The sequence below is a fragment of the Stegostoma tigrinum genome, chromosome 1, assembly GCF_030684315.1.
Source record: "Stegostoma tigrinum isolate sSteTig4 chromosome 1, sSteTig4.hap1, whole genome shotgun sequence".
Classification (NCBI taxonomy): Eukaryota; Metazoa; Chordata; class Chondrichthyes; order Orectolobiformes; family Stegostomatidae; genus Stegostoma; species Stegostoma tigrinum.
This window is the reverse complement of record NC_081354.1, coordinates 15685401-15829579: the sequence shown is the minus strand read 5'-3', so window position 1 is coordinate 15829579 and position 144179 is coordinate 15685401. Positions and strand designations below refer to the sequence as shown.

At 42.1% G+C, this 144179-nt stretch overlaps 3 protein-coding genes across 7 annotated transcripts in view; 2 read left to right on the top strand and 1 right to left on the bottom strand.

Annotated features, from left to right (window-relative positions):
- Nucleotides 1–26368, top strand: part of hopx (HOP homeobox) — a 35469-nt gene extending 9101 nt beyond the window's left edge. The window contains exons 1-3 of one of the 5 annotated variants that reach the window (XM_048540952.2): nucleotides 9684–9887; nucleotides 17696–17877; nucleotides 25899–26368. In XM_048540952.2, the coding sequence (XP_048396909.1) occupies nucleotides 9854–9887; nucleotides 17696–17877; nucleotides 25899–25976 (294 nt within the window). In that variant the 5' untranslated portion in view covers nucleotides 9684–9853 and the 3' untranslated portion in view covers nucleotides 25977–26368. Of the gene's footprint in view, nucleotides 1–9683; nucleotides 9888–17268; nucleotides 17466–17692; nucleotides 17878–25898 lie in introns of those variants that run through there. The other 4 variants (XM_048540941.2, XM_048540977.2, XM_048540971.2 and 1 more) reach the window with 4 other exon arrangements.
- Nucleotides 26369–33412: 7044 nt separating this feature from the next.
- Nucleotides 33413–120198, top strand: LOC125458365 (rod cGMP-specific 3',5'-cyclic phosphodiesterase subunit beta-like). The gene is made up of 22 exons (XM_048543607.2): nucleotides 33413–34109; nucleotides 50589–50741; nucleotides 50836–50925; nucleotides 58592–58732; nucleotides 65021–65095; nucleotides 66499–66563; nucleotides 66658–66724; nucleotides 68145–68192; nucleotides 73669–73818; nucleotides 73929–74072; nucleotides 80953–81018; nucleotides 82033–82179; nucleotides 84240–84347; nucleotides 85731–85840; nucleotides 89184–89271; nucleotides 91697–91797; nucleotides 102089–102196; nucleotides 105875–105938; nucleotides 108523–108597; nucleotides 109949–110032; nucleotides 112975–113131; nucleotides 115365–120198. The coding sequence occupies exons 1-22, from the start codon at nucleotides 33645–33647 to the stop codon at nucleotides 115427–115429; spliced, it is 2571 nt and encodes an 856-aa protein (XP_048399564.1). The 5' UTR covers nucleotides 33413–33644; the 3' UTR covers nucleotides 115430–120198.
- Nucleotides 120199–125512: 5314 nt separating this feature from the next.
- On the bottom strand, nucleotides 125513–133350 carry LOC125457100 (ATP synthase subunit e, mitochondrial). The gene is made up of 4 exons (XM_048540830.2): nucleotides 133215–133350; nucleotides 127727–127781; nucleotides 127318–127416; nucleotides 125513–125681 (listed from the first exon to the last, which is right to left on the bottom strand). Exons 1-4 carry the CDS (start codon nucleotides 133248–133250, stop codon nucleotides 125656–125658), a joined length of 216 nt encoding a protein of 71 aa, XP_048396787.1. The 5' UTR covers nucleotides 133251–133350; the 3' UTR covers nucleotides 125513–125655.
- Between the last annotated feature and the right edge of the window lie 10829 nt (nucleotides 133351–144179).

Here is a 144179-nt window from a genome sequence, read left to right as displayed (position 1 = left end):
ATGTTGTTGGAAGTGTAGGATGAGCAATCTGTTGTTAGATGTGATCCTGTAATTGGGCAACACCAGCTGAACAAGACTGAGTGTTCACATAACTAATATGGCTCATTTGCAATTGTTTGAGGTGACATATATTCATTTTTGAGGTCCCATTCTTGGAAAATAAAAGGAATATGTTCACACTTTGTATTTTTTAAAAAATTATCTATGAGTTTGGGAAGCCTATAGTTAACAACAGTTTCTCCATAGCAATGCTACAGCTAATTGAGTTAACCTGCCAACCAATCAGCACGCTTTTCTTCGGTACTATAATCTGCCAAAACCATTGAAAATTTGGCATTCTGGCAATTGTCTCAATGTGTGCAAGGTTAAAAGTTTCAGTAACTTTTGTTTCTTTTCAGCAACATTCAAAATCAAAGGAGATATTGGTCTTGAACACTTCATAGAATAAAGATAAGATGCAATCAAAATTAAGTCCTTTCTTTCTATTGTTATAATCACTCGTATTAGAGATGAAATTGCTGTGATTTTTACTGTGACATCTCAATATATCATGCAGAACCATATCTACCTCATCATGTGGTACCAGTCAAAACATCGAGGTGTGGAGTTTTCATTGGGCTGCAACGTGTGCAGTGGACACTGCACAAGACAAGGCATAAACCTGGATGTCGGATTTCTCATGATTCAAGCAACTGATGCTGGATCAGAGCCAATGGGGCCTCACATGCTGAGTTGGATTGTACTTAAGGCAAGGGAAAAGAATATTTCCTTCAGAGTGCAGCTGAGGATTACAAAATAAGACACTAAACAATCGACTGCGAGTTGCCGCTGCCTTCAATTAGCTAATTACTCCAGCAGGGTGGACTCACTAGTGTGGCTGCAAGACGCTGGTGAACATAAGGTTGTGAGGTACTGAGGGAAGATTAATTTACCAAACTTAAACTAAACAAAAGGAAGTTAAAGTAATTTGAATACATTGCTGCAGCAATGGGAGAACAGTCCTACCACAGAACAGCACAAGAGGCTGAATAACCTACTTCTATGTTCCCAGGCTGAACTGACTGCTTGTCACTGCAGCTCAGGTGTTCAGTCTGATCACTGGGACCCTTGTTCATCCAAGGATCTGGGTACAATGTGCAGAAAACCCTCCAAAATCAGCAAAAACTTGTCATTCTGATCTGAAGAGATGGGACAGTTTTGGGCATGAAGACTACTTCTGATGAACGGAATTTTACGAGTTAATGGAAAAGATCATGGAGATTCCATTATGAGGTGGAATGGTGATACCCCTCTTGCATGTAGAAGCATAAAATCGTTAGTGTTATTTATTTTGATTACACCCAAATTGAGCAGACAGCCTGAAGGGAATCACATGGCAACTTCAGGTCCAGCTGTGACAACAAATTGCGAGTCTGAAAGCCACTTCCTCCTGCATTGAATAAATTTAAGTTGCTCCAATTGTCTAATCAGCGCATGTTTATTATTTGTTCCAATGTATACCTGTACTTTACAGTGTTGCGAATATATGGTTCCATACATGCTGCTCATGAAAAAATCGCAGCTAGATATGGAAAAGCAATGGTGGAAAAGGGTCTGAGCCTTTCAGCGTTAACCATTAGGTTCATAAATGGAGGAAGAAAATGATGGGTGAGCAAACTTCCGGCAAATACACTTTCCTGTCAGCAGCCCCATTGTACCTGTAATTAATGAATCTTTTTGTGAATCAGTATTGTGCTGAGTCTGTACAGGCTACAGCTCCACCCAAGTCTGCATCTCATCCAATTCATCATACATCTTGATTTTTCAATTAGCACATCCTAACTATCCACCCTTGGTGTTTCACAACGTCAAGAGGTACATCTGCTCCTTGTTAAAGTGTTAACCTTAATTATAACTTCCTTCTATGAGGTCTGCAGCTGTGATCCCACGAGCCCAGTACTTGAAGATAATTATAGGCACATTCTTGGCTAAGAAGCTTTAATGATCAGCCAGTCAAAAATTAAACCCTCAATATTAATTATTCTGTAGAACTTGATAGGCACCAATTCATATACACAAAAAACAACTCCATGGCAGAGAGACGTTGTAAGTTTGATGAGGAACCACTGAAAAATGGAAGAATTTGCATTTTTGTAGCATTTGTCATGACCTCAGAATGTCTCAAGTGCTTCACAGCCTTTGAAGTGTAGTTTCACTTGTAACAAAAGGAAACACGTCAGCCAGCTTATAGACCACAAGACCCCACCTGCAATGAGATACATGATCACATCATCTATTTTTCTGAGTGTGGGATAATCGAAATGTATTAACCAAATAGACTGCTTCCTTTTCCTTCTTTGAAAAGAGCTATGGGATATTTTACATCTGACTAAAATAGGGCCTCAGCGACATTTAGCGGGCAAAGTAACACTCCGTCAATGTTGAAGTGTTAACTTAGGTTATGAGTCAATTCTCTGGAGTACAGTTTGAATCCATGACCTTCGGGCTCAGAAACAAGAGGCTGCCCATGCTGCATCAAAGCTGGGTCCTTATAAACTACGTGCTTATGAAAAGATGAGAAACGTGCTGGAGAAAGGAGACTCACTCGGGTTGTTGAGAGAAACAACAAACAAATATAAAGATATTAAACCCAAAAGCTGCAAAGACAAAGATCAAGATCGATAAAAATATAAGTTTAATAAATAATGCACAATAGAGACAAGAAGTCATGGAAACAAAGGACGAAAGCAAGCAGTGTCTGTGAATGTAGACGAGCTAATTGAACCAGGCATTTTCATCAATGTGTGGAGCAACATTAGTTTGTGTGAAGATTCACTGCATCAGTTCAAAAAGGAGTTGGATAACTTGTTGTTGTGACTTAATAGAACTGTCCGTAAAAGCTCAGTGCGAAGTTGGTTACTTACCTTCTGCTCGCTACAATCTCTAGAGCTTGTTCTGTTACTCTTAAAGAGGTGCAAAGTATTACCAAGACATTTTCTTCTCTCAAATTGCTCGAGGCTAGGATGTTTCTCATCTGTCTTTCTTTTGCCTCTCCCTGGAGATTACATGACCACAGATGGAATGAAACTGGAGGGTGTTGTTACACGTAGTTATGTTGTGACAGTTTGGGATAAGTCCAATGCAATGCCTAGTCTCATCCTGTCCATCTCTTTGGTGTGTTTAATTCGTCATTTCAACAAAATGTAAATATTTGCCTAAAGCTATATTATTCATAAGAGTTCTGTGCAATCAAGGCTTGTAATACATTATGATTATTTGGAAACTGAAATGTGAAAGTAGAAGAAAAACGGCCTTTACTTTTCAGTTCTGTGAAAGAAACATTTTTTCAAGAAACGATCAGAAAGTAATTTGGAACAGTGAACCAAAAACACAATTTCCGAGAAAGCATTATGAATTCAGCTAAATGGCTCGTGAGCTACCTGTGGAGTTAATTCATTAAGTGTTATAAAACTTGTGAACTATCAAGCCAGATTTCACATAGGGATATGGCTTGTCCAATATTATCATCAGCTGTGACCATACACCTTATTAATATTAATCCCTCAATCAACATTGTTGAAACAGGATACTTGGTTTGTGGAAGTTTATTGTGTATAAACTGGCTGCAATTACAAATGATACAATTAAAAAGAAAGAACTTGCATTTATATAGCATCTTTCATAGCCTCAGGATACCTCAAAGGCTACTTTTCAACTGCTTTAACTGGTTGTAACATGCTTCATAATTTCATGAAATCAGAGAGGCAAAAGTTAAATGCCAGCTCTATTATTTATTGCAAGCTAAATTCTGTAAGAGTCAAAGTTAATATTTTCCCCTTTGTTTCATTTTGCTTCCTATCTCAACTCTCCATCAGAACATCAGCAGAGTCACTGGACTCAAAATGTTAATTCTGCCTTCTTTCCACAGATGCTGCAAAACCTGCTGAGTTTCTCAGCAATTTCTGCTTTTGTTTGAGAATATTGAGAGGTTTGGAGTTGCTAACCTAAGAAGATATTCCGGAGCAGTACCAAGGGATTGCTAAAGTGGTACATTTTGTCCTTCAAAGAGACAATCATTGATGTTCCATTTGCTTATTCAGGTTAGGATTGCCAGCTCTCCCAGAAGTCCTGCTGTTCCTGAGAATTAAAGATTAATTTCCCATCTTTTGCTGTGAGCAAAACTAGAAATAATCAGGGCATTGAAAAACGTCTGTCCTTTGCAATTTTCTGTCAATGCTTGCATACAGAAATAGTGCAGAAGGAGGAAAAGGCTGCTTTACTGCTTCAGGTAATTGACAGAGAGGTAAAATCGTTAAGGTATACATGTAACCTAAGTTGGCAACCCTGATTCAGGTAAACCAAAATGGCATGGGGAAATCATTCAATGCTCTGGCCCCTGTTGTCTCAGCAATTTCCTGCTGAAAATTACCTGGTAAAGCTGGAAGAATCCAAAGGGAAGCACTGCCCCTACTCTTCCAATGTAAAGTAACCCCATGGAACAACAAATGTTAACATTTTGCACTTTTTTCCTGAGGGTTTGCAAGTAGTGGATGAATACACACCTCAGCAAAAGAATGTAGAAAATGACTGCTTAGCCAATGCAGCTAGGGAATATTATGGATGCAAACATTTTTTCTTGCTATTAATGAGCATAAACAAAGCAGAAATAGGTTTTCACTATCTCTATTAGCAAAGGATTCTTTCGGAGATAAGAAATTCAGAGCAGATTCTGGTAGAATCATGAGTATCAAGACATCTCTGAAATTCATCTCGCTTTTGCACAATCTGGAACAGCAAATTGATATATTTATAGACTGATCAAATGGTATTCCAACTGAGAACTGTCACCACAAATTCCTGGTAGTAATAATGGCTTATCTACTACATAAATAGAAGGCAAAATGAGGGGGGAAGACCACCTGCTTCTCACAGAAGAATGTTATTTGCAGCTTGATTTTAGCATTATCTGAATAATTTAGTCTTGCTGTTTAGGCCACCAAGATTCCTAGAATTTCACTCTATAAAATGTCCTACCATCAATAGCCAAATGTTTCTTGCTGTTTTCACCACACATTCAGCTAAACTGCATATTTTGACATGGAAATTGGAGCACAAGCCATTGTTGTTGGTTTTCTGCCATATATGTGACGCAGCAGGATCTGCAATCATGGATTACTTCACTCTGTGATCCCCACCCATCAAATAAACCCCAGTGTTCATTAAAATAAATTAGATGAGTGCCAAGACACATGCTATGCTCTGAAAACAGAATCGCTGCCTCAGGTTTCTATGATTTGGGTGGATCAGGGATTGGAATGAGCAGGCAAGTTGTTTAATGATTGCTTATCATAATTTCTTTAAAAGATCAGCAGAACTGGTCATAAGGCTAGGAAAGAGCATTTGGTAACTCAAATCTGGGCAGACAAGTCAGGACTCAGTTTGTTATTGACTTTGCAAGGTGAAATGTGCAGCAACACAGTGATTATATATCACTGCAGTGGGATGTAATTGAACCTAGGGTCAATAGTGTTGCGTAAGCTACCCATCTAAAGGAAGCTGACAGCTCCAGGTGTTTTCACTCCCACCTATAAGGTTTGAGGTATGGAGGTTCCAGTCAACTTTCACAATAATGGAGAAGAAGCAAGAGGGGATGATGGAGAGACGTTTAAGGTAGCATTTGAGGAGGACTATCCCTTCAAGCTACTCCTCCCCTCTCCTTAGAAACTCCACCCCCCCCCCAACAAAATATTCAGCTGGATGGATTCTCTGATGTTATCAAATCCTGAATGCCTTGAAAGTGAATCTGGACATATCAACACCTAGAAGCTTTCAAATTTTTCCTTTATTTTGTTCGTTTGTTGAAATTGGGCATTGCTGGCCAGGACAGCATTTATTACCCATTTCCAAATTCCCTTGAGAAGGTGATGGTAAGTTACCTTCTTGAACTACCATGTGGCGTGGCTACCCTTGCAATGCCATTAAGAAGGGAGTTCCAGGATTTTGTCCCAGTAACAGTGAGGGAACAACGATATCATTCTGATTCAAGATAGTGTGTGGCTCAGAGGAGACTTTGCATCTGGTTGTTGTGATGGCGCTCCCATGTATCTGCTGCCCTTGACCTTCTGGGTGAGAAGAGGTCATGGGTTTGTAAGGTGTAGTTGAAGGAGCCCTGATGAGCGACAGCATTGTGTCTTGCAGATGGTAATAAATGCTGTCATTGTGCATCAATGTTGAAGAAAGGGAATGTTAGTGGATGAACTGCCAATCAAGTGGGTTGCTTTGTCATGGATTGCCACTAGAGTTGGAATCTATACTTCCAAGGAGTAGAAAGCACTGGCTGGCCTTTGGCACCTTCTTACACATCAGCTGATGGAGATACCAGCAATCCAGTAAGCATCAGTCTTGGCTCATTGAGAGCACGCTCACCTTCAAGTGAGAAGATTGTGGGCTCAGGCTACTCTGCAATCTTTTCTGAATTCAGTGCATTAAAGTTAGAGGTGTTGCATTTCTAGTGAAATCAAGATACTATCTGTACTTGCAAATGAAGATAAAAGATCTATGACACAATTTGTTTTTAAAAAAGCAGGTAAATTACCCATATTTGTGCTCTGAATCGCTCTGACACTGCAGGAGGCCAAGGATGGACATGTTAGAGGGGGGTTGGGGTGAGGGTGAGGAGTTGAAAATGGGAGTGACTGGGAGGTTGGGCTGGCCATTACGGGCCAGGCAGAGATGCACGGCAAACGGTCATCCAGTCTACATTTGGTCTCACTGACTCTTTTAGATGAGCAGAGAGATCTCGGTGTCCATGTACACAGATCCTTGAAAGTTGACACCCAGGTTGACAGGGCTGTTAAGAAGGCATACAGTGTTTTAGCTTTTATTAATAGAGGGATTGAGTTCCGGAACCAAGAGGTTATGCTTCAGCAGTAAAAAACTCTGGTGCGGCCGCACTTGGAGTATTGCGTACAGTTCTGGTCACCGCATTATAAGAAGGATGTGGAAGCTTTGGAAAGGGTGCAGAGGAGATTTACTAGGATGTTGCCTGGTATGGAGGGAAGGTCTTACGAGGAAAGGCTGAGGGACTTGAGGCTGTTTTCATTAGAGAGAAGAAGGTTCAGAGGTGACTTAATTGAGACATATAAAATAATCAGAGGGTTAGATAGGGTGGATAGGGAGAACCTTTTTCCTAGGACGGTGACGGTGAGCACGAGGGGGCATAGCTTTAAATTGAGGGGTGAAAGATATAGGACAGATGTCAGAGGTAGTTTCTTTACTCAGAGAGCAGGAAGGGAATGGAACACTTTGCCTGCAACGGAAGTAGATTCGCCAACTTTAAGTACATTTAAATCATCATTGGACAAGCATATGGATATACATGGAATAGTGTAGGTTAGATGGGATTCAGATCAGTATGACAGGTCGGCACAACATCGAGGGCCGAAGGGCCTGTAGTGTGCTGTTTTGTTCTATATTTTATGTTCTGACGTAGAGAAGACCACATCAGGAGCAGCTTTGCTACCTAGACTACACCTCCTGCCACTGTTTCCTGCAAAAGCTCTATCCAGTTTTCCCAATTCCTCCGTCTCCATTGCATCTAGTCTGACGAGGAGATGTTTTCCTCCCTAGCGTCCTGGGTGTCCACCTTTTTCAAACACCCCTCTCTGTCAGCCAGACAGCCCTCCACCACACCTCCTCCATTCCCTGCTCCACAGCTCTAAACCACCCCCACAAAAGATAATAAAAATAGGATGCCCCTTGTCCTGACTTTTTATCCCACCAGGCTCCAAATCCAAAGTATAACCCTGAAACAATTCCATCAACCCCAACTAGACCCCACCATCCAGAACATGTTCCACTCCCTACCTCTCTCAGCCTTCCGCAAGGACCATTCCCTTCGCCACTCCTTAGTTCACCCCATGCTCCACACCAACCACTCCAACCCGACTGGTACCTTCCTCTGTAACTGGAAAAGATGCAACACCTACCCACACACCACCTTGCTCACCTCCATCAAGGGCCTTCCTAAACAGCCCATCTAGGTGAGACAGAGCTTTACCTGCATCGCCTCCAACCTGGTCTACTGCAGCCGGTGCTCCCTGGTCTTCTCTACAGTGGTGAGACCAAATGTAGACGAGGTAACCATTTCACCGAATATCTTCACCTGACAGCCAACCTAACCTCCCAGCCAATGCCCATTTCAACTACCCGCACTGCCTCCCCACCTCCCCCTCTAAAATATCCGTCCTTGGCTTCCTCCACTGTCACAACTATTCACAACATAGATTTGCGGGCCAACACCTTATCTTCCACCTGGGCACCGTACAACCCGGAGGACTCAACATTGAGTTCTCAAATTTCTCACCCATTCCCTTGCTCCATTTGCAGCCCCACCTCCTCCCTTTCATTCCACCTACTGACCTTCCCTTCCAACTACCAACTGGATTCATCCTTCCCATTGACCAATCAGGTCATACCTGCCACCAGTGCCCACCTATCACCACCAATTCCACTACCCCCCCCCCTCCATGCCCTTTTATCTGCAGCTCTCCCTACCCCAAAATCCAGTCCTGAAGAAGGGTAATACCTGAAATGTTGACTTCTTCGTTCCTTCGGATGCTGCCTGGCTTGCTGTGATTTTCCAGCTTCCTGTTTGTCTATACTTGGATTCCAGCATCTGCACCTTTTTTTTGTCTCTAACCAGAATTATCCAATATCCTGGTAAATATTTATTCTTCAACTCACATCACTTTCTGCTATTAGGTGGCTTGCTCTGCTACGAATGGTAGAAATTACAGAGACTATACTCCAAAGTGCTTTACTACCTTGAAGATGTCTCGCAATTGCGCGAAGTATTTATTTAACTACAAGGTTGGTTTTCATTCCAATGCAATGTCCCATTGGTTCCAAATCTATGTCAAAGCTCTCTGGTGTTTCCACCATGCTGGATATGAATGCCACAGTCACAGCTGTCAGTTCTCTGGGACATCTTAGTATGGAGCTGAAGCAACACAGCAGGCCAGGGAGCATCAGAGGGGCAGGAAAGTTGATGTTTCGGGTCAGGACCAGCTCCATACTGTGTTGTCTATGACTCCAGCATCTACAGTTCTTGCTATCTCTGTGTCAGTTCTCTGGTGTGTTCTTCAATTTATGCTATCACTTTTAAAATGTTCACCGCTTCGACTATAGAGCAACTTCAAAACATTGGATTGTTAACACACCCCTACTATTGAAATGGAGCCTCTGAGCCTCCCTGAAGTGATTACATTTCTGGATATTTTCTATTTGTGACAAGGTCCACACTCACCTTGTACTGCAGGTTTTTCTACATTGCAACTTATTTAAACTTTCAGAATTTGCATTTTGCTGCTGTCACAGCTTTTATACTCTGAAGCAAGAGAACCAGACTAACTGGGTTGCATTTCGAAATCTGCAGACTTCTGAAACATTTCCCATTTGTGATAAGTACAAAAGGTTTGATTTTCTTGTAAACATTCATTGACAGTATGTCTTGGGAAAACTGAATGATCTAATGGCTGGTCATTCATTGGAACCCAGAAGCTTTATGTAAAAACTAAACAATTACAACATCATTGGCAACAAATTAGTTCAACTGAAAGGGAAACACAATCTTTCAAAGAATGAGAAAGTTGAAGAAAATCTTGAGATACAAGTCGATGTGTGCGGGTCCTGTTTCATATGCTATAGATTCAATCAGCTGTGTGACGTTCTCTCTCTCCAGTCCTCCTGAAATGCTTTTAGACTGCAGGCAAACAGCCAACTACATGAGGTATCTCTCAGTCATAGTTTATACTGGAAAAAATAATCCCATGTCTCAGGAACAGAAGGCATCGTAGACCTGTGGTGATGTGGGATGATGGTTCTGCCACCGAAGGCAACTTCTTTATGTAAGTATGGAGACATAGCCTGTAAACATTCATTCTTTGAGGTTTCCATAGCAACTGTAGAATCTGCTGGGCCTTTACAGAATAAATCCTGGGCATAAAGTCACAGAATGATCCAGAATAAAAAGTGTTTATTTAATCAACCAAACAATTCAGGGAAGGAAATTGGTCTACGTTCCCGAAACCCATGCTTGAGCTGGATATTCACATCCTATGAAATTCTTTATAAAGTGATTTTCTAATTCCCCTTAAAAAGATTATACAGAATGTGTTTTAACATGCTTGCATGACAAAGAATACCACAATCTAACCTTCCTTTGTAAAAGCAAATGGTAAAAAAATGTGAAAATGATGCATCGAGGTTGGGTTTCCAAAGGGAGGGTCTGACAAGTTTGTATTTAAATCCAAACGATAATCCTTAGAGATCTAACACCTCTGGTTTCATTCATCTTTGTAAGAAATAATTGGGCAATAGAGAATGCCAATGAAATGCTTTTTGGTGCTTTTCAACGTTCCTTCACCTCTAAAAGGAAGCCAAAGAAAGACAATAGAAGTTTAGTTAACGGGCTAATTATTGTTGCTTCAGCCCATGCTAAGAACAACTGATGTTTTTATTTATGTAGCACTCATAACATCATAAACGTTCCGGGGGGCTTTTCAGGAGCATTATGAAACAGATTATACTGTCTAGTCTTCAGGGGAGATCTTGGATCAGAGACCACAGGCTTGGCCACAGGGGTACGGTTTAAGGAGTGCTTTAAAATGATGAAAGAGAGTTATAGAGACGATGTGTAGAAGGTAATCCCAGCTCTAAGGTCACTAAAAGCAAACTATACAAGCTTTCTTTGCTGGAGAGGTTAGGAGGATCAGTCAGTGAACTCAATGATGGAAGATAACAAAGTGTGGAGCTGGATGAACACAGCACGCCCAGCAGCATCTCAGGAGCACAAAAGCTGACGTTTCGGGCCTAGACCCTTCATCAGAGAGGATATTCACATCCTATGAGCTCTCTGATGAAGGGTCTAAGGCCGAAACGTCAGCTTTTGTGCTCCTGAGATGCTGCTTGGCCTGCTGTGTTCATCCAGCTCCACACTTTGTTATCTTGGATTCTCCAGCATCTGCAGTTCCCATTATCACGAACTCAATGATAGGATGGATTTCAGAGTGGTGAATGAGACAAAACAGATGTAGACGCAGAAGAACAGCAGCTATGGGAAGTTGCATTTTGTCAACTGATGAACCAATGAAGAGAGAAAATGTGAGGAATGTGACTTCCAGACCAGTGTTAGGTCCTGTACTGGGATTCAGAAGAGTTATACTGGACTTGAAAAGTTAAGTCTGTTCCTCTCCCTACAAATGCTATCAGACCTACTGAGTTTCTCCAGAATTCAGTGTTTGTTTCAGATTTCCAGCACAGTTTTTGAAGAGGTCACCAAGGAGATAGACGAAGGCAGAGCAGTAGACATTGTCTACACAGACTTTAGTAAGGCCTTCAACAAGATTCTGCACAATAGACTGGTTCGTAAAGTTAGATCACATGGGATCCAGGGAGAACTGACCACCTGGACACAAAATTGGCTTGAAAGTAGGAGACAGAGGGTGATGGTTGAATATTGTTGTTTAGACTGGAGGCCTGTCACCAGTGTTGTTCTGCAGGGACTGGTGCTGAATCCACTGTTGTTTGTCATTTATATAAATGATTTGGATGAGAATATAGGAGGCATGGTTAGTAATGTGCAGCTGACACCAAAATTAGTGGCATAGGGGACAGTGAAGAAGGTTGTCTAAATGAATGACGATTTATTGTCACACTTATGCAGGGAGATACAGTGAAAAGTGTTCTGTCACCATAACCTGGCACCATTTTGAGGTAGAAAAGAATAAAAAGAACACTAATGAGTTCATCTTCATAAGCCAGGATCCCAAACCAGCTTCAGGATTAATGTAAGGTCTCGGCAAGGTCCCTGCTCCAGGCCTACCAGAGCCAGGAGTCCCTGCTCCGCCTATCTAAGAGTACAATGAGATCTTGATCTGCTGGGCCAAGGGGCTGAGGAATGGTTGATGGAGTTTAAATTAGATAAATGTAAGGTGTTGCATTTTGGTAAGACAAACCAGGGCAGGACTTACACACTTAATGGTGGGGCCCTGGGTAGTGTTGTTGAACAGAGAGTCCTACGGATTCAGGGACATGGTTCCTTGAAAGCGGCATCACAAGTAGACAGGGTGTTGAAGAAGTCATGTGGCACACTTGTCTTCGTTGGTCAAAGCACTGCGTATAGAAATTGAAATGTTGCGGCTGTACAAGAAATTGGTGAGGCCAACTTTTGAGTACTGCATTCAATTCTGGTTGACCTGCTGCAGGAAGGATGTTATTAAACTGGAGAGGACATAGAATGGGTTTACAATGATGTTGCTGGAAGGGTTGAGGCTGGATAGGCTGGGACATTTTTTCCTTGGAGCATGGGAGACTGAAGGGTGGTCTTATAGAGGTTTATAAAATCATGACAGGAATAGATAAGGTAACATTAACCAAGGTGTTTTTCCAAGTCTAGGGGAATCCAAAAGTGGATGGCATAGGTTTGAGGTAAGATTGGAAAGATTTAAAAGGGACCCGAGGGGCAACTTTTTCCACACATAGGGTAGTACGTGTATGGAATGAACTGCCAGAGGAAGTGGTAGAGGCTGGTACAATTACAACATTTAAAAGGTATTTGGACAGGTACATGGATAGGAAGGGTTTATAGAGATAAGGGCCAAATGCAGGAAAATGGGACTATTCACTTTGGGAAAGGTGGTTGGCATGGATGAGTTGGACTGAAAGATCTGTTTCTGTACTGTATAATTCTTTGACTCCAAACCATTAGCCTGCACTTACTAGTCAAGTGATACTATCACGACACCATCAACTCCCCTTTCTCCATATTGATTGTACTCCAAAGGTTAAGGGATTAAAGCTGGAGAATAGCCATCCAAACATGATACTTCTAGGAACATGCACATTTCTACTCTTTTAAATGAGCATTAACCAGGTTAGACAGCCTTGGAGGTGCACCAAACCAAGAATAAAATCAAAGATTAGTGGAAACTTATCCAAACTAAGTCAAAATGTCATTACCAGGTGTGACCACACAGTGCTCACTGTTTTCTAAAGGGCTGGACTGCACCAATGAGCTCAGCATGCTCCCTGTGCACACTCCTTCCACATGGACATGTGCATTTAGACCTTACCATGGGGGTGCCACAAACCCCTTTGGAGCCCAAAGCCAAGACCTGAAAATTGCCACCTCGACCATATTCAGGAGCAGGCCCACAAGGAGGAAATCTTCTGACCTGGCACAGTACCCACCCATAGAACACAGATCAGGATCACCTGGACCATCTCCAACACGTCCCTCACCTTCCGGGACCTTTCTGTCTCCATCTCAGGCAGCCACCTACAAACCGATGTCCACTTCAAGTCCACCGACTCCCACAGATACCTGGAATACACCCCCTCCCACCCACCTTCCTGCAAAAATTCCATCCCCTATTCCCAATTCCTTCGCCTCCGCCGCATCTGCTCCCGCACATCCCAGATGTCCTCGTTCTTCAAGGACCACAATATCCCCCCCCGCAGTGGTAGAAAATGCCCTCGACCGTGGTCTCCTGCATTTCCTGAACCTCATCCCTCACACTCTGCCCCCGCAATAACCGCCAATAGGGAATCCCCCTAGTGCTCACATACCATCCTGCCAACCTCCACATACAACGCATCATCCTCCGACACTTCCACCATCTCCAATCCAACCCCGCCACTAAAGACAGTTTTCCAACCCCAACCTTCTCTGCCTTCCAGAGAGACCACTCTCCGCGACTCCTTTGTCCGCTCCACACTCCCCTCCAACCCCACCACATCCGGCACTTTCCCCTGCAACTGCAGGAAGTGCTAAACTTGGCCCCACACCTCCTCCCTCACCCCCATCCCAGGCCCCAAGATGACTTTCCACATCAAGCAGATGTTCACCCGCACATCCGCCAATGTGGTATACTGCATCCGCTGTACCCGCTATGGCTACCTCTACATTGGGGAAACCAAGCAGAGGCTTGGGGACCGCTTTGCAGAACACCTGCGCTCGGTTCACAGTAAACAACTGCACCTCCCCGTCGCGAACCATTTCAACTCCCCCTCCTATTCCTTAGACGACATGTCCATCCTGGGCCTCCTGCAGTGCCATAATGATGCCACCTGAAGGTTGCAGGAACAGCAACTCATATTTCACATGGGAACCCTGCACCAGCTTCAAAATCTCCCCTCCCCCCACTGCATCCCAAAACCAGTCCAGCTCGTCCCCGCCTGCCTAACCTGTACTTCCTCTCACCTATCCCCTCCTCCCACTTCAAGCCGCACCTCCATTTCCTACCTACTAACCTCATCCCGCCTCCTTGACCTGTCGCTCCTCCCCGGACTGACCTATCCTCTCCCTACCTCCCCACCCATACTCTTCTCTCCACCTATCTTCTCCTCTGTCCATCTTCAGTCCGCCTTCCCCTCTCTCCCATTTATTTCAGAATCCTCTCCCCATCCCCCTTTTCTGATGAAGGGTCCTGGCCTGAAACATCAGCTTTTGTGCTCCTAAAATGCTGCTTGGCCTGCTGTGTTCATCCAGCCCCACACTTTGTTATCAGGATCATGGGACTGAGTTGCAACCTAAAATTTGAAAGCAACCTTTTAAAAACTTCAGTAGGGTTTCAAACACAAGCCTTTGAAATTACCATGAGAAACCATTTCCTCTAGGCCACAAATAAAGCACATGTGGTCCTGCACCCAGCCACTGTTCTCTCCTTAGCCTTTTCTTCCTTATAAGAACAGAAGGGATAGGAGCAAGAGTCGGCCATCTGACCCCTCTAGTCTGCTCTGCCATTCAATGAGATTATGGCTGGACTCAGCTCCACTTCCCTGCCCACTCATCATAGCCCTTAATTCCTTTGTTGGTCAAAAGGTTATCTATCTTTGTCTTAAAAACAACTGCTTCATCGGGCAGGGACAGATTCCCAATGCTTTGGGTGAAGAAGTTTGTCTTCAACTCAGTCCTAAGTCTGCTCCCCTTTATTTTGAGGCTATCTTCCCTAGTTCTAGTTTCAGCTGCCAGTGGAAGCAACATCCCTGCTTCTGTCTTAAGTATTTCCTTCATAATTTTATATGTTTCTATAAGATCCCCCCCACCCCACCATTCTTCTAAATTCCAATGAGTACAGTCCCAATCTACTCAATCTCTCCTCATAAGCCAACCCTCTCCATTCCGGAATCAACCTAGTGAACCTCCTCTGCACCCTCTCCAGTGCCAGTATATCTTCTCTCAAGTAAGGAAACCAAAACTGTGCACAGTACTCCAGGTGTAGCCTCACCGGCACCTTATACAGTTGCAGCATGACCTTCCTATCTGCATTCTGCTCCCATGTGCCAATGCCTATAATCACATGTCATCCTTAACATTTAACTTCTTCAATAATCTCTCTCTCTCTCTCTAAATATCTCCATATCGTCAGCAGTTCTCATAACATTGCAATTCCCTCTGTACATCAGGGTTTGATATGTCACAACTCAATATCATGAAGGGCAGTCTTGAGCCTTCATTTTCTTGCCACGACTGGCGCTTTACAATCTTCTCAGGCTTACCTAGCTGAATCTCTTGAGGAAGCCACTCAATAGATTGGTGAACAAAAGACTATTAACAATAATGAGAGCTCATGCAGTTTGATGTAACCTTGTGTCTTGGTTTGGTAGATAGTTATCAGAGACAGGGAGTGGAAGTAAGGAGTTCATTATCTAATTGGCAGGTATGAAGTGATATTCCTAGTAAATAGAGTAGTGGACTCAGGAATTCATCATATCAACTACTGGCTTGGAAGAAGCAATAGTAAATTGGATATTGAAGTTTACAATGACACTAAATTAGATAGCCCTCTTAAGTTGTGTGGGGCAGGAACTGATAGAGCCAAAAGCAAAACTGTAGTGATCGGAGTGCAATGTGTGGAAGCGGGAAGTTGTCCAGCTTGATTCAGAGAATGACAACTGGAACATTTTTTCATGATTGAAATCTGGGAAGTAAGCAGGAGCAAAAGGATTTTGTATTTGTGTGAAAATCAGTGCATCATTAAAGATGCATGTATGAAAGGGTGGGGGTGAATGGATCTATTTTCAGTCCATGGATGTAATAGATGCAAAGTAATAGATCCAATTATTTGTCCATGAACATCATTTTTCTTGAGAAGTTCTCAGAAAGCTTTTCTTTCCAAAATAATTCTCAGGATGTGGGCACACTTGCTGAAACTGGATGGCTCCCCATACCAGACCTGATCACATTGTTCGTGGTCTGGGGCCACCCATAAATCAGACAAGGCAAGGTTGACAGATTTCACCCCAAGGGCTCCTAGGCAAATGAGATGGATTTTTATAAGCCCATACAAGAATCTGTTTCACTAATGTGTTTTCAGGAAGGAAACTGCCATCCTTACCTGGTGTGGTGTACATGTGACTCCAGGCCCACTGCAATGTGGTTAGGGCTCAATGGTTAGCACTGCTGCCTCACAGCACTAGGGACCCAAGTTTGATTCCACCCTTAGGTGTCTGTGTGGGTTTCCTCTAGTTTCTTCTCATAGTTCAAAGATGTGCAGGTTAGATAAATTGACCATGGTAAATTGCCCCAGAGATATGCAGGCAAGGTAGTTTAGCTGTGGGAAATGAAGGATTTCAGGAATAGGGTAGAGGGGTTGGTCTGGGTGGGATACTCTTTGGAGGGTTGGGGTGGGCTCAGTGGGCCGGATGGTCTGCTTCCATACACTCGGGATTCCATGACTTTTAACTGCCTTCTTGGCAATTAGGGATGAGCAATAAATGCTGGCCTGCCCAGCAACAGTCATCCTGTAAATGAATAATAAAAAAAATCACGATCTTCAGTATAGGAGCAAAAGTTTCATTCCAGGTCTATGAGGTTTTGCCTTGTTGTCGAGTGGGACTAGAATACCTTGTCTTCAGTGTATTTGCCCAGATCTCAGTTGGGTTATTATTCCAGCCTACTTTCCTTTCAGGAACTCAAAATGAAATATCACTGGTATCTGGCCACTAGAACATTCTGTAGTTGTAGAAGGTGCTACATAAATGCAAGTCTGTCCTCACCACCAGATCACTCATTGTTTAGGCACTCGGAAAGAACTGTATAATTTCCAATAGACAAGGTCTAATCTTTGATAAAGCTGCCTTCGCTCTCAAATTTATTACCTGTGGTGTCGGTTGTACTCAGCTGGCTTTTCTTTTATGCAATAGTGTATTGAAACTTTGCAACGAACAAATAGTGTGTCTGGTAACCAGAACGGTCTGGGAATAGCTGAAGAAATTAGTGTGGCCCCCTAGTTCTGTCACACTGCTTGTATCCTGCCCTAGCAACATTAAGTGAAAGCAGTCGGTTTCTCATTTGGATGCAAACGTTGAACCAATTAACTCGTTCTATGTCGGGTCACTAGGCAATGTAGATTCCCACCTCTCCTCGTTTTTTTGTGGGGGGGGGGGGTGTTGTTAATTGCAGAATTAAGCGGCGGAGCCAGGTAGCTGTAATTTAATATATTAACGATTGACCGTGAAATTCCTTCGGCAGTTTCTGGGTGGGATTCAGGATAGCTCCTGTGTCTCTCGACATGCAGTATTTCGCCAGGCTGTGATAATTGTTAGTTTGGGGACTTTTTCTTCCCGGCAGTCGGTGTTTTGTTTATAGGGCGGTGGCATCTGCTTATTGAAACACTTATCATAGAGTGCCTTCCCCTCTTGCTCACAGCAGCCGCCCCAATGGAACAGCGCGCTGCGAGCAATGCATCTGGATCCGGCTCCTTGGGAACTATGGACCTGAAAGACGATCAGATTCAGCTGTTGGAAGAGAACTTCGCTCGGACGAAGCAGCCGGACGCCTCCACTCTAATGCTAGTTGCGGCGGAGTGTGGTCTATCCGAGGCTGATACAGCGGTAGGTGGAACACTCACTTTTATTGCCCGGAAACAGACACCTGAAAATCCCATGGGGCTAGAAAACTGGAACCTCTCAATGAATCCAGGTCGAATATATAGCTGGCTTTCTGTCAACTAGTTTTTCGAGTAAACTTGCAGACTTTTTATGTTCAGTATTGAGTTGGTTAGATTAACATTATTGGCTGACCAATCTTAATTGTTGATTCTCAGGAAGGACCCAAAATGCTAACTTTTTTTTTTCAATTCTTCACAGGCTGCCAGACCTGCTGAGCTTTTCCAGCTACTTCTGTTTCCTTTAATTATTGGCTTTTAGAATCGACATGTATTTTTAATCAACAATTTCCTTTCCCCAGTGAGAGAGCCTGAGTCCTGCTGTTGGCCTGGGGTCTCTCATATTAAAGAATATTATTGAACCAGGTTGGGAGGGGGGCGTGGGTTTAAAATGATCGGTAGTGATCACATGGCTTCCCTCAGGGCACCTTTTTTATCTCGGGTTTTTATATCATCTGCCACAGTATCACCTCCCATCATTGGAACAAGTCTAATGTTGAGAAAGATCCCACTTCTGAAGGTGACTATAGGTACCTGCATGGGGCCCAAGCTATGCCTGCCTCTCTTTAGGTAACGTGGAACAATCCCTCTTCTGAAGCTACACTGGTTCTATCCCCCACCTCTTCCTCTGTTACATCGAGGACTGTATTGGAGCTGCCTCGTGCTCCCACAAGGAGCTCGAACAGTTCATCCACTTCACTAATATCTTCTACCACAACCTTAAGTTTGCCTGGACCACCTCCAATACCTCACTCTCCTTCTTGGACACCTGTTTTCATCTCTAGCAACTGCCTGGAAACCAATATCCATTTCAAGCCCGCTGACTCCCACAGCTACCAAGAATACACCACCTTCCTGTAAAGAGACCATACCCTATTCCTGATTTCCTTTGCCTATGCTGCATCTGCTCCTGAAATGAGGCATTCCACTCCTGGACATCCCAGATATCTTTTTTTTTCCCCCCCCAAGGACTACAACATTCCCCACCCAGTGGTTGAAAATGCCCTTGACTGTGTCTCCCGCATTTCCCACAACTCATCCCTCACACTCCCTCCCCACAATAACAACCAAAACAGAATCCCCCTCATCCTCCTGTATCATCCCACCAACCTCTGGATCCAATGCATCATCCTCTGCCAACTGCAATCTGACCCCACTACCAAGGACGTGTTTCCCTCCCTGACCTTATGTGCCTTCCAGAGGGACCACACTCTCTGTGACTCCCTTGTCTGCTCCATGCTCCACGTTCTCCTCCAGGCCCACCACACCTGGCACTTTTCCCTGTAACCGCAGGAAGTGCTACACCTTCTTCCCCCTTCCCAGGCCCCCAGAAAACCGTCCACGTTAGCAGATAATAAAGTGTGAAGCTGGATGAATACAGCAGGCCAAGCAGCATCTCAGGAGCACAAAAGCTGACGTTTCGGGCCTAGACCCTTCATCAGAGAGGGGGATGGGGAGAGGGAACTGGAATAAATAGGGAGAGAGGGGGAGGCGGACCAAAGATGGAGAGTAAAGAAGATAGGTGGAGAGAGTGTAGGTAGGGAGGGGATAGGCCAGTCCAGGGAAGACGGACAGGTCAAGGAGGTGGGATGGGGTTAGTAGGTAGCTGGGGGTGCGGCTTGGGGTGGAAGGAAGGGATGGGTGAGAGGAAGAACCAGTTAGGGAGGCAGAGACAGGTTGGACTGGTTGTGTGGTGCAGTGGGGGGAGGGGACGAACTGGGCTGGTTTAGGGATGCAGTAGGGGAAGGGGAGATTTTGAAACTGGTGAAGTCCACATTGATACCATATGGCTGCAGGGTTCCCAGGCGGAATATGAGTTGCTGTTCCTGCAACCTTCGGGTGGCATCATTGTGGCACTGCAGGAGGCCCATGATGGACATGTCATCTAGAGAATGGGAGGGGGAGTGGAAATGGCTTGCGACTGGGAGGTGCAGTTGTTTGTTGCGAACTGAGCGGAGGTGTTCTGCAAAGCGGTCTCCAAGCCTCCGCTTGGTTTCCCCAATGTAGAGGAAGCCGCACCGGGTACAGTGGATGCAGTATACCACATTGGCAGATGTGCAGGTGAGCCTCTGCTTAATGTGGTATACTGCATCCACTACCCGGTGCGGCTTCCTCTACATTGGGGAAACCAAGCGGAGGCTTGGGGACCGCTTTGCAGAACACCTCCGCTCAGTTCGCAACAAACAACTGCACCTCCCAGTCGCAAGCCATTTCCACTCCCCCTCCCGTTCTCTAGATGACATGTCCATCATGGGCCTCCTGCAGTGCCACAATGATGCCACCCGAAGGTTGCAGGAACAGCAACTCATATTCCGCCTGGGAACCCTGCAGCCATATGGTATCAATGTGGACTTCACCAGTTTCAAAATCTCCCCTTCCCCTACTGCATCCCTAAACCAGCCCAGTTCGTCCCCTCCCCCCACTGCACCACACAACCAGTCCAACCTGTCTCTGCCTCCCTAACCGGTTCTTCCTCTCACCCATCCCTTCCTCCCACCCCAAGCCGCACCCCCAGCTACCTACTAACCCCATCCCACCTCCTTGACCTGTCAGTCTTCTCTGGACTGACCTATCCCCTCCCTACCTCCCCACCTACACTCTCTCCACCTATCTTCTTTACTCTCCATCTTCGGTCCGCCTCCCCCTCTCTCTCCCCATCCCCCTCTCTGATGAAGGGTCTAGGCTCGAAACGTCAGCTTTTGTGCTCCTGAGATGCTGCTTGGCCTGCTGTGTTCATCCAGCCTCTCATTTTATTATCTTGGAATTCTCCAGCATCTGCAGTTCCCATTATCTCTGATACCACGTTAGCAGATGTTCACTTGCACATGCTCATGTAGTAAATTGTATTCGCTGTTCCTGGTGTGGTCCCAACTACATTGGGGAAACCAAGCAAAGGCTTGGAAACATCTTTGTGGAACACCTACGCTTGGTTCACACTAAACAACTGCACCTCCTAGTCGTGAACCACTTTAACTCCCCCTCCCTCAGATGACATGTCCATCTTGGGCTGCCTCCAGTGCCACCTGAAGGTTGCAGGAACAGTCCCTCATATTTTGCTTGGGAACCCTGCAGCCCAATGGTCTCGATGTGGACTTCAAAATCCCCCCGCCCGCCCCTGGGTGCATCCCAAAACCAGCCCAGCTAGTCTCCACCACCCTGATCTGCCCGTCCTTTCTCCCACTTATCCACTTCTCCCACCTCAACACCCACCCCCACCTCCTACCTACCAGCCTCATTCCTGCCTCCTTAACCTGTCTGTCTTCCCTCGGCTGACCTACCCCCTTCCTAACTCCTCACCTTTACTGGCTTCATGTTTATCTCCTCTCCACCTTATCTGCTCCTTTATCCATCTTCTACCTGCCTCCCCCACTGTCCCTTATTTCAGAACCCCCTTCCCCTCCCCTCCCCTCCCCCATTTCTGAAGAAGGGTCCAGACCCAAAACATCGACTTTCCTGCACCTCTGGTGCTTGGCCTGCTGTGTTCATCCAGCTCTACACCTTGTTATCTTAAATCAGGACATTAGCCTGGCCTCCTGGACAGCTAGTCTGGTGACTTTATCCAGTACACCACAACCTCCCCACACTCTCTTGGATTGTCAGATTTTTTTTTAAACTAAAGTCTACAGGAAGTGAAGCTTCAGCAGAGTTGATTAAATACCAGGAACAACAAATATGTTAATTTTTTTAGAAACTTTTGTTCTTGCTAATATTAGTTAGAAGAATATTGGCAGCATGGGAGGACTGACCTGGTCAGGGGTGGATAGCCTTGTAATGAAATCTCAAAGACTCCATCTGCAGTTTTTGCTGTTCATAATTTGTCTAAGCAAGCTTAGCACCCCTTGTCTGGTTCAGTGGAGAAATCCCATTCTGCAAGACTCCATGCAAAGAGAAGATTGAAAAGGCTGACTTTTGTTTTCTTTTGTGGGCATCTCTGGCAAGTACAGCACTTGTTGCCCATTTGGCTTTTTTTTTTGCAAAAAAACATTTTCCTCAGAATAAAATGTTTCTATACATTGTATGGAAATGCTTCAGTAGCTATCTTCGCACATGAATAATCTGCAAACAAGGCACTTCTCATTTCTAATTACCCTTGAACAGAGGGACTCACTAAGACTTCAGAAGGCAGTTAAGAATCAAATCATATTGATGTGGCTTTGGAGTCACTTGTAGATCAGATCAGGTAAGGATGGCAGATTTGCTTCCTTAGGGTATGTTAGAAAATCAGATGCATTTTAAAAAATTCAATTAAGTGTCATTGCTGAGGCAAACTTTTTAAATTCCAGGATTATATTTCCATTGCTATGGTGGGATTTGAACCCATGTTCTCTGAGTAGGCCCTGCCTATCAGATTTCTAATTCAATAACATTGTTCAATGCCACCCGCTTCTTTGTTTTACAAGTTGGTATTCTTCAAACCATTGTTTACTAAATGGTAAAACTATTGTGCAAAGTCTGAAGGCTGCATTTAGTGTTTTATGGCACCAAAGGAGCCCATTTGACCACTCAGTTCTCCATAGAACAATCCAGTCAGTCCCATTCCCTCTAACGCTGAGGCTTTTTGACACAATTGATCATCTCTGCTTCCACAAATGGCATCTGGTTCTATCGTTTGCTAAATTTAACAAAAAATACTTCCTTGTATACCCCTGCAACTTAAATCTGTGACTTAGTCCTTGAACCAAATGAATGAACCGAAAAAAGCTGTAATTATCCATCACTGAATTGTAATACACTCCTTTTTTTTAAATGGACAGAAAACCATAGATTGCAGACTTGATATTTCCCTCGGTAGGTGTTGCAGGTAACTGAATCACCCAATGGGTGCCAACAGGGGCTGTATTATGCATAAACTTATAAGGATAGAAGTGTTTGTGCATATCCATGAGAATAAATGTGGGAACAAAGTACTGCAGTTGCTGGAATTGATGCTGAAAACAACATATGCTGGATATCACAGCAGGTCAGACAACATCCATGAAGAGATCAAGCTACTGTTTCTAGTCTAGATGCATCTTTGTCCTTACAAAGTCATTGACTCTCATAGCTATCTTCACTATAGCTTGTCTCACCCAAGTCTGCAAGGACTCCACCCCATTCTCCCAGTTCTTTTGTTTCCATTGTATCTGTTTGGATGATGCCACCTTCCCAAACAATGCTGTTGACATGGCTTGCTTCTTCCATGATTGGTTTCCCACCCACCGTGGTTGATAGGGCCCTCAACTGCATCTGCCCTTGTCCCTTCCCATCACTCACCACAGCATGATCAGGTTCTCCTTGTCCTCACTCTTCATCCCACTGACATCCACATTCAAAGGACCATTCTCCACAATTTGAATAACTCCAGCAGAACAGTGCCATCAAACACATCTTGCCCTCACTCCCTCTATCTGCAATTGGCAAGGATCCTTTCCTCAAGGACACCCTAGTGTATTTCATAACCACCACCAACACCTCCGCGCTCTCTATGACACCTCCCCAGGCAACTGCAGAAGGTGCAACACCTGCCTGTTCACCACCTCCCTGCTCACCGTTGAAGGACCTAAATCTTTCCAGGTGAAGGAGCATTTCACCTGCACCATCTCCAACCTTGTGAATTGCATTTGTTGCACCTAACATGGCCGACTCTACATTGGAGAAATCAAATGCAGACTGGGTGACTGCATTTTAGAACACTTCTGGTCTGTTCGCAACTATGGCCCCGACCTTCCTGTAGGTAGTCACTTTAACAGTGTCCTGCTCGTGTGCCCACTTGTCTGTTCTTGGCATGCTGCAGTGCTCTAGTGAACCACAGCAAAATGGAGGAACCATGTCCCTTCTTCAGACTTTTAACAGCTTTCTGGACTTAATATTGAGTTAAACACCCTTTTTTTTTTTTTTAAAAAATTGTGAACTATTTCTTCCTTTTTAGCTTGTTATCATGTCCTTATCCCCTCGCCCTATCCCAGTCACTGTCAGTCATGCAGCACAGAAACAGACTCTTTGGTCCAACCGGTCCATGCCTGCATCCACCATTTCGTTGAAGTTTATTTCATACGCGAACCACCTTGTTTTTTTTCTCTTCAAAAAAATTTGCCACTTGTGTCTGTTTTAAATCTGTCTCCTCAAACCTTTTAATGTGTCTGCATGTCTTGATCTCCCATCCTGGCAAATGACAACTACCACGGACTCTACCTATATTCTCTACCTACTTTCATCACTTTTTTTTTATATAAACCTCCCTCCAATCGGGTTGCGTACCACCACCTTTCTTCTTGTGTGACCACCCCCCCCCCCCGCCCCCCACCACCCAAAACCCCCAGCTCCAGTGAAAAATCTCCAAGTCTGGCAGGAGACACATTGTTCCGCCATTCTCTCGTTTTGATCACTTAATCTGAACTAGCAACATCTTTTCTCCACCAGCACATAATGCCCATCACCCCCAGCTTTAGTATAAATGCTGCCCCTCCACACTTCACTTCAGCTATGAAGAGTTATCGAGACTCGGCGCTCTTGTGCGCGTGCGCTCTCGCTGGATGCTGTCTGGCCTGATGTGGTTTTTAGGAACGTCGTTGAAAGAATCAATTTGTTCAGAGAATTTTAATTATGGCAGTATTAAATGCTCAGAACAGACAACGAAACTCATTTATCTTTGATTATAAATAAGAATTTGCAGTGTCTTGGGCTGTTAAACGGTCATCAAATGTGATACAGGAACTGGCTTAGCAAAAGTGTCTGTGGCTTACTATTGCAGCCAAACTACCATAGTGTATTTTTAATACTGCGTTATATTGAATGTCCATTCATTGATCCCTATTTAACCCAATCAATGCCTCATTCAACCATTTTTAAAACTAGTAAATACCAGAATATGTAAGTCTACATGGGACTACTAAACCGTCTTCACAAGGAGTTATTTGGACCAGATTACAATATATTGTTCCATATAAAACTGTGTGACATGCAAAGAAATGGTAAGTAGATGGGTGTTGATTGCAGTAATGGTTTTTAAATGTTCGAGATTTCATGATATCAGATTGTAATACCTGTTGATGATGGGTTCTGACAATATGCATGGTTGAATCCAAAGTGTGAGCTAACTGATGATTTTTCAAACTGTTAACCCTGAATAACAATAACACAAGCTGTCAAGTGATCACAAATTATTAATCCTCCTCCCATAAGACTTCTCCAGTGTTATCTAACTCAATGGATTGCACTCATCTGGTCCCTTTTTTTCCACAAACTAAATATTGACAAGGCTGAAGCCTTGCTTTTTAATGATTGTTCCAAAACTTAATGTCATATTTGAACTGTATGAGCTTTTGATTGTCTCCCTGTACCTTAACAACAAGCCTGCCTACTTCTATCTTTGCCATTGCTCAATTCTGTTCTGGCATAGATTGTCTCATGCTGAAACCCTGATTCATATGCTTTTTTTTTGTTGTTACTTCTGGACATGTCTCTTTGCTATGTTCCTGTCTAACTTCCTCCCTACCCTCTTTAAATGAGGACATCTAAGACATTGCTGCTCATATTCTAACTCTCACCAGTCCCATTCATTCATTGAATCTCCTGCTGATCTGACTATATAACGCTTTAGTTCTTGTAATTTCTGCCTTGTTTTCAAATCTCTCTTTGAAACTTGAGCTACTCTGAAGTCTTTCTTTAATCTCCTACAGACCTCCAGATTTACTTTCCTCTAATTCTTGGCAGTTGAGCATTTTTCAACTTTTAAATGCTCCACAGTTGACAGTTGTGCTGTCAGCTACAACACAGCCTCTCCTAAACTGTTTTGCCTCATACTGTTCTGTTTTTTTAGGTTACACCTTAAAATCCACCTCCAATTGAACCTTCAGTCATCTGCCCGAAGAGCACTTTCAATGGTTCAGTGTTAAATATTGTTTGCTAATACACTTTTTTTTTGTTTTGCTATGTTAATGGTGTTTATGTTGGTATTTGATGGCAATAATCTGTCGTTTGTCTCTTCAGCAATGGTTTAAGCAGCGCTATGCAAAATGGAGACAAGCAGAAGGATTACCTCCAGAGTGTGGATCTGTCAAAGACTAAAGACTGGTAAACACTGCTGTTGCCATCACCATGGAGTCAATTCCATTACGCTGCAGGCTACTTTCATTTCGCTGGCTATATCCAGCAGGAATGCCTCCTTGTTTAGGATCAGAGCTTAATACCTCCTCTCAGTGACTTTGGTTTACTTCTGTGAATTCAAAGTATGTTTGATTTAATATTTTTGCATAGCTTGAATCTTGTTTGTTGTGGGGTACTCATTTACACTAATTATATGCTAATTTCAATTTAATGTGATTGTTAGATAAGTAAAATTCTTTTGGGTTTAAGTGCAATTAAATCATGTATCTGTGTGATATTAAATAATATATAATTTGAAACTGAAGACAAGAATGCACTCCTTTCATGCCCTTTAAATAAAAAGCTTAACTTTTCATTTGCCAAGTCTCTATTTTGTTCGGAGATGAAGGCTATTTGTCTCCAAAGACCTACTTCCAGAGGAGTGGTAGAATTGGTAAGGAATGGATCTGAGGTTTACTATTTTTACAGTTTTAAATGAATGATTTTGTGTTAAGGCTTGTGTGAAGTGAGTGTTTCATGTATATACTTGTGATTGGAAAGGCAGGGGCTACATGCTCTTTTGTTGACCGTTGACAGTTGTTAACTTATGCATCTCCATTACCTTTCCTCAACAATCTATAATTTGTTAGACTGCTTCTCTGTGACACCTGGTTCTACAGAAGGAGAAAGTGGCAGAATGAAGTTTTCCTTTTTAATGATTAGTTGAAAAACTTCTAAAGCATATCTTGCAGGCTGTGAAGTGTTAGGAGGACAGTAGGACTAGGCAGTGGGTTTCTTCTGTCTGAGTTAATTCAGTAGTAAGACAAGGAAGTTTGGGAGCTTGTCACATCTTTGCTAGCATTCAGTAAACCTGATCTAACCCTGTAGAACATATAGTACACCTATCTTTGTGAGCTTGACTTCTATTGTGAAAGTTTGAAGCATTCTCATCTCTCCTCCTCAAATGAGTCCCATTGCACTCTTCAAGGAAGAGCAAGAGTTTGAGTCCTGATCCCTTCCTGCCATCTGATGTCTGTAGGATGCTGTTGCATTAATTGACTGCTATGCTGTAATGAGGTTGTGCTAAGTAAATTCCTACAAAAAAGTGTGAATTAAAATCAAGGTGCACTATTTAACTCCCAGTAGTTGCCATTAGGGTAGGTCTGATGGCATGGAATTATACCCAAAATAGGGTAATGGGAGTTACTGGAAATCTGATGTTTCAATAATGTCTTGTGAAATACTCAGCTATCTCGTGCTGTGAACTCTCAAAATCCCTTATAGTCATATGTCTATCCTAACACCTGACAATGGTAAGTGCAGACAAACTGTTTCTCTTCTATAGCCTCTCCAGATTTAAGAGTATTTATGAAATGAGAGAATGAGGGAGCGATTAGAACAGTACTCTCATATGCACTTGCTTGTTATACAGTCATTTGAATGGCCCTGGTCTGCACTGTAGCAATTTGGCCCATCAAGTGAGTGCTGATCCTTTGAAGAGCATCCCACTCAGATCTACCCATCCCAGCATTAATCATAACTAATGCACCTAGCCTGAAAATCCCTGACATTGTGGCAATTTTAGCATGGTCAATCCACTTAGCCTGCACATCTTTGGACTGTGGGAGGAAACCACAGCACCCAGGGGAAACCCATGCAAATGCAGGGGGAATGGGTGACTCTGTGTGGAGTTTGCACAAAGTTCAAATTGATCCTGGGCCCTTGGTGCTGTGAGGCAGCAATGCTAGCCACTGACCCACCATGCCACTTATTAACCATGAGACCTTGCTGAAAGTCAGCAGAATAGATAGTTTTCTTACATGGAGGCTCTGAATGAAATGTAAACCTTCAGAAAAGAGTTAACTGGCGCCCACTTACACCTAATGCTGCATCTTCCTGAGAGTTTCAGCTGAAGACAAAGGAGCAGATGTCTGAGGGAAAAGTTGTCTATCCTCAAGATGCTTACTGGTCTCTTTATTGCAGACGATTTAGAGATTCCATGCTTTTTCAATGCCTGTGCTGTGCCTGTTGGTTAATAGGTGGAGGAGAGAATTATGGTGCTATTCCACTCCTGCACATCCCAGATGTCCAAGTCCTTCAAGGACCGCAACTTCCCCCCCCCCCCCCCCCCCCCCCCCCCCACAGTGGTCGAGAACGCCCTTGACCACGTCTCCCGCATTTCCCGCAACACATCCCTCACACCCCGTCCCCGCAATAACCGCCCAAAGAGGATCCCCCTCGTTCTCTCACACCACCCCACCAACCTCCCAGATACAACGCATCATCCTCTGACACTTCCGCCATCTACAATCCGACCCCACCACCCAAGACAATTTTCCATCCCCACCCCTGTCTGCTTTCCGGAGAGACCACTCTCTCCATGACTCCCTTATTCGCTCCACACTGCCCTCCAACCCCACCACACCTGGCACCTTCCCCTGCAACAGCAGGAAATGCTACACTTGCCCCCACACCACCTCCCTCACCCCATCCCAGGCCCCAAGATGACTTTCCACATTAAGCAGAGGTTCACGTGCACATCTGCCAATGTGGTATACGGTATCCATTGTACCTGGTGTGGCTTCCTCTACATTGGGGAAACCAAGCGGAGGCTTGGGGACTGCTTTGCAGAACACCTCTGCTCGGTTAGCAATAAACAACTGCACCTCCCAGTCGCAAACCATTTCCACTCCCCCTCCCATTCTTTAGATGACATGTCCATCATGGGCTTCCTGCAGTGCCACAATGATGCCACCCGAAGGTTGCAGGAACAGCGACTCATATTCCGCTTGGGAACCCTGCAACCCAATGGTATCAATGTGGACTTCACCAGCTTCAAAATCTCCCTTCCCCCCCCACCCCCCCCCCCCCACTGCATCCCAAAACCAGTCCAACCTGTCTCTGCCTCCCTAACCTGTTTTTCCTCTCACCCATCCCTTCCTCCCACCCCAAGCCGCACCTCCATCTCCTACCTACTAACCTCATCCCACCTCCTTGACCTGTCCGTCTTCCCTGGTCTGACCTATCCCCTCCCCACTTATACTCTCCTCTCCACCTATCTTCTTTTCTCTCCATCTTTGGTCCACCTCCCCCATCACTCCCTATTTATTCCAGAACCCTCACCCCATCCCCATCTCTGATGAAGGGTCTAGGCCCGAAACGTCAGCTTTTGTGCTCCTGAGATGCTGCTGGGCCTGCTGTGTTCATCCAGCCTCACATTTCTTTATCTCTTTCTTTCTTGCTTGCTTTCATCCAATTCAAACTCCCACTGGTAAATAAGCATAAATGTCAGGATTTTGTCTTAATGTGATGGGACATAAGTGAGATTCAGAACTCTAAGCAGGAAAAACCTCTGCTATGCAGCTTGTAAAATCTGCTTTTATGGCTAGTGGCTGAGGCACAGAATTCTTCAGTCGTTGGATATGACTACTTCCATTTAAGGCTAGTTAGCCCACTTAACAACCCAGAAGTTGACCGCTTTGCTGGGAGCCTAGAGTCATTACTTAGGCCAAGACCAGAATGACACTGTTTTTTTTTCCCCCAAAAGAAGAATGAGTAAGCCACGTATCATTTTAACCAGAAATAAGAGAAATCACCAGAGAAACGCGGCAGATCTTACAGAGAAAAGAGAGCCGGTGAAACTTCAGAAGTTATTTATTTGCCAACGTTAGGGTAGACATGTGGCGCACACACTCCAACAGTGCTGCACCAAGCATAATTAAATCTTAGCTTATAAGTTGATGTGATCTGTACTGTTGTGAAGCTAATTGCTGGGAGTTAAATAGTTCTGAAGAAGGGTCACTGGACTTAATGGTAATTGTTTTTTCTCAACAGATGTTGTCAGACCTGCTGAGGATTTCCAGCATCTGCAGTTCTTTGCTATCTTTCTTTTTACCAGAATCTATTAGTTTTTTTGTATTCAAGATTGATTTTAGTTCATTATATCTAAGTTCCTTGGCTCCCATAGTGGGGTTTGAACTCATTTCCAGGTCATCACTCCAGTTACTAACTCAGTAGCATAACAATAATGTGGTTGTCCCCTAGCTGTTAACGTTGAATATTATGTTGGATAGGGGCTGAAAGATGTGGTGATGAATGGATATGCAATTCAGGTAAGTAAATATATTAATGACTATATAAGAGGAGATTATAACGACTTGCTTGCATAGAGTTTCTTTTTTGCTTATAAGTTACAAACCATCTTGAGTGAATTGTATCAATGGGGACTGAGCATAACAAGATGCTTTCAAACACGTATGGATGTTTATTCCAGGTAATTGAATATCTTGTTAGTGCACTCTGTTCATAGTGAAGGTGGAATCAACGGTCACTTGCTGTCTGGCTCCACTGGTCTGTCACCTTTTGCTTGAGAAGGCTTCTGAGACCCCACTGTTTAAGTTTTTAAGGTGTCATTTCATTCTTTCACCATCAAACATCACTGTGGAGTGCAAAAACCTATTCTAAAATTTACTTTGACTTTGAGAGAAAGGAATTGAAAATGGGCCAGGATTTGAGAAATGCCAAAAATCAACACTGGGAAATCTCAAGGCAACATCAGAGCTGAAGAATTTCAAAAGTGGTATCACCTGTGATGCAGAAGAATGAATGGCAGAGCCTAAAGAATGAAAATTGTGTTCAATTACTCATTTAATATTTTACATTTTCTCCTTTTAAATCAACTTCTTAACTGAAAGAACAAACCTTGAGCTTTAAATAGACAATAAGATTAATTCTTTTTGCTCATGGGTGGTATTTTTATGTAGGTCAAATTCAATCCAATCAATAACTATAACACTTCAAGTCAGCATAAATGCTTAGTGATAATTTGTAAAATATCACAATCATACAGGAGTAACATGGATGATGTTAAGTTAGCTGGCCAGCATGTGAATCAAAATGACAGTGTAAGTTTGATTCCTGGTCTGTCTGAGGTAGACCTCAGATCCTGACCACTCACTATGCCCTGAGCATGGAAGGCAACAGCAAAGTGCCACTGACAAAAATGAAGAAAAGTAACAATAAAAATTGTACAAACTCTGGTAATAAAATACATTTTGCTATTTCCTCTATAGATCTAATGTTTTTTCATTTTGATGCAAGTCCTGACTCCAGTTCATTTAGAAGGGAAAGATTTGTGTTTTGAAAGATTTTAAAATATGTATTGTAAAAGACATAAATGCAGTCGCATTGATCAACCTAAATTTAGCTTACAAAGTTTGTGTTTAACTTTTATTACCGATTAATATGTAAATATATCAACCTTCCTTTAAATACCCTTGTTTGAGGCACAGGAAGCCATCGCTCCAAATCTGTGGGCGTAGTTTGTGCTGATGCTCCTGCTCTAGGTGTTCCTTCCTGCCATGACCTTTTTTCCTTTTTAAGATACGTCTTAACACTTTCATGAGTGAGCACCTTCTTGAACTCTTACTTCAGGAGCTTCACCCCTTCCACGATATGTCTCCATTTCTCAGATTCTACCGCTTGCATTCCAACAAGTGGCCCACTACCTAAACTGAAACTGGCAATATAAGGTGCAGTCGCTGATATTTTCTAACCAACCTCTTCAGAAATACTATTGGACACTTCTAGAGTATGTGGGAGTTGAATCTGGGCCTCCTGTCTCAGAGTTGGAGACACTACCACCATGCCACAAGCACACTGGCAATAGTTTAATTTGTATTACTTTTAAGACTTATAATAGTCAATTTAATGCCTGCTCAGTGTAGTCTGAGGGAAATGTGGAGGAACATAATTGCTAAAGAATTACAGACTCCTTTATAAGGGATGGGGGAAACTTTTAACCAGTTATAGACTGGGACAGTAGTGGAAAGGGCAGAGAGGGGCAAGAATTCCTAGGATGTTAATTTTTCCAGCCTAATGAGAACAGATGTGTTGATGGAATTAGTCCTTGGGAACATGTTAGGCAGTGGTTATGTAGCAAATGATTTAGCTTGGCTTCAAAAAAAAACAGAAATCCAAGGTCAGAATAACTAGCTTGGAGAATGCCAGATCCACACTCCTTTCCCTCTTCACAACCCCCCCCCCCCCCCCCCCCCCCCGAAATTGGCACTGATTTAAATTGGAAAGAGCAAACCTGTAAGTGAATGGTGTGTTGACTTTAAAGGAGCAGTTTCAAGTACAGTCAGGATACCTTATTGGAAAGGGGAAGGCAAACAATTCCAGAACTCCCTGCATTGTGAAAGTTTTTTTTTTGAAAAAAAAAATCAAGATGAGGCAGGGTGGCTTGCTGCTGCCTGACCGTCCAGGAACCTGGGTTCAATTCCACAAGCAACTCTGGAGCTTGCACGTCCTTCCTATATCTATGTGGGTTTCCTCCTACAGTCCAAAGATGTGCAACTTAGGTGAATTGGCAAGGCCAATTTGTCCATGGTGTGGAGGCTAGAGGAGTTAGCCATTGGGGGAAATATAGGGTAGGGCCTGGGTGGGATGCCCTTCAGATGGACTTGAGGGGCTGAACGGCCTGCTTCCACACTGCAGGGATTCTGATTCTAAGTGTGTTCAGGTTGGATGTAAGTAGATGACACAGCTGACAGCCAGGCTAATTATAGATGGTTTAGAGGGGAATTGAGGAAAGCAAGTAAGAGACTAACAGCTAAACTAGAACGAGGGAATCCAAAGTCTTCTCTAGCCATCTAAACAGTATAGGGTAATGAGTGGGCTAATTTGAAGGAGGTGGTGTAGCTGAGGTGTTAAATGAATACTTTTCATCTTTTTAGTAAGGAAGAAGATGCTGCCTAAGTCATAGTAAAAGAGGAGTTAATTCAGACACTTGAAGGGATTAAAATTGTTAGGTTATAACCTATGTTTGAGGCCACCTGTCTATTATACACCTCTGGCACAGGTGGGGCTTGAACCCAGGCCTCCTGGCTTAAAAGTAGGACTACTACCAGTACACCATGAGAGCCCTATTAGGAGGTTATGGTAAATAGCCTGTCAATACTTTGGGGGGAGATTCTCAGCTGAGGCACATGCTGCTCTCAGTGAGTTAACAGGACAATGTGTATTAAATTTGACAATACCTAAGTATTAGCTTTGCAATCTGTTAGTTAGAACTAAATGTAAATTTTTTTTGTGCTTTTTTTAAACAATAGAAAAAGGTTTCTCTGCAAATGGAAAACACCATCGCACACTTGACCATAAATGTTTTATCTGTACTATGATTTGAAACACCAGTACCCAAAATAACAGGAATGTGGAGATAGTTTAATAGCTAAGATTTACCTCCACTGTCACAGTATAAATGCTGCTCTGAATTAGTTATCTTGAAAAGGATCTTCTCTACATACAAATCTGGTAAGAGACAGTAACACAGGAATGGGACTGGCTGTTACTGTGTCACATGAGACTTGATCAGGTTTCTCTAGTACAATCTCCACGCATCAGCGGTTCACCTTCAACAGTATTAGGAAAATACTTTGCTGACTGTAGAACAGGAGCGAAGCAGTCTCAACAGTTGCAGATGCCCTACAATGAGCTGGCTTCAGTGCAGATATAGCAAACCTGGTATGTAACATTTACAACACTCTGGAGCTGGAGGAACGCAGCATCAGAGGAGCAGGAAAGTTGACTGTTCTTCAGTCAATTGAATTCATCAGAATTAGTGCTACGCTCTTTTGAACAGTCATCAACATGAATAGAGAAATCGCAGAAAAATTTCTGGACTCCAATCCGGAGTTTGCCAAGCAATACTTTGAGAAGGAGCTTCGGCCAGAAACTGTGGCTCAAGTGATGTCAAGGACTGACATCGGTGCTGATATCTCAACGTTCAGGGAGATGGGTCAGGTCGAGGAGAGTGAAATTCTCTTTGAGCTTATCCGAGATATGCAGGAGAGCATAAACATGGAAAAGGTGGTGTTTAAAACTTTACGGAGGCTTAGTTTCCTGATCCACGCCGACCGAATGAGTCTGTTTATGTACCGGCAAAGAAATGGTACAGGAGAGTTAGCCACCAGACTGTTCAATATTCACAAGGATGCTGTCATGGAAGATTGCCTTGTTCATCCAGACCACGAGATAGTTTTCCCATTGGATATGGGGATCGTAGGAAGTGTTGCACAGAGCAAGAAAACTATAAATGTCCAGAATGTCACTGAGGTAAGTTTATGAACATGTTCACAAGGTAAATATTAGAACCATCTTCAATTCTGTAAAAGATTATTCAAAAGGTTACTTGCTTTTGAAGACTTCATTTTATACGTGGCAAGATTTTTGCCTGCCAGAGCCAGTTGATTCAATAGGATTATCCTGTTCAATGTGACAGGTGGAATTAAGATTTAACTTCACTAATTGTATATTTAAATTGTGGATTCTGTTTGAAGGGAATGAAATATCAATGGCTTCATATGTTTAGAGTTAGAATGGTGTGTGTGTGTGTGTGTGTGTGATTGTAAGAGCACTGAAGACTGGGAAAGTCTTTTGAAGAATATTTGTTTTAACCATTTGCAGGACGTGAAGGTCACTAATAAGGCTAGCATTTATTACCCATCCTTAACTGCTGTTGAAGACAGTGATGTGCCACTTTACTGAACATGACCAAAATAGCTTGCTATGTAATTTCAGAGACCAGTTGAGAGCCATGTGGGTCAGAAGTCACATATAAACCAGACTGAGTTAGAACAGCTGATTTCATCTCCTAAAGGACACTCATGAACTAGATGAATTAACAACACTGTGGTACTTCCTTGGGCATTCACAATAATACTGTCTTTAAATTCTATATTTCATTTAACACATTGAAACACATTTGGGGTAGCTCAGTGGTTAACACTGCTGCCTCACAGTACCAGGGACCCGGGTTTGATTCCACCCTCGGGCAACTGTCTGTGTGGAGTTTGCACATAGTCCCTGTGTCTGTGTGGGTTTCCTTCAGGTGCTCCAGTTTCCTCCCACTGTCCAAAGATGTGTAGGTTAGGTGGATTGGCCATGCTAAACTGCCCACAGTGTTCAGGGATGTGTACATTAGGTGGGTTGTAGGGGGATGGGTCTGGGTGGGATGCTCTGAGATTCGGTGTGGGCTTATTGGGCTGAAGGCCCTGTTTCCACACTGTAGGGATTCTATGAAATGGGAGGCCGTTGTTTTGTGGTGATTGCTTTTGTCACCCGTGTCAGTTTGAGAGTCTCTCCGCAGATGTTAGCCAGACCTGCTGAGTTTTGGCAACATTCTGTTTGTTGCTGACACAACCTAACTTTCCAAGAGTGTAGGATGTAGACTACTGAAGGGCCACCTTCAATAGTGAGAGAAGAAGTTAGAAGTCGATTTACAAGAAGCTGTGGTTGGAGGAACATAGAATTCTTGTAGTTTGCAAATTGGAGGAGGTTGAAGAGGTAGGTGGATTTTGAATGAGGATGTGATAATGATCCAATAGGAGCGAAGGCAGGTCAGCAGACAAAGGAATAATGGATGAATGAGACTTGGTGTGCTGGATGAGTTGGTGCCACCTAAATGTTAAAGAAGAACTCTAGCACATCATTCACAATGGCCTGCAGTTGCTCCAGATATATCTACATTTTGGTTTAGCCATGACCTGACAACTAATTTTAATTCACTTTAACTTGTCACTTGCCTCCTCACAGCCAAACTGTGCCATTTTTCACATATCTGACAACTAAACTGATAGTAGCATGTGCATTTCGAGATGATATTCCAACTGTTGTTTTCAAATATGTGCTTGAAGATGATTTAAATCCTCTTGATGTAATCCTGTGACCTGGTTATCATATCTGAGATTACCTTTTCAGGTTAAATCTTATTAATTCCATTCAACTTGAATATCTAAGCTCAACTCCTCCGAAGCAGAAGGCTTACGAATTCACATAAAGGTATACTGTGTGAATAACAGGAATTTATTTGCATTTATTTGACTTTTCACAACCACAAACTGTATCAAAGCACTTTTACAGCTGATTAAGTAATTTTTGAAGGACCACCTCCTTTGTAACGCAGGAAACATGGCAGCCAGTGTGTGCAGAGCAAGCACCCAAAAAACAGGAAGGTGATGTGATGTTAATTGAGGGATAAAGATTGAATTGGCTTATCATGCTCCTATTCCTCTTCAACGTAGTGCTGTGGGACATTTCTACATCCACCCAAACTGCCAAATTAACAACTCCTCTGAAAAACAGCATGTTGATTAATACACCACACCCCCAGCAGTGCACTTGAATTTAAGTGCTCAAATTGTGAAGCAGAACATAAATCACTAAGATTATGATTCAGAGACAAGAATTATGCTACGTAGACAAGCTTACAGCTGTCTTTCATCTTTATCAGCTTAGATCTATTTTATGCTTTTTTTATGTTTCAGCGTACTTGCAAAGCCTTGGCTCCCAGTATAACAAGACAACAAGCAGGGAACTCCTATTCAAATTATCTCGGGTATTGCTTCTATCACTACGTCTATCCTCTGTCAGAAGGTGGTAGAATCATGTTACATCAGACTGTGATTGAGGCTTTGACGTTTGGAATTCCTGTAGGATCTCCATTGGTTCCCTGAAAACTCCATTTTGAGTATCTTTCTGTACTGCCTTTCACATTGGGGTACACTGGAGAAATTCCTGCATATATGCTAACCGTATTCATAAATTAAATCAGAATAAACAACTAGGAACAGAAACTTAAACATTTGATAATAATTGCATGTATTTAACAGTAATTGAATAAAATTATTTTCTTCTTAAGACTGATTGCAATGTCCAAACAAGCCTGTGATTTAATTTTTGACCTAGTAAACAACATGTTTCTTCTTAACTAAATTTATTTGCCATTTGGAGGTCCATGTAAACTCGAGCATCTTCAACGCATCCTTGAACTCATTGATATAAAAGCAGATGAGAAGATGAAAATCAAAAATGTTTGTAACAGGTATCAAGGTCAACAAGATTTAAATACTTGCCTCTTGAGTTCAAAACACGACCAATCAACCAAATTATAGAAAAAGAATCACATACCGTGTTTGTATTGGAATTGAATGATCTATCCACACCTGTAACCTATACCTTTTGTCACTGACAAATGATTGCAATAAGGAAAACTGAACCATTCTTCTGTAACCAAATTATTCTCAATGCTGCTGCAGCATGACAATATATGAAACAAAATCTGAAAAATTGCTTGGGGCATATGCAATTATTTTCAGATTTAGACAAAGTAGACAATAAAAGCTGTTCCCTTTGCTGATGGTATGACTACCAGGGGAACCCAACTTAACAGCTTTGGAGAGGAGAAATGATGTGAGGAAGAACTTTTGTAGATGCTCAGTTGAAATAACCTGGAACTTGCCTATGAGGATGTGCAAGTTGAGTTAATTGATGATTTCAAAAGAAGGTTGGATAGACACTTGAAGGAAATTAATTTTCAGATCTTTGGAAATGGGGATGTCTGGATTGTCCTACAGAAATCTGACATGCAGTTGATGGGCTGAATAGCCTCCTGTGTTTTTTTTCATAGAATCCCTACAGTATGGAAACAGGCTCTTTGGCCTAACAAGTCCACGCCGCCCCTTGGAGCATTTCACCAAGACCCATCCTTGTAATCCACATCATCTACACATCCCTGAACACTATGGGCAATTTAGGATAGTCAATCCACCGAGCCTGCACATCTTTGGACTGGTGGGAGGAAACCAACGCAGAATGTGCAAACTTCACACAGACAGTCACCTGAGGGCAGAATTGAATCCAGGTCCCTAGTGCTGTGAGGCAGCAGTGCTAATCACTGAGCCACCTTGCCACCTAAAGAAGCAATCAGGGCTAGTCTGCGATTTGAACCGGTTACCTCTTGCATCTCCACAGTCCACAATCTCCAAAGTGAGAATCGGACCCCTAGACCGACAATTGTAATGACTATGACAACATTGCCTTTGTTTGTTACAGTCATCATTTAACCATCTATATTTAATTACAATACATAATGCAGTGTCAATAAAATAAGGATCGTGTTCCTTAATGATGTGCTGCAAAGTAGAAAAGGCCTAGGATAATAAACTGATAAGTTGACATGTCTCAGTTAATGTTAGATAAGTGAGGGTAATTTACATTTCTAGTAGGGACACAAAACTAGCAGTAACAGGTCATAGATTCACAGGATATTATCATGCAAAAATGACTGTTTAGCTTATTGTGCCTGCACCAGATCTTTGAGAGTGATAGATGGTAGTGAAAACAGAAAACAAGCAGCAATGTGTAATAGATGGCAGTGAATCTACTATTGCTTTGGTTAGCTGAAAATGAAAGTTACCATCTGGTAACAATCCAATACAAATTTGTTCTGTATCGTCTAATTGCCCTGTTAAAGCAAATGATTTGGAGAGCTGCTTCATGCTCCTACAAGTGAGTACATTTTGAAGCTATTGTGAAGTTAGTGTGATTTTCTGTCCAGGTGTTAAGTTGAAAAACTTACCAGAGGCAGTGAAAATACCAGTTTCTAAATGAGTGAATAATTTCTGAGTATTGTCAGTAAGATCCTTTGTTACAATGACATTGGAATACAACACAGCCAATGTACAGTTTCAAAGAATTTTCAAAACACTATTAACTGTCTGCAACTTGATGAGTATTTTTGCATCAAACAAACTTTTGTATATTTTTCAGTCAAGCCCTATCCATGCAACCATGATATAAATACACCTAATTATCAATGCCTTTAATCTATGTTAAAATCTTTTCAGAACCTAATATAGTTCATTCCCTGTCACCAAGAGTTTCATCTGGAGGGATGAATGTTCGATTAATTTAGGATTTAACTTCCAAAAACCGAAGGCCCAAACTTTGTATCTATACATGAAAAATTGAAATCAGAATGGCAAATAGGAAAGTGGCATATTCTGAGATACAAGCTTACCTAGTATTAGCTGCCTACACAAAAGTACAATAAAATGCTTGGACACTCAGCACAAGTTTCCATTATTCCTGTTAGATCATAGCACTTAGGTCATAATTATCTTCGTTGCCCTTCTCTAGCTGTCTTCTGAACAGTCCGAAGCATCCTCTTTGGGGTCAAAGGGTAAACACTTTCAGACAAGGTCTTATAACCCAATTGCTACCTTTACAATAAACAGACCCACCCATGTGACTCAGGAGCAAGTTCACTTTGACATAGCTCTCTATTACTTCACTTAGAGCTTTCAGAAGTGGACGATACTGTATCCCAAGACTCCCTTCCTGTCATATTAACTTAAGTCCATCAATATGATAGCATGTCCCTATATGGCTGTGTGATAGCATAGATTCAATTTCCGCATTGGCTGAGGCTACCATGAAGGTCCCACCTTCTCAACCTTACCCCTCACCTGAGGCATAGAGGCCCTCAGGTTAACCACTACCAGTTGGCTGTCAATAAGAAAAGAGCAGCCCTATAGTCTGGTAGAACAATGACAACATTACCTTTATGTCCCTGAATGCTGCACAACTGTGTCTGTGACTACAACTGGAATGTGAAGGAATGCAAAAAGAGAAGCAACATAAATTACCATGTTTGTCTCTAAACAAGGCCATGATACTTCACACAGATCCTTTAATGCTTCTTAAATTGTATTAAACTGAAACCTGCTACTTGATTAGCTTTGGCCTGCAGAATCCTAATGACCTAATCTACATCATGTGCTACCCTGCTCCTCACACAATGCATTTGTAATGTGCAGATATTAGCACTGACCTCTAGCATTTCCAAAATTTTCCTCTGAATAACAATCTATGTACACACATCCTCCTTCAGCTCTCGATACAAACTGCTTGACTAATTCTTCTGCCATGCTTTGTCTTCATCTACGTTTCTGATCAAATCACCATACGAGGCCCTTTTGTTTTTTGTGGCCACGAACACATTCCCAGTATTCCAACTGTGCTCAGTTATTGTCAATAGTTGTGAAGCTGGAAAAGCAAAACAGGCTGACAGCATCCAAGGAGCAGAAAAGCCAACGTTTTAGACTGAGACCTGTTCTCAGGACTGATGGCCCAAAATGTTGACTTTCATGCTCCTCAGAAGGTGTCTGACCTGCTGTACTTTTCCAGCTTCATATCTCTTGACTCGGTGTTCACATATTATTCTTTTCAAATTCAATTCAGGTTGTCTAATATTTAGTTTTAATTAGTGTAGCTGCTTTCTTTTCCCACATTTCCCTGCTGAACCTTTAACCTATGCTACTTAAATAAAGCTTTAGTAGCATTTTAAAGAAACAAGTAAACAACATCAGCATCCCTTGTGGAACTTCAGTACGCAAATAACATCATCTCTGTTCTCTCACAAGAGCACCTTCAAACCTCACTTCACACTTTTGCAGAAGCGTACCAAAGAATTGGTATCAGCCTCAACTACATGCAGAATCAAATCCTTTACCAGCCTATCCTGGGTCAAATCCCGGTCCATCCCTCTCTTAAAATCAAAGGAGAAATCCTTTGCCTTTGCCTGCCTGGTAAGCTACCTCTCATCTAAAGCTGACATTGATGCGGAAATTCGACATTGCGTCCAATCTGTGACCACCACCTGAGGAGACCTAAATCTTCAATGGTTGTGACATTTGGGCTGATACTAAGATCCTTGTGTATAAGTCTGTAGATGTTAGGATGGAAAAACACAACAGGTCAGACAGCATCAGAGGAGCAGGAAAGTCAACATTTTGGGCTGAAGAGGGGTTTCAGCCAGAAACATTGACTTTCCTGCTTCTCTGATGCTCTCTGATCTGCTGTGCATTTCCAGCCTCACACCTACAGACTCTGACTTCCAGCATCTGCAGTCCTTATTGTCTCCTTGTGTATATAGAACATAGAACATAGAACATTACAGCACAGTACAGGCCCTTCGGCCCTTGATGTTGTGCCGACTTGTCATACCGAGCTCAAGCCCATCTAACCTACACTATTCCATGTACGTCCATATGCTTATCCAATGACGACTTAAATGTACCTAAAGTTGGCGAATCTACTACCATTACAGGCAAAGCATTCCATTCCCTTACTACTCTCTGAGTAAAGAAACTACCTCTGACATCTGTCCTATATCTTTCACCCCTCAATTTAAAGCTATGCCCCCTCGTGCTCGCCGTCACCATCCTAGGAGAAAGGCTCTCCCTATCCACCCTATCTAACCCTCTGATTATTTTATGTGTTTCAATTAAGTCACCTCTCAACCTTCTTCTCTCTAATGAAAACAGCCTCAAGTCCCTCAGCCTTTCCTCGTAAGACCTTCCCTCCATACCAGGCAACATCCTAGTAAATCTCCTCTGCACCCTTTCCAAAGCTTCCACATCCTTCTTATAATGCGGTGACCAGAACTGTACACAATACTCCAAGTGCGGCCGCACCACAGTTTTGTACAGCTTCACCATAACAGCTTGGTTCCGGAACTCAATCCCTCTATTAATAAAAGCTAAAACACTGTACGCCTTCTTAACAGCCCTGTCAACCTGGGTGGCAACTTTCAAGGATCTGTGTACATGGACACCGAGATCTCTCTGCTCATCTACACTACTAAGAATCTTACCATTAGCCCAGTACTTTGCCTTCCGGTTACTCCGAACAAAGTGCATCACCTCATACTTGTCTGCATTAAACTCCATTTGCCACCTCTCAGCCCAGCTCTGCAGCTTATCTATGTCTCTCTGCAACCTACAGCATCCTTTGTCACTATCCACAACTCCACCGACCTTAGTGTTGTCTGCAAATTTACTAACCCATGCTTCTGCGCCCTCATCCTGGTCATTTATAAAAATGACAAACAGCAGTGGACCCAACACCGACCCTTGCGGTACACCACTAGTAAATGGTCTCCAGGATGAACATTTCCCATCAACTACCACCCTCTGTCTTCTTTCAGCAAGCCAATTTCCGATCCAAACTGCTATATCTCCCACAATTCCATTCCTCCGCATTTTGTGCAATAGCCTATTGTGGGGAACCTTATCGAACGCCCACATCAACCGGTTTACTCTCATCTACCTGTTTGGTCACCTTCTCAAATCTTTTATTTTGAATGGTTACTGTCAACTGGGAATAGGTGCACACACACACAGTGCTATAAGGAAGGGAGTCCCAGGATGTTAATGCAGTGACAGTAGAGGAATGGCAATAGAGTTTCAGTTGAAGATGACGTGTTACTTGGAGGGCACTTACAGGTAGAGATACCGCTGGGGCTTCAACTATCCTTGACAATCTAGATGGTAGATGTTGATGATTGGCTGATGCTATTGAAGAAGCCTTGGTGAGTTGCTGTGGTACATCTTGTAAGTGGTACAAACTGTTGTTATAGTGCTCTGGTGGTGGAGGGAGTCGGTGTTGGTGGATAGGATGACGGTCGAGTGGGCTGCCCTGACTTAGGTGGTGTTAAACTTCTTGAGTGTTGTTGAAGCTATACTCACCTAGATATAGAGAGTATTCCATCACCCTTCTGATTTATACCTTATAGGTGGTGGACTTTGGGGAGCCAGGAAGTGAATTAGTTGCTTACGAATTTTAGCCTCTGACTTGCTTTCATGGTAGTAGTATTTCTTTAAGTCTGCCCTGGTTCATTTTCTCATCAATGTTAACCCCCAGAATGTTGATAGTCATGGTAATGCCATTTAATTATTTGTTTTTTGAGATGGGGGGTGACTCTGATGAGGTTGTCTTTCTTGGTCAACCTAGGTGTCTGTTACTAAAGCCTTCTGCTTGTCATTCGCTTTTGATTTAGCTCGAAAATATCATGAGTTCCAGTGTGCTGGTTGAGTGATGATATATGACCTGAGGGTGATGATATTCTCATTACATAACTGCCTTATTCTACTTATTGGTGGCGATCATAGAGCAGAGAGGTACCCTCAAAGTGAATTTCTTCAGTAGATCCTATACACTGCACATACTTTACTACAGTACAGTCCATCAGTAATTCAGTTCCAAGGTTCGGGCATTAACTAAGTTAATTTTAAGTTCTTTGTGGTTCAGTGTTCCACAAGCATTGCTGTGGCTGTTACTCCTAAAACTGAGTGGTGAGTATTCCAACAAGAACTCCGAAGTGAACCTTCCAGATAGTGAGGAGGGTTTAAGGGTTTAGGATGTGAACCACTGACCATACATTAGCTTTTGCGCAGATCCTGTGGGCATCGCATTGTTACAATTGGCCAGTTAACCCAATGTCAATACTCAGGATGCTGACAATGAGACACTTGCTGACTGTTGAAGATCAGTGGGAAATAGAAGGCTTTATTCTTGATTGAACTGATTGATACCTAGCTCGGAAATGCCAGAAATTCCACCTGACACATGTCAGGAGAAATGGCACAATGGGTTGTTGTTTACAGAGGAGCCCATTCCTGTGGAAAAGTGCCAGTAAATGTGTAATTATCAATGTACAAAAGAGATTAAGTTAATTTCTGTTTTTGGATTTTAAGAAAGAGATCAATAAGGGCTGCTTCATTATTGGAATTTCTTATTTCCATAAATTCATTTTTCCCATGTGAATGTCACTAGAAGATCCCTTAGATAATCTTTTAAACTATCCCATCTTCTGATTTTTTGTATCTGTACTAAAATGGCTTCCCATTTCAGTCTTTCATTTTGATGAGCAGCAATAACCTCTAATTTTTGTGTTCTCAGTGCAGAAGTATTAAGGGTTCTAAGGCGTGGTGTATTATGTTTGATCATGGTGGCATCAGTCTACCAGTTAGGAGATTTTGGGCAGCATGGTAGCTCAGTGGTTAGCACTGCTGTCTCGCCACATAAGGGACCCAGGTTTGATTCCAACTTTGGGTGGCTGTCTGTATTTGCACATTCTTCCTGTGTCTTCATGGATTTCCTTCAGGTGCTCCGATTTCCTCTCACAGTTCAAAGTTGTGCAGGTTAGTTGGGTTGGCCATGCTGGATTCGCCTGTAGTACCCAGGCACGTGCAGGCTAGGTGGATTAGCCATGGCAAATGCAGGGTTACAAGGATAGTGTAAGGGGGTAGGTCTGGGTGGGCGCCCCTCAGAGGGCTAGTCTGGACTCAATGGGCCAAATGGCCTGCATCACTGTAGGGATTCTACATTTTACGATGTGCTGTATTGTGTTTGTTGGTGTGACCTGAGCATGGGAACAACAACAGCAAATCCATCCCTGTTGACCCTGCAAAGCCCTTCTTACCAGCATTCTAGGACAAGTGTTAAAATAGCAAGATCTGCCTCCCAACAGTGGCCTGACATTTATACTTGTAGAGTTGTTCCTCAAATACAATATCCCAGAAAACATTTCTGTCCCACTGGCAGAACCGGCGCAGCAGAGGTGGCAGCAGAGTGCTATACCCTTAGACGGGAGTTGCCCTTAACATTAACTCTGGAAGTCATGAAGACACATTGCATCAGATAAAATATGGGCAAGGGAATCTCCTGCTGAATACTACATACCAGCAATGCCCTCAGCTAATGAATCACTATTCCCCCATGTTGAACACCACTTGGAAGAAGCACTGAAGGTGGCAAGCAGTGAGTCTGGGTCTGTGCCAGGTGGTGAAGGAATTGACATGAGGGAAAAACATAGTTGACCTCGACATCACCAACCTGCCTGCCTGCAGATGCATGGTTCTAGTACTGTATCAGATGCAGTGACCCACCACAGAATCATTGTGAAGGTGAAGTCCCCCACTTCTTATTAATAATGTTGTTTGCCAATATCAATGTGCTAAATCGGACAGACCTCAAGAAAATCCAAGCAACTCAAGCCTGGGTATCTGCAAGATACTGCGGGCCATCAGCAGCAGCAACACAATCTGTAACCTCATGGTCCGGCATATTCCCCAACTCTACGATTACCATCAAACTCAGGGATCAACCTTGGCCAATGGAGAGTGCAGGAGGGCATGTCAAGAGCAGCATTGAGCATATTTATTAATGAGGTATCAAACTGGTTAAGCTTCAAACAGGTGAAACTTGCATGCCAAATGCAGTAAGCAGCGAGTGATAGACAGTGCTAATGTGATTCCACAGCCAATGGCTCAGATCTAAGCTTTGCAAGCCTGCCGCATCCAATCATGAATGGTGCGGACAATTAAACAACTCACTGGAGGAAGAGGCTCCACAAATATGCCAGTCAGTCTACTCTCAATTATCAGTGAACAGATGGTTGGTGTCATCAACACTGCCATCAAACAGCACTTGCTTGGCATTAACCTGCTCAGTGATGCTCAGTTTGGAACACTCAGCTTCTGACCTCAGTACAGTGTTGCTCCAAGTATGGACATGAGTCAAACTCCAGAGGTGAGGTCTGAATAACTGCCTTTGACACCAAGGCTGCATTTGACCAACTGTGGTGTTGAGAAACCACTGGAGTCGATGGGAATCATGAGAAAGCTCTCTAGAGATTTGAATAAATACCGATAACAAAAGAAAATATTTGCGGTTGTTAGGGGTCAGTCATCTCATTTCCAGTAGATCATGGCAAGCAGTCCTTAGGCAGAGCCATCTTCAGGTGTTTCATTAATAACCTTCCCTCTATTCGTAAACTCAGAAGTGTGAATGTTCAGGGATGATTGCACAGTGTTCAGCATCATTCATGGTTCCTCAGATACTGAAGTAGTCCATGTCCAAATGCAGCAAGACCAACTATGTTTTGGGCTGACAAGTGGCAAGTGCCTTACAAGTGCCAGACAATGACCATCTCCAACAAGAGGCAGTTTAACCTTCACCTTTTGACATTCAATGGCATTACAATTGTTGAATCATCCACTATCAATATCTTGACCAGATACAGAACTGGCTTAGTCCTATAAATGCCATGGTTGCAAGAGCAGACTTGGGGTTAGAAAACTTACAATGAGTAACACCCCTTCTAAATCCCCAAAGCCTGTACACCATCTACAAGGTACAAGTCAGGCGTGTGATGGAATACTCCCACTTGCCTGATGAGTGCAGTTCCAACAATTTTCAAGAAGCTTGGCACCATCCAGTGCAAATTATCCAATCAATTGGCACCAGATAAACAAATATTCAGTTGCTACACTGCGAATGCATAACAGCAGAGTGTATTATATACAAGATGTATTGCAGAAATTCACCCATTCACCATGGACAGCACCTTCCAAACCTATAAATACTTGCAAACCTATAAATACTTCCATCTAGAAGGACAAGGACAGCAGATACATGGGAACACCATTGCCTGCAAAGTTCCCCTCCAAGCATCTCACCATCCTGACTTGGAAATACATCACCATCCCCTGTCACTGAGTCAAAATCTTGGAACTCTTTCTCGAAAATCATTGTGGGATACCTAAAACTCACCACCTTCTTCTCAAGGGTAAATAGGGCTGGAAATTAAGCACTGATCTCGTCAGTGATGCTACAGCCCCGAAATCAATAGAAGTAATGTGGTGTGTTGCTATATGTATTGTGGTGGTACAGTATAATCTGTTTTGTAGTTTGGCATGGTGTAATGAGTTTGGTATTGTGAATTATGTTTCTGATTTGGCGAATTATGTTTGATAGTCTGATATGTGCATTCTGTTTGGTAATGTGATAATATAAAGCATTCTGGTTTTCTGCTAGCGACAAACCTCTTATTTACTGGCCACTATGGGACCAGGAATAGTTGATCAAATATTTCAGTTGATCATGAGCTACAAATTATCAATGTGAAAACATTGAGTAATAGAAACATAATACAAGGGGTATATACATAACTGCTTTGCAGCATAAATCACTTAATGCAACTTTGCCTTAAATAAAACTTACTGGCAGAGTGTCTTCTCACCAGCACCCTCAACTGACTACTCGAACATTGTAGAGATTGTGATAATGCAGTAAACTTCCAGTCTTTTACATATATAGTTTTTGACAGTTTATCAAGAGTACCTGTTCATTTAAGGAGCCAGACTTTGTAGGTTACGTGGAACAATCCCTCTTCCGTACCTACACTGGCTCTATCCCCCACCTCTTCCTCCGTTACATTGATGACAGTATTGGCACCACGAGGAGTTCGAACAGTTCATCCACTTCACCGACACCTTCCACCCCAACCTTAAGTTCACCTGGACCATCTCTGATACCTCTCTCTCCTTCCTGGACGTCTCTGTCTCCATTTCAGGCAACCACCGAGAAACTGATGTCCATTTCAAGCCTACTGACTCCCACAGCTACCTAGAATACACCTTCTCTCACCCACCCTCCTGCAAAAATGCCATCCCCTATTCCCAATTCCATCACCTCCACAGCATCTGCTCTCAGGATGAGGCATTCCATTCCTGTACATTTCAGATGTCCTCATTTTTCAAGGATTGTAACTCCATGCCCCCCACCGCCTCACTGGTCAGGAATGCCCTTGACCTTGTCTCCCGCATTTCCCGCAACTCATTCCTCATACCTCCTCCCTGCAATAACAACCAGAACAGAAACCCCCTCGTCCTCACATACCACCCCACCAACATCCAGATCCAACGCAACATCCTCCAACACTTCTGCCATCTGCAATCCAACCCCACCGCCAAAGACAATTTTCCCTCCCCACCCATATCTGCTTTCCAGATGAACCACTCTCTCCCTGACTCCCTTGTCGGCTCCACACTCCCCTCCAGCCTCACCACACCCAGCACTTTTCCCTGCAACTGCAGGAAGTGCTACACCTGCCCCTCACACCTCCTCCCTCACCCCCATCCCAGGCCCCAAGAGGACGTTCACCTGCCCATCTGCTAATGTGGTATACTGCATCCCGCTGTTCCCATTGTGGCCTCCTCTACATCGGGGAAACCAAGTGAAGGCTTAGAGGCTGCATTACAGAACACCTATGCTCAGTTCACAGTAAACAACTGCACCTCCCAGTCGCGAACCATTTTAAATCCCCCTCCCATTCCTCAGATGACCTGTTCATCTTGGGCCTCCTGCAGTCCCACAATGACGCCACCCGAAGGTTGCAGGAACAGCAACTCATATTCTGCTTGGGAACCCTGCAGGCCAATGATATCAATGTGGACTTCACAAGCTTCAAAATCTCCCCTCCCTCTACCACATCCCAAAGCCAGCCCAGCTCATTTGCCCCCCCAACCTGTCCTTCCTCCCACCCCTCCCCTCCTCCCACCTCAAGCCCAACCGTCATCTCCTACCTACTAACTTCATCCCACCCCCTTGACCTGTCTGACCTCCCTGGACTGACCTACCTCCTCCCTACCTCCCCACCTACACTCACCTTTACTGACTCCATTCCCGCCTCTGTGACCTGTCTGTCTCCTCTCCACCTATCTTCTCCTCCATCCATCTTCCATCCGCCTCCCCCTCTCTCCCTATTTATTTCAGAACCCTTTACCCCTCCCCCATTTCTGAAAAAGGGTCTAGGTCTGACACGTCAGCCTTCCTGCTCCTCTGATGCTGCTTGGTCTGCTGTGTTCATCCAGCTCTACACCTTTCTATGTCTTGCAAAGAATATATTTTGGCATGCAGAACAATGCTTGATTGTGGAAGAATATGGTGTACTGTGTTTGATGATTGATGATGTATGTATTACATTTAGTTGTGTGATTGTGTAGTGTATTAGAATCCAAATTGAATGTACAATAAACTAGTGTTCTCCTACATTGAGGAAGTTAATATAGTCTAGTTAATAGAGTTTATATTGACTGTTCTGTACCTTGCACTACACGTGTTGAAAACCATTCGCTGGCCTCATTCTACTACACAAGGTCTTTTTATTAAAATATGTTTGCATGCTTCCATCAGCATCTCGAGCAATAAGAGAATCATGAGGCTCTGTGCCCAGACATTCAGGCTATTGTAGGATGGCTGGCTGCCCTTAAAGCTTGTTATGGAAAAGAATAAATATTTTGTAGCAGAAATAGAATGTATGGCACAAGAAGCCCACTATTCAGTCCCATTAAACCAAGTTCATGCTTATGCTCCCATGAGCTTTCTCCCACTTGTCTTCACCTCACTTCAACTCAATCATTTCATTCCTTTCTCCCTTATATCTGTATCTATCTTCCTGTTAAATATATTGATACTCTTTGTCTCAAATATTAGTGGTAGTGAGATCTGTATTCTAACCATGCTACGGGAAAAGAATTTCTCCTGAATTCCCATTGGATTTATTGGTAACTTTGGCTTTGCAATCTTGGTATCTGTATTTCCTCTGCACTGCAATTGGGCAAACATTACACCAAATCAAAAACCATTCTGTAAAACCTTTGATTAGGTCTTCCATCAGCCTTCTCATTCCTGAAGAAAAACCCTAGCCTTTCATGAGAGCTTGTCTTTCATGAGAACTTGCTCAGTTCTGATTTCACTCTTGTCAATATTTTTCCCCTTCTTCACAGCGTCTATATTCCCTTCATAATACAAAGTCCAGAATTGGTACGGTACATCAAATGATTTTTTTTTGGAAGAAGAGCAATTATGGTGTTTTTCAAAATTTAAGCGACTGGATTACTTTCTTCGATGTTTTAGCTGTATTCTGGAGTTTCAGACTAAGTAAAATAAGTGTGTTGGCTCAGTAGTAATCACTGCTGCCTCACAGTGCCAGGGACCCGGGTTCAATTCCACCCTCAGGTGACTGTCTGTGTAGAGTTTGCACATTCTCCCCGTGTCTGCATGGGTTTCCTCTGGGTGCACTAGTTTCCTCATACAGTCCAAAGATGTGCTGATTAGGTGGATTGGCCATGCTAAGTTGTCCACAGTGTTCAGGGATGTATAGATTAGGTGGGTTATGGGGGATGATTCTGGGTGTGATGCTCTGAGGGGTGGTGTAAACTTGTTGGGCCGAAGGGCCTGTTTCCACACTGTAAGGATTCTATGATAAATGTCTTTGTGGGAAATTTGTTCATTCAATGTGTGGATGTAAAATCAATAGATGAGGTTTGCAGTATTCCTCATGGTGATTAATGCTCATGGATAAGTCTTTAGTCTCAATGCCAATTTAGTGCTGAAGTTTATGTTTGGTCTGTTGATCAGATCAGATCAGATTTTATTTATTATCATGTGTATCTGAGCACAAGAGTACAGAAGCACAGTGAAACATGTGCAGAGTTGGTCAATGCACATCTGATTGCAATATTGCCAACACCTTTTCTCACCCAGTCTATGTGGCGGGTTATTGATTAAAGACCAGGCTTTAGTCATAAGGATAGGGGACCAAATACTTTGAGAGGACTGCTCTTTTGCACTCGCTGTTCAATACTTTCAGAGACACTGGAAGAAACTGCGTAGGATTGTGCACCATGTTAAGATTTAAGATTGTGCAAAAATACCTTACCAGTGAGGAATTATTATTAACAACGTTAATGCATCAAATATGCTATTCTACATGACTGGATTTTTAAAACTGTATGATCAGTTTTATGATGTAGAGTTGCTGCCAAAATGAGAGCCTTCTTGCCCTTCTTTAGTAAATTTTTCTTGTAGTGCATTGATAGGGTCCCTACCTCAGAACCAGAAGGTCTAGGTTCAAATCCCATCTGCCCAGAAGTGCATCCTAACAGGTTGATTTTAAAAAATAACATAAGCTGTCATCAAGTCCAAACATGAGGTTGAAAAATTTAGCTTGCTTCATTTAAAAAAAAGCAAATCCATTTTCTCGTACCATTTTACTGTCTATCTTCTCACTTTCACTTTCTTCCAAAAATGTTGACATATATTTGTTTTCTTCTTGGGAATTAGTCCAATATTTATAGCTCGTTTGTGGATGAACTGACTGAATACCAAACAAAGAGTGTTCTCGCTACCCCCATAATGAATGGTAAAGAGGTGGTCGCTGTCATCATGGCAACTAACAAAACAGCTGGACCTTATTTTACTGAACACGATGAAGACGTAAGCCTTCCTTCATATATGTATTGAAGTAGATTGCTGTGTAATACAATTATGTTTGCAACAATTCACTTATCAGTGGTCAATTCTTTTTCAGCTTTTCTTGAAGTATCTCAACTTTGCCACCTTGAACCTCAAAATCTATCATCTGAGCTACCTTCATAACTGTGAAACAAGGAGAGGCCAGGTAAAAATTCCTTTGGGATACCATAGATGTCGGCATATTAGTTGGCCTTTGAAGCCTTGAAACATCTCTCCAAAACCTGAGGTTGACATATAAGCCGAGTGTAAAGCTAAAATGCCAGCAAGGGTGTGGGTGGTTGCCATCTGAAATGTGATCAGCCTCTGATTCAATCAATGGACATGTCTTAAAGTCTCAGGCACCCTCACAACACAATCTGCCTCGCCTGTCTGATCCCTTGCACTCAGTTATAAGGGACTGGTAGGTAAAACATTAGGCTGATTAATGCCCTCATAGTATGCGTGTGGCCAAAAAGCGACATCAATGTATATGCTGAGTCTATGCATAAATGGCAGAAAAATGGGATTTTCTTATTCACCAGGTCAGCTTGTACAATATTAGTTTTGGTAACTGGATATTTGAGGTACATCTACATGACTAAGTGACAGTTTGGGATGTCTGGTGAAAATTGTGAAAAGTTTGCCGTTTGTGGTCAGAAAAATACATTGTGGATTCTTGATATAGTAGGAACTGCAGATGCTGGAGAATCTGAGATAACAAGGTGTAGAGCTGGATGAACACAGCGGACCAAGTAGGATTTTAAGGAGCAGGAAGGCTGATATTTCGGGCCTAGACCCTTGTGAATTCTTGTTTTTTTTTACAAACAAAGAAGAAAACTCACAATCAAAATGGACTAAATAATTTTGACAAAGAGAAAGGTAGCTAAGGAAACTGCTTCATTTTACATCCTGGAATATCAATGCCATGGAATGTAAGGCCCCGTGACTGCAAAAAAAATCCTACAGAGACCCAGTTCAGCACCTATGGAAAAATGAGCACTTTTATTTAAGCAGTTTCTCAATTGGTATGGTGGACTGTTTGAACCCGACACAAATAACATTTTAATTCCAAGTTTTTCCAATTTCCGTTTATTCCTTGATACCCTTATTTGTTAAATGACTATTAGTCTTCCCTTTTACACTCTGGCTTTGGAATTTGAGGTTGCTAATGTTTGGATTTACCCTTGCTTTTGGGGTGGTTAGGTACCCAGAGTTACTGACATTGATCCTTGGCTGTCATTACAATTGTGTGAAATGTAGACTAAAATTGTGTGGCTGCTAGTGTCACAGCATAACTCATGCAGAGGGATTCCGAAATATCTTTGATCATCAATGTCCCCAGTCACCCACTGCCAGGTCTTTCTCATTGCACTGTACTCACTGTTATAATTTATATGTCCGTAATATGTTATTTCACACTTTGTTCTGTCGGTGGTGTTTGCGATAAAAATTCAAGCCCGGCTCCTGATACTTAAGAATACATTCTGGGCTGTCACTTTGGTTCCATCCTGAGGTGATGTTACACTGTCTAGGCTTTGGTTGAGAAATCAAACCGTATTATTGTCTCTCTCCTCATGTGGTTCGAAGTGAAGTCATGGTGCCCTTTGAAGAAAAACAGAAGAGTTCTCCTACAGGCCTGGCCCAAAATAATCTCTTAACCAAAGCCACTAAAAATAGAGCAACTAGCTAGTTATCTCAGAGTTAGTCAGGCCTTGCCTACACCAAAGCAATCATTATACTTCAAACAGTTTGTTTTGAAATGAAGCACATTGGAACAGCCTGAGGTGATGTCATGCACTGTATAGAGTCATAGAGTCAACTAGTCCCACTTGCCTGCGTTTGGACCATATCCCTCTAAATCTTTCCTATTCATGTACCTATCCAATTGTCTTTGAAATCTTGTAACTGTATCTGCATTTATCACTTCATCAGGCAGTTTGTTCCACACATGAAACACCCTCTCTGTGAAAAAGTTGTCCCTCACTTCCCTTTTAAATCTTTCTCTTCTCACCTTAAAAATAAACATAAATTTTTTCTTGTTTGGACGTTAAACCGCAAGGTCATTGCTCCATCTATCCACGTAAACTACACCCAGTTGTAATTTTATGCTACTGCCTCAGAAGAATCTCATTTCCTCCATTCCAGAAATGCCAATTTATCCTCATTCTTCGCTTCATACCATCCAATCAGTTTTCTATACAACAAACAAGATTACTCCCAATTAAGCAGCTAACAATCCTTGGCTAACAATCTTTTCATATAATCATTGAGCAGGACAGCAAAGGTGGAGGCCATTCAGCCTCTAAGTTGAGTTTGCACCTTTGAAGAGCAATCCCACCTTCATGCTTTCTGTCTTTCTACATCCTTGAAATATGGTCTCTTTAAAATATTTATCCAATCCCTTTCCAAAAGCTGCTATTGATGCCACCTCCTTACCAGGCAATATATTCTAAAGAAAAAATATTTGTCTCCGGTTCGCTCACCGATCAGTTTAAATCTGTGCCCTCTGGTTCTCCCCTTTTCATCACGAGGACCAGTTTCATTTTATTTATGCTACCGAGACACTTCATCATTTAAACATTCTTATATAACTCTATAAAGTTATACTGAATTTTATTTTTATTCATTCATGAGATGAGGGTGCCACTCATCTCTGTTGCCCATCTCTAAATGCCTAGAAGGCAGTTAAGAATCAATCAACCACATTGCTGTGGGTCTGGAGTTATGTGTCGGCAAGACCAGGTAAGGATGGCAGTTTCTTTCTCTAAAGGGCATTAGTGAACCGGATGGATTTTTTTTCAGATAGTCTACAATGGATACATGGTCATTATTAGACTCTTAATTCCAGATTTTGTTCTTTATTGAATTCAAATTCTACCATCTGTCATGGCAAGATTTGAAATCAGGTCCCCAGAATATTACCTGGATCGCAGGATTAATATTCAAGTGACAATGCACTAAAAATACACATTAGCTGGACATTCATTTATCTTCCTTCACCTCCAGACTCAGAGACTGTCAAAGAATTTCATGATATTAGACACAAAAGATAGAATTAAAAGTTATCACAGCCAGTGACAGCAACAGCTGTAGTTTCTGGATAAAACATCACTGCCAATATAATGTGACTAGAGTGTTTGCTATGTGTTAGCCCTTGTAACATATACTACAAAGACTGGGTTCTTGTTGAGACAGATGTCTTGAAGTTTAAGAGCACTAATCATTTACACTGTTGTAAGATCGCAGATGTCCATTAAACACACATGTGATTACATCGAGCAAAGATACAGGAATTGCTATGACTATTGTTACTGCTATTGAAGGAGAGACAGTGTCTTTCTCCTGGAAGGTCACGTCAGTGATGCCATTTAACTAGCTTAAAGGTACTCTGTCTGTCTAGTCTGCCATCTATGTAATAATTAAACCAGGAATTACAACGACTGCCAAACTATCGAGCACAAAGCCGGAACAAGACCCCAGGTCTCATGGACATTAACTAGGTAAGCTACCAGAGTCTGAAATGAAAACAGAATGTGCTGCAGGAAATCAGCAGCATCTGTGGAAAGAGAGACAAATAGTTAACCTTTTGAGTTCAATGTGACTCTTCTTTGGGACCAAATGAACATTGGGTTGTTTGCCTCACTGACTGTGAGCCCATGATGTGAGTCAGGAGGGTGAAAGGTTTTTAGTGGTAACTGTGATTGGGAAACCAGTGGGATACCATTACTGTCAAGAAAAACATTCCTGCTCTCTTGGCTTCTTGCAACAATTTACAAAATATGTACATTTATAATTCTAAATATTTGTTAATTATGAATACTGCTGAGACAACAGATGCCAGATAACTGAAGGGACCCTGAGTATCTGTTCTGTTCTTCAGAAATTAATTAGCCAGAAGCGTTCCTTAAACTGCTATTAGACTGACTATTTATATAGGCAAGATACCAATTTTAGATGACTATCCTAATTTGTCATTGTTTTTCCTGTTTTATCCCTGGAAAATACATAAGTTGCGATGCAAATTTTGACCTGAATTTGTCATTCAGGGAACCATTCTTCCTGAACACGTTCTTGTGAGAGAATGAAATACTGGACACGTTTAGTTCTGAAGAATGAATAGAAAATGCTGCAAACACTTAGTCAGGCAGCATCTGGGGGTGAGGGAAACAGAATTAACATTTCACATTGTGAGCTCTCATTAGGACTGCGAGATGTAAAAAGATATATTAGGTTTTAAATGCATGCACAGGCAAGGGAAAGGGGTCAGTAGGGCAAGAACAAAAGGGAAGTGACAAGAGGGTTGAAAACAAGGGAGGTTACTTGATGAGCAAGGTAGTGATTCAGTTGAGGCAAAGTGGAATGAGAAATGGACAGAAATGAAAGATTGTTCTTGGGGACAGGATGTATGGATAAAAAGCAGGATCATTACAAACGGCTGTTGTCCAAAGAAGCGAGATTAAAGATCATGATCAGAGGTTTTTGAACTCAGTGTTGAGTCTGGAAGCTTGAAATATACTGAATTAAAAGATGAAATACTGTTTCCTGCATTTACACTGGGCTTCATTGCAACAGTGGACAAGGTTGACCACATGGAGGTCAGAGTGTTGGACTAGAAGGGAGAATAAAAATCAGTTAGTTGGAAGCTCAGAATCAGGCTTGCAGACTGAATGAAGGTGTTCAGCATTTGCTATTCCAGTAAAGACATGTAATGTGCTCTGAAGTGTCAAACTCTCCATTAGCCCTAAATGTTTAGTGATACTCCTCACTCAGTGTACCATAAGTGGTTAAGATGTGATTTAATGTCAGTCTTTTACAAATTTACCACAAAGTCCCTACAAATATAATTGTAGCAAAAGAAGTCTGGGCATGAATACTAGATCCAATGAAGAAGATCTCTGTAAATCCTGGATGATTTTATGACCTGTGATCCATGGTGTCCCTTTCACACTGAAAACAGGGTATCTGATGTTGGTCTTCTGTCAAACCCTTAAAACCACAAATGTTTTGCACTCCATGAAAAGAGGTTAGAATAGATGGCTAAAAATTGTGTTATTTGCAAAGATTACCAAAGTCATTAGTCACACATATGCTGCAAGGATTTACACTCTAAGTGTAGGTTTTAGGTAGGAACAAGACAAGGGTCATAAGGTTGGCAGCTGAGCCCTAGGGTGGGGACATGAATAAGACATTGCTGAGAGTTTCTATCCCAGTCCCTGCTCCTGGAGCAGAGTTCAATAATTCTTCAATATGTTTTTCTCCTTTGCAGCAGTTGGATTGAGATTAAAATTTTTGATGTCCTGGACACTTTACCTGTATGTTCTACACATTATAATTTCAGTGCCTTATAGTACTAGTGGCTCATATTTGAACACAAAATCTGTTCAGTGACCATGCACAGCAATCCCTGTGAGCTCACTTCTACAATAAATAAGGCCAGCTCCCTCTTCTCTTTTCTTGATGCGATGAGAATGTTACAGGCAAGGCCCTCATTTATTGTCCATTACTAATTTCCCATCACTAATTGCCTTTCTGAAAGTGGCAACGAGCTACCTTCTCAAGCCCCTGAAGTCTACGTTGTGCAGGTACACCCCTGGGTGGGTTTCATCTGGGTGCCCTGATTTTATCTCCAGTCCAAAGATGTGCAAGTTAGGTGGATTGACCATTCTACATTGCTTATAGTGTCCAGGGGTATGTAGGTATGTGATTGGCCATGGGAAATGCAAGGTTATCGGATAGGGATGGGGTGAGTCTGGGTGGGATGTTCTCCAGATGGCTGATGTAGACTTGTTGGGCCAAATTGACTATTTCTGCACTGTAGGGATTCTATGAACGAAGATTTTCGGTACAGGATGGACTGTTAATTAGAGGGAAAGTTTCAGTGCTCACCTTCCCATGTATTTGCCCATGTCCTTCCAAGTGGTAGAGGTTACAGGTTTGGAAGATACTCTTAAAAGAAGCTTGGTGATTTGCTACCATGTGTCTTGAATTTGGTACATGTTGTTTTTATGTGTACCAGTCATGGGTAGTTGAAATGTTTAGGGTGGTTGATGTGGTGTCAGTTCAGGGCATTGCTTTGTTTTGGATGATAGCAAGTTTCTTGTGCGGTTGCAACTGTAGAGAGTATTCTATCATATTCCAGGCTTGTGCCTTGTAAATGGTGGATTGTTTTGGTGAGTTACTCATAGCAGAGTTCTCAATTCTGACCTTCTGTTGTAGACGTAGTATTCATATGCCTGGTCCAATTAAGTTTGTGGCCAGTGGTAACCATCAGATGTTAGGGTGGGGGATGACTGTGATGTTAAAGTCATTGAATATCAAGCGGGGTAGTTAAATTCTCTCTTGATAATGATGGTCTTTGCTTTGTATTTATGTAGTGTGAATGTTAACTTGTATGAAGAGTTATTTCTCATGTGAGAAATTGCAAATGGTACTGGCCACTGTACAAGCATCCACATTTCATGCCTTATGATCAAGGAAAGATCATTGATGAAGTTTTGGAGATAGGTGAATCATCGACCTCACTCCGAGGAACTCTTGTGTGATGTTCTGGGGCTGAGACAACTGATATCCAACTTCAAGCCATCTTCCTTTGTGCTAGGTTTTACTCTGATCAGTGGATGGGTTTCCTCCTGATTTCCAGTTAATTCAATTTTTAAGAATTCTTCACATTATATTTAGTCAGATGCTGCCTTGAAATCTGGGGCAGTTACTCTCACCTCAGCTTATGGAACTGGACCACTTGGGAAAAGCTTAAGACCTGCGCAATGGAAGGGTCACTGTGTGTTGCTAACTTTGTAATTTCTCCAGAAGATCCTGAATTATGAATATAGCTACCTGGCTTGCTTACTTCTGAATAGCATAAGCTCAGAATGTTGCTTGATTTTGGTGCTGTTCTCCACGGTGTTGATTATTTCCTCACAAAAATAATGAATAGTTCCTAAAATTTGTCCATAGCCCTTTCTGAAGTTCTAATGTAGGAAACACTGACACTTTCATGGAAAGATCATGACAAAATGTTAATGAGATGAATGCATTAATAGTGAAAGTTACAGTCTTCATTCTCAGCTACAGTGTACGCTTTGCTTCATTCCAAAGCTAACTTATTGACCTTATTATGTCAATGTTTCTTTGCTATTTATAGAAGGTCTATGGATCTAACTCCAATCTGCTCTCGTGTGAATATATCTTCGTTCTGTTCTGTCTTTGGTTCTGTGCTCACTAGGAAGAAGTAAATTAATCAAAGCATGAAATGAGCTCCTTTATTGGGGAAGCAAATATGTCCAAAGCCACATAATGAATCCAAATGCATCAAGATAATAAGATGTGAGGCTGGATGAACACAGCAGGCCAAGCAGCATCTCAGGAGCACAAAAGCTGACGTTTCGGGCCTAGACTCTTCATCAGAGAGCTCTCTCTGATGAAGGGTCTAGGCCCGAAACGTCAGCTTTTGTGCTCCTGAGATGCTGCTTGGCCTGCTGTGTTCATCCAGCCTCACATCTTATTATCTTAGAATCTCCAGCATCTGCAGTTCCCATTATCTCAAATGCATCAAATTTGTTTTGATGGAATTTGTTGTAAATGTAGCATTGTTATTCCATCAAAGTACACTACTAAGGCTGGGAAGAGGAGACCACCAGATCTAGCTCACCACTGCCTTCTTAAGAGCAACTAGGAACAGGCAATAAATGCTGGCCAGCCAGAAATGTCCATGTCTCGCCAGTGAATAAAGAAAGAGTAATGTTTGTGCTCCTCTTGAAACCTGGTTCAATGCTACTCCAATGTTCCTCATGATGTTTTATTCTAATACGTTTTTATCTCCTCTATTCCTGTAGGTTCTTTTGTGGTCAGCAAACAAAGTATTCGAAGAGCTGACAGACATTGAGAGACAGTTTCACAAGGCTCTTTATACAGTCCGAGCCTACCTAAACTGTGAGAGATACTCAGTAGCACTCCTAGACATGACAAAGCAGAAGGTTTGGATCATGTTTTGTATATTACTTCATGATCTAAGTATTTTGTCCTTGTGAACCAACATGTCAGACCTTTGTTAATGCAGAAAATAATTGGGTGATATATGTTGAATATGTCCGGAATGAACAAATAAAATCCGGCCTCAATATTTGTTTTACAGCAGCTGAAATGTTTCTTTGTAATTGCAAGGCAATTTGTTGTGGACACCTTGGCCCTCCAGTGTTTTGATTCCTCAGTTTCCTTAGAAGTCACATGACACATCACTGATAGCCACAGGTGAGGTGCTGGAAGACTGGAGGTTGGCTAACATGGTGCCACTATTTAAGAAAGGTGCTAAGGAAAAGCCAGGGAACTATAGACTGGTGAACCTGACAATGGTGGTAGGCAAGTTGTTGAGAATTTTGAGGGACAGGATTTACATGCATTTGGATAGGCAAAGACTGACTAGGGATAGTCAACATGGCTTTCGGTGTGGGAAATTGTGTCTTATTACTCTGAGTTTTTTGAAGAAGTAACAAAGAGGATTGATGAGGTCAGAGCAGTGGATGTGATCTATATGGACTTCAGTAAGGCATTCGACAAGGTTCCTCATGGTAGACTGGTAAGCAAGATTAGATCACATGAAATACAGGGAAAACTAGCTATTTGGATACAGAACTGGCTCAAAGGTAGAAGATAGAGGGTGGTTGTGGGGGGACCAGTTTTCGGACTGGAGCCCTCTGACCAGCGGTGTGCCATAAGGATCGGTGCTGAGCCCAATGCTTTTTGTCACTTATATAAATGATGTGGATGTGAAAATAGGAGGTATGGTTGGTAAGTTTGTCAATGACTCAAAAATTGGAGATGTAGCAGTCAGCGAAGGAGGTTACATCAGAGTACAGTGGGATCTTGGGCCAATGGGCCGAAGAGTGGCAGGTGGAGTTTAATCTAGATAAATGTGAGGTGCTGCATTTTGGAAAGGCAAATTAGGGCAGGATTTATACACTTAGTGGTAATGTCCTGGTGAGTATTGCTGAAAAGAGACCTTGGAATGCAGGATCACAGTTCCTTGAAAGTGGAGTCACAGGTGGACAGGGTAGTGAAGAAGGTGTTGAGTATGTTTGCCTTTATTGGTCAGTGCATTGAATATAGGAGTTGGAAGGTCATGTTGCAGCTGTACAAGACATTGGTTCATCCACTTTTGGAGTATTGTGTGCAACTCTGGTCTCCCTGCTATAGGAAGGATGTTGTGAAACTAGAAAGGGTTCAGGAAAAAATTACAAAGATGTTGCCAGGGTTGGAGGGTTTGAGCTTCAGGGAGATGCAGGCTAGGCCAGGGCTATTTTTCCTGGGAGCATCAAAGGCTGATGAGTGACCTTATCAAAGTTTATGAAATCATGAGGGGCACGGCTAGAGTAAATAGGCAAGATCTTTTCCCTGGGGTGGGAGAGTCCAAAATTAGAGGGTATAGATTCAAGGTGAGAGGGGAAAGATTTAAAAGCGATCTAAGGGGCAACTTTTTCAGGAAGAGGGTGGTGCATGTATGGAATGAGCTGCCAGAGGAAGTGGTGGAGGCTGGTACAATTACAACATTTAAAAGGCATCTGCATGGGTATATGAGTAGGGAGGGTTTAGTGGGATATGGGCCAAATGCTGAAAAATGGGTCAAGATTTATACAGGATATCTGGTCAGCATAAACGAGTTGGATTGAAGGGTCTGTTTCTGTGCTGTATATCTCTATGACTCTGAGGACCAGGTTATAGTCCAATAGGTTTACTGGAAATTGCAAGCTTTTGTGAAGTAAAGTCACTTCACCTGACGAAGGAGCAATGCTCTGAAAGCTTGTGATTTCAAATAAACCTGAAGGTCTATAACCTGGTGTTGTGTGACTTCCAACCTCGTCCACGCCAGTCCAACAGTGGCACCTCCACATCCTGGTTACCATGAGTTTTCTTACAATTGTTCAGGAAGAGTATTTCTTAAATCAAACAGTTTGGTCATCAGCAGACTGAACTTAATACGCTGGCTTTAGTGATTGTTTTAATGCCTTGAGTGTATTTCCTTGTTTCATGCCACTTTTTTCTGACAGTCAGGAAATTTGAGACACAGTATCCTATTCAAAAGTGATGCTGAGACAGACTGCTACAAGGACAGGAACTCTCAAAGAGAGTGAAAACTGTAAGAAAACTGCCAACAGGCCATGCAAACATGTTGAGGACAATCGCCCAAATAAGAGATCTAGATGCAAATGTGTGCAATATTAAAATTAAAAATAAAAATTTTGAAACACTAATTCTCTTTGAGTAGTATGATTTAGTAATCATAACAGATTCCTGGATATAAGCTGGACTTTACTATTCAAGGAAATATTCAAGGATCTATAGGATCAATTGGTGGAACATGAAAATTGGGAAAGGAGAGATCAGACAGACACAATGTGAGCAGTGAAAAGAAAGGAGCAGAATTTTGGCCTCAGTGTAAAAGTGGGGACATAAGAACATAAGAACTAGGAGCAGGAGTAGGCCATTCAGCCCCTCAAGCCTGCCCCGCCATTTAATAAGATCATGGCTGACCTTTTTGAGGCTCAGCTCCACTTATCTGCCTGCTCACCATAACCCTTAATTCCTTTACTGTTCAAAAATTTATCCAGCTTTGCCATAAAAACATTCAGTGAAATAGCTTTAACTACTTCACTGGGCAGGGAATTCCACAGATTCACAACCCTTTGGGTGAAGAAGTTCCTCCTGACCTCAGTCCTACATCTGCTTCCCTTTATCTTGAGGCGATGCCCTCTCGTCCTAGTTTCATCTAAATGGCTGGGCACATTATTTCTCACCCCTTGCGCTAATTGACATGATTTGGGTTTTGCGACTGTGGACTCCAAATGTAGAGCACAAACTACAACCCAGATTTTCAGTAAGGATGATCAGATAGTGAAAACTTTACGAACAGCAAAAGGTACAAGTCTCAAATTAGAGCAACCTTTAACATAAAAATGGGGTTTAATGGGAAATTTTAGTTTTCTCACAGGCTGGGAGAAGTAGAACAGCTGACACTGTGCTTGCACAGTTTCATTTTCTGATGCTCTTGAAAATAGCAGACTGAAAGAGAACTTATCAGAGGTCTGCGCAATTATGAAAGAATTTGATAAGGTAGACATAGAGAAAAACTTTCCACTTGCAGTTGCAATTAGCAGAGTGTGGACGATCAGCATGAGACAGTCACTAATAAATTCAGCAAGAAATTAAGGAGAATTTCTTCATCCTGCGAGCAGTGTAACTCATTATCAAAAGGAACAGTTGAGGTAAATAGATGGATACAAGGAGAAAGTAGATAATTGTATAACGGAGAAAAAATTAAAAGGATATATTGAAGGGGTTAAATGAAGAAAGATGAGAGTTGCCTAGCTTGGATCATAAACGTCTCAACTTTTTCAACCCTTGTCCCTTTAGATCCTATTATAATAAATCTCTGTTGACCTCAGTCTTGAAAATAGTAATTGACCTGACATCCTTGGCTTACAGTGGGAGAGAATGCCAGATTTCCACCGCATTTTTCAGAACAAAACCTTTGAATTCACTCCATCCAATGGAATCATTTCATAATTTTAAACACCACAATAATGCCAACTCCGCTGCTTGAGGGAATGCAAGTCACATTTATAGAACTTATGTTCATAATGCAACTATTTAAGTCCTGGTATCATTCTAATGTGTCTGTTCCATAAACCCTCCAAAACCCAATAGAACCTTGCTAGGGTGGGGCAGATTTAATGCTATACGTCAGATGGGATCTGACCAAAGACCAGACAAATCACTTCCTTCCCTATATATTCCAACTTACCTGATAAATGATACCATCTATTAGCCGTTTTGATTATGCATTATGCATGTCGCTTGGCATTTTAGTGGGCTTTTATGTATAGAGATGTAAATCCCCTTGCTTCCCCATAGTTCTTAGACTTAACATCATCAAAAAGAAATTCTGATTCAATTTTGTTTGATCTGAAGTGGATGATTGTTTTATTTTTCCACAAGGAATTCCACCTAACACAGTTTGATCAGAGATTTAAATTTATGATCCAGACCCCAACAGCATTATTTTATGTGACTGCTAATGTGCTCAGCTCCAAATGTGGATACATAATCTCAGCTCCCTTCACCCAATTCACTAACATATATGGAGAATAGCTGAAAGCCTCTCATTCTCTGACTTTGCAAGCTTAGCCACTTTTACTTGAATTTAAGCAGCTTACCAGCTCGATACAAAATGTAACTCATTTGTTAACGATGCATTTGACACAACTAGCAGTTCAGTAAATTAGGTGAAGCAGTCATTTGGTACTATAAAAATCAAATATTGCTGCAAAAAGGCACATTTGATCAATATCTTTTGTCTTGCATTCATATGAAATTTTGTAAAAACACCAAATCAAGAAGAAAAATCAACATTTATACTCAATAAAAGGAGAATGCTGATTGCTTGTCAAGTGGAATTTGATAGAGGCAATGGTAGAGGCGTTCCCAGGAAAAATGCATTCATTAATTCTGATTGACAGTTAACAGCCAGGCTTTGTTTAAATTTTGAACTGACATTGATTGGTCAGGATATTGCACTGAAAAATGAGCTAACAAATGGCAGTCACCTCTTTTGTTGAGTTGAAATAGGCACAGTCTGTGAATACATTCTTTTTGTTTGCAAAGAGCAGGGTCCCATGCTTTAAATAAGTAGCTTCCAGTACACACCAAATGTGCCATACTGCAATACTGCAACTGACTGACAATTCTAATTTGGTTTTCAGTCTAATCCCTTCCATATTTAGGATCATCAAGCAAATGTTATCCATTTGCGGAATCATATCTAATCTTAGGCACAATAGTGTAGGCATGAGCTGTCTAGGGATGGTCAGTACCTTGCTTGTTGCAAAAGGATCTTCTGTTCAGTACAATGTGCATGCCTTTGGGTCACTAAGCCTATATACTGGCATCACACTGGCACTAAAATTCATATACCACATTACTCTTTGTGTAGCAGATAGAACATCTTTCTGGTTTGATGGTGTCATGCTGTTAGTAGAGGATGCCACTTGTGTTGCTCCTGTATAAAAGCAGCATGAAACAGTTAGCTTCACCCAATGCTCAAACATTTGAGATATGTTACCTTTCAGGGTAACCTAAGACAGACAGGACAATTCTCAGGGCCAAGAGTGACCTGATATCAGGGTCACAAACATGTGTTCTTGCATCTTATGGGCCTTGATGCCTGAAAGAAAAAGAAGAAGTTTCTTGTTAGCATGATGATATCAGGGTAGCCATTTCCTGCAGGATGGCTTTGATGTGCCCTAATTCAACACTAAACTTGCATGCTGATCAAACAGCTTGGGCTCTATTTGAAAGGTTTCCGATAAGGCCAATCTCACAGCATGTCAACCTGGGAATCCCAATGTGTACACTGACCAGATAAAGTAGATTTGCAGTGGTCAGTAGGAGAGAAACCCCCTGGCTAGTTTCTGAACTAGCACATCGTGGGCAGTGAGCTCATTTGATGGGACTAACTTCATGTGGGAATTTAAATGCCCTGCGATACTGACGAAGACATTTAAAACATTTCTTACATACAGCTGTGGATTCAAACACATCACATGTATTGTCAGAAGTATGGAAGAGGTAGGAGGTTAGATGTTATTCCATTGAAGATATATCTGCTGTCAGAGCTGACAGGCAGAGCATAAACAAGTTTCTCAGTCAATGACAGGCCTCCACACTGGTATCCCCAGTTTCCATTCTCTGCCAGCCACTCAGAGCGGGCACGTTTCTGTCCTTAATCGTGGTGGTCGATGCTAGCTGCTAGGGAGATCTACCAGTGAGAAGGTAAGTACTTTTTGTCTCTTCTCATGGGATGTGGTCACAGGGAGAAGTGAATTGGAGATAAAAACAGAAGTGCTGCTTTTACAGGTAACGCCTTTGCCCCTTGCCCATATCACTGATTGCCCCCAGATTGCTGGTCCACTGCAGCCTGGCATGTTTCAACTGCAAAACCCAAGATTGGACTGGTCTTCCATGAATTTGAGTCAAGAATTGTCTCTTGGAGATCAAATTGTAATATTCAGATGGTATCCTACCTTCCTGAAATGTCCTGTAAAACAGAATGTCTGTTATCTCCATGGTGCATTGTAATGTTTTCATGATGTTCCTGCCTTTGTAGTAGCTCTTCTAGTTGTGTGTTATTCTCTTCACTCAGATAAGCTATGAATTTTATAATAAGCGTGTTTTATAACAACTGAATTGAACAATTGTTATTTTCTTTGCAGGAATTTTTTGACCTGTGGCCTATACAAATGGGGGAAGTACCTCCTTACCAAGGTCCCAGAACTCCTGATGGAAGAGTATGTTTTAACCTTGTTCAGTGTGAACGTTCAAGGATTCTGATTAAAAAAAAATTTGTGTGGCATGTACTAGCATGACATGTTCATAACCGCAGCAAAAGTAACTTCCAGTCAATAAACTACAGTCGCTGTTATACTGTGATCAGCCAGTGTGCAACAGAAAACCGCAATGAACAGATATAAGTGATAATGGGAACTGCAGATGCTGGAGAATCCAAGATAATAAAATGTGAGGCTGGATGAACACAGCGGGCCCAGCAGCATCTTAGGAGCACAAAAGCTAACGTTTCGGGCCTAGATGAAGGGTCTAGGCCTGAAACGTCAGCTTTTGTGCTCCTGAGATGCTGCTGGGCCTGCTGTGTTCATCCAGCCTCACATTTTATTATCCCTCAATGAACAGATATATTACTTTAGCATTAATATTGACTAGAACTCCCTTGTTCATGTTTGGAACAATGTCATAAAATCTCTTTTTGAGAGTTCACACAGTGTTGTGTTTGAACAGCTGACACAGCATGGTTGACCGTACAGTGCTCTCTCAGCAGTGGGCAAGGAGGATCAGCCTAGGTTTTGTGTTTATGTCTCTGGAACATACTTGAACCTACAGGCAGAAACCTCCCATTCTTGCTCAGCAGTCATTTAACAGACTGCTCCTGTGCTCTCTGATCAAATAGGGTTGGTGAAGGAGCACGTGGGGTAGAGTTGGGAGTGGGGGCGCCAATCAGAAAGCCCAGTGGAAGGCCGACCAGCAGTCCCACTAGGGGAGGTCAATTCTGCGCTGAGTGAGACCAAATGAGGTACCTCAAAACAGAGGGGCTCATGAAAAATGGTGAGGAAGGATTCTTCAAACAGAAAGCCTCAAACTGTCATCGCCATCAGGAGGAGAGCCTCCATATAAATATGTTTGAGTGCAGACGTGTCACTTTCCATTTTTGGGATCATTTAGGGCAGCCTCAGCCCCTGAATGTACTCTGATCACCCTCCGTGAAGTCACCTCAAAGGTCTTGCTAAGCTCCTGACACCCCTCAAGGCCTGTATGCTGACACTGAGATTTCAATCCATTGACACAATTTTAGACCCTTTACTGTCCATAGTAAGGATACCAGGGCAGGTTGCCTCACAACTGAGCATCTACCTCCAGAGAAAGCCCATGGAGGAGGCCTTCCAGAGGCATTGCACTCCAGATTTCCACAGCCTTTCTCCCAATCTTCCATTTTCACCAGCTTCACTTTCAAGGGATTGGGAACATAATGGACACTGACCAAGAAGGCATGAATGATCACAATTAAGCCTAAGCTGACACAAACTGTTGCAGACTATAAAAGAATGGTAATACGCAGCACATCATTATTGTCAGGAGTTTAATCTATTGTTGATTTATTATGTCTATTGTTATATTGTAGGAAATAATCTTTCACAAAATCATTGACTACATTCTACATGGAAAAGAGGAGATTAAAGTCATTCCGTAAGTTTTAGACATATCTCAATTGATAATCATATTTCCTGTGGTAATAATCAGCCAGGTGCAGAATTTGTGATTTTCTCTGTATTTCCTGTAGAACTCCACCTGCTGATCACTGGGCCTTGGTCAGTGGACTACCAACATATGTCGCAGAGACTGGCTTGGTAAGTTTTGTTTTCAGAGCTGTTCAAGCATTTTATCAACTGCGATAAATTGGAAATGTTCTGGAGAACAGCTTTGAGATCGAATCTTAGGAGAAGGACCATTAATTTCTGGGACAAGAGAAGCACGTCTTGTGCTGAACATTATTCGGTGCCCCAGTAGGAACCTCAATGTTGGAACGTAATGTCACCTTGGAGGCGGGTTTGGACATGGGAATGGTGGGGGTTTAGATAGTGTGTGAGGATGCATGTTATTGGCCAGGATAGTGCAGAATGAAGATTCTTCATACTTCCTTTAATTTCCACCAGGGCAGAAAGGCCCAAGGATGATCCTCCTGGCTAAAGGATGATTGAGACCCTTTTAAGGTGCCCCTTACCTGTCTCATTCCACTACCACTGGGCGTCTGACACATGGGCAACCCACCAGGTAAACCCTGGCACCTAAGTTTGTGCCTTAATTGGTGGATGGGAGATTTCCTTTACTTGGGCAGTGCAATGACCACTGGCGATAGTTGTGAAGGCATGGGAGACCCCTGAGTGACTACCAGGCTGCCCTCAATTAGAGGTACCCTCCCTCCCACAACACCTCACCCCTGACCTTGGCAGGGCTTCCATGTCTGACCCTGATAGGCCCACCCCAATCACCTTACTCCTGGAACTGCACGGCTATGATTATGTTCACTCTGTTGGTATTGTTCTGCCATGGTTAGCAACTCTAAAGCCAGAACATCCTCCTGGTGCTAGGACTTTTTGATGAAATTCCCCTCACGGGAGCCAGGAGGCCCAAAGTAACCAACGAATAGGAAAATCCCAGATCAGGCCTTACTCTGATTGGCCCTCCTGAAAATGACTGCGGCTGAGTTGTCACTGTTTATCCAGCCAGAGGATCCCAGTGTGACTATTAAAGGCTGCCCAACTGCAGCCACAAAATTAAAATCAAGGCCTTTCTCCATAGAGTATATTCCTTGCTATTGAAAGATTTTACCATTGTAAAAACAAAGAGAGTTTCAGGAAATGGCAGGTTCTGAAAGGGCATAGGATTCTTCAGGATTCTTTCCAAAGCCTGAGAATGCCAACAAATACAATTAAGATGACACAAAAAGGTCACTTGGGAAATCTCCCAGTTTCCAATCTTGTGTCCTTTCTTCCTTGATCTATCAGCAGAATTCAGCACATGCAACTGTTAAAAATGTTGCTAAGTAGAGCACTAAGTGACTCTCTTTCCAATTGTCCAATTATAGAGATGATTAGAAACCCCTTCTGGATTCACCAGTGGCATGACCACAATTGGAATTTTAAAATGTGTTGGAAATGATAATTGAAAAGTGGGGGAATGCACTGTCCCCTGCTACTCCTGACTTTGAAAAGCCTTCTCGGAATGATTTTCCTCCAGTAATATTGTTTGAATTATTTATCTTCGCAGATCTGCAATATCATGAATGCAGCTGCCGATGAAACATTTACCTTCCAGGTAAAAGCACCCATTCATTTGAAATAAAAACCATTCAATATTAAATTTCATTATCCAGGAGCACAGAATGGCAAGACATCGACTGAATGAATCTGTTCAGATTCATCAAATGCTGATGTAATAACTGCTGTGCTTCAAATTCTCAGAAACAGGGAAAACTGATTTAAAGTAAATGGTAAACTGATCAATATTGAAAGGTTGAGATAACAAGGTGTGGAGCTGGATGAACACAGCAGGCCAAGAAGCATCAGAGAAGCAGGAAAGCTGACGTTTTGGGCCTAGACCCTTCTTCAGAAATGGGGGAGGGGAAGGGGGTTCTGAAATAAATAGGGCGAGAGAGGGAGGCAGATAGAAGATGGACGGAGGAGAAGACAGGTGGAGAGGAGACAGACAGGTCAAAGAGGCGGAGATGGAGCCAGTAGAGGTGAGTGTAGGTTGGGAGGTAGGGAGAGGATAGGTCAGTCCAGGGAGGAAGGACAGGTCAAGGGGGCGGGATGAGGCTAGTAGGTAGGAGATGGGGGTGGGGCTTGAGTTGGGAGTAGGGGATAGGTGAGAAGAAGAACAGGTTAGGGAGGCGGGGACAAGCTGGGCTGCTTTTGGGATGCAGTAGGGGGAGAGGAGATTTTAAAGCTTGTGATGTCCACATTGATACCATTACACTGCAGGGTACCCAAGCAAAATATGAATTGCTGTTCCTGCAACCTTCGGGTGGCATCATTGTGGCACTGCAGGAGGCCCAGGATGGACATGTCATCTGAGGAATGGGAGGGGGAGCCGAAATGGTTGATGACTGGGAGGTGCAGTTGTCTGGTGTGAACTGAGTGTAGGTGTTCTGCAAAGCGGTCCTCAAGCCTCCGCTGGGTTTTCCTGATGTAGAGGAAGCCACAACGGGAACAGCGGATGCAGTATACCACATTAGCAGATGTGCAGGTGAACATTTGCTTGATGTGGAAAGTCTTCTTGGAGCCTGGGATGGGGGCGAGGGAGGAGGTGTGGGGGAAAGTGTAGCACTTCCTTCGGTTGCAGGGAAAAGTGCCGGGTGTGGTGGGGCTGGAGGGGATTGTGGAGCCGACAAGGGAGTCACAGAGAGAGTGGTTCGTCTGGAAAGCAGATAAGGATGGGGAGGGAAAATTTTCTTTTGTGGTGGGGTTGGATTGTAGATGGCGGAAGTGTCGGAGGATGATGCGTTGTATCCGGCGGTTGGTGGAGTGGTACGTGATGATGAGGGGGATTCTGTTTTGGTTGTTATTGCGGGGAGGAGTTGTGAGGGATGAGTTGAGGGAAATGTGGGAGACACGGTCAACGGCATTCCCGACCAGTGAGGGGGGGGAGTTGCGGTCCTTGAAAAACGAGGACATCTGAGATGTTTGGGAGTGGAATGCCTCATCCTGGGAGCAGATGCGGCAGACTTGAAGGAATTGGAAATAGGGGATGGCACTTTTGCAGGTAGGTGGGTTGGAGGAGGTGTATTCTGGGTAGCTGTGTGAGTCAGTGAGCTTGAAATGGGTATTGGTTTCCAGATGGTTGGCAGAGGTGGAAACAGACAGGTCCAGGAAGGAGAGAGAGGGATCAGAGATGGTCCAGGTGAACTGTAGGTTGGGGTGCAAGATGTTGGTGAAGTGGATGAACTGTTCAAGCTCCTTGTGGGAGCACTAGGCGGTGCCGATACTGTCATCAATGTAACAGAGAAAGAGGTGGGGTTTAGAGCCAGTGTAGGTACGGAAGAGGGATTGCTCCAAGTAACCTACAAAGAGACAGGCATAGCTTGGGCCCATGTGGGTATCCATGGCCAACCCCTTTGTCTGTAGGACGTGGGAGGAATTGAAAGAGAAGTTGTTGAGGGTGAGGAAGAGTTTGGCTAGGTGGATGAGGGTATCATTGGAGGGGGATTGATCGGGCCTGTGGGACAGGAAGAAGCAGAGGGCCTTTAGGCCCATCTGCATGGGGAATGCAGGTGTCTCTGTCACGTGTAAAGAATGTGGATGGGGCCCACTATCAGCTGAGAACAACACTGGGGATGGAGCAAAGTGACAAAACTCTTCGGAATGAGGAAGTACGGAGTTTATTGGAAGGAAGGTAGGTGGAACAGAAGAGAGTAGAGTGAGAGGGTGCAGAGAGAACCTGAATGAAGGGAAATGAAGTTGATCAGAACTCAGTGGAGGATGTGCAGAGAGGACTGGGGTGAAGGCAAGTGGAGTGGGACAGAAACGGAATTTGCTGACTGCCTGGCCAGTAATACTAATGACAGGCTAGTCAACCGGGGTTGGCGGGGGGGGTGTTTCTCTGCAACAAAGACCTTCCACTACTCTTCCAGTGGTCTCTGGATGGAAACAGTCACTTTTCTGAGCCACTGCAGTTATAGGCACCCTGGGGGCAGCCCAGCTTAGAAGAGGCAGGGCAGTGATTGGTGGGGAGCTGGGGGGTGAAATGGGGAAGGAAAGAAAGGGGAAGGAAAGAAAGGGGAAGGGAAGATAGGAGAAGGGAAGAGAGCAAATCCATTGTCAGGAGTTTTTGAAAAGCAACAGTCAAAATTGATTTGCCAGGCCTGCTGGAGCACTTCTGTACTTAATGGCTCCACAGAATACAGAGATAACAGCTTCTGGCTCATCTTGATCTTTGTCTGGAATGAAGTATACACACCAACATGTTCAGTTCTAAAGTGGTAATTGTGGACCAATTTGCATCATAGCATCCCATATTTCACACTTTTTGTTAAAGTCTACTTTATTCATGAAAAAGAAAATCTTTATGTACTAAAGCACTTCAGGTCTACACAGTCTTTGCTCATGGAAAAGAAAACAAACATTGGGGTTTGACTTTCTCAATAGTTGCGATTAATCTAAAGGCATTTCTTAATAATGCTCGTATTAGGGACTATTTGCATGTATCTGAGGCATTGGGAGGTTTCAATAACTGAACAGACCCCCGTTGCACTATGGCAGAAAGACTGCATATAAGGCAGGTGCTATGGACAGGAGGTTTCCAAATTTACACACCGTGATAACGGGCAATAACACATTCCACCCTGTCATTGGGACATTACCGCCCAATATATGTCCAGCAGGCAGCAAAACAATCACTGCCCAGTGACCATTTGTAATGGTAAGGTTTCCCATCAAGGGCTTAACATGGCCCATCAGTAGCACACAGTGAATCACAATAATTTGTCCATCCTCCTCCTTCAGGAAGGGAACAGTAAGTGGGAAGAAGAGAGAATTTGTTCATCTTTCAATGAGGCAGAATTTGCAGCATTTGTAAAGATTGTTAAAATTTATTCTTTAATGCAGCCACTGTTTGCTTTTAGGCCATTTGAGGGGCAGTTAAGGATCAACCACATAACTGTGGGTCTGGATGCTCTTGTCGGCCGGGCTGGGTAACAATGGCAGATTTCCTTCCCTAAAGGACGATAGAAAACTATTTTTGTTTTTGACAACAATCAAGGATAATTTCATTATTGAGTCATAAAGTCATACAGCATGAAAACAGGCCCTTCTGTCTGACTAGTCCATGCTGACCATGTTTCCAAAGCAAATTAGTTCCACTTTCCTGCATTAGGCCCATATCCCTTCAAACATTTCATATTCATATACTTCTCCAAATGTCTTTTAAGTATTGCAACTGTACCTGCATTCACCACTTCTTCTGGCAATCCATTCCACATACAGACCGCTCTCTGTGTAAAAAAGTGTTGCCCATCATGTCCTTTTTAAATCTTTCTCCCTCATGTTAAAAATATGTCCCAAAGTTTTGAACTCCCCCACCCTAGAGAAAAAGCTCTTGTTATTCACCTTAGCAATGTTGTCATGATTTTCTAAACCTGTATAAAGTCACCCCTCAACCTCCTATACTAATGAAAAAAATTTCAGCCTAACTAGCCTATCCTTATTACTCACAACTTCCATTCCCGGCAACATCCTGGTAAATCTTTCTGAGCCTTCTCCAAATTAATGATATCGTTCCAATAGCAGGGTGACCAGAACTGCACACTGTACTCCAGAAGAGGCCTCACCGACATCCGTTACAACGTCAACATGACGCCCGAACTCCTATACTCAAATGTATGAACAATGAAGACAAGCATGCTAAACGCTTTCTTAACCACATGTGATCCAAATTTCAAAGAATTATCTACCTGAACCCCAGTCTGTCTGTTCTACAACACTACCCAGAGCCCTGCCATAAATTGCATAAGTCCTGCCCTTGTTTGTTTTACGAAAATGCAATATGTTGCATTTATCAAAATTAAACTCCCTCGTCCTCACCTCAGCCCACTGACTCGGTTTCAATTCCAACCTCAGGCAACTGTCTGTGTGGAGTTTGCATGTTTTTCCCCATTTCGGAGTGAGTTTCTGCTGGGTTACAGGGATAGGGTAGGGGCATGGGTCTGGATAGGATGGCGTTCGGAGAGTCGATGTGGACTTGTTGGGCTAAATGGCCTGTTTTCACACTATGCAGATTCTATGGTATTCTATGACCCAATTGACCAAGATCTGTTTGTACTGTTCGATAACCTTCCTCACTGCCCACTTTACCACTAATTTTAGGTCATCCATAAAGTTACTAACCGTGTCTCTTAAATTCTCATCCAAAACTATTTATATGAAGACAATGTCACCATTTATTAACATAATTTAAATCTCACCTGCTGCTGGTGAGGAATTTCAAACCAAGGAATTAGACTGTACCATTGGATTACCAATCCAGTTACATTTCTGCTGTGTCATATTCACACACACTTGAAAGGTTTACTGAGAGATTGGGAAGGTGAACCTAATCTGACAACTAGAAATGGGCTTGTTGGATCGAATAGACTTTTTCTGTTACTTTTACTTGTTACCTCCGATATCTCCAGGACCAGGGGTCACAGTTTAAGGATACAGGTTAGACCATTTAGGACTGGTATGAGGAGAAACATCTGCACTCAGACAATAGTGAGCCTGTGGAATTCTCTGCCGGTGAGGCTAAAACTTTGAATGTTTTCAAGAAGGAATTAGGATTAGGGCTAAAGACATCAAAGAGTGTGGGGAGAAAGTGGGAACTGAATTGATCATGATCATGTTGAATAGTTAAGCAGCCTCAACAGGCTGAATGGTCTCCTCCTATTTTATATGTTTCTATATTTTGCTCTCCTATGCACCAGTGCAATGGTGCAGATATTTTCTAATCAATCTATTCAGAGATGTCATAACACACCTCTGGAGCAAGGAGGACTTGAATCCAGCCCTCCTAGCTCAGAGGAAGGGATACTATCACTACGCAAGAACCCCCTCTGAGCAGCAGCCTATCGTGGCACAGTTGAAACTCCACACCTGATCTCTACTCACCTGTATTTTCAGATTATTACTCATTTTGATGCAGGCTTGTGATTGAACTTGAACTGTAACTGTCATGCGTAGGAGCGGGGAATAAGGGTCTATTATTGTGCGTTTGTGACAATTCTGAAGCCTTTAAAAATGTATTTATTCCCCACTTTCAGACTGAACCCTTGGATAGTTTTGGATGGACAATCAAAAATGTCCTTTCAATGCCAATTGTAAACAAGAAAGAAGAAATTGTCGGAATTGCTACATTTTACAACAGGAAAGATGGGAAACCTTTCGATGAAATGGATGAGGTTCTTATGGAAGTAAGCTTTACACTTTGTGACTTTTAATCTTATTCAACCAGTCTAATTGAAATATTGTCTGTGCAGCATGCACTGGTCAGACCCTCATTTACTTTTGTCTCATGTTTCAGTCCCTGACCCAGTTCCTAGGCTGGTCTGTTCTCAACACAGATACATACGATAAAATGAACAAGCTTGAATACCGGAAGGATATTGCTCAGGGAATGGTGCTATATCATGTAAAATGCAACAAGGATGAAATTCAAAATATATTGGTATGTCTGTGCCTGATTCAATTATTTCAAATAAAGGTATAAAATATTCTCTGGGTGTGGGTGGCAACTTACAGGCTTTCAAAATTATCATCATATCCAATGTCCTGCACTGTTGCCAGGTAGTATTCCAGCTCTTTCTGCTTTAGATCAGCATAGAGGGTTGGAGGGCTCTTGTGGTGCAGTGGTAACATCCCTACCTTTCAAACCAGAAGACCTGACTTCAAGTCCCACTTGTTCCAGAGTTGTGTAATAACATCTCTGAACAGGTTGTTTGGGAATAGATATTTTCAGTGCATCCAAATGAAATCATATGTCAAATGATTTTTGTTTTCCAGAAGACACCATCCATTTGACCTGTAAGTATTCAAAGCACGTAAAACCAAGGCACCAAATGGATGATTTCTATGATTCTATGACTCTTTATAGAGTTATATCATCCATTTGGTGCCTTGGTTTTACATGCTATGAATACTAACAGATCAAACGGATGCTGTCTTCTGGAAAACAAAACAATATGAGACAACAGAGATAACAAAGTGTGGAGCTGGATGAACACAGCAGGCCAAGCAGCATCACAGGAGCACAAAAGCTGATGTTTCGGGCCTAGACCCTTCATCAGAGAGGGGGAGGGGGAGAGGGTTCTGGAATAAATAGGGAGAGAGGGGGAGGCGGACCGAAGATGGAGAGAAAAGAAGATAGGTGGAGAGGAGACAGACAAGTTAAAGAGGAGGGGATGGAGCCAGTAAAGGTGAGTGTAGGTGGAAAGGTAGGGAGGGGATAGGTCAGTCCGGGGAGGACGGACAGGTCAAGGGGGCAGGATGAGGTTAGTATGAAGGAAGTGGGGTGTGTGGCTTGAGGTGGGAGGAGGGGATAGGTGAGAGGAAGAACAGGTTAGGGAGGCGGGGACGAGCTAGGCTGGTTTTGGGATGCAGTGGGGGAAGGGGAGATTTTGAAGCTTTTGAAATCCACATTGATACCATTGGGCTACAGGGTTCCCTAGCGGAATATGAGTTGTTGTTCCTGCAACCTTCGGGTGGCATCATTGTGGCACTGCAGGAGGCCCGTGATGGACATGTCATCTAAGGAATGAGAGGGGGAGTTGAAATGGTTTGCGACTGGGAGGTGCAGTTGTTTATTGCGAACCGAGCGTAGGTGTTCTGCAAAGCGGTCCCTGAGCCTCCGCTTGGTTTCTCCAATGTAGAGGAAGTCACAACGGTTACAGTGTACCACATTGGCGGATGTGCAGGTGGGACAACAGCCATATAGAGCAATAGCACACTATTGTATCCAGAATGCAAACAATGTATCTGGTTACCTACCATTTCTAGATATAGAGCAAAGTATTCCTGTTTGGAAAATCTGGAGTTTTCAGCACACAGTTGCCTTAAAACAAAACAGTCAACAATGTTAAGGTACTTTATTAAATTTAGTATGAGGTAGCTGTTTAGATATGATACATTAACCAATCAGATAGGAAAGGTATACAGCTCATGACAGAGTCCCCTTCTGTGTCTTCCTCTATCTTTTTTGATCCATCTTCCAGTTGAAGAAAGCAGTTGTGTGATAAACACAGCCAAACTGAGGAGAACAAACTGCTCCTTGTATCTCAGGACTTGTTAGCACTCCTAGGGGCAGGGAATTTACTTACTCAGTCCCTTAGTTTAACTCTCATGGATACTGGACAACTATCCAGATACCAGCATGATCATCTCCTAGATCAGGTTACGTTTGGCAAGGAACATTTCCTGGCTCTTTCCAGTAACTTACATAGGTAATAGGCCATACCAAGTGCCATCCTACCAACTGATTATGTAAATATGAAAGCCTGACCCAAGTGACCCAGATCCTTCCAGCGTCTATACATGTGTATTTTCAGAGAGAGAAAGAAAACAGTTGCGCTGCCGAAGTGGTCTTATGCTTTGAATATCAATTCCTAAAAGTATTTCTATACCTACTCTAAAAGGTCTCAGTAAATAAAAGAGCAACTGTTTACATGCTGTATAATGTTAGCTGCACCTTTTTGTGAAACAGGGAACTGTGGCTACAGAATTATAGGCCTTATCTGGAGTTCTCTATTTATCCTATGTTTACATTTAGTGTATGGGTTTAGACTGGCAATAGAATCTGGCATTCTGTCCCTTTAAGTAGCACGTTAATCATCAAATTTATTTCAAAGCTGCATTCTCATTCTAGTTCCAATTGTCAGCTTCGAACTGTTTTACAAGTGCTTGTTGCCTCTGAGCCATTTTAGATGTGATTGATCCTGGGCAGTTAATGTCAACTCTGTCACAATACTAACATTTTCAGCAATGGAAAGAAGTCAGTTTGGGATTTTAGATTCTCTTCACTTCATAACACTTCTAAAATATTATCCACCCTCTCGTAGTATTTAAATAATGAGCAATATGCTGTCTAACATTTACTCATCTGTACTCAATTGCTACAAAAACTGATATGAGGAAAACGCAAATGATTTTTCTGATGACACTATCAGGTCTTGTAACATTATATGGGCTTATGCCATGCTCATTGCATCAATGCACAGGTTTACTAATTTAATATATATTTTATATAACATAAAGAAATGTCTACAATTAGTTTGAGTGACTGATTCAACCCTATGATCCTACTGATTTTTCTGAGTCATTTGTGTGATCAGTGAATCATAGAATCCCGACTGTGTGGACTGAGGCCATGAAGCCCATTGAGCCCATACCGACTCTCTGAAGAGCATCCCACCCAGACCCACAACCCCAACCTCCCACCCTGTCCCTGTAACACTGCATTTTCCTTGGCTAACCCACCTAGGTGCACATATCTGTGTCCCAATGGCGTCTGAATTATTCGCCCATTATACCATGTCTATCATCAATAAACCAGATTATCTCGGTTAAACCATTTCAAAGTCATAATGCAACAGCAAATCCTAAATGTGTAGTAAACAACTTTTTAGGAATCAGTCACTGAGAGAATCAGTTCTGAAATCATTGTTCTGCACCGTATGCATAAATAATTGGATCATGGGAATTAGTGACATGTTGTTGCCACCAAATGAGGGACATAAAGACTAGGCTGTGAGAACCCCATGAATTTGCTCTGCCATTTAATTTGCTTGTGGCTAATCTGCACTTTAACTCTGTCCTTCTTCGTGAGCTCCTAAGCTCTTTCTGCTCTTACCTTAAAATTCTGTAGATCGTAATGTTGACATTTCCAGCTGTCCCAGCATCCACAGAATAAGTTGCAAACTTTTTTCAGCTCTTTACATGGATAACTACTTTCTGATTTCCTTCCTAATTGACTTTGTTCAAATTTTAAGATCATCTGCTGTTGATTGCCCCTTCAGACCAAATCTTATCCCTGTAACTGCCCCATACCTTTTTTTATGATTTTGTGCATTTTGAAACTCTTCATCCTTCCAAACTGAATGGAATGCAAGTCACATTTGTGCAAGACTATCAAAACCTGTTCTACTGAACTTGCCTGGCACATTTTGCAATGAAGTGTAAAACGTCTTGAAGTACAGTCCCCAGAGTTGAGCACAATATTCCACATAGGACCTGACTAAGGTTGTATACACTGAATTACAAGTTCCACCCTTTTGAAATAAGAGACCATTACACTAGCTTTATATCATTTCCTTATGTGGACCAGACCAAGCCTCCTCAAAATATGTTCAGAATGTAGTCCAGACCAAAGCTTTTTCTTATTTTAAAGGTAAATGTATTCCAGATGCAACTTGATTGGTCAAACGACTCAACATTAAGTAAAACACACTTTATTCATTCACTACAGTTAAAATACAACAAAAGAAAAAATAAAGAAAAGAATTGGTTTAGTTGTAACTCTGTTAGAAAACTTAACAGAATAATAGATTATTTTACTACTAAACAGTAACCGTTTCAACATAGAAATAGCCCATATACACATCCTTGGAAGGGCAAGTCCAGAAGAAACGTTCACATGCAACTCCAGTCCAGGAGAAAAAATATCATGAGAAAACTCAGAAAGAATGTAGCAGGGAGAGATTTACTACTGCTCTCAAACCCTGCTGAGACCCCAGCAACAACTGCTACTGAAAACCTGAAAAACCAGAAAACTAAAGTCCTAGTTCTGTGAGAGCATGACTACACCCATTCAGGCTGCACCTATTGTTCCAACTTTTAAAAATCCCAAGGCCTCACAAACATTTTACTCCAGTGGCTCTGTGTAGACTGTTCATTACCTCTGCTTTAAAAACACTCTTCCAAAAAAAAGACAAACTATACCGTCTAAAGCCATAGTACTACCACATTGAGAGGCACTATTTATTATGCCTGTTAATGTAGATTAACCTACAAATCTGAATATAGTGCTCTTCTTTCCTGGAAAGTCATGAGTGAATATGGTGATATACTGAACAGATACCCCGGAAACACAAACTAGTTACATCCTGCCAAATGAAGGAACAACCCTTTATTCCCAATTGCAATCATCCCTTTCCAATCAATTTCCAATCCATGTCAAAAGACTGTGTAAAATCTATGAATTCTAATCTGTTACAGTAATATCTGCACAGAATTTGAATGCCTTCTGCAAGTTCACTTCAAGAACATTCATACATTTGCCCTTGTCTATTTGATTTTGAGTTTCGTCAGATTAGAAATACTCAGACAATGATATGTCTCAACAAGGCACTCTGGCTCATTCTAGTCAGTTCAAGTGCTCAATCACAGTATCCTTACAATTGGTGATTTGTTTAATAAGGTGGCACTAAAATACCAAAATTCATGTGTTCACAGAGTGGGTATATGAACAGCGTATGAAATGCAGTATTGCTATGCCTGAAGTAGTTCTCAATAGTATTTGGTACGAGGAAGCTATACTCCTTGCATTATTGTCCTCGACCCAACCATCTTCAGCTGCTTCATCAATGACCTTCCCTCCGTCATAAGGTCAGAAGAGGGGATGTTCTCTGATGATTGCAAAATGTTCAGCACTATTGGCAACTCCTCGTGTGGTGAAGTAGCCCATGTCCAACTGAAATAAGGTCTGGATAATACTCAGGCTTGGGCTGACAAATGGCAAGTAACATTTGCGCCACACAAATGTCAAGCTATGACCATTACTACCCCTTCACATTCACTGGTGTTACCAAAACTGAACCTTCAGTGTCAGCCTCCTGGGGATTACCATTGACCAGAAACTCATCTGGGCTCACCATGTAAACACAATGGCTACAAGAGCAGGTCAAAATCAAGGAATACTGCAGTAACATATTTCCTGCATCCCTAAAACCTGCCTGTGTGATGGAATACTCCACATTTGCATGGATGAGTGCAACCCCAACAACATTCAAGAAGCTTGTCACCATCCAGGATAAAGTGACCCACTTGATTGGCATTACATCTGTAAGCATTCGCTCCCTCCACCACCGGCGCACGGTGTTTTCTATGTACAGGATACTCTGCAGAAGTTCATCAAAGATCATTAACCAGCACCTTCCAAACTCATGACTACTTCCATCCAGTAGGACAAGAACGGCAGATATATGGGAACACTACCACTTCCAAGCCACTTACCATCCTGACTTCATTGTCACGGGGTAAAAATCCTGGAATTCTCTCTCAAATGGCATTGTGGGTCAACCCACAGTAGGTGGAATACAGTGTTTCAAGAAGGCAGTTCACTACCACCTTCTCAAGGGCAACTAGGGATGGACAATAACTACTGGCCCAGCCACTGGCACCCACATCCTATAAATGAATGAATAAAAAAAATGAGTGAGAGGAAAAAAACTGAGATTACAAATAAATAATTAAAATTAGTAAATTGTAAAGTCATTAATATTGCAAAAAGAAGTGCTGAGATTCATCACTAGAGGAAAGATTCAGCATTGGTGGATGGGGTTGGTGGGAAGAAATGGGAGAATGATTTGCTCTTTTTTTTGAGAAAAAGAGGCTAAAAGACGCCTGCTAGTTATCTTATTGAAGTTGAAGATGTTCGATAGGGTGGGTATGGGAAAACTTTTTCCATCAACATGTAAATCCAGAGCAAGAGGTTTGTTGGGGGAGTGGGCGTATGGTATTGAATCTAAAATAGCTGCTAGCAAATAAACAGTAAAAGGTTTAGGAGGAATGTCTTTATGTGTAGGGTGATGAGAGTATTAGACTCAATACCTGACCGACTGAAACAGTTAGTAATAATAATAGCATTAAAGGGGAGGCTTACTGTGTACGTGAGGATTAAGTAAACGTAGAAGCACAGGATTGAGTGGCAGGAAAAGGCCACTTAGTCCTTCATCCTGCTCTGCCATTCAATAAGAACATGGCTGATATGGATGTGGTCTCAACTCCATGCCCCTGTTTGCATCCAGCACCATTCCCTCTCTCCTTGACTCTATTGTCTATCAAGCGTCTATTTGACTCTGCTCTGAATAGTGTCACACCCACCATGGGCTTCCAGGTAAAAGAATTCCACTCACTGAAACAGATGTGTATACGTGTGGCAGAGGCCAGTGGAGTGGTGTATTAACTAGGATTGCCCAGAGATATTATTTTCTTGTGTTCACTCAGATTAGGTTTTCTTCATTCACTGAAATTGTATGCCAGTGAAATCAATATTTAACTGCTACTCTACAGGCTGATAAATAAAGTTGCTTAAATGTGGAATTGCATTATACAAGTGGATTACGCTAACCAGGTTGGAGAAACAGAGAGTTTCAGCATCTTTGATACAAGCAATGCCCAATCTTAAACAAGTTGAGTCATCATCACAATTCTATTATAACTATCCAAGGAGATGGCAAAGAAAAACTGCAATAATGAATTCTAGTCAATTGTTTTGTCAATGTTTATCAGAGTTTACAGACTTGAGTTATTAATAAATCTTTCTTTGCTTCAAGCCAACAAGGGAAGCTTTTGGGAAAGAACCCAATGAATGTGAAGAGGAGGAATTACAGGAAATATTGGTAAGACAAGTGAAATTGTTTCTAAGCATTCTAAGGAGAAGCAATGGCTTAGTGGTATTATAGCTGGACTGTTAGTCCAGAGACCCAGGTAATGGCCTGGGGACCTGGGTTTAAATCCTACCATGACAGATGATGGAATTTGAATTCAATAAATATCTGGAATTTAAGAGTCTAGTGATGACCATGAATTCATTGCTAATTGTTGGGAAAGACCCATCTGGTTCACTAATGTCATTTAGGGAAGGAAATCTGCCACCCTTACTTGGTCTATATATTACCTGCATTCAAATAAATGTTAAGTAATTTGCTAGTACTGAAAACCCTAAGTTGATGAGCATGCTACATATACATGCACAAGCCATGTGTTCATTCTGCAGCATTTCTGAACCAGTTGATAGGTAACTTATCCACTCTCACTCTCTCTCCTGCCTTCTTACGAAACACTTACACACTACCTCACACAGCTCTCCACAGGGTTGAGTCCAGGGTCATGGAAAACATGAAAGAACATGTCCTTCTGCACTTTAGTTACTGTTGGTAAAGTTCCTCAGCAATAAGTTTTTCATTAATTTTCAGCAGCATTGTTAAAATAATAATATGAAGTTTTCTCTAAGAACAAGTTTGATATTTAGTGAGGAGACAGATGATAAATTAATTAGATTCAGTAGCAAAATAAATTTAATTGTGGAGATCCCTCAATTTACCTTTGTTATTCAGTGACTGTGCAAAATGTAGAATTAATCTTTAATGACTGTAAGGTTTTTTTAGGAATGTTGTATGTATAAGTAAGGTTGTAGATTTTTATACAAATGAAATTCAAGCTGTTTTGATGAAAATGTTACTGTTTGCATAATTTTGAAACATATCATTTGATGTAACACTGTAAAAAGTCCTTTGGAAGCCCACTTTTCCATTTTAAGAATATGAGCATGGTGGTGCTGCAGTGAAATGTTCCTCTTGTACACATACCAACACTGTCAAGATTGAACAGTTTGGCATCATCTTATTTTCCAGAGTGAGCAACTCCCACGTGCTTCGGACTTTCAACTTTATAAATTTAGCTTTAGTGACCTGGAACACACGGAGATGGACCTTGTGAGATGCGGCATCCAGATGTATTACGAGTTGAAAGTTGTGGACAAATTCCACATTCCACGTGAGGTAAGTTTCGATACAATAGGAGAAACTCTAGCAGTAAATATCAAATGCCAGGTGACTACAGGTACCTCCAGAGGTACCAGAATGATTTTCTGTGATCTTGTTGAGTAAACTGAAACCAACCCCAATGTCTTCTTCCTCAACCTTATTTGTTAAGAGGAAAACGAGCTTACATTGTCCAGGCTAGTAAATGTGAGAGCTGGCAAATTGATGTGAAAGATGTTAGGAGGAGAGGCCAACAATTTCCTGCCACGGGCGGGGTGGCATATCACCAACAAAAGTAATTTTAGTGGCACAATTGTTAGCCATATGAGCTGCCTTCAGTGACAAAATAAGGTCTCCAGCCCCCCTGAGCCCTGCCGCCATTTTGCCTATTTTGGGAGGGTCAACGCCATGTCAAGTAACTGCTCAGTAAACCCTAGTGGACTGACAGCAGTGCCCAGAAAGGGGACTGGCATGAGAGGGTGTTTCATGGCCCCACAAAGGGCATCCACTGGCACTAACAGCCGGTCCTGGCAACAATGGTGCTGTTAGTGCCTCCTCCTGATCTCTAGGGTCCATGGATTTGGCTCTTAACATACTCTCTCCTTGGAGAAGCAGCTTCAGAAATGATTGCCACTAGTTGAGGCTGGGGCAAGGCAGTCTGCTGAAGAGAGGATGGCTCTCACTTCTAGTGTTGGCTGCAGGAATTGCCCAACACTGAGTAATCTCAGACTGTCATCTCAGACTATAAGGTTTTATATTATTTTGTATATATTTACAAGTATACCGTATGGGTCAGGCAGTTAATATTGTGCCCAGATTAGCTAGGGACCTTAAAGCTGGGTTGACATGACAGATGATTTCAGTCAGAATCGCTTGTTGTAAGGGGGAACATAGCTGCAAATCTACCAAATTAGGATTTGTGAGCATAGGATATGGAAACCATAAGAGAACAGGAATAATAAAAACATTGGGATATAAATGGAAACCCGCTAGAGAAAAGAAGTGTTTCACTCAAAATATGGGAAAGATATCAAGACTTTGAAGAGGCTGCAAAGACGAGTTCACTAGAATGATGTCAAGCATGAGGGGCATTTAAATGGAGGGGCAGGGAAACTGGGATAGTGCTCCAGCAGAAGTAAGGTGAGGGGGAGATCTAATACAGATGATCAATACAATGAGAGGTTTTGATACAGTTAATTAGGAGAATTTGGTGAGAGTATAAACAAAAAAAAACTCAGTGGTCTGGCAGCACCTGTGGAAAGAGAAACAGAGTTAATGTTTCAGATTCAGTGATAATAAGAACTGGAGATACTGGAGTCAGAGATAACACAGTGTGGAGCTGAAGGAACACCACAGCCCAGGCAGCATCAGAGGAGCAGCAAAGTTGACGTTTCAGGTCAGGATCCTTCTACAGAATATAGGCCGAACCCGAACCGTCAATTTTCCTACTCCTCTGGTGCTGCTTGGCCTGCTGTGTTCCTCCAGCTCCATACTGTCATGTTTCAAATCGATAGGATTCCTGTTCAGAACCTGTGGAATCTGGCAAGAGGGTTGGTAACCAGACGCTACAAATGAAAGGAAGTTGCAAAATGAACCAGAGGGGAGATGTAAACTCATTTTAGGCAGAGACTTGTTTGTTGTGATCTGGAATGCACAATGCTCATGCAAGCAGATCGAACTGTAACCTTGAAAAAGCGACTGAATCAATTCTTGAAGGGCTGCACTTGGAGGTTGGTTTGGGAAGAGATGGGTATGGGACAAATTGGATATTTTAGGTTCAGGTGGACAGTAATGCCTTTGCTCTTGGGCTGAATGGTTATCAATGTAGAATTCAGAGGTGACCATACATGAGCAAAATTGTCAATTACTCCAAATATTCCACTGAGCTGATGTGTAGTGCCTGGTCTTTGGTTGTCATATGATTGTTGGAGGGAGGAGGGTGGAAGGATTTTAATGCAAGACCTCCAATGCACCCTGTTACCCTTTGATAGTGGTTTTTTTGAAACAAGAAATAACATTTAATTGAATGTCACATTCCATCTCCTGCACTAACTGAATGTTCTGTGGCTATTTGACAGGTGCTAGTCAGATTTATATATTCCTTAAGTAAAGGATACCGAAAAATTACATATCACAACTGGCGCCATGGATTCAATGTCGGGCAGACAATGTTCACTCTTTTGATGGTAAGATTATCCTCAAAGTTTTGGCTTTGTAAATTTGCTTCAATGTTATAGATTCTGTTTCCTTTTGTCTGTTAGATGGTATGCTGATGTATATTTGAATTGTACTGGGGTCCCTAATTGAAATTCAATCTCTTCTTTCTTTTTCCCCTCACTCCTGTTTCAATATTATATGCAACAATAGAAATTCAGGGTCAATCCACATGTAAAATATAGCCAGTGAATGAGGACAAACATTTTCAAAATTACTAGAGCCAAAGGAGTGAAACTTCCTCTTATTATCATAAATGTTGGTATTTTGCAATGATCCAACAGTTTCATGGTGGTTTTTACCAATACAATAGCTAAATGTTTTAAAATTGAAGTCAGATGCACAGCTTTCCATTGCTGGATTTGAACACAGCATCTCTGATCTGTGCATCTAGCTAATTATAAATAAAAATAGAATAAGCTGCAAATGCTGAGCAGATATGGCAGCATCTGCAGAGAAAGAAGCAGAGTTAATATTTTAGGTTGATGACTCTCATTTTCCTGAAATTGATCATAGAATCCCTATAGTGCAGAAGCAGGCCATTCAGCTCATACCAACCCTCTGAAGAATATCCACTCAAACCCACCCCACAACCATGTATTTCTCATGGCTAACCCACCTAGCCTACATACTATGGGCAATTTAGCATGGCCTGTCCACCTAAACTGCACATCTTTGGACTGTAGGAGGAAACCCATGCAAACAGTGGAGAATGTGCAAACTCCACATTGTCGCCTGAGGCTGAAATTGAACCTGGGTCCCTGGCACTCTGAGGCATGAGTGCTAACCACTGAGCCACCATGCTGTGCCGTGTAAAGTGTTTCTCTTTCCGTTTCAGGATAACTGAACTGCTGAGTACTTTCAGCATTTTCTGCTGTTGTTGCAGATTTCCAGCATTCTGCAGTATTTATGGTTTTGTATCCTCTTGACTATTGATTCAATAATATGACCTTTCCAGGACCTTGGCACTCATAACACAAATTAGGCTTCTATGAAGCATCTTTGAGGTATTTTCCCACATAAAAAGCCAATTTTTGGTGGATTTCCAACATTGCAAACAACCCAACCACACAATACTGGTACCGTGTTAATGCAAATAGCCTGAATTCTGAGAATCCCGAAGGGATCATATGTGAAACTACAGCATAAGCAAAATCATCATGCCATTTGTAAGAGCGATGAAATACAACTGCTGCTGTGTGGTTCCTTCAAATATGATTACTATTTTACAACAATAAACAAGTAAATTGCACTGTTCCAATCAGAAGGAGGATATAAAATGTATTTACAAAGCCAGTCACCTGCCATGTTCTGATCAATTGCAGTTGATCTCATACCTTTCTTTCCACTTACAGACTGGGAAATTGAAACGCTATTACACGGACTTGGAAACAATGGCCATGGTCACTGCAGGGCTTTGTCATGATATTGATCACAGAGGGACCAACAACTTGTACCAAATGAAGTAAGCTCTTAATAAACAGCACATCCTTCTTAAAGTCGATTGTCATTGGTAAATAACGGTGGAAAATATGGAAGGTGTTAGCATTTTTTTAAAAAACTATAACATATGCATAATTTTCTGTTCCTGTCAACTTGTTCAATCTACTTGGTAGTAAGGTGTAGAGCTGGATGAACACAGCAGGCCAAGCAGCATCAGAGAAGCAGGAAGGCTGACGTTTTGGGCTTAGACCAAAAAAAACACTGTATTGTCCTGCTGTCTTCATCCAGTTCCACACCTTGCTATCTCAGATTTTCCAGTATCTACAGTTCCTACTATCCCTGAAACAATCTACTTGGTTTTGGCTTTAGCTCATTTTATCACTTGTTATGAATGTTCATTAGAAATGTGTTTACATATGGTAAAATAAAGGGAAAATCTGAAACTAGGCAGGATTAAAGATGGTCACACCAAGAGAATTTATCCCAGTGAGTGGGCTTTATGCTGTATTGTGATAGGAATCTAACAGGTAATGTAGGCATTTGCTCATAATTCTGTATATGTTTTATAGTTCAAATATATCAGAATAATACATTTTTCTCCCAATTGTTAGTGATTCCAGTAAAAAATCAGTATCGGTGTCTATATTAATACCATGGTAAGCTTATTAGGCCCAATACCTTTTAACATGCCTTATTTATTTCCACCAGATTTGTGCATTTGAAAAAAATCATTTTGCCTTATAATCATATAAATACTAAACACAAAAGAAAATCTATTTAATGTTTATTGAATCAAATTATACAATTATCTAAATATATAACACATTCATATATGAAATAATTTTGCAATAAAATTAAGATAGACACATATAACGGCAAATTTTTATCACACTGTAAATTTATAGGACATATTTTCATCTGCAAAAACAAAATATGAACATCTGTTTACATTCAAAGTTACAACATATTTGACTGTGTGGTTTGCCATAGCACCCGTCTGAAGGCAAATTAAGTGCATGAACTAGGCATGTCACAGCTACCTTAATGAAAGGGGGTTGCTGTAAAGTGGGTGTCCCTGGGTTGCTGCTTGTCCAAGTATGATGACAGGATAAAACTAGTGATGAATTAGCCAAAAAATAGTTAAATGAGAATGTGGAATTCAGAATGCAAACAGATTAGCCGTGATCTTATGGAATGTCAAAACAGCCTTGAAAGACCAAACGATCTACTTCAGTTTTTAATACAAGTTCTTGTATTTGGAAGTAGCAGCAGCTATGACTCCAGAATTATTAAAATTTTCTTCAGTGTGGCCAACCCATTTTCAATCTGATCATCCTCTACATCCATTTCAGCCCAGCTGAGCATTCTGTTTAGTGCACTTGACTAGGTTTCAATATTGGGATTCGGCTGCAGGTGAAGTTGTGGTCTTGTGCTTGTGGCCATGTTTTCCTCTTTTGGGGGAGAAGACTGGGTTAAAGGAATGCAAGTGGCCTGCTGACTTGTGTCTTGAATAGATGCCTGAAATCTCACCGAACACAACACAGTGAGGCTCAACATCCCGGAGGGCTGCAGAGGTAGAAGAGATGGCAGAGATATGGAGGGTGAAGCTATAGAGGAGTTTGAATACAAGGATAATAAATTTAAAATCAAGCTGGTTCTTTCTCAACTCCTGTCCTGCAACAATATAAAATTAATCCAGAATATTCACATCCTGATGATGAACCATCCTGAGTTGGAACTTCTGATTTCAGATTTAGAGCATCATTAAAACAAATTCTTTTCACCACTGTAAAAGCATCTGATTTCACATTATTTCAGCTGATAAACATATCCCTGTCTTGCCTTGTGCATTTTACCCTCTGTAAGTTTGATGTAATCCAACTTTCTGCTGCCTATGACTTAGATCACATGGACTCATGTTTGCCAGTTGTGTCTGTGCTTGCTGGCTTATATTGGTTCTGGGTTAATTACCAGCTGGCTTTTAAAATTATTATCCTTGTATTCAAATCCTTCCGTAGCCTCACTCTCCATATCTCTGCCATCTCTGCTACCTCTGCAGCCCTCCAGGATGTTAAGCCTCAATGTGCTTTGTTGGCTGCAAGTTCAGTAGATGTTTGAGTGTAGATGCAGTTACATCTCAGAGAAAGCAGTGTTTGGTTGACAGCGCCGGCCTTCTGTCTATTCTGTCAAGTTCACAATATCTATTTACACATGACAATTAAGTTTCAAATATTTACAGTTTTTGCTGCTGGTTATTTAAATGGCATGGATAGTTGACATTTTTATTGGCTTGTGAAGGCATTTCTTTTAAGTATGAATAACTTTTTAAAGTATTTTTTTAAAATACATTTTATTATCACCTTACCATAGAGTTTATTGGTTCTACACAGAGCCCATAATGAATTAATGAACACAGAAGTGCAATAGCTTTGCACAGAGCGTATTAAAAGGCATGGGCTATGGGGCATTTGACATAAGGATTGGAGGGCCATTGAACTAGAAGTTACCTTTCGAAAGCTTCCTGTTCCAGTCTATGGTTCATGTCACTTCTGAGGTGCTGTAAATCATATATCTCTTAAAAGCTGGTCCAACTCTATGGAAATTGCAGAGGACCGTTTTATGCCCACATTTGACCTGGCCAAGTCAAGGGCACATGGTGTGGGTTTCTGGCCCAAACCAGTCCACCACCTTAACATGCAAAGGTAAGAATGGGAAATCCTGGAATCACAGCCTGGTTGTCACTTTCACATCTCTACGGCATTTCTCCAAACCCATGGAAATCCACCCCAAGTTCTCAGTTCTGAACCATAGGTCTTTCTGGAATCTTCTGGTTTTTCTTTTCGCTCTCTAGCTTTGCACACAGGCGTAAGTAATTCTGTTCGGTGTACATCATTCCATTACCAGAGCAACAGAATCATTCATGGATCAATCAAACCACTGAGTGTACACTTAACAAGGCCTTGACAAGTAAAAGTGAAAATTTTCTTTCCTTTTTGTTCATTGTTATTGTTAGCAGCAGATACGTTTGGGACTTCAGAAGGGAATTGGATGTTCAGAACTGTAGAGAACGGGCAGGAAAATGGGATTACTGAGTTGTTCTTTCAAAAAGTCAATCAGAGAAGCTGACAGTTTGAGTGGCCTCTCTCTGTATTGGAGCTATTCTTTGATTGATGTTTTTTGATGGTGTAGAGGAATTTACAGTAAAGCTAGACAGGCATAAACTTATGCATTTTGCATTTTTGTCTCTTTTATTTTCCATCAACTTGTGTTTTAACTACTGAACAGAGTGCAATACATCCCACACTGAAAATTTACTGTTATCTTAGGCAACAATCATTTGTAATTGTCAATTTATCTATTATCAGGTCCCAGCACCCACTGGCAAAACTGCATGGCTCTTCAATTATGGAACGCCATCACTTGGAATTTAGCAAGACTTTACTTGCTGATGAGGTGAGACTTAGGCTGCCACAATTACATGAAGCAGTCTTATTAATGACAGCACTTTGTCAAACTGATAAACGCAATAAAAGATTTGAGCCGGGAATAAAGCTGAGGATGAAATAGAACAGAACGTAGCTGGTACAGGCTGGCAGTTGAAATACAATTTGCGTAAAGTGAGTGATGATGGTTCTCATGATGCACTAACAGTGTCCCTGCCTGGGAGTCAGGAGGCCCAGGTTCAAGTTCCACCTGTCCAGAAGTGTACAAAGACATCTCTGAATTGGTTGATCAGGAAAAAAAAAATGGGTCATGCCCATTGGCAGCTCCTGTCACACCCTACTGGCTTTATTTTCGATTGATTGTGAAATCAATTTCACTTCCTTAGCACCAACAGGAGAAAACAAAAACCCTCAGCAACTGAGGGAACTGAAAATATAGTTTAAAACTACAGCATTTGTATATGTAAATAAATAAAGGAATAAAAACATAATTCAGGAAAAGTGAGATAGAAACCTTAAAGATAACATAAATATGCATGACATTTGGTCAGGATCAGAACCCAAAAGGCACTGTTTTGGGTGTTACTCATCTCCAGAGCTGTTCTGAGAATGAATCAGTGGATGAGATGCCAGCTGGGCTCTGTGTTTGCTTCTAAATGTACTACAGGGCCTTATAATGATGCCAATCACAGTCTTGCTGGATCCAAGGCAAAAAGTCAAAATTCATGATGCAGGGAGCCATAATGTTGAATAGATTAATGGACAGGCTGCAGAAAATCGGGACGTTTAATCCTGTCATGTAAAGCTAAAACTTTTATGAAGAGGTTTACATGGGAAGAGAAGACTGAATGCCTACCCGGCAGCATTTGAGGCAGAACACCAATCCAGTGATATCGCAGTGATTTTTTTGAATTTCTGCTGCCTGCTTTAAACTGCTTCAGTGAGGAGACAGGTCCCTTCCTTAAAGAAGCAAGAATACAGGACGTGTGTGATGATATCATCTGGGATTTAAATGAAGTGTTAGGTATCATTGAAGGTATGACATGTGATAGGCATAAAAGGAGCCAATTTGAGCTTATTGGGCACTGAGGAGGATTTTTACATTGGAAACTGTTAACTTTGCACTGAATTGTGCTATTAGTTCCTGTTTAGAAACTTCTGGGCATTGTTTTAATCTTCCATAATTACGGCAGAAAAATGGATTAACACAGTCTTAAATGGCTTACACAGTATCATAACCTAAGACGTGTGTTGGATCAGCTGCTGCTTAAAAGTCACACTTTATGTCCATCACGCAGTTATTTTCTGTCTTTGAGATTGGGTTGGATTCATGGGCCCCCTGCTGACAGGTTTGGAGGAGCACAGAAAAGTTGGTGGCCCTCTGCTTGCTGTCCACTCATTTGTCCTAGTCTCTGCCGTTTTTTTACCATAGTGGGTGTTGGAGGGGATGTAAGATGTGTTCGGAAGCCAGCCCTAGAGTTACTCGGAGCCTGAAGTGGTCATTTAATGACCTCATCCTATGGCTGCTGAGATTTAGTGGGAGAGGTCAAGAGGGTAACCTAGGAGCCTCATTCATTGAGCAGGCTGGTCGGAGGCAAATAGGGGTTCTTCCCCCACCCCAAGGAGTAATCCCCATCCCTCAGCTTCCCCTCCTTGCCCAATTTTTCTGCACCATTTCTCAATCTCTAAGCAGACTTGCCAGACTTCAGCACAGTTCACCTTCTCACAGGCGCACAGTGCTATTCAGTAGAGTTAAATTTCTGCCTTATGGCAGTTTCTCTGGCAGCAAGAAGGATGTATGACATGAAGCCCAGGCTGTGGCCAGAACATGCACATGGAGTCGTTTAACATAGGAAAGCTGCTGCACTGCAGCAACCGCATGGTTCTGGCTGATCTGCAGGCATCACTTGCCATAGGCATATCAGTCAGACGTTCAAAAGTGACAAGCAATCCATTTGGCCATGTAATGAACCTACCCTCCTTGGCCATCAAGTTCTGGAGTCTAACTCGAATCCGGAGCCTCTGGCTCAGAGGCAGGGATGTTACCTTCTGTCCCACAATCGGAAAGGTACTGGCCTCTATTGGCCGATAACTTTCTGAAGATGCAGGTCCTGCTGCTGAAGATTGGAAATCCTACCTCAAGTCAATTAAACAGCTGTGGGTTACTGCGGCAATGGTGTCACCTACATCATGACTATGCTTAACACTAACCAATTATACATGACAGGCTTGGGAATATGTTAAGAAATAAAGTTTTGTACTTTAATTCTCCAGCTGTACCTGGGAAGAAGATCTTTAGTCTGACTGCCAAATCATTCTCCTCCCTCTCAACGTGACTAATAGCAGATATTTCCTGTGGAAAATGACAGGTGCAGTACTTATTTACCTTGTCACTGGATAACTAACTCAAATTTGTCTTGTTTACCCTCTTTCAGACTTTGAACATTTTCCAGAACTTGAACAGGAGGCAGTACGAGCATGTTTTCCATCTGATGGATGTTGCGATCATTGCAACAGACTTGGCGCTCTACTTTAAGTAAGGGACAGTAAGTTTGTAGAGGAATAGCTTTGCTGTTATTTAGGTACAGACAACTTACAGGTCAGGCAGGATCCTGTCTGAAACACTGAACAAAGATATTTCAAAGGAACCACATTCTTAAACAATATGGAAAATATTACTTGTTGGTTCAATGGAATGAAGTTCTTCATTTGGACTCCAAAAGATTTGTAATCATGTTATGCTTTCAACCCAGCATTTTGAAATTGGCAAACAAGGTGAGCTCTTGGAGATCAGTATGAGAATATAAATGTAATTTTTGAATACAGCCCTTCTACAAAAAGCAGTATATTGAAGGAAATGAGAGTGGAAATTATGGATGCACTAACCATCATTTTTCAGTTTTCCGTAGACTCAGGAGAAATACTAGATGACTGGAGGATTGCAAACGTTATGCCCTGGATTAAAAAGAAATGGTGTAACGATAAGCCTAGCAATTATAGATCAGTCTGTTTAACTTCTGCTTCTAGAAACAATCACTCAGGATGGAATTAATATAGACAAATCTGGGTTAATTAAGGAGGCCAGGCATGGATGTCTTCAGGGAAAGTCATGTTTAAATAACTTGTTGGAATTTTTCATAATGAGTTGACGAGGTTAATGCTGTTGATTTGGTGTACACAGACTTCTAAAAGATGGTTGACACAGTGTCACACAACGGACTTGTGTCAAAGTTATAACTCTTTGAGCAATAGGAATAGTAGCAACCTAGATACAAAATTTGCTGAGTCATACGAAGCAGGGATATTTTTCAGAGTACAGTTCCCCAAGGGTTGGTCATGGGCCAATTGAACATTGAAGAATCTGCATAAATGATTTACATGAATGTTTCCAGGGAAGAGAAACTTAAGTGGGTAGAACTGAAAGTTTGCTATTGTTCTCCTTGGAGAGAAGAAAGATAAGAGGAAATCTAATAGAGTTTCAAAATCATTAAGAGGCTAGATAAAGTAGGCAGGAACAACTATTTCCACTTGGTTAAGAGAGCATGAACAAGATGGCAGAGATTTAAAGTGATTTGCAATAGAAGCAAAGATGATTTGCAACAAAAAAAAGCCTTTTCACGCAGCAAATAGTTAGGGTATGGTATGCACTGGCCTGGAAATGTGCCAGAGACAAGTTCAGTTGTGGCATTCAAGGGATATTGGATGATTATTTCAATACAAATAAGGAGAACATTCCAGACCTGAAACATTCGTTGTGTGAAAAAGATTTTTCTCATGTAGCACTTGCTTCTTCCGCCAATTACTTTGCATCTCCTCATTCTCAGTTTTTTCACACGTTGGAACAGTTTCACTCAATCTGTTGCCTCCAGGCCACTCAATATTTGGAATTATTCTACATGGATCTGAAATGGTGCAGTAAGCATACCAATCTTATGTGATTATGAAATGAGAAGCTGATGGGAGAGTAAAGTGCAACTTTGTGGGATATGGATCAAGAGCTAATTCCTCCCATCCTACTGTCTTTGTGAAACAGTAGACCGTATTGTTATAAATAATTGCAGCGTGGCAATAAACAATATCCTTTTCACTCAGCAAGAAGCTTCTCATTAGACCATGAGGTAGCTATCCTTGCATACAACAGACAATGTAAACCCTTAAAGCACCCACACATCTAGAAGATATGGACGGCAGCCACTATAAATGCCACCATCAAAGTTCCACAAAGCCTTCTCTTCTCCAAGGAGAATAGCCCTAACTTCTCCAATTTATCTTCATAATTGGTGTTCCCCATCTTGAAACATGCTTGTGATTTTTTTTTTCTGTATTCCATCCAAATCCCTCACAAAAATGTGGCACCCAGAACTGGACACAGTACTGAGCTGAGACTGAACCAATACCTTATCCAAGTTCAACATCACCTCCTTGCTCTTCTACTATTAATTATGCATTTTTCTCAGAGTTCAGTCTTTTCCCAGTTACATTTGTGATTCTTCTGATGTTTTTCGTCACCTCTACACTATGAATAACTCTCAATTGTACTTGTTTGATAACTTGGTTGTCTTGTTGCTGCTTGTTGTCACTCAAAATCACCACATAGTCATCATCGTCGGAGTAAGAGTTGTAGTTGGGGGCCCAAGTAGAACAGGAAATATGTACCCCACAAAAAGATGGGGACAATTGGCGTACCTTTGAACTTGGAGAAAGGAAGATAAATTAAAGGAAAAGTTGCTCAATGTGAGGATGACATCAGCTGGTGGAGGACGGTGGCAGTGGACAGAAACTGTTCTGGCCTTTTTTCAAGGAAGAAGCAGACAGCCTTCTGGCCCTCATGATGAGGGGCAGTCACACGGAGGGGTTGCACGTTCATGGTGAGGAGGAAGCAGTTACAGCCAGAAAACTGGAAATTAGAGTGTTCTTTCTTCCTCTCTTTGTCCCTGATTGGTATACTGTACATTCATCTGAGCAGTCTTCTGTTGATTTGCAATGAAGCACAGTGATCAATAATCACTTTATATGATCATCTGGACTGCTTACATAATTCAGAAACCTTTACTGCTACCCAAGTAACGAATGTGGATTTCTAGCTCACAATATCTGCCCAACACACATGTTTGGGCATTGTCTACCTGCTTTTTACATGGTTTCAACGAGTTGGGTGTATTGCTTAAGGCTAAAGTGATACAGGATATGGGGTGGGGGAGGCAGGAAATGAGAAAAGGCTATTGAGTTAGATGATCAGTCATGATCATAATGAACAATGGAGCAGGCTCAAAGGTCTGAATGGCTACTCCTACTCCAATTTTCTATATTTCTATTTTCATGTGTCTTTAAAGAAAAATGTCCTGCATCTTGAGACTTAATAATTGGGGTTGTTATCATGCATTGGAGTCTGTTAATCATGAAGTTCATTCTTACTTTGAGAACTTTCTAGGCCTTTTCTGAATCTTTCTGACCAAATATGTTAGTTGTGTGAAATCTTGCCTTACCAATGGCTAGCAAAACTTTTAGAGCTCACTTTTTGGCATCATCTATTGCTTCATCTATAAAAGAGAACAGCATGCATTGTTTGAGCAGTTGCAAATCAGTAAGAATGTCAATAGATGCCCATTCCACAGTGAGGTTTCTGTTAACCCTGCTACAAACTTAACAATATTGAGTTGTACCTTTCTGTGTAAATTTTAAAACACCCTTGATCAGTTGAAATTATAAATAGTCCTTCTTTAAGAATGGGATTCCAGAGGTGTTATGGAAGATTGCTACTGTTGTTATCAATTGTTAGAAAGAAAGCATTCAGGACTCCCAGCTCTCGGTCGTTTGCAGCAATGTATGTTAGCTCAAACATGGACTGCAGCTCATTTTTATTTTTAATTGAGGAAATCATCAGAATGTATTTTATCTTGAAAAATTTAATTAGCTCGGCCTTGTTGGTGGTTAATGCCTTATTTATAGGTATATAATCGTAGAAACTGCTGCTGATTGCTGAACTTTTTGATGCTTCAAACCCTGGTCTGGTTGGTTTTTGATTAGTTTTCTGAATATTTACCACCGATATATTGGAGTGCTCTTTTTCAACATATATATAGCCACCACTGCAAACTGCAGTGTGAGTTTTCTTCTGGTGTTTGGGTCGGGGTGGCAATACGTTTGTTATCCCTCATAACATACAAAACTGGGCATGGATACTGGAATATTGAACAATCCAGCGGATGTATATTACAGCTGAAAATGATACATAGACTTTAGATTGTAATAGAGCAGAATGCTTCCAGTAGTGTGTCATAGACTCCCTATGTTGTGGTAGCATGCCCTTCAGCCCAACAAGGCCATACCGACCCTCAGAATATCCCACCCAGACCCACCCCTTCCCCTAATCTACACATCCTTGAACTCTATGGGCAATTTAACATAGTCAATCCATCTAGCCTGCACTGCTTTGGACTGTGGGAGGAAACCAGAGCACCAAGAGGAAACCCACGCAGACATGGGGAGAACATCCAATCTCTACACAGACAGTCACCCGAGCGTGGATTGAACCCGGGAACCTGAAGCTGTGAGGCAGCAGTGCTAGCCACTGAGACATGTGAGATCTTTAACTCTCAGGCCGCATTCTATGATATAGTGATGATATTGTGATCATGTCTCTTAAAAGGTATTCTTACGTAATGCCCATGAGACATTATACAACAGAAGACACCAGGGCACTAATCCCAGCTCAATCAAGGGAGACATGGGGCTTTCCTCACTGATTTTTCAGAGCCTTTACATCATTGACTCTGATTTTTCTGTGTGTGGGAATGTGTTTGTGAATATGTTTGTGGTGTGTCAGTGTCCATGCGTTTCTGCATGGATATATGAGTGCATTTGAGAGTATGTGTGAATGATTGTATCATTTACAATGGGAAACTGGTGAAACCATTTCAAAAATAACTATTAACAGTATGCCTTTTGGGGATAATGTAACAGTGTAGTGATTAAAACATAGACATAGAAAACAGATGCAGGAATATGCCATTTGGCCCTTCGAGCTTGCACCACCATTCAATATGATCATGGCTGATTGTGCAATTTCAGTATCCATATTCTGATTTCTCTCCATACCCCTTGATCCCTACAAGGCCCACTTCCAGCTCCCTCTTGAGTAAATCTAACAAACTGGCCCCAGTTTCTGTGGTAGCGAATTCCACAAATTCACTCTGAGTGAACAAATTCTTCCTCATCTCAGTCTTGAATGGCTTACTCTTTATTCTTAGGCTGTGACCCCTAGTTCTGGACTTCTCTAACATCAGGAACATTCTTCCCCTATCCAGCCTGTCTAGTCCTGTCAGGATTTTATATGTTTCTGTCAGACTCCCCCCCAAGTCATTCTTCTAAATTCTAGTGTGTCCAAGCCCAGTCGATCCAATCTTTCCTCATTATTTCAGTCCTGCCATCCCAGAATCAGTGTGGTGAAACTTCACTGGCCTCCCTCAATAGCAAAAATGTCCTTCCTCAGACTAGGAGACCAAAACTGCACACAATAATCAAGGTGTGGCATCACCAAGGGGCTATAAGCTCAAGGCAGGTGCCAAAAAAAAATCCTTCAACTGTTGTAGACTTCTGCTGTAGAAATCATAAAATTCAAAAAGCAAATCACTGAGGCTATATCTCGGTATATAATGCAAGAAACAATCCTAAAGACTGCAAAATTGACATCATGGATTAAAATAACACCAAGAACTGCAGATACTTGGAGGTTTCTACTTCAAAATAAGGGTCATTGGACTTAAAACATTAACTCTGTTTTCTCTCCATGGATGTTGTTGAATTTCCCTAGCAATTTCTGCTTCTGTTTGTGACAGAAAAGATTATGTACTATGGTGAATGTACGGACAGTGGCACTTCTTGTAAAAACGTTCTTTTTTTTGCCTCAATTGCTTTGTAAGACAAATAATTCCACAGGCTCATCACTCCCTGGGCGAAGAAATTTCAGCTCATCTCAGTCCTAAATGGTCAACTTTAAACCGTGACATCCTGGTCCTGGAATCTGTGTGAATTTTTTTTACCAATAACCTTCTTGAGACATTTCAGATCATATGATGGAGAGGGGTGGAAATGTTAATAGCATAAATTAAGGTTAAGTATGTATGAGGGAGATGTCTATCATTAGATACATATTATGAGGTGCTTATTGACAGTGGCAGTGAGTTGTAGGTTTTCTAACTATATAATGCCTCACCCTGTGAGTAAAACCTAAAACTAAATGAGGACTGACCTCTGGTCTCCTCCCTCACCATTTGATTGTTGATTTTAATATGCCAGCAGAGAATTGTTAGCTAAATGTGCAGCTTTTCAGGTAAGAAAATGTTTTAAAGACAGGAGATTACAACCTGTTACATTTGTGGGCTTGTGATCATGATTACCAAAATATAGGTGAATGATCTCTTGTAAGCAATTTTCTGCTAGTTTATTGACTTTGTTCGGAAGCAGCAATTTAGACGTGATAAGTTAATCTGATGAAGGGAGTGTACCACTATGATAATTGGGGATGGTTCACTAACTCTAGAGGACTCAGGGTTGTTGGTGCAGATTTGTCAGTCTTGCTAAAGTTGTGAAGGAAGCATTGTGCTCTCTGGGCATTCTCTCCTGGGACTTCCTCCTCTTTGTCTGGTCCATCTTCCTTATGGAGAAGACAGTTCCCTGTAGAGTTCCATGACTTACAAGGACTGCTTGACGAGGACAGTTCTGTGCCCCTGAGCTTGCCCCTTCTTGATACTCTTCATTTTGAGGGGGCTTTCAGCAATCAATTGTCCGAATCCCTTTGGCCATTGATGTTGGGGCAGCTCCTCATGTCAGAATGGCCTTTGTTCCATTGCCCATCTCTCTTTGAAGGTTCATTGTCATTCCTTTTAAGAACAAAACCTATTTTTAAATAACAACTTCTCTTTTGACTCCTCCCACTTCCTACAGACTAAAGGGGTAGCCAAGGGCACCCGCATGGGCCCCAGCTATGCCTGCCTCTTTGTAGGTTACGTCGAACAGTCCCTCTTCCGCACCTACACAGGCCCCAAACCCCACCTCTTCCTCCGGTACATTGATGACTATATTGGCGCCGCCTCTTGCTCCCCAGAGGAGCTTGAACAGTTCATCCACTTCACCAACACCTTCCACCCCAACCTTCAGTTCACCTGGGCCATCTCCGGCACATCCCTCACCTTCCTGGACCTCTCAGTCTCCATCTCAGGAAACCAGCTTGTAACTGATGTCCATTTCAAGCCCACCGACTCCCACAGCTACCTAGAATACACCTCCTCCCACCCACACTCCTGCAAAAATTCCATCCCCTATTCCCAATTCCTCCGCCTCCGCCACATCTGCTCCCACGACTAGACATTCCACTCCCGCACATCCCAGATGTCCAAGTTCTTCAAGGACCGCAACTTCCCCCCACAGTGATCGAGAACGCCCTTGACCGTGTCTCCCGTATTTCCTGCAACACATCCCTCATACCCCGCCCCCGCCACAACCGCCAAAAGAGGATCCCCCTCGTTCTCACACACCACCCCACCAACCTCCGGATACAACGCATCATCCTCCGACACTTCCGCCATCTACTATCCGACCCCACCACCCAAGACATCTTTCCATCCCCACCCCTGTCTGCTTTCCGGAGAGACCACTCTCTCCGTGACTCCCTTGTTCATCCACACTGCCCTCCAACCCCACCACACCCGGCACCTTCCCCTGCAACCGCAGGAAATGCTACACTTGCCCCCACACCTCCTCCCTCACCCCTATCCCAGGCCCCAAGATTACATTCCACATTAAGCAGAGGTTCACCTGCACATCTGCCAATGTGGTATACTGCATCCACTGCACCCGGTGTGGCTTCCTCTACATTGGGGAAACCAAGTGAAGGCTTGGGGACCGCTTTGCAGAACACCTCCGCTCGGTTCGCAACAAACAACTGCACCTCCCAGTCGCAAACCATTTCAACTCGCCCTCCCATTCTTTAGATGACATGTCCATCATGGGCCTCCTGCAGTGCCACAATGATGCCACCCGAAGGTTGCAGGAACAGCAACTCATATTCTGCCTGGGAACCCTGCAGCCTAATGGTATTAATGTGGACTTCACCAGTTTCAAAATCTCCCCTTCCCCCACCGCATCCCTAAACCAGCCCAGTTCGTCCCCTACCCCCACTGCACCACACAACCAGCCCAGCTCTTCCCCTCCACCCACTGCATCCCAAAACCAGTCCAACCTGTCTCTGCCTCCCTAACCTGTTCTTCCTCTCACCCATCCCTTCCTCCCACCCCAAGCCGCACCCCCATCTACCTACTAACCTCATGCCACCTCCTGGACCTGTCCGTCTTCCCTGGACTGACCTATCCCCTCCCTACCTCCCCACCTATACTCTCTCCACCTATCTTCTTTTCTCTCCATCTTCGGTCCGCCTCCCCCTCTCTCCCTATTTATTCCAGAACCCTCACCCCATCCCCCTCTCTGATGAAGGGTCTAGGCCCGAAACGTCAGCTTTTGTGCTCCTGAGATGCTGCTTGGCCTGCTGTGTTCATCCAGCCTCACATTTTATTATCTTGGATTCTCCAGCATCTGCAGTTCCCATTATCTCTGATACTATTTTTCCAATTCTTGGATTGACAATAAGACTGTGAGAGCTTGGTAAATCTTTGATTTCATTGCAATGGAACACCATGACCTCAGTAGGAGCAAATTACTGCAGATGCCAGAATCTGTGCTGAAAACAGTAAAAGCTTGGAGATCACAGCGGGTCAGGCAGCCTCCATGAAGGGACAGCAAGCTAACATTGAGTCAAGAGGACTCTTCATCAGAGCTGATGTGAAGTGTGGGGGGCGGGGCAGTATTAATACTAGAGTTGGGGGAGGGAGTGAGGGTGTGTAGAGTGCTGGGGAGAGAAGATGTTGACAGTTCAGATTAAGTCATCGGAATAAGCTGCCCCCTCCACACTTCACTTGAGCTCGAACATGCTATTAAACACTTGCGGTGGCCTCACAATGCTACAGTTTAAAAACTTAAGCTGCATGTGTTCTTGCAGTATCAAAGGTTCAATTATTTATCACACGCTTAAAAAAATATACTATAGTCTCCTTGCCTTGTCATTATACATTCTGCAACATGGGTACAATTAAAACCTGCCGAGAGCAAAAATCTTTCAAGGTTGTTTCGTTTGCAGTTGTCAGGCTTGGACAATTTACTTTTGTAAGTGAGGCCACCTGGTGGTCAGGAGTCGTGTGCCAGGGCAATATTTGTGGCTTCACATGAAGCATACCATGGACGGTTCCACTAGCAGGTCCCATGTGACAATAGTTGCACTGGACAACTTATAAGTTCATCATTACCATTACTCTTCACTTGGCATTATCATTTAATTAGATTTGGATTTTATAGTCATGTGTACTCAAGCACAGGAGCACAGTGAAAAGTGTATAATGTCACCACAGATGGCACCGTCTTAGGTACAAAGCTAGCTAGGCACAAAAAGCTTAGGTGCAAAGTAGTAAGAGAAACGAGAATTGAAAAGTTAAGCAGTACTTCATAGAGTAAGTAGAAAAATAAAGAAATCAGGTATTAGTTAATATTGAAGTCTTTCATGGTTTAAACTAGGAAAGTAAAGAAATACGTGAAAAGTTCGACAGTCTTTGAGGAGTTCTCCACTTATCTCGCTATGCTATCTGTCTGTTCTTGACACTGCCACCACGGATACCGGTCACTGGACTTCATAGAGATAGCTTAAATCTAGAGCACAGGAGACCACCTAAATGTTGTAAATTACTCGGAGATAGCAAGAGTTGCAGATGCTGGAGTCAGAGACAATACACTGTGGAGCTAGAGGAACACAGCAGGTTAGGCAGCATCCAAGGAGCAGGAAAGTTGACATTTCAGGTCAGGACCCTTCTTCAGAAAACCTCCCTGCTCCTCTGATGCTGCCTGGCTTGCTGTATTCCTCCAGCTCCACACTGTGTTGCACATAAACGTAGTGTTTTCACAATCATTCTCATTCACTCAGGGAACTTCTTTATTCTCTGAAACGATGGTATAGCTAAAATGAGCCGTTGTCCTAGCAAAGTTAAAATCCTCGTAAATGTGGATGGTCATCTCCCTGATGTAAAATACACGTATAAAAATCCTTGATTTGCACCTTGAATTTGTTGTCTGTAGGATTATACTCTTGCAACCTTGCAGTATTATCTATTACTATGTGAAACTAACAGCACAGAAATGTGATATTCAAGCCAGCTGATGTCTATACTCCATTTAAACACCCTTACATCCCTATTCATCTAACTCTATCAGCATAATTTTCTATTTCTTTCTCCCTCATGTGCATATTTAATATCCCCAAGACTATCTCTGAAATAACCAGTTACTGCAAGCATTGTTTATCAATAAAGCAGTATAGATATAGTCTCTCAAACCAGCAGCATTTGGGCTGAGATCTCACTAGATTTTGGACTTTGCCACGTTGGTGGAGAAAAGTCCCTTGCCATGCTGTACTTGGGCAATTTTGTGCAGGTTTATTAGAATTGAATAAAGTAAACAAAAAAAAACAGTGCATTCTAAAAATGTATGGTTTTCACTATCTTCAATTTTTACACAGCCAGTTTTGAGAGAATACAGTCATGTTATGGAGAAGAAAAATCAGAACCACATTATCAAAGGCATAAGTTTCCAATAAAGCAATTCAGGGAGTAGGCCAGGTTACAGAGTTCAGTTGCCAGAGAACGAATCTTATCTTATTGGAGCATGGGTGATGTTCATTTTAGAGGCACTTATGTAATACACAGGTTATCTTTTTTCTTTTCTTACAGAAAAAGAACAATGTTTCAAAAAATTGTCGACCTGTCCAAAACCTATGAGGATGAGACAGCCTGGGTGGAATATATGTCACTGGAAACGACCAAGAAAGAGATTGTCATGTAAGCAAAGCCTTTTAATATCTTATAAAAGATGCTGCTGATTGAAAACCCCACCGAGGTCAGCATCCTGTCACCAAGTCACCCTTTATTCACACATGCAGAGCGCTTGACACTGGTCCAGCCTCCTCAGAGCCAGCTCTCAGAGTGAACAGAACCTCTGAGACACACCTGTTTATCTGTCAGCCAGGGTTCCCTGATTGGGGCTGTTAATCTGGACCAATCAGGGAACTCATTCTATGAGATCCACCTGGCTGACCTCATTACAATTGCTACATCCCTCCCCCTTTAAGTCATAGAATCAGAGTCATGCAAAATGGAAACAGAACCTTAGGCCCAATCAGTCCAAGCTAAACATAATCTCAAACTGAACTAATCCCAAGTACCTGCTCCTCTCCCATGTTCCTCCAAACCTTTCCTATTCATGTACCTATCCAAATGTCTTTTAAACGTTGTAATTGTACCACATCCACCACTTCCTCATGAAGGTCATTCCATATGCGAATCACCCTCTAAAAAATTTACCTCTTGTCTTTTTTAAATCTCTCCTCTCACCTTAAAAATATGCCCCCAATCTTGAAATCTTCCATCCTAGGGAAAAGACAACTACCATTATCTCTATCTATAGCTCTCATTTTATAAATTTCTGTAATGTCACAACTTCCATGCTCTGCTGAGAAATGTCCCAGCCATTTCTTATAACTCAAACCTTCCATATCTGGCATCATCCTGGTAAATATCTTCTGAGTTCTCTCCAGCTTAATAATCTCCTTCCTATGACTGGGCGACTGGAACCGGCCACAGTATTCCAGAAGGAGTCTCACCAAAGCCCTGCACAACATGACTTTTCAACTCCTCTACACAAAGGACTGAGCAATGAAGGTAAGCGTGCCAAATGCCTTTTTAACCACCCTGTCTATATGTGATGTAAACTTTGAAGAATTATGTATCTGAACCCCTAGGTCCCTCTGTTCTACAACACTATTGTGGATAACTGTCCAAGTCTGTCCTACACATGAAAAGCAGGACAAATCCAACCTGAACAATTACCGCTCCATCAGTCTACTTTCAACCAGTAAAGTGATGGATGGTGTCATTAACAGTGCTCTCAAGCAGCACCTGCTTAGTGACACCCAGTTTGGGTTTCGCTAGGGCCACTCAGCTGCTAACCTCATTACAGCCTTTGTTCAAACATTGACAAAAGAGCTGAATTTGAGAGATGAGATAAGAGTGACAGCCCTTGATAGCAAGGCTACACGCAGCTTCATGTGGCATGAAGGAGCCCTAGCAAAACTGGAATCAATTGATACTGGCGACAAACTCTTCGACAGTTAGAATCATACCTGACATGTAGGAAGATGCTTGTGAATGTTAGATGTCAGTCATCTCAGCTCCAGGACATCTCTGCAGGAGTTCCTCAGGGTAGCGGTCTTGTCCCAACCATCTTCAGCTGCTTCATCAATGACCTTTGCTCCATCATAATGTCAGAAGTGGGGACGCTCACCTGCAATCGCACAATGTTCAGCACCATCCATCACCATCGTCAGATACTGAAGCAGTCTGTATCCAAATGCAAGATCTGGACAATATCCAGGCTTGGGCTGAGAGATAGCAAGTGACATTCACCCCACACAAATGCCAGCCTATGACTTTTACCAATAAGAGACAATCTAACCACCGCCCCTTGACATTCAATGGTGTTGCCATCATTGAGTCCCCCACTATCAACATCCTGGGAATTACCATTGATCAGGTACTCAACTGGACTCACCACATGGACACAATGGCTACAAGAGAAGGTCAGAGGCTAGGAATATTGTGGTGAGTAACTCACATCCTGACTCCCCAAAGCCTGTCCATCATTTACAAGTCACAAGCCAAGAGAGTGATGGAATGCTCCCCACTTTCCTGGATAAGTGCAGCTCCAACAACAGTCAAGCAGCTTGACACTATCCAGAACAAAGCAGCCCACTTGATTGGCACTACATTCATAAGCATCCACTCCCTCCACCAGCAACGCTCAGTAGCAGCAGTGTGTACTATCTACAAGATGCACTGCCGAAGTTCACTAAAGATCTTCAGACAGCACCTTCTAAATGCATGACCACTTCCATCTAGAAGGACAATGGCAGCAGATATATGGGAACACCACCACATTCAGGTTCCCCTCCAAGCCATTCATCATCCTGACCTGGAAATATATTACTGCTCCTTCACGGTCACTGGATCAAAATCCTGGAACTCCCTCTCGATGGCATTGTGGCTAAACCCATAGCAGGTGGATCGCAGTGGTTCAAGAAGGCCACCCACCACCATCTTATCAAGGGCAACTAAGGCTGGGCAACAAATGCTGGCCAGCCAGTGATGCTTACATCCTATAAAATGCAAGCAAATTTCTTCAGGAGCATATTTATTTTCTCTCTTCACTTCTGAAATAATTCGACACAGGCTGGTAGTCTGTCGCCAAGTCACCTTTTATTCACATATGCATAACACTTGACACTGGCCTGGCTTCCTCTGAACCAGCTCTCAGGGTGAACAGAGCTCTGAGACACTTGTTTGTATCTGTTAGCCAGGCTGCCTGATTGGATCAGGTGAACAGCCCCAATCAGGTGAGCATGTAGAAGGTATGGTTAGTAAGTTTGCAGACTACATCCAAATTGGTTACATAGTCGACTGTGAAGAAGGTTTTCTAAGATTAGGGAGGGATCTTGATCAAATGGATCAGTGGGCTAAAAACAGCAGATAGGGTTCAATCGAGATAAATGCAAGGTATGGCATTTTGGTACAACAAACAAGGATAAGGTTTATGGGTAGTGTTGTAGAACAGAGGGATTGTTAGGGTTTTGGGTAGTGTTGTAGAACAGAGGGACTGAGGGGTTCCGATACATAATTCTTTGCAGTTTGTGTCACATATAGACCGTGTGCTTAAAAAGACATTTGGCACATTTGTCATCATCGCACAATCCTTTGAGTATAGGAATTGGGAAGTCACGTTGAGGTTGTACGGGACATTGGTGAGGCTTCTTCAGGAATACTGTGTCCAGTTCTGTTCGCTGTTATCAGAAGGATATTATTAAGCTGGAGCGGGCTCAGAAGAGATTTACCAGGATTTTGCCGGATCTGGAAGGTCTGAATTATAAGGAAAGGCCGGATAGGCTGGCACTTACTGTAGTGTAGGAGGATCAGAGGCAACCTTATAGAAGTTTATAAAATAATGCGGTCTATAGATAAAGTTAACAGTAGTTGTCTTTTCTCTTGGAATGGGGGGTTTCAAGACTTGGAGGCACATTTTTAAGGTGGGAGGAGAGAGGTTTAAAAAAGACACGAGGCACCACTTTTTTTACACAGAAGGTATGTGGAATAAACTTCCTGAGAAAGTGGTGGATGTGGATAAAATTATAACATTTAAAAGACATTTGGATAAATACATGAGTAGGAAATGTTCAGATGAATATGGGCCAGGAACAGGCAGGTGGGACTAGTTGAATTATGTTCAGCATGGACTGTTTGGACCAAAGGTTCTGTTTCTGTGCTGTATGACTCTATAACTGCATAACTCATATTCTATGCAATCACTGCACCGGTGATTGAGGAATCGTAGCTGGATTCCAGTGTAATGATGGTCCAACCCTATGGAAAGAAATCACTGACCTTTAATCTTGCTCTTGTCACATTCAGGGCCATGATGATGACAGGGTGTGACTTATCGGCAATTGCTAAACCCTGGGAGGTTCAGAGTCAGGTGAGTTCTCAGTTGAAACAACTTTTCCTACTTTCCAGAATTCATTCTGATGGCCACCTGATTGGAAGCTGCCTGTATTCGTTGATATCTGCATCTATAATGGACCTGTCATGACCTGGGGCATTATTAAACCTGATGTTTTACATGAATGAAGAAGCCATTGTGTAACTGCAAAGCCAGCCCATGCATCTGAATTTGCATCTTTATGTTTTGCAACCTCTTTGCCAAAGCATCACAAAATAGTTGACAGGTTGAGGGTTAATTGCTTATTCATAGACAGGGCTTGATGAACATTTGAAAGAGGGTGGAAAACTTATGTCCTTAGAACCTCCCTAAACTATCATCATTTCATGGTTTTGTTTGAGTCATTCTTTACAACAGGAAAGCATTTTCCATTATTGCGTATTATACGCCTTGCAAACCTGAGCTTAGAAATGATTGTACTCATTAAATAATAACATTTAAAAGGAGGTCCTTTCCAGCAGCTCAAAATAGACTTGTAGCCATTTGGCAATTGATCTTTTCACCACACTTAATCTTGTTTCCACTGAGGTTCACGGAATGTTAGTGCAAACACTTTTTAAAGGCTCATTCCCTAGTCCTACTCTCAACTTTACTCAGTTTGAAATTTGTATAAACAAGTCTTGGCAATATTTTCTGAGTCAATAGGAAAGAAAAGCTGCCACAGAATGTAAAGTTGTGGTTATCAACTTCAAAAGACACTTCTGTGTCTGCCACATTAACAAAGAAATGAATTCACTTGTTTTCAATACATTCATGAGATTAACATCATAAGCAGATTGTGCTAAGAGTTTAAGATTGTTGTCAGGATTTTTAGCCTATGGAAAATTTGCTTCATTATTGATAGTTTGAAGCAGATTGATTAAATAAGATTGAAACATAATATTTCAATAGTCCACAACAAATGCCAGGTATTTAGTAAGAGGGAGGGTGGCAGAAAGCACCAATCCATTTGAAGCAGTGCATCTTAATCATTGATTCTTCGGGCACCCATCATCTATCACAGACAGAAATGGTCTACTGCAGTGTGAGGAGTGAAAGGCTTTGAATTACAACACGTGTAAGTGTAGATGCAAACTGTGAGGGACAATAAAGGGGAATTAGGCAGAAGACACCTCCGATTAACGTAGGGCTTCCGCTTGGTAATGTAACTCACATATTCGTTAACACCTTCATCCAACATGAACCTGCAGTTCTATAATTGTTGGTGCTTTCGTCCTTGAGTACAAGGATCCCTCAATGGCTAAACTATGTTAGTTTCTTAAACCTAGCCCTTTCTTTGTAGAATACTTTGCAACCTGCTAGGCAATGAGATCAACTCTCACCTGCCCCCTGAAGTGGCTCATTTGCCCCAAAGTGTTACTGAAAACCCAAATGTGGTGAAGAAAGTGACTCTTCATCTTCTCAAGGGCAACCATGGATGGTCAATAAATGCTAACCTTGCCAATAATGCCTACATCAAATGTTTTGGCTGCAAGGATGTAGACGAATTGAATTTGTTCATATGGAGTAAAGATCAGAAGACCAATGACTCCAATCAGCTCTCTTGCATTTCACTTAAAATGTAGTACTACTGTGGTCTGGGAGTAGCTTGTTTGCTGTATTTTGTTCTGAGGCATAAACTGGGGAGGCCTGAAAATGGGGGAAATTTTTAGAAAAAAACCTGAAAAAGGCACAGCAAGGAATCAGCAAACTGCAGTTATTTTAGTCAACCTGTTTAGATACATAATGACACATATCATGGCCTGTTGGAACTTGAATCCAGCTCTTCTGGCCCAGAGGTGGGGCGACAATCACTGTGTTGCAAGACTCTCTCGTTTAAGTTGCCTCACCTTACCACAGGAGAATTTGAACCCTTGTTCTCAAAACATCAGAATAAAAGCAAAATACTTCAGATGCTGGAATTCTGAAACACAAACGGTGAATGCTGGAGACACACCGTAGATCTGGTAACATCTGTGGAGAGAACTGAGTTAACGTTACCCAGATCATTAACCTGGGTCTCTGGGTTAATGTTATTACCGCTACACCACTGCCTCCCAATCTTCAGCTTTTTGTTAAAATTTGGTCAGTCCGACAGTAGCTAATCTCACCAAGAAATATACAAGCAGTGATAATGGGAACTGCAGATGCTGGAGAATCCAAGATAATTAAATGTGAGGCTGGATGAACACAGCAGGCCCAACAGCATCTCAGGAGCACAAAAGCTGACGTTTCAGGCCTAGATGAAGGGTCTAGGCCCGAAATGTCAGCTTTTTTGCTCCTGAGATGCTGCTGGGCCTGCTGTGTTCATCCAGCCTCACATTTCAATATACAAGCAGTAATGCTTCAGTTGGAAGAGGGACACTCCTGAATACTAACTCTTAACTACCCATGAATGAGAGCAGGATTGGCGTTATCCTTAGTTCCCATTATCAAATTACCCATCATTATACGGGCTGGGTTCAGACTAGAACAGAAAGCAAAGCAAGGGAAAGCACTGCTGAGGTGGAAAAAGAAGATAAATGTATTTATCGTGTGGGATCTTTTCAGAGAAATACTGACACAGCTTGTTGTTTCATAGGTGGCTCTGTTAGTCGCAGCTGAATTCTGGGAACAGGGTGACTTGGAAAGAACTGTCTTACAACAGAATCCCATCGTGAGTAAGAAGCAATGTCCAAGCTCTTCAGCTTAACAGCATAATATGATCATTCAGCCCATATGGTCTGTACTGGTTGAATCCACATGAGTTTCTTTCCATCCTCCTTCATTTCACTCTGTCAGTATACATTGTTGTCCCTTCTCTCTTGCCTACTCATATAATTTTCCCTCAGCTGCATCTAGACCAGGGACAGAAAGCACAGTCCCTTATGCTACTTCTTCAGCTGAGTGTGGTCTTTGACCCAAGCAGACCACTCCTGCCCAACCTGAAGCTAGTGGCCTTACCTCTGACCCGTGCAGATTGCCAGTGGCCCTGCCCCTAGGACTAAGAAACAGGCCTTTCATATCCCCAGGCCCAGATACATTCCCACCTCGGCTGTCCCTGGCACTGATCCATACTGATTGTGTCAAGTACCCCATCTGGCAGCAAGTCTCACATTCTAAGAGCTATCTACCTAAAGAAGTCTCACTTGAATTCTCTTATGAAACCCTGTGGTTAGAACCCTTTCTGAATATTGCCCTTTTCAAATCCCTTCATAATTTTAAAGACTTCTTACAGATCATCGCCGAAACCATCTTTCCTCTTGAAGCCAAGAGCCCAAATCCAGGCTTCAGTCCAGATTTGTATCAAGTCAGAAACGATTTAAGTTACATAATTATTGAATATCCATTGACTGGGATTAGAAATAATGGATTGGCTTTTACCAATGCTGTGGGGTCAGCCCGGACAACGGTGGCAGAAAGTGGGCCCTGTGAACTGGTGTGAGAAAACTCACAGGTCCTCCTGCCCAGCGGACAATTAATTCAAAGGCCTGTTACCACCATAGTTAGCATCTTACATTCAATCAGGAGGTTGGTAAGTGAGTACTTCCTGTTCAGCTATTGTTTAGACCCCCGTGCAGAGATCTCCAGCAACCCCTATTGCAATGCGTCACTTGACCTCACCAGCAACACCCTCCTCCAACCTTCTTGCCATGGTTTGCCTCACCATTGCCTCACCTACTACTGTGACCATGTCAAACCTTCGGTTGTGTCCTGTTCTTCCAGGTGCAGTTCCAGCAGCGGCCATCATGCCCACTGGTGCTATTGAGGCTAATGGCCCTTTGACTGTCAGGCAGCTCTGGGGGGAAGGCAACTGTGATCATGGAGTCTGCCACTGACAACATGCCATCTTCTCTGCAGCAGACTGCAAAGGGAGATTGCCATTTGGTTTCTTGCCTATTAACAGGACCTGGCCATGATGACTAAATCCGGTGCAATGTGTTTCATGGATTCCAAGTAACATTACTCTTCTGTCTTTAATGCTCACAGGTTATAACTTTTTCCCTTTTTATTAATTCAAATCCCAGCCAATGATGGACAGGAACAAAGCAGATGAGCTCCCCAAACTTCAAGTTGGTTTCATTGACTTTGTGTGCACATTTGTCTACAAGGTATATATTTCAAATATGTTTTATGATTCACAGTATCATTTCTCTTGTAACATCTAAGGAGCTTGCATTGAAAAATAATTTGTCATTACTTTAATGATTCCTTTCTAATTACTGCCTTAAACAAATATACTTTTCTAATGGGTGCAATGTATTCTAGATGTTAAAAGGCAAACATTCAGCTTTTGATTTGGAGATAGTAGGAACTGCAGATGCTGGAGAATCTGAGATAACAAGGTGTAGAGCTGGATGGACACAGCAGGCCAAGTAGCATCAGAGGAGCAGGAAGGCTGATGTTTCGGGTCTGGACCCTTCTTCAGAGATGAGGGAGGGCAAGGGGATTCTGAAATAAATAGAGAGAGAGGGGACGGTGGATGGAAGATGGACAAAGAAGCAGATCCATGGAGAAAAGACACTCAGGTCAAGGAGGTGGGGATGGAGCCAGTAAAGGTGAGTGTAGATGGGGAGTTAGCGAGGGGATAGGTCAGTCCAGGGAGGATGGACAGGTTAAGGAGGTGGGATGAGGTGGGTAGGTAGGAGGTGGGGGTGGGGCTTGAGGTGGAAGGAGTGGACGGACAGGTTAAGGAGGCAGAGATGAGCTGGGCTGGTTTTGGGATGCAGTCAGGGAAAGGGAGATTTTGAAGCTTTTGGTTCAGGTGTGAATCGAAACATTTAAATTCTGTTCAAAATCAATTCTTGACAACTCATCGTCAATAAACAATGTTTAGAAGTAATTTCATTAAAAATCTTGAAGCTGCTTTCTAGCATCAGAAATATAGGTTGACATTTTGTAATAGTTAGCTTAATCACAGATGCAGCTCCGTTCATTTAGATGTGTTGCCCTTGATACTCTCAATCAATCCATTCAGACACAATAGGACTGATGGGATTGATACATATAAAATAGGGGCAGGAGTAGGCCATTCACCCCTTTGAGCCAGCTCCACCATTCATGGCTGATCATCCAACTCAAAACTCCAATTCTAATCCAATTCCCACTTTCTCCCCATAGCCTTTGATGCCTTTAGCACTGAGAATTCTATCAAATGCCATCTTGAGAACGTTCAATGTTTTGATCCTGTTGAACATAGGTCTTCTGGCCTAGACACTAGCACAGTACCACAAAACCATTACACATGAGGTTTGAACTCACAACCCTCGCATTTCAATCACCTGTGCAGTGTGTATGAGGAACACACATGGACCAATTGCATCATTCGAGAAGCTGTATCTTTTAATCAAACATTTTAGGCACACTCAAGGACAAGTGGGATTTGAACTCAGGTCTTCTGGATCAGTGGCAGTGACACTAATGCCGCACCAAAAAATCCCACAACAGCAATTTTAACTTTGGGCGATCTAACTAATCATGTCGACAATATACTGTGAATGGCGTTAACATTGACTGGCACTGGCACATGTGCTCCATTGCAGTACCTCAAGACAATGTAACACCACTGATCATAAGCAAACCAAATAATTTCCTTCTTTTTACCAAGCAAATTTTTTTCCAAAAACTTGGTACAGGTCAAAAGTGCAAAATAGTTTGTTTTCACGACAAGAGTGCGATGCTCTGAGCTGCTTCTCTGTATTTATAATTTACAATTATAGTACTTATTTCATAGCTAAAGGAGTTTTATATGGTTCCAATCTCTCAGTATACTACAGGCACAGAGAGGGCCTTGGGGAGTGGGCCTACCCATTGAACCTTTGCAGCAGCTACTCCATGCTTTAGTGTGTCTTTCAACACAGAGTCCTAGACTTTTGACTGTCAGGCTGCAATACTTGGTCATCGGCTATTCTTTGCACTGGAAAACCAAGGGAGTTTCAGGCAATGAAAGAACAGGTTTTCACTGAGTTGATGAGTTCTACTGCAAGTTGTTATTTATCTCGGTGTGCATCACTGGGAATAGCTTGTAGAGCACAAAGTTCTGAAAATGAACTTCAACAAAACCACTGTAAGTCTTTGTAGATCTGCTTTGGTTTCTTCTCCACGTCAGGCAACTTGACAATGCTGACAGGGAGGGCCCTTCTGGTCACCAGCCAACCAGCACAGTGGCTCAGTGGTTAGCACTGCAGCCTCACAGCATCAGGAACCCAGGTTTGATTCCAGCCTCAGGCAACTGTCTGTGTGGAACATAGAACATAGAACATAGAACATTACAGCACAGTACAGGCCCTTCGGCCCTCGATGTTGTGCCGACCTGTCATACCGATCTCAAGCCCATCTAACGTACACTATTCTATGTACGTCCATATGCTTGGAGTTTGCACATTTTCCCTGTCCCTGCGTGGGTTTCCTCCAGATATGTCGGTTTCCTTCCACAGTTCAAAGACGTGCAGGTTAGGTGGATTGACCATGCTAAATTCTCCTATAGTATCCAGAGATGTGTTGCTAGGTGAGTTACCTATGGTAAATGTGGGGTTCTGGGAGATGGTGGGATGTTCTTCGAAGGGTGGGTGTCGTCTGAATGGCCTGTATCTGCACTGCAGAGATTCTATGACTCTAAGCTAGTTTTTCTTGGCTGAAATGATGATTAATAGCACCATGCTCTAATGTTATGGCAAAACCACAGTCTAAACCCATATATTTTGCTCAAAACATCTCTGTAAAACAATGGTTTAATTTGTAGTGAATCTGAGGAACTAATTTGAGCATTTTCAATTGTTTCATTTGCTGATGTATTCAAAATAACACAGGAAAATATTTAAGTTATCTATTTTCAAAATTGAAAATATAAGAAGCATAGCTAACTTCATCGATGCAAATTTTGAGAATAATCTGATTGAACGAATACAGCGTTTCAACAAGGAAGGCATTTTTCTAAATTTCAATGTTTCAGATTCCTACAAGATTAATGTTTTTAAAAAGAAATCTCAATACAATTGTTAGTCAAGTGCTGTAGTACCAATCTAGTTTTATGGCCGCACTTGCTTTCTTTCAGGAATTCTCTCGTTTTCACGAGGCGATCACACCAATGCTTGATGGTATACTCAACAACAGAAAAGAATGGAAGCAACTTGCTGATGAACATGAAATGAAGGTGAAAGCTTTGCAAGAAGCAAAGCAGAAGCATGAAGAAGAACTCGCAGCAAAGAAAGGTTAGGGGGGAAATACTTTACAGCTTTGGGGAGTAAACAGAAATGGGAAAACATTATGACTCCAAGTATTTTCATTCCAGAAGTTGTTTCAGGGAGCGGCTGGGTGGTTCATTGGCCCTTCCATTCTGGAACTCATGTTTCAGAGTATCGATATGAAAGTCTGCTCACTTTTATACAAAACTATTAGTCCCTCTTGTGAAGTGAAAGTCATCAGAGTCCTAGAAGCAGTTTAATTTACTGAGGTTTCTTTGTTGTTTTTACATTTTGTCCTTAGTACTGCATTTAGCATGTTTGTTCTGTGATAGTGGGGGTGGTATGTTACACTTTACTCTGAGAGTCCATGTTGATGTAGCAACATTTTTTAATGTATGGTGGCTATGTAGATAGTGACGGTTGAGGGTCCACCATTCTTTCCATCATAACATGGAGTCTCTCCTCCTCTTACTGAAACAAATAGCATATATTTAGGTATATTTTTAAAAATTATTTCAAGGCATATGGAAGTCACTTGCTCAGCCAGCATTTAATGTCCATCCCTAATTGCTCTTGGTATGGTAGTGGTGGCCACCTTCTCAAACTGTCGCAGACCATGTGGTGTTGTGACACCCAATGCGCTGTAAGGAGGGAGTTCCAGGATTTTGACTTCACCACAGTGAAGAAACAGCATTAGAGTTCCAGGTTAGCCTGGTACGTGATGTTGAGCAGAATTGCAGGCAGCTATTCCCAGCACCTTCTACCATTGTCCTTCCAGCTGGTAGAGGTTGCATGTTTTGGAAGATGCTGTCGAAGGATTATTGGTGAGTAGCTACAGATGCTTTAAACTCCTGTCACTGTGTGCCAGTGGTATAAGGAGAGAATGTTGAAGCAGGTGGATGGTGTGCCAGTCAAGTGGGCTGCTTTGTAATGGGTGGTATTGACTTCTTGAGTGTTGTAAGAACTACACACATTCAGACAAGCTGTGAAATTCTATCACACTCCTGACGTGGGTCTTGCTAATAACTGTAGACATGCTTTATGTAGTTAGGAGGTCATTTACCTGTCACATTGTTCACAACCTCTGATCTGCTCATATTGCTAGACCATTCACATGGCTGCTCCAGTTCAGTTTCTGGTCAATTATAACCTCCCCATGATGTTGATAGTGCCGTTGAGCATCAAAGCAAGTTTGGCAGATTCTGTCTTGTAGTAGATGATTATTATCTGGCATTTGTGTAGCATGAATGTGAATGGCCACTTATCAGCTCAAGCCTCAATGTTGTGCAGGTCTTGTTGCATATCAACATAGACTGCTTCAGTAACTGGGCTGTCAGTGGTGCTGAACATTGTGCAATCATCAGCGGACTTTCTCACTTCTGACCTTACGATAGGGAGGATGGTCATCGATGAAGCAACTGAAGATGGTAAGTTTGCATGTAGCTACTCATCCTGTTTGGCCACACTATGAATGCACCTTCCTTGGCCATCAAATCCTGAGTTAGACTTTGAACTCAGAATTCCTTGCTCAGCAGTAGGAATGATACCCACTCCACCACAAGACATCTGTTTGTTCTGGAACTGATTGTACTTTTGAAAATATATAAATTATTTGAAACGCACCCCTACTAGCACAGGTTGTAGGAAAATGACGTGGATGTATATTTTTTCGCTTTTGTTCTTTCAAAAAATTCAGACTCTGCTGGCAAGACCAGCATTTAATCCCCATCTGTATTTGTCCCTAAATTGATTGTCTTGTTAGATGTTTCAGAGAGCATTCAAGCATAACCACTTTGCTGTGAGTCTATACACAACACTGATGACTTTGAAAATATGGGTGATTGTTGTAAAAGTCCCCATCTGGTTTCTTAATGTACTATCTGTGTGGAAATCAGTCATCCTGTCCTTATTTGGCTACATGTAACTCCCAGCTTATGGCAATGTGATTGATTCTTAACTGACATCTGAAGTGGCAGAGTGACGTTCAGTTTGACCGCAATAAAAACTTGCCTTGCCCAAGACACCAACATCCCACTAAAATCGACATAAGACACAAAAATCATGAGGATATACAAAAAAAAAGAATCTGGGCAATGTGAGGATACAAAGAACGTGATGATAATGGCACAGCGGTCCCTAAGGCTCCTTTCACGTTTTACTGCTCCTCGAAGCACTAACATTTCGTTTTGCTCATAACTGGTTATCCTCTCATTGTTTGACCTCGCATCCTTTTATTCTCTTCCTGTGCCTTTCCATTTAGCTGCTGCTGCCGCCGCCGCCGCTGCTGAAGAAAAGGCTCAGTCCAAAACTTGTTCTGTGTGTTAAACTTTGTGGTTCCCGGGCTGCCTCATTCCCATCAGTATTGATGAAGAAAAAAGTCTGCACAAACTGTACATCAGCACTGACTGCAGCAGGAATCAGAGGACACGACTTCGTAACCATTGAACTTCCATTGGGCTTGAAATCCACTAATGTTTGAAAGGTAGACCTTGGAAAGGGTGATGACAGCCTGTATCAAAGGGGTGCAGTCAATGCAACAGATATTCTGTTGTTTGTGCTTTACGTCCTCTGTAAATGACACTCCTGTAAACAAATAATTCTGTAAAACTATCTGAATTCCGTGGTGCTTCTATAATATGGTGTTGCAGAAACTCATCTTTAGCAGCACAAAATTGCAGTAGCATATCGGCTGCCTGATAATTGGCCCATCCAGTATTCAGTTTCCTTGGCATAATTGGAGCGGGAATGTAAGAAACCAGTGCAATCAAACCCTGTTTCCAATGCTGAGGAAGACCAATTTCTCCTGAGAATTCCAATCCAGGAGGTGCATTTTCACAATTGCAAACTGTTATCTTTACATTTGAAGATTGAACAGGAAGTTATAGAAGTTTTACAAGTGACAAACTTTTACTGCTTTTTTTGCTTAAATGGCTTTGTCTCATCTTACTCTTCATAAAATTATTTAACTTCACTGATCAAATAAGGATGTAAAATAATGTTGGGATTTGAATCATAAAAGAACCGGAACTCTGGGAGCGCATGATCTTAATCAAATCATTACCGTATGACACATTTTATACAATTACCAACATACTAGCCAGGCGGCAATACAGAATTGACTCAGTTGATCTATTAATAATCCTGTTTGATCCCATTGATTGTGTTACTATCCTGTATTTCATGTTCCTGCAGATTAATTTTTAAAGATATATTTTAAAGAGAGTGGTTACTAATCACTCTGGGTACTATCCTTATCTCTGACCAGCTGAATAGTATCTGCCTAAAGTAGAATTTTGTTTCCTGCATCCACTCAGAAAATCTGGAAACAAATATGCTGTGCATTTCCGTGCTTGGAGCTACAAAGAGCTTGCAGTGTTTGGCAGTCTTTTTTATGACTTGATGTTTTGAGATGAATCAATGAATTATTTATATTTTGCATGTTGCTGAAACTCAGTGTAATGAGAATTTATATAAAAAGCCATTCGACCCACTTTAATTTTAGACGAAAAATGATGAGTTGTAATTTTAAAACCCTGGAAAATTGAAATGGAAGAATTGAATCAAGTAAAAGATTGTATTCAATGCTTGCAAACAGTAAGATACTATAATAGCCAAACGTAGAACTGGATACATTGGATTCGAACTGACAATCTGTGTGCGTGGATCATCAGGACTATCTGATTTGTGTATTACAATGTTTTCATACTCTCAAGTGTTCAAATGTTTTCACTGCTGATTACTTACTTCCTGATGGCAAAGCTGTAGAGCAGCTACTGTGAATTTGTATTGCAACTGAGTAGAATGAACTATTCCTGTGCATCATGAAATCTGCACAATAACGGAAAAGTAAGATAGTCATTAAAGACAAATGAGTATTTCCTGCAGACAATGTCTATCTACCTATACAGGTTTTATTGCACAAAGGTCCAATACATATTCCAATATAACAAGAATAACAACTGTTAATCCATGTCAAAGTGTAGAATTATCAGATTTCCAGCAAGATTTCCGAGGTAAGAGAAAGCAGGAATTATCATTTAAAAGTTATCTGTACAAAAGCTGCTCTTTAAGCTCTGTAATTATATTTAATCTTTTATTCATTTAATCTGTTGTGTATTTAATCAGTTGTCACATCAATAGCTATTATAAATCTATGGTGATCAATTTGTTTTTAATGTTGAAACAAAATGGGCTACCTGTTAAGAGTACCATAAGGAATCCGTAATGAACTTTTAAGCATGAGTCATAACATTCCTCTACATATTATAAGTGGAAAGCAAAAACAGCCAAAAGTTCCTGATTTTATTTCATATACTGTAGTAAAGTGTCAGTAGGACCTTTTAAGGAATTAATAGATTTATAGTAATACTGTTTTGTGCTTGAAAAATTTCAAAATTTGATGACAACACAAAAGCAAAATATTGCGGAAGCAGTGACAAAAACTTTTAAAAATTCAGGAGGACATAAACATGAGCAGTGAAGTAACTAACAGGGGCAGATGTAGTTTAACATTAGAAAGGATTAATTTGCAATTTCTTGAAAATGGTAGATAAAGCCAGAGGAAAAGCCTGTATAAAATATTACTGTTATAATTAGAGTACCTAAACAGTGGTGAATGAGATAAGGGGGATCAAAAGCTGATTGAGTGGGTGTTGAAAATGAAATTTAATAGAAATTTTAAACAGCTGAAATTTGAATTTATGTAGCACCTTAAATGTAGAGTAACATTTTAGAAGTGCTTCACAGCAACAGATTCAAGTAAAATATAATATTGAACCAAAGAAGGAACTATGGAATTAAGTGACCTAAAGCTTGGACAAAGGCATGAGCTGTGGGAAGCATCCCTAGAGAATAAAAAGTTGAGACATTTAGGAATTAGATTCAGAGTTTAGAGCTGAGAGGCTGAATCCATGATCACTAATGTTGCAGCAACATGATTAGGAAGAGACAAAATAAGACAGCAAGACTTGGAGGAATGCAGAATTGTCAGTACCTTAGTAGGCTGGAGAAGATTGCAGAAGTAGGAGTCTTAGAATCATATAGTACAAAAAACAGACCACTTGATCCAAATTGTCCATGCCATTCAAGTTTACCAAACTACTACACACTACTGATGTCAGACTCACCAATCTATAGTTCCCAGGCCTCTCTTAAGAGCCTTTCCTAAAATAATGGCACAACATTAGCCACCTTCCAGTCCTCTGGCACCTCACCTATGGCTATAGGTGATACAACTATCTCTGCTGGGGGCCCTGCAATTTCTTCCCTACCTTCCCTCACATCTTGGGATGCATTGATCAGGTGCTGGAGATTCACCCACCTCTATTTTTTTTAAACCTCCAGCACCTTCTCTTCTGTAACATAGTCTGCTTTCAAGACATCAACGTTTATTTCCCTGAGTTCCCTAGCATCCATGTCTTTCTCCACAGTAAATATTGATGCAAAATATTCATTATCTCTCCCATCTTCTGTGGTCCCACACAGAGATAACCTTGTTGACCTTTAAGGGCATCTATGACAAGAATGAATTTCTAAATTTGAAGAGTTGCGAGATCTAGGAGTCAATGTAGCCCAGTCAGCAAAGAAATGTTGGATGACCAGGGCTCGGTCTAAGACAAGGTTTGTGCAAAAAAAACTTTGGAAGGTTTGTTGGGGACAGGTACGCTGCAACTGTGAAATCTGAAATTGGCTAAAACATGGATGAGGACTTCAGTAGCAGATACAACGAATCGGGGACAGAAATGCTTGATGTGCAGAGGGAACGAAGATAGTGATTATAATGTAGACAATTTGTGGTCAGAAGCTTAGAATCAAGCAGCACGAGTAGGTTGTAAACAGTCTGATTCAAACCGAGACAACTAGCTGATTGAGGAATAAAATCAGCAATTACGTTAATGAGTTTGTGGCAAGGTCTGAAGGTAATAGCTTCTGCTTTCTTAATGTTTCACTGGACTGAATGTTGGACAACAGACTGAAAAGACTGAGGCAATGGACAAGTACTGTTGGTGATAGTGAGGTAATTGTTGTCAGCATTCATGCGGAACCTGACTTGGTATCCTCTGATTTTGTGGCCAAGGAACACCAGTGAGGTGAGAAAGGAGAAGGTGCCAAGAAATATTTCTGGGTATTTCAGAGGTAGCAGTGCAGGATCAGAAACAGAAGCTGCTGGAGGTATTTTGGTGACAATTATATTGAAAACGGTGAAAAATTTAGGAAGAAATTGAAGTCCAACAGATTTGCAACAGATAACAAATTAGTGGAATTTGCAACCTATAAAATCTTCAAATGACAGCTTTCAACAACTATTCATGTGGCCAGTGCCAGTATGCGATTGGTGCTATGTTTGAACAGGGAGCTCTATATTTTCTTTTTAATGAATAAGAATTGAATAAGCAGCATAAGTTCCAGTTTATGAATAGCTGGTAAATGTGGTTAGCATAAAATTTTATGTCAAACCATGGAATGTTGGATATTAAATATGTTGTTCTAGTGAAAGTCAGTTGGTGTTGCTAAGAAGACTGAAGCTGAATAGGTAATACTCCATTCTTCTAAGGGTTTTGATGGTCATTAGATTGGACAGGATAAGCATAAAGACAGCAGGGGTGTGCAAAGAATTGTACAGTATTATTAAATGATATAATTATCATTCATATTAGATAGCCATTATATATATTGACAATGCATGAACAGCATTGATTCTGAATACTTGTTCTCACCACATTTTTTTCAAAAAGCATAAGTAATTTCTGACAGCTCTCTGTGTTTTAGGTATTACAGCACTTAATTCAGTATTTAACAAGGATTACCAACACCGTTGTATAATAATGCACTCCAGCATGTTCCATTTAGTACAGATTAGTAACTCATTGATTAACCAATCTTCTTATGCAGCAGAAACACTCAGCAGTTTCCTAAAATTACCTGTCATTTTATTAATGCATATCAAGGTCAATTTGAATTTCATTTTTATATATGTAATTATTGGATATTATTTCTATAAAACATATTCACCTTACTTATTCATTTACTGCATGATATGTACATGTTCATTGTATGTAAATATTGTGTATCCAAGAAAATTTCATGTATATAATATATACAAAAAATTCAAAATTAGTTGATGTAGTTCTGCTTCACACTTTCTTATGGACATTAGCTTTCCAAATTTCCTGAATCCTTTCAAATAAAACATATATGGTGTATGGTTTAAAAATCCTTCAGCATATCACTTGACAATTCATTAATTAATCTGCTAATGTACTGCGGATATAAAGCAAAGGCAGTCGTTAACCTGTAAACTGCAGTGTGCTGCAGTATCTAATAGTTTTACGCATTTCACCTTCCCAGCTATTTCCATCTGTGTGGTTAAATTTATCCAAGTACAATTGCTGAGCGATTTTAAGCTCTGCTTGACCTAATTCTCGGGGTTTATCTTGAGATCATAGTACTTTTCCTTCATCTGTTGAACAAGGTGTACTACAGCAATTTGCAAAATCTTCATCAACTGTGCCTCCCAAACGGCAAACCTTTACCAGCTAGAGAAACAAGGGCAACAGGCACATAGGAACAGCACTGCCTGCCTTGAAACTACACATCGCCTTGACCAGGAAAAAGATTTGATTTTGATTTTATTGTCATGTGTGCTCAAGTACAAAAGTACAGGCATACAGTGAAAAGTGTACAATGTCACCACACAAGGTGCCATCTTAGGTGCAAGTACCAAGGTATGGAATCTTAGGAACAAATTATAAAGAAAGAACTAAAGTTAGAAGTTAAACATTGCAGTAATTAATAGTATGTTATAAAACATACAAAATATGTTAAAAGTTACACATTGCAGGCCTTCTTAGTTTTAAGTAGGAATTAATAAAGCTGAAGATTCAAATATTACATCACTGTTCTTTCATCTTTGCTTGGTGAAAAGCCCTGGAATTCCCTACTCTGGAGTAGATTCACCTCATTGACAGTGAGAGTTCACAAAGGCAGTTCAGTTCTACTTGCTCAGAGCCTAAAGCATCAACAATAAGTGCTGGCCTTGTCAGTAATCCAATAAGTGCATAAAACCACTTCTCCCCAGTACATTTTCCTCCACTCATAATACCATTACTTTTAAATAAAGCCCTTAAAAAACTGCAGATACTTCAGATCTGAAATAAACAAAAACAGAAATTACTGGGGAGCTGATAGCAGCGAGGAAAAGGTAGTAATTATGCTGATGATGAGGGCTGAGAGGAGTAAGTAGGTAGGTGGAGACGGAGCCCAGAGAAAGTGAAAGAAAGGAAATGTTAGGCTGTCAAATGGATTCTTGACATTGAGCCAGAGGAAGGTGATAATGGGGGTTAAGAGGTTCATTGTACTGGAAGCAATCCATGTAATGACTGGACCTGGGGTATGGGAATGGGTAATATACATGGATGGAGGTTTTCATGCTGTAAAATTGTTCAGCTTGATAATGAGTCCCCAAGAGTTTAAGGTCCCCAAGCAGAAGATGAGGTGTTGTTCCTCCAAATTGTGTTGAGCCTCACTGGAGTACTGCAGTAGGTTTGAGTCAGAAACGTTGGCATGGGAACACAGTGGTGTTTTGAAGTGGCAAGCAGCTGGAAGCTTGGAGTTAATTTCTACCAACATAATATAGGTGTTCTGTAAAGCAGTCACCCAGTCTGCATTTTGTCTTCCCACCGTAGGGGAGACACATTGTGAACAGCAAATATGGTAGACTAGATTTAGTGAAGTGCAGGTAAATATTTCTGTTGTTTGTCTGTCTGTGTGTTTAAGGGTTTTAAAAGGGGGTTAGAGTTCCAATAGTAGAGTTAAATGTTAGTAGTTCAAACTTTCACTTACCCATAGCTAGATCTTATTTATTTGTGACAACTACTAGTTTCTTGCCAGGAATGGGAGGCTTGTCAGTGTCTTCTGTCAATCTGAACCCATTAGTCAAATAAATTGGGGGCTTTGAATACTTTGATTAAATCTTAACATTTGTGGTTTGGGGACTCATCTTGGGTGATGAGTGTTTGACTGTGGTATTGGTAAGTAATAAAGGTAAACGAAAAAACAGGTTCTGTACTGAAAATAAGAAATGGCACTTGAAATTGCAAATAACTCCCTGAAGGTGGCAGTCATCCCTGACAGATTTTAGTGAAACCATAAAGGCCAGGTTGGTAGAAATGACAAATAAAATTGCTCGCTAAAGCTAGGAAGGCAGACATAATTGAAGTACCAGCAGTATATTTGGGTTCACTAGATGTGCAAGAGGAAGCAGGTACTCCTGATTTGTGAAATGAGGTAATGCTGATTAATCATAAAATCTCTAGTGTGGAAACAGTCCCTTTGGCCCAACAAGTCCCCATTGACCTTCAGAACATCCCACTCAGACCCCCTCATAACCCACCTAATCCACACATCCCTGAACACTATGGGAAATTTAGCATGGCCAATCCACCTAACCAGCACATTTTTGGCCTGTGGGAGGAAACCCATGCAGACAAGGGGAGAGTTGCAAACTCCACACAGTCGCCTGAAGGTGGAATTGAACCCAGATCCCTGGCACTATGTGGCAGCAATGCTGACCACTGTGCCACCGTGATATATAATTAAAGTAACTTCAGTTTAAAAACAACTGGAGGTGGAATTCCAAAGGAAAAGCAGAAAGAACAAACAAAGAAAGGAAAATGAGAGAACCAGAATTAGAATTGCGAAGGGAAATATAAGGAGACAAGAGAAACAGCGAGAACACAAATATCAGTTTTAAATGATGCAGACTGACAGGAGTACGAGTCCAAAAAGGCAACTCAAAGAAAATTGCTACACATCAACTTGTAGCTTTCACTCCAATTCAGTCTGATCTAAGAAGGCTGGTAAATGCAACGTGTGACTTGCAAGCTCTGACACGTTGGGCAGGCACTGCTTGAAAGTTTGGGGAAGTGGCATGCTCGGAGGCTTGTGTGGATGCCTTGACTCTGTCTTTTCACATTCTCAACAAACTCCCTCAATGTACTCAGTACCTTCCCCAAATGAACCTACTCCATTTTAGTGAATCATTGGCTAGGACACCCATGAGTTGGTGGGTACGTATAACCTCTTCAGTTGTGCTTTGAAGACATCCCAAAATTATTTCTTCTGCATTCCCGGGAATCTCATGCCATAACCCAGTTGAACAGAGCAGTTGTTTCAGAAACTTGATCTCAGTCAAATGTACGATATGTCCCACCCACTGGAACAGTTTTTGCATGATTAGTACCATGATGCTAAGATTGATAACTTGGAGAGACTCCTGTTGGGCTGCATGCTTTCACTGCTGATTGTAAAATCTGGTTCAATATATTGTTGACCTGTATTAATGGAAAAAGCATCCTTTAGATGTACTTAAAGCTAATTAATTTATCTACACCAATTAACTTCCAATACCACAGCTCATATTGAGATTCCAGAGCCACCATGCCAAGCTGCTTTGTTACCTACAAAGGAATAATTATCTTTACTCAGCAGGCAGCAATTTTCTGTGTCAGAAGTGTTCCGATTCTAAAACTTGCTGCAGAGCTACATCATTTCATCCAAGTTGACACTTCAATGCTGTATGCAGGAAGTTTTGCACTTGGGAGCTAAGGGAGGAGTCATCTTTCAGATGAAATGTTAAGCCAAGGCTTTATCTATTCCAGGTTGGTAAAGATAAAGGATCTATGGCATCATTTGAACAAGTATTCTTTGTGGTGTTCTTACCAATATTTATCAGCCAACCAACATGACCAACACCTTGGTCAATTGCCTCATTGCTGCTTGTGGAACCTCTGTACTCAAATTCACTGTCACATCTCCTATCCCTGTACAGTACTTAAACTAATCCTAGAGCATTAGTGATTTGCGATGCACTATAATCAGTCTTGTTGGACTCAACTTTGAGGAATCAGGCTGAACCAATCAAATAACATACAGCTTCAGCAAACTCAATGTTGCCTGTGACTTTTTCCCCCATATATCTGTGTAGCGGAAATATCCAGCAATAATTGAATAGTAGTTGCATGGTGGTGGCATCTTTTAGGTTGAAGAGGCAAATGCATGAACTGTCTGGTAGACATTTTCATCCCAGAGAAAAAGTTTGGACATGATTAGAAAGACGACATTCACCATACACTACTATCACAAGGGATTAAAACATCGATACTTCCTGGTACATTGTTACACTTAACTATAATTTAGATTCTTAAAATAGACGAGTGATGCAAACATATGCAAAGGCTGAAGGTTAAAACAGAATCTGGTCTTTGCCCGAACATTAGATGTACATCTAACAATACACTAGATAACCCATGTACTTAAGTAAAATTTGGCAGAGGCAAATGATCAAGTTCACAATCAACAGGCATCTGATGTAGGACCCCCTGGTCATTCAAAGAATCTGCAAAGGAGGCAGAGAAAACATTCAGGGCAAAGCTTGATAGACTTTTGACCCAGGAGTGAGGCAGAGGTTATGGGCAGGGGGGGGGGGGGGGGGGGGGGGGGGGGGGGCAGGGAGCCAGAGCAGGTGTAAGGGGAACAGCCTTCTTCTGTTTCTGTTCTTATTTGTTTTATGCAGGGAACAATGATTATTGTGCAGGGTAGAATGTGGGATGGCAGACAACTTTGTACCATTGGTTGGCAGTGAGCAAAGGAGGACACAAGTTGAACACTATTTGAAGGGGAGTAGGGTTTTTGTTCATTGAGAAAAACTGCATTCCAAAATTTGGCAGAACACTGCCAGGTATGGCTTTGGAGCAGGTTCTGCTTCACAAATATCACTTTTCTGAAATCATTGCATAAACAAGGTTTCTGTCAAGCCTCCAGCAAATTTACATTGACAGCAATCCCATTAATGTCAAAATATGACTAGCATTTATTTCAATTTGTATTCGTTGCATTCTAAATGAATACAGCAATTGCTGCAGCTTGAATTAATATTCTGTCTTAGAAATATCCAAAGACAAATCCGAGAGCCAAACGATAAAATGGACATTGTGTCCAAGTACGCATTTGACAAAGCTTGGTTAATGAGCTGGGTTTTGAAATAGCATCTTACAACATGGTTTATGACAGAGTAGTAGTACAAAACACATGTATTCCCAGGAGTTTAATATGCAGATTTTTTTGAGACAAAAGTTAACACTCAAAAAGGTAAATTACTGAAAATACTTTATTTTGGCTTTGTTAACAGAACACAGGCCAGTATTCAGAAAAAAAAGCGCGTCTGTAGTTCACAGCTAAACTGTTATAAAACAAATTTTAAACCTTTGATGATGGCAAACAGATCTGCAGTCAGTGACTCAGCCCTGAAATTTGAAAGTCCACATCAATAGATAACTTGTTGACAGTTCATTGAACTAAATCAACTTCTCCACAGTCAATGTCAAAAGAACTAAATAACAAAAGACAGTGTTATATTGTTCAAATAATATTTATTGTCTCTCATTGAAAAAACACCCCAAATTGTGTGTTGAATAGATACATCTGATAAGTCCGTACTAGCAAACCGTAAGGGCAACATGCAGATTCTTCATCTGTACTTTTAAAAATGGTCATCATTTCAGAATAGTGTCTTCATTAGCTGAAATGAGAGATTAGTTTATATTTTCTCAATGCAGTACATATACACATTGAACTTGAAATGAACTTATGTTCAATGTAGGGGATGGAAGAGGTTCCTCCCAAGCTCAGTAGGAGAAGTAAGATGTCCTTGGATAAATACAGCACAAAATTCCTTTTCTTCAAATCATATCCACTCTGTGCCAACCCCTACCCCGCACAAACTATCTTCTTTCTAGTCCAGTGCAAGCATGCACATTTTTGAATGTGCCTTGACAGTACTCAATTCTATGACAGTCAGATGTATGGTGTAATGCTATGGAAAACAGCATAATCAAACTGAACAGACTTTCATTAGCTGGGGCCAGATTCAAAACTTTCCAAGTAAAAATGAGATTAGCAATGTTCAACTTTTACACAGAATAACAGCCCAACCTCCTTCTCAAAAGCAACATCAGATAGAAATCAATGTTGAGTCAAGACAGTTCTTAGGAATGATTATGTTTAGCTTGGACAGAGAGGAAGCTAGAGACAGATTTTCAGTTTACCGCCAAGATTTCTGAAATTAAAGTCACCAAAGGTGTGGTGAAGGGAGTATAGATGGTTCAAATGCCAAAGTTGAAAGAATGCACTATTGTGGATGAGTTCTCTACGAAGCTGGCAATAGTGAAAAAGAAAACAGAGGGGGTGAGGTCATGAAATCATCTGAGACCAAGAACATTCGAAAGAGAATTACAAATTTAGACACACTTGGGAACCAGTATAAGTCAGTTGGACAGGGTGATGATTAAAAGGAATTTGGTACAAATTAGGATATGGAAAGCAAAGTTTTGGACCAGGTAAAAATTATACAGCATGCATGATGGTTCCAGCATGTGATGGCTTGACATAGGGTGGAAGTAAGCCAATTTTTAAAATGGAGGGGTTATGGGAATGAAGCTCAGCTCAGAATCAAATAAGATGGCGAGATCACGAACAGACTGGTTCAAACCATAGTAATGGACAGGAAGAGGTGGGATTGGCAGCAAATACACAGATTGATGCATAGGGCCAAAGGCAATGGGAGAAGTGATAATTCACTAGGACAAAGCTTTGGTGAGCCAATCTGGTTGACTTTGAGGCTTGAAATCTCAGGATGTACTAGCTTAAAAACAGCTGTAGTACAGATACAACAGAATTAGGCTTAAAGTGTTAATTTGTGCAATGGATTGCCTGAAACTTGACTTTAGCATCTTAAGTTTGGAAAGCTGAGATCATTTCAGAGTGTTTAAAATGACAGGTTAGATGCATAAAAGCTGTGATAGTAATCATCCAGAAATGTGGCCCTTAAAATAAGAAAGGCGACACATGGAAAAATGGAATTTGCTTCCAAAAAGCTTCTCGATGCTGTCAACACAACATGTTGAAGATTGAAACTACTAGATCGTTGTTAGACAAGGAGAGACAGGTTATATGGAGTTGAGCTAAAATCATCCAGAATATAACAGAAGAGGTAGAACAGGTTCAAGGACTGAATGACGTACTCTTTTTGCTACTTTCCTATGCTATTCACATGTAGTACACTCGTCATTACATACTAACTTACTTTCCTTAACTGGCCACCAAATATGCAAAATATTGTTTCCCTGTCATCACAGAATAATTTATGTTTCAACTACCTTCTGCCAACTGTTTTGCAATGCGTTCAAGTTCCTCTCGTTTCTTTTTCTCTTCAGCCTCTATTCTCCTCTCCTCTTCAGCAACAGGCTTTAGATAATCTTCATTATAAAATTTTAAACAAAGGATCAGTAAGTCTCTGCAGGAACTGGAGTAATTAAAATTATTTGCAGCTTATATGCTACCAAAGAATTCTAATTTGTTGACACTTTCAACAAATGCAACTATCATCATTATTTTCTGGTATTGTCACTAGTTGGAAGTGCTGTTAGAGCTGACATATGACAAAGTTTAGCATTAACTGTGAATTGTTAACTGGAGAACTCTTCAGACAGGTTAGAAAAAGTCAGTAATTTGTTCTAGGTTTTTAGAAGATTGCAATATTGCATTCAAGACAAGATCATCTCTTACCATATCGCTTCTTCCCATAGATGATGCCAACCAGCAATGCCGAGTACCTAGCCATCTGTAACAGGATGGAATACAGGTTTACTGAAATAGTTTCATTTCAGTCCTGAAGAAAAAAATAGACTCCTGGCTGGAGTGATAAAGCAGTACGCATTTCATCATAATAGGCAAAGATTTGCTGCAGTGGAACATCTGTCTTATTTGTGATTTCAGCTCAAAACACAAGTTGTCCACAAGAGTTGTTGAAAATACAAGCTCCGAGTGACGCAGTGAGGGAAAAAAAGAGGGTAGAGGATCTAAGTGAGCAGGGCAAGCAATACAAAACTGGACTAGCCATATAAATTTTGTGGGTACAAGAACAGATTAGAGACTTGGAATCCTGTAGCAAGTAACTCCCCTCCTGACTCTTCTATATCGTCTATATCATGGAATACTCTTTGCTTGCCTCAAATGCAGCTCCAACACTTGAGGAGCTTGATATCATCTAGGACACAGCAGCTTGACTGTAGATGTGGTACCAGTCAGTCCACCACCAAAGCTCAGTAGCAGCAGTTTGTATCATCTACAAGATGGACTCAAATGATCCTCACTAGAGACCATTCAAATATAACTTGCCTTCGGTATCTACAATAACTCTGAACTCATTTGATCAGTTTGACCTTGACCAACAAGATTTTACTGATTGAAAAATAAACTACAAGACACAGGAATTGAAGTAGGCTATTCAGCACATCAAACTTGCTCCACCATGATCATGGTCGATCTGGTAACCCTCAACTCCACTTTACAGCTTTTCCCTATAACCCTCGATTCCATTACTGATTAAAATACAGTCTGTCTATCTCAGCCGTGAATACACTTAACAACCCAGTCTAAAACAACACTCTGTGGTAAAGAATTCCACTGATCCACTATCTTCAAGAACTTTCTCCTTATCTGTCTTATTCTGAGATTATGCCCTTTGGTGCTGGACAATCCCACAAGAAATAACCTTTCTGCACCTACCCTGTCAAGTGTCCTGAGAACCTTGTATGTTTCAATAATTCTAAATTCCAACAAGTACAGGAACAACTTACTCATTTCCTCTTCATAAGACAGTCCTTCAATACCTAGTGAACCTTCTCTGCCAACATTGCTAGTTTATCTTTCCTTTGGTTCGGTTTGAAAAAGGCTTGGAGTTGGGTCTGGTGATGGTGGTGGATCCATTGCTGATTGTCGGGGGGGGGGGGTCCGTCTGGTTCGCTGGTGCCCTGGGGGGAGGGGGGCTGCCGTCCTTGTCTGGTCTGGTCTGGCCTGCACGGGGGTTCGGCAGTGTGGTCGACTCTTGGCGTCCCTCTGTGGTTGCAGATGGGCGGCGGATGCTGGTCTGTGCACTGGTGCCCGTGTGGGAGCTGGAGGAAATTGTTGGTGTTTTCTTTATCTTTTTGTTGCTGCCTGTGGGAGTGTCTCTCTTGAATTCGTGGTGCGGGTGCAGCGTGGGGGGAGTGCATTCAGCGGTTGTCTCTGTGCTGGCTCTCTGTGGGAGCAGCTCAGGTGGTCCCACGGGTTGTCTTTTTCTTGTTCTATATCTACATTGGGTCTTGTTCCAACTCTTGTCAGTGAGAATTGTAGAAGTCAGGTAGGGACTATGAGAATAGGAGCTTGTTAGGATGGGAGCACAATCACTTTTACTTAGTTGCTATGCCATAGCTGCCTCAGAGCTTGTGATTTCACTTGGGGTCCCAACCCTAATGTTGGAATGCACTGCTCTGCTCTGTCACAAAAATATGTTTCACCTTACATCTAAGGAGCTCATTCCCTTCCTCTGCAAATGTGTCAGATCTACTACACACAGCAGTCCCACTCTGACATTGCTGTGTGATGTTGCCAGACTAGTCCCTTATAATAGGTTCTTTCTCACTCACTTTAAAATCTGTACAAAGGAAAAGACAGGATATAGAGCACAAACCTTTGCCGTAAAAATTCCAACAACATAGAATAGATAGCATGAGAGCATGGAATGCGTTGCCAGCAGCAGTTGTGGAAGCAAGGTCATTGGGGTCATTTAAGAGACTGCTGGACATGCATATGGTCACAGAAATTTGAGGGTGCATACATGAGGATCAATGGTCGGCACAACATTGTGGGCTGAAGGGCCTGTTCTGTGCTGTACTGTTCTATGTTCTATGTTCTATGAAACATAACTTAAGTGTATTCCAGCTGCAGTCTGACCATTCCCTTTTTTAGCAAAATCTGCCTACTTCTACGCACTGTTCCCTTTGAAACAAAAAGGTAATTTCATCTGCCTTTCCTTATTACTTGAACTTGGATGCTGCTTTTAGAGATTCACACAGTAGCTTTCTGAAGTTGTTCTCCAATTAAATAACATTCAAGCTTTGTATTCTTCATGTAGAAGTGCATAACATAATAGCCCACCTGTCAAGTTTTTGCCCACTCAATCTGCAGAATGTGTCACCCTCACTACTTGCCTTCCCATCTAATTTTGTATCATCCTCAAACTTAGCCACAGTACATTCTCTTTCTCATTCAAGTCACAAACATATATTGTAAATAATTGTGGCCTCAGCACTGATCCCCGTGGCACACTAGTTACACCTTACCATCCCGAAAATGCTCTCCTCATCCCACCTCTATTACTTAGCCAATCCTCTGTCAACGTCAACATACTATATCCAACATCATTAGGCTACATAATTAACTAATAGCCAATGTATGGTATTTTAATAAAAACCTTCTGAGGACCCAAAAATATTAAATCCACAACTTTCTCTTCACATATCCTGCTTGCTATCTTAAAAGAATTCTACCAAATTTGTAAGAAATGATTTTAACTTGATGAAACTATGCTGACCCTGCTCAATCTGCTTTGAAATGTTCTGCTATTACATCCTTCATAACACTAACATTTTCCCAATAACAACCTACTGAAGGTTAATTGCAGCAAGTGAATGAAGTATCAAGTCAAACACCAAGAAAGGAACAAGGGAGAGAGCAAATTTAGCAGTGTGGTAGAAGGCACGCAAAGAAAATATCCACCAACTGAGCAAGGGACAGTCTATATTTTTAAATCGAAACAAATTCTAATTGTTTTCTAAGAAATGATATTAAAAAGGTATGCTAGTAACTGTTAGCCTTAACTTTCTATGGCAAATTTTATGGACTATAAACAATTCCACAAACTTCTCAAAAACAGTTCAAGGTTAGATGTAAGAGATAATGGGAACTGCAGATGCTGGAGAATCCAAGATAACAAAGTGTGAAGCTGGATGAACACAGCAGGCCAAACAGCATCTCAGGAGCACAAAAGCTGACGTTTTGGGCCTAGACCCTCCATCAGAGACGGGGATGGGGACAGGGTTCTGAAATAAATAGGGAGAGGGGGGAGGCAGACCGAAGATGAATAGAGGAGAAGATAGGTGGAGACGAGAGTATAGGTGGGGAGGTGGGAAGGGGATAGGTCAGTCCGGGGAGGATGGACAGGTCAAGGAGGCGGGATGAGGTTGGTAGGTGGGAAATGGAGGTGCAGCTTGAGGTGGGAGGAGAAGGTAGGTGAGAGGAAGAACAGGTTAGGGAGGCCGGGACGAGCTGGGCTGGTTGTGTGATGCAGAGAGGGGAGGGGGAGATTTTGAAGCTTGTGAAGTCCACATTGATACCATTGGGCTGCAGGGTTCCCAAGTGGAATATGAGTTGCTGCTCCTGCAACCTTTGGGTGGCATCACTGTGGCACTGCAGGAGGCCCATGACGGACATGTCGTCTAAGGAATGGGAGGGGGGGGGTTAAAACGGTTTGAGACTGGGAGGTGCAGTTGTTTATTGCAAACCGAGCAGAGGTGTTCTGCAAAGCAGTCCCCAAGCCTCTGCTTGGTTTCCCCAATGCAGAGGAAGCCACACCGGATACAGTATACTACATTGGCAGAAAGTCAATGACTTTCCATATTAAGCAGATGTTCACCTGCATATCTGCCAATGTAGTATACTGTATCCACTACTCGGTGTGGCCTCCTCTACATTGGGGAAACCAAGCGAAGGCTTGGGGACCGCTTTGCAGAACGCCTCTGCTTGGTTCGCAATAAACAACTGCACCTCCCAGTCGCGAACCACTTCAACCCCCCCTCCCATTCCTTAGGCGACATGTCCATCATGGGCCTCCTGCAGTGCCACAATGATGCCACCCAAAGGTTGCAGGAACAGCAACTCATATTCTGCTTGGGAACCCTGCAGCCCAATGGTATCAATGTGGACTTCACAAGCTTCAAAATCTCCCCCTCCCCCCAGTGCATCCCAAAACCAGCCCAACTCATCCCCTCCCGCCCACAGCATCACAAAACCAGCCCAGCTCGTCCGGGCCTCCCTAACATGTTCTTCCTCTCACCTATCCCCTCCTCCCACCTCAAGCCGCATCTCCATTTCCTACCTAACCTCATCCCGCCTCCTTGACCTGTCCGTCCTCCCTGGACTGACATACCCCCTTCCCACCTACACTCTCCTCTCCACCTATCTTCTCCTCTATCCATCTTTGGTCCGCCTCCCCGTCTCTGCCTATTTATTTCAGAACCCTCACCCCATCCCCCTTTCTGATGAAGGGTCCAGGCCCGAAACGTCAGCTTTTGTGCTCCTGAGATGCTGCTTGGCCTGCTGTGTTCATCCAGCTCCACACTTTGTTATCAAGGTTAGATGTAACTTTATTTTTCCAAAAAAAAAAATGCTGTCATGATGTGCAATTCAAGGTGCCACAAGAGATGCAGCTAGAACTGAGAAGTATAAACTGTTTGCAATTCACCTATTAATAAACAGCTTGCAATTCAGTGCTACTTGTTTATTTTATCAAACCAGCTCAAGGGTCTGAAAACTGAATTATGGAAGACAATTCACAATTCAAAGTATTACTTTGCATTATTTCAGGGCTTGAGGGGACAAGGTCTTAAAATGCAAACTTATTGTCCAAATCACAACCTTTCCTATCGTTGACCTTCAGCACTGAAAGCACTCCGTACAAATCAGAAAATTTATAGTAGTCAATTTTCTACAAGATATTAAGTTGGAAATGGACTACGATGTACCTAAAGGCGCGCGAGATTATATTAAAAACAAACCATCATTACTTCAGACACACAGTCACTCACCAACATACGCCCCTCATGCCACCTCAGGGCCCTCACCACCACACGAACATGCCAATTCTTCCTTCACCCATCTCTCTATCAAACCGCCGACCCCTTACCCACCCACGGTGACACCCCAAACACCGACCCCTCACCAAGCACATGCACTACCGATCCCTGTCTCAGCTCCAGCCCGCCGATCCCACCCAACTCTCACACAAAGTCTCCAACCCTCCCTCTTTCCACCGCACGGCCCAAGGTTCTGCTTTGACCTTAACTCAGGCTCCACTAGGCCCCGGGTACACAGACATCAACCAGCAGCAGCTCGCCACCGGGCCCTAATGGCTGGCGTGGATGGTTTCCCTAGAGCCTCGGATCCCCCTCCTTACCTTGATGACGGGCGAGACCTGTACCGGAGGAACCATGACGACCAACAACGGACCCTTCTCTCCGGGAGACTGGAGCCAGCAAGTAGAGAGCGGTGAGCGTCCTACGTCACCGCGCCGTGCGTCACGACGCAGGGGAGCCGCCGTACAGGAGGCGTCTTCTGGTTGGTCAGAAGTTTTATTCCGGGGATTTGCCTGAAAACTTTGGGACGGAGCGGTCTGCACCTTTGTAGCAGCTGACACGGTACGTTTAATGCAATAACACAAAGAACTACGGCTGCTGGTGATCTGAAACGAACAAAAATCAGAAAATGATTTGGAAATTCAGCAAGTTTGCGTCTTTCCAGAGAAAAACAATCCTAACGTTTCCATTCCAGTGACCTTTATAATGCTTTGTTTTTCTCTCCACAAAGACTGCCAAATCTCCCGAATTTCTCTTCTAATTGATATTTTTGTGGTGCCTTTAAGAAGTGGTGAGGCGTCAAAAATCTGTCCGGGGGCTTTAACAACCACAATGCCGGAGAAACTCGGCTGGGCTGGTAAAATCTATGGAGAGAGAAACGCAGTTAACGGTTCAAGTCTGAGGTGACTTCTTCAGAACTGGAAGATGTTAGAAAAGAGAGAATATGGGATCTGCAGATGCTGGAGAATCCGAGATAACAAAGTGTGGAGCTGGATGAACACAGCAGACCAAGCAGCATCTTAGGAGCACAAAAGCTGACATTTCGGGCCTAGACCCTTCATCAGAAAAGGGGGATGGGGAGAGGGTTCTGAAATAAATAGGGAAAGAGGGGGAGGTGGACCGAAGATGAATAGAGGAGACAGACAAGTTAAAGAGGCAGGGATGGAGCCAGTAAAGGTGAGTGTAGGTGGGGAGGTAGGGAGGGGATAGGTCAGTCTGGGGAGGACGGACAGGTCAAGCGGGGGGGATGAGGTTAGTAGGTAGGAAATGGGGGTGCAGCTTGAGGTGGGAGGAGGGGGTAGGTGACCGGAAGAACAGGTTAGGGAGGCGGGGATGAGCTGGATTGGTTTTGGGATGCAGTTGGGGGAGGGGAGATTTTGAAGCTTGTGATATCCACATTGATACCATTGGGCTAACAAAGTGTGGAACTGGATGAACACAGCAGGCCAAGCAGCATCTTAGGAGCAGAAAAGCTGATGTTTCGGGCCTAGACCTTCTGATGAACAGTCTAGGCCCAAAATGTCAGCTTTTCTGCTCCTAAGATGCTGCTTGGCCTGCTGTGTTCATCCAGTTCCACACTTTGTTATCTCGGATTCTCCAGCATCTGCAGTTCCCATTATCTCTGATACCATTGGGCTGCAGGGTTCCCAAGCGGAATATGAGTTGCTGTTCCTGCATCCTTCGGGTAGCATCATTGTGGCACTGCAGGAGGCCCAGAATGGGCATGTTGTCTAAAGGATGGGAGGGGGAATTGAAATGGTTTGCGACTGGGAGGTGCAGTTGTTTATTGCGAACCGAGCATAGGTGTTCTGCAAAGCAGTCCCCAAGTCTTCACTTGGTTTTCCCAATGTAGAGGAGGCACAACGAGTACAGCGGATGCAGTATACCACATTGGCGGATGTGCAGGTGAACATCTGCTTGATGTGGAAAGGCTTATTGGGGCCTGGGATGGGGATGGGGGTGAGGGAGGAGGTATGAGGGCAGGTTTAGCATTTCCTGCGGTTGCCGGGGAAAGTGCCGGTGTAGTGGGGTTGGAGGGGAGTGTGGAGCAGACAAGGGAGTCACGGAGAGAGTGGCCCCTCCGGAAAACAAACAATGGTGGAAAGAGAAAATTGTCTTTGGTGGTGGGGTCGGATTACAGATGGCGGAAGTGTTGGAGGATGATGCGTTTGATCCGGAGGTTGGTGGGGTGTTACGTGAGGACAATGGGGATTCTCTTTTGGTGGTTATTGCGAGGATGGGGTGTGAGGAATGAGTTTCCGGAAATGTGGGAGACATGGTCAAGGGCGTTCTTGACCACTACAGGGGGGAAGTTGCGGTCCTTGAACAACGAGGATATCTGAGATGTACAGTAGTGGAATATCTCATCCTGGGAGCAGATGTGGCGGAGGCGAAGGAATTGGGAATAGGAGATGGCATTTTTTCAGCAAGGTAGGTGGGAGAAGGTGTATTCTAGGTAGCTGTGGGAGTTGGTAGGCTTGAAATGGATATCAGTTTCTAGGTGGTTGCCTGAGATGGAGACAGAGAGGTCCAGGAAGGCGAGGGAGGTAGAACATAGAACATCGAACAGTACAGCACAGAACAGGCCCTTCAGCCCACGCTGTTGTGCCGACCATTGATCCTCATGTATGCACCCTCAAATTTCTGTGACCATATGCATGTCCAGCAGTCTCTTAAATGACCCCAATGACCTTGCTTCCACAACTGCTGGCAACGCATTCCATGCTCTCACAACTCTGTGTAAAGAACGCGCTTCTGACATTCCCTCTATACTTTCCTCCAACCAGCTTAAAACTATGACCCCTCGTGCTAGCCATTTCTGCCCTGGGAAATAGTCTCTGGCTATCAACTCTATCTATGCCTCTCATTATCTTGTATACCTCAATTAGGTCCCCTCTCCTCCTCCTTTTCTCCAATGAAAAAAGTCCGAGCTCAGTCAACCTCTCTTCATAAGATAAGCCCTCCAGTCCAGGCAGCATCCTGGTAAACCTCCTCTGAACCCTCTCCAAAGCATCCACATCTTTCCTATAATAGGGCGACCAGAACTGGACGCAGTATTCCAAGTGCGGGCTAACCAAAGTTTTATAGAGCTGCAACAAGATCTCACGACTCATAAACTCAATCCCCCTGTTAATGAAAGCCAAAACACCATATGCTTTCTTAACAATCCTGTCCACTTGGGTGGCCATTTTAAGGGATCTATGTATCTGCACACCAAGATCCCTCTGTTCCTCCACACTGCCAAGAATCCTATCCTTAATCCTGTACTCAGCTTTCAAATTTGACCTTCCAAAATGCATCACCTCGCATTTATCCAGGTTGAACTCCATCTGCCACCTCTCAGCCCATCTCTGCCTCCTGTCAATGTCCCGCTGCAGCCTACAACAGCTCTCTATACAGTCAACGACACCTCCAACCTTTGTGTCGTCTGCAAACTTGCTGACCCTCCTTCAATCCCCTCATCCAAGTCATTAATAAAAATTACAAACAGGAGGTGTTAGAGATAGTCCAGGTGAACTTGAGGTTGGGGTGGAAGGTGCTGGTGAAGTGGACGAACTGTTCGAGCTCCTTGTGGGAGCATGAGGTGCCGCCAATAGAGTCATCGATGTAACAGAGGAAGAGGTGGGGTTTAGGGCCTGTGTAGGTACAGAAGAGGGATTGTTCTACATAACCTAAAAAGAGGCAGGCATAGCTTGGGCCCATGTGGGTACCCACGGCCACCCCTTTTGTTTGTAGGAAGTGGGAAGAATCAAAAGAGAATTTGTTGAGGGTGAGGATGAGTTCGGCTAGGCGGATGAGGTTGTCGGTGGAGGGGAACTGGTCAGGCCTGTGGGACGGGAAGAAGTGGACGGCCTTTAGGCCATCTGCATGAGGAATGCAGGTGTATAGGTACTGGACGTCCGTAGTAAAAATGAGGTGCTGGGGACTGGGGAATTGGAAGTTCTGGAGGAGATGGAGAGTATGGTGGTGGCACGGACATAAATAGGGTGTTCCTGGACCAAGGGGGAGAAAATGGAGTTCAGATAGGTGTAGATGAGTTCAGTGGGGCAGGAGCAGGCGGTGACAATGGGTCGACCAGGGCTGGCAGGTTTGTGGATTTTGGGAAGGAGATAGAAGTGGGCAGTGCGAGCTTCAGGAACAATGAGTTTGGAGGCTGTGGGTGGGAGGTCATCTGAGGTGATGAGGTTGTGGATGGTTTGGGAGATTATGGTTTGGTGCTCAGGGGTGGGGTCATGATCCAGGGACCAGAAGGAGGTGGTACCGGAGAGTTGGTGTCTGGCCTGATTGATGTAAAGGTCAGTGCGCCATACTACAACTGCGCCTCCCTTGTCTGCTGGTTTTATGGTGAGGTTGGGATTGAAGTGGAGGGCTGCATGTTCTGCGGGGGTGAGGTTGGAGTGGTTGAGAGGGGTGGAGAGGCTGAGGTGATTGATATCTCGACGGCAGTTGGAGGTGAAGAGGTTGAGGGAGGTTAGATGCCTTGGGATGGTCTCCAGGAGGAGGGCTTGCATTGGAGGTGGGAGAAGGGGTCAATAGAGGGAGGGTTAGGCTCATGTTTAAAGAAGTAAGTGTGGAGGCGGCGATGTTAGGAAAAATAGTTTTTAAAATAATATTTAGGTGGAGGACCCCTTTCCTCCCATTCACATATACTTCACATCTCTATTTCCCATTCTATACCACTGACAATCTCTCTTACTTTTGCACAGGCCCATTGCTTCTGTCAAAAGTATTTTTAAAAAATCACATTTCCTCATTTCGTTCAGTTCTGAAAAAGTCATGCCAGACACAAAACATTAAATCTTTCTCTCTGTTTCCACAGCTGCTGCTGGTTCTGCTGAGTTTCTCCAGCATTGTGTTGTCAGATTTCCAGCACCTGCAATATTTTGCCTTGAATGAGCATTCTTTTATTTTTGAAAAACAACTTATTGGAGACTTGAAAGAAAATTGGCTTGACTAAACAGACTCAATCTGCATTGTTGAAAATTCAAACAAAATATTGCAGTTAACTGCCTATCTTCAATAAATGGCGAATTTTCTGTGGCAACATTTCTAAACAATCAGAGACCATGTGCCAAATAGTCAACATGCTCCTCTCATATATTAGCCAGAAATACTTCCAGCTGCACAAACTCACAATGAGATTTTTTTTCTGCTGCAGTGGCAACTGTAGGGTATATGGTGTCTCAATGCTTCCTGAATAACCTAGCTCTGTTTCCGAGCTTTGTGCCCCTATTCCAAAGCTATCCATTGCTGTCCCATGAAGAAAGCCTGTTGTGGTGGAAAACGTGTACCAAACATTACTCCAAGCTTCTATTTACATATTGCCCTTCTTTTACCAATAAAACATCTCACAAGAGCTCTTTCAAGCAAAATATAACACCAAGTCAAGTTAGGTGATGCGAGGCCTGACAAGCTAAAAGTGTGACAAAAGAGAAAGAAAAAGAGCTAGAGGGCCGGTGAGGGCTGAGGGCATGGGAGGATGAAGCCATGGCCTCTAATTATGTAGAGTGACTACAATCAGTGTTGATCAAGAGGACATATTTGGTGGACCACAGATGTCTGTGAGGAATGTGAGATGAGAGGAGACTACAGAGAAGGAATGAAGACATAAACAAACATTCAATTATTGTTGCAGATAACACTAGGGTGTCACAGATGGAGAGACAGGGCAAGAGATTAGGAGGTCTTTGTGGAGACACAAATGCCTTCAGCTCAGTTAAGGGCCTGTTATTGATCACTTTTCAGAGAGCCTCGCTTTTGAGGCAGTTGCGGGGAGTTCAGGAGCACATGGGAAGCCTGGTATGTCACTCTGCTCAGGCCTCAATCAGAAGCAAACAGAGCACTTTCACTCATGGAACCCCTTGCCACATCAGGGGCCCTGCATCAAGTTACTACCGTCTCACAACCCTTTTAGGTACTCTCTTCCCTCAGAGCTCACCTGGCTTCCTCTACTGTGAGCATGCATCCCATATCACTCTGTCTGACCTTACCCTGTTCCTAGACTCCAGGACTCTGAACCTGGAGACAGTTTGCAGTCCCAATCTTGTCCACTGGTGCCACTGGCACTAATGAGACTACAGAACTGCCAGCCAATTTGTTTAGACAGCAGCTTACTGAGGTGCAGCTTCTGTCCGAGTGAGTGATGAAAGTCTAATCTCCAGTCAATTAGCACACCCTGAAGTATGGTTGCATGGCTCCTGTGGTTGGTTGGGGTTGCATTACTCACCTACTCTTTAGGTAACTGCAAAGTCGCCGTAATCTTACCAGACCATAGCGCCGCACTCTTCAGTTGACAGATACAACTGGTGGTGGTTGAACCTAAAGGTCACCATACCTCAGGCAAGGGAAGATTTTGAGTAGGGAGCCCTTCATGGTAACATCAGAGGTGCAGGATTTGAACAGATGCTGTTGGCATACCTCTACATTGCAAACCAGTCTACTGAGCTAACCAGTTTTTTGGGAAGTGGTGTGGGAAATGCCATTGTCTGAAAATGGCTGATGTAAACTGCTGTTCTGGAAATGTACATCTCGTTTGCTCAAATTAAAGATTTGATCATAGAATCCCTACAGTGTGGAAACAGGCCATTCAGCTCAAAAGGTCCACAATTACTGTCTGAACAGCATCACACCCAGACCCATCCCCCTACCTATCATTGTAACCACACATTCCCATGGCTAACACACCTAGCCTGCATTATGGGCAATTTAGTGTGACCAATGCACTTTGCCATCTTTAGACTGGGGGAGGAACCCCATGCAGATATGAAGAGAATGTGCAAACTCCACACAGGCAGTCGCTCAAGGGTGGAATTGAACCCAAGTCCCTGGCGCTGTGAGGCTGCAGTGCTACCCACTGATCCACCATGGTAGCCATAAAACATAAGTGATGTAATAAATTAGAGAAAAATTTTAATGACTTCTTGAAATTTCTGACATTCAATAAGTCTTGAAGGGATAAAGCATTTAACATTAACAAAATTAAAAAAAGATTTCTGTAGTATTTCTTGCATCCAAGTACTATGCTGAATTTGGATGATAAGCTGCAGTCAGTCCTGTAGGGAATTAATTGTGAGGCTCAGCTGTCTGTATAAATATAACTTCTTCATCACTTTGTGCAGTGATATTCTCCCTGGGATACAGTCAGCCCATTAGGCTCTACTTTTAGCTTTTGCTGTTACATGCTTGATCGTTCCCTCTGCCTAGCCAACTTATAAAGATTTTCTAACAAAACTACTACTCAGTCTATGACACGCAAAACCTTTGACTATCTTAGTTTCTATCTGTCGCTTCTGAACAGTGCAAATATTTCAAACTGATTCTATAAACGTGTTTGCTTTTTCTATTTTATTGGAATCAGAGTTGTTCTTCTCATTTTTGTAATGTTAACCTAATCTTATTCTGTTCTAGAGTTCTGTTATTAATATATTGTAATTTATTTTACTGTATATGTTAGATGTCAAGATCTCACAGTAAGAAATTTGTTCTGCTCAGTTAGTACCCTTTATAAGGATAAAAATGTACAAAACTATATAATATTAAACCAACAAATGAGAATTAGCCACAAGAAGAGATAAAGTATAGACAGGAAATTATATGGCCTCTCAAGCTTACTCTACCGTTCAATATGATCATGGCTGGTCATGATCTTTAACTCCACTTTCCCATGCCCACTCCAAATCTTTTAATGTCCCAAGAGAACTAAATATATTCAACTGCTGGAGTGAAGAAATGTTTCCTCATTTCAGTCTTAAATGACCATTGCCTTATCCAGAGAAATTACCTTTTGTATTTTAGATTCCCCAGTGGAAATAATCTCTTGATGTTAAATGCTTTTAGAATCTTATATCTCAGCTTCACATCATAGGAGAAGCCTCCCAACTAAAGGACTAATCTAATCTACCTTTACTGTACAACCACCAATGCAAGTTTAATAGTTGTTAATTGTCAAGACCAAATTTGTGAATATTATTCAAAAGTGTTGTCTCACCAAAGTGCTGTACAATTGTAGCAAGACCTTTCTTATTCCTGCACTCCAAACCCCTTGCAATAAAAGCCAAAATTTGGGGCAGCATAGTGGCTCAGTGGTTAGCACTGCTGCTCCACAGTGTTAGGGGCCTGGGTTTGATTCTACCCTCGGGTGACTGTGTGGAGTTTACACATTCTTCCCCATGTCTGCATGAGTTTCCTCCAGGTATTCCGGTTTCCTCCCACAGCCCAAAGATGTGCAGGCTAGGTGGATTGTTCATAGTGTTCAGGTATGTGTAGATTAGGGGGATGAGTCTGTGTGGGATGCTTTGAGGGTTGATGTGGACTTGTTGGACCAAAGCACCTGCTTCTACACTGTAGGGATTCAATGACTCTGTATGCTATTTGTCTTCCTAATTGCTAGCTCTATCTATAAACTGACTTTGTTCAATAATGATCTCTGTGAACTTTATGTAAGCTCTAGCTAGACGTCAATAGCCTTTATCTTTAATGGAGAGAAAAGGCGAATTCCAGGGAACTTGCTAAAAGAATAAAGCCACAACACTTTGCAGTTTTGAACAAACAGCATCTACCTTACAAGTTCAAACAATTATCAATCAATAAAATATGTACAACTTATTTATAGCATCCAAATAATGTAAACATCGGTAACATACCTTGATTGAACACAGCAAAGCACATGTCAGATAGCAAGTACAATGAAGACAGATTCTGTGGATTTGTCAGTACCTCACTCCCTCATTTTGAACTTGTGCGAACTTCCACAATTTCCCTCCCAATCATAATCAAATGGTGGATAATCAATTCTCATTAAACTTCACAAGGATTACAATTCTTCACTTTGTTGATCTGATCTTGAAATTCCCTCTCAAGATTCAGACCCATTGATCCAACTTTTCTGTGCTGACCAAGTTTCCCAAATGAAACTAGTACATTTGCCTGTGTTTGGTTTGGGTTCACTCTCCTTGACTTCAAAACTGCACTTCAATACTTACTCATAGATACAACTGCATCTTTTCATCTATTGCCAGCTTCACCGGACATGTCCCTGGGTTTCCCTGTGCAGTGCTAATGGGCTTTTCAATCCGTCCTTACCTAGCTGTACTGAAATATAATGCACACAGCCTTCTTCAAGACCCTCATGGCTTCCCCAATATACTGCCAGGAACTTTCTCAGTTCCCCAGGACTTCTTTTGAATCCAGTTCTTGGATGCTTGCTAATTCCTGGGACCTTCAGCTGAGTTTGTTCCAACTGCACAGAACCATCCAATTGCTAACAAAGTGTGAAGCTGGATGAACACAGCAGGCCAAGCAGCATCTCAGGAGCACAAAAGCTGACGTTTCGGGCGTAGACCCTTCTGAGATGCTGCTTGGCCTGCTGTGTTCATCCAGCTCCACACTTTGTTATCTTGGATTCTCCAGCATCTGCAGTTCCCATTATCACCATCCAATTGCTGTTGGCTCCTCTCTTCAGCTGTATTCCCAACACATTTATCTTTTGCTTTCCTACAAATGTTTGTATCTCTGTCTCTGTTTATTCCACCACCTATCCTGGAACTGTTTTTCAGTGACTCCTCCTAAAGTGTTCGGAGTCACTTCTTGAAACCTTTGTGAAGCTCTGACCCTATAATTGGACATAATTGAATGTTGCTCCCTAATTGCTTTTGGAATTCTCCATATTCTTGAATGTTCCAGAGTTAACAGTTTCACAGAATGCTGATTTTCAGTGCAAAGAATGCCTATTAAAAAGAATTCATCATAATTCCCTGTGTTAGCATTAACAAGTCTCAGCATTTAACAAGTTTCACACCTTTAAAAAAATTTCTAGTTTTCTGTTCTTACAACCAATGTGAATAACCTCATACATTCCCACATTATACTCCACTTACACCTTTATCGCATTCACATTATTTGTTTACATCTCTTTAAAACCTCTCTGTATCTAATGGCTTATATTTCCACCTAGATTGAGAATTAAACTTTTATAATTGCTTAAGAAAATACTACTCTTTTCTGAATATCTCCTTGAAGTAGCAGATATTCCACAATGAAAATAACTAATAATTGAAGCTCTCTCAGCTTTTGTTAACTCCAAGCATTGTGGCATTGTGCTTGTTTTTAGGTACGAATATGATAATCAATATTAACATTACCAATATGTTTAAGTGATTCAGATATAAATATTTTAAAGTGAAAATGTCAACAAACAGTACATTAACAATCATCGGAGTGACTTTTGGAGATAGTAGGAACTGCAGATGCTAGAGAATTCGAGGTAACAAAGTGAGGAGCTGGATGAACACAGCTTAGAAGGGTCTAGGCCTAAAACATCAGTTTTCCTGCTCCTCTGATGCTGCTTGGCCTGCTGTGTTCATCCAGCTCTACACCTTCTTATCTCGAAGTGACTTTTGTTTTGCTTTCCTTGCCTTACAATCAATGCTGTTCAATGAAATTAATCCAACACATGAACTTATTCAAAACCTAGTCAAATGCTGCTTGTTGATCAATTTTTTACAAAGCTTGGTTAAAAAATACAAAAAGTACATTATCCTCCCATTCCTTCTTCTCTGGACAGCTTTTCTAAAGATAATCTGCTAACGTTAACAATATCCATCTCAGCAGAGATCATTGTGAAAAGAATACTCATCAAGTTTGGCATTTCAACTCATGACTCCTAGTGGGGTCAATTATTGTGCCTTGATCTTCTGAGTCACTTATGAAAGCTACATTTAATTGTTGCTTTTCTCTAAATAATAAATAAAAACATTCAATGAAAATGATTAAATCTCATGTTGAAGTACAAGAAAGTAATCTGTAAAAATTTTCTGCTTCTCTGATTTTCCTCTCTGATATAGCACTGGCTTCAATTAAAAGCTGCTTGCTGTTAAAATACTGTTAACTAAATAAAATTGGAATTCAACAAAATGTCAGATTTTTTTGTTCTTTTAATTGTATTGAAATTACTTGAAATGGCAAAGCAATATAGTGCGTACTGAGTTAATGTTCTCAGTAGTGTGAGTTTGACAGAATTCAGCATGAAGTTACAATTTCCAATCAATACAAAAAAAAGAAGCCTAAAAGAAATCATCTTGACACAAGGCTCTTGGTATCATTACTTTGGTAGATAAACTCACGCTTTTGGCTATCATGATATTTGGCTTAGGGAATCTTTGATATTGTTATCTGTAGTATGATATAAACTGTCTGATTTTTTAAAATATCATTTATTACAAATTTGGGTTTTAGATTCTGGGTTAGTGAGAGACATGTATTTTTCTGTTCATCTGAAGTTAATAATT

Coding starts and splice junctions, on each gene's coding strand:
- LOC125458365 (XM_048543607.2), top strand. CDS start 33,645: ATGAATAGAGAAATCGCAGAAAAATTTCTGGACTCCAATCCGGAGTTT. Junction 74,073..80,952: donor ATGAAATTCAAAATATATTG/GTATGTCTGTGC, acceptor CTTTGCTTCAAG/CCAACAAGGGAAGCTTTTGG. Junction 91,798..102,088: donor GACTTGGCGCTCTACTTTAA/GTAAGGGACAGT, acceptor CTTTTCTTACAG/AAAAAGAACAATGTTTCAAA.
- LOC125457100 (XM_048540830.2), bottom strand. CDS start 133,250: ATGGTTCCTCCGGTACAGGTCTCGCCCGTCATCAAG. Junction 127,417..127,726: donor CTATGGGAAGAAGCGATATG/GTAAGAGATGAT, acceptor TTTATAATGAAG/ATTATCTAAAGCCTGTTGCT. Junction 125,682..127,317: donor TGCAAAACAGTTGGCAGAAG/GTAGTTGAAACA, acceptor CTCTCATTTCAG/CTAATGAAGACACTATTCTG.